Source organism: Physcomitrium patens, chromosome 11 (genome assembly GCF_059467195.1).
Source record: "Physcomitrium patens ecotype Gransden chromosome 11, ASM5946719v1, whole genome shotgun sequence".
Lineage (NCBI taxonomy): Eukaryota > Viridiplantae > Streptophyta > Bryopsida > Funariales > Funariaceae > Physcomitrium > Physcomitrium patens.
In genome coordinates this window covers 2,200,604-2,344,782 of record NC_143420.1, presented here as the reverse complement: position 1 = coordinate 2,344,782, position 144,179 = coordinate 2,200,604, and the positions used below count along the sequence as shown (strand labels likewise).

The 144,179-nt window shown below is 35.7% G+C and overlaps 8 protein-coding genes and 2 non-coding genes across 13 annotated transcripts; 2 read left to right on the top strand and 8 right to left on the bottom strand.

The window, feature by feature from the left end:
- Positions 1-53,297: 53,297 nt before the first annotated feature.
- Positions 53,298-57,067, bottom strand: LOC112288783 (uncharacterized). The gene is made up of 3 exons (XM_024533333.3): positions 56,341-57,067; positions 55,385-55,435; positions 53,298-55,246 (listed from the first exon to the last, which is right to left on the bottom strand). Exons 1-3 carry the CDS (start codon positions 56,980-56,982, stop codon positions 54,641-54,643), a joined length of 1,299 nt encoding a protein of 432 aa, XP_024389101.1. The 5' UTR covers positions 56,983-57,067; the 3' UTR covers positions 53,298-54,640.
- Positions 57,068-60,740: 3,673 nt separating this feature from the next.
- LOC112288565 (acyl-CoA-binding domain-containing protein 2) lies at positions 60,741-65,495 on the top strand. Of its 3 annotated transcripts, none has more exons than XM_024532851.3 (6): positions 60,741-61,129; positions 61,356-61,804; positions 63,550-63,800; positions 64,186-64,291; positions 64,591-64,655; positions 64,996-65,495. In XM_024532851.3, exons 2-6 carry the CDS (start codon positions 61,376-61,378, stop codon positions 64,997-64,999), a joined length of 855 nt encoding a protein of 284 aa, XP_024388619.1. In that variant the 5' UTR covers positions 60,741-61,129; positions 61,356-61,375; the 3' UTR covers positions 65,000-65,495. The 3 variants fall into 3 exon arrangements, 2 of the variants coding, with proteins under 2 accessions (XP_024388619.1, XP_024388618.1); XM_024532850.3 differs by having other exon boundaries at positions 63,541-63,800; XR_002971604.3 differs by lacking the exons at positions 64,591-64,655; positions 64,996-65,495 and having other exon boundaries at positions 63,541-63,912.
- Positions 65,496-65,827: 332 nt separating this feature from the next.
- On the bottom strand, positions 65,828-68,936 carry LOC112288564 (malate dehydrogenase, glyoxysomal). The gene is made up of 9 exons (XM_024532849.3): positions 68,772-68,936; positions 68,043-68,258; positions 67,531-67,845; positions 67,253-67,342; positions 67,028-67,111; positions 66,843-66,878; positions 66,602-66,691; positions 66,307-66,401; positions 65,828-66,073 (listed from the first exon to the last, which is right to left on the bottom strand). Exons 1-9 carry the CDS (start codon positions 68,838-68,840, stop codon positions 65,983-65,985), a joined length of 1,086 nt encoding a protein of 361 aa, XP_024388617.1. The 5' UTR covers positions 68,841-68,936; the 3' UTR covers positions 65,828-65,982.
- LOC112288703 (uncharacterized) lies at positions 68,937-82,108 on the top strand. Its single transcript, XM_090253986.1, has 14 exons — positions 68,937-69,103; positions 75,766-75,889; positions 76,168-76,288; positions 77,063-77,135; positions 77,325-77,460; positions 77,838-77,957; positions 78,073-78,237; positions 78,386-78,619; positions 78,743-78,827; positions 79,178-79,344; positions 79,443-79,527; positions 79,888-79,987; positions 80,273-80,432; positions 80,855-82,108. The coding sequence occupies exons 1-14, from the start codon at positions 68,937-68,939 to the stop codon at positions 81,830-81,832; spliced, it is 2,715 nt and encodes a 904-aa protein (XP_090110112.1). The 3' UTR covers positions 81,833-82,108.
- Positions 82,109-83,026: 918 nt separating this feature from the next.
- Positions 83,027-86,229, bottom strand: LOC112288549 (ribulose-5-phosphate-3-epimerase, chloroplastic). The gene is made up of 9 exons (XM_024532818.3): positions 85,945-86,229; positions 85,516-85,633; positions 84,969-85,109; positions 84,493-84,606; positions 84,282-84,360; positions 83,874-83,983; positions 83,701-83,757; positions 83,481-83,550; positions 83,027-83,342 (listed from the first exon to the last, which is right to left on the bottom strand). Exons 1-9 carry the CDS (start codon positions 86,061-86,063, stop codon positions 83,287-83,289), a joined length of 864 nt encoding a protein of 287 aa, XP_024388586.1. The 5' UTR covers positions 86,064-86,229; the 3' UTR covers positions 83,027-83,286.
- Positions 86,230-86,991: 762 nt separating this feature from the next.
- On the bottom strand, positions 86,992-89,087 carry LOC112288548 (large ribosomal subunit protein uL10). Its single transcript, XM_024532817.3, has 3 exons — positions 88,626-89,087; positions 87,758-87,925; positions 86,992-87,651 (listed from the first exon to the last, which is right to left on the bottom strand). The coding sequence occupies exons 1-3, from the start codon at positions 88,881-88,883 to the stop codon at positions 87,121-87,123; spliced, it is 957 nt and encodes a 318-aa protein (XP_024388585.1). The 5' UTR covers positions 88,884-89,087; the 3' UTR covers positions 86,992-87,120.
- LOC112289144 (small nucleolar RNA Z102/R77) lies at positions 88,104-88,187 on the bottom strand. The gene has a single exon (XR_002971772.1). It is a non-coding gene; the product is annotated as a small nucleolar RNA Z102/R77 (small nucleolar RNA).
- On the bottom strand, positions 88,433-88,516 carry LOC112289147 (small nucleolar RNA Z102/R77). Its single transcript, XR_002971775.1, has one exon. It is a non-coding gene; the product is annotated as a small nucleolar RNA Z102/R77 (small nucleolar RNA).
- Positions 89,088-90,403: 1,316 nt separating the features above from the next.
- On the bottom strand, positions 90,404-92,710 carry LOC112288550 (small ribosomal subunit protein eS4z). The gene is made up of 6 exons (XM_024532819.3): positions 92,631-92,710; positions 92,084-92,161; positions 91,574-91,754; positions 91,266-91,363; positions 90,981-91,063; positions 90,404-90,813 (listed from the first exon to the last, which is right to left on the bottom strand). The coding sequence occupies exons 1-6, from the start codon at positions 92,631-92,633 to the stop codon at positions 90,465-90,467; spliced, it is 792 nt and encodes a 263-aa protein (XP_024388587.1). The 5' UTR covers positions 92,634-92,710; the 3' UTR covers positions 90,404-90,464.
- Positions 92,711-94,481: 1,771 nt separating this feature from the next.
- On the bottom strand, positions 94,482-99,698 carry LOC112288264 (uncharacterized). Of its 2 annotated transcripts, none has more exons than XM_024532282.3 (6): positions 99,413-99,698; positions 96,133-98,325; positions 95,851-95,950; positions 95,360-95,667; positions 95,145-95,243; positions 94,482-94,918 (listed from the first exon to the last, which is right to left on the bottom strand). In XM_024532282.3, the coding sequence occupies exons 2-6, from the start codon at positions 98,263-98,265 to the stop codon at positions 94,808-94,810; spliced, it is 2,751 nt and encodes a 916-aa protein (XP_024388050.1). In that variant the 5' UTR covers positions 98,266-98,325; positions 99,413-99,698; the 3' UTR covers positions 94,482-94,807. The 2 variants fall into 2 exon arrangements, with proteins under 2 accessions (XP_024388050.1, XP_024388051.1); XM_024532283.3 differs by having other exon boundaries at positions 96,133-98,328; positions 99,413-99,618.
- Positions 99,699-144,179: the final 44,481 nt, after the last annotated feature.

The following is a 144,179-nucleotide window of genomic DNA, read 5'->3' as shown; positions in this document are numbered from 1 at the left end:
GGAACGATATTGGTGGAAAAATATGTATCAAGATGTGCTTTCATTTGTAGAGTCATGTGAAATCTGTCAATCGTATTCTAATATCCGACATCGAGATGGTCTTCATCCTACGTATCCTCTGGCTATTCATTTTAAATGGGTTGTTGATTTGGTTATTATGCCAGTTGGGTTATGGCAGATGAGATATTTGGTTTTAGCTCGTGAAGATTTATCAAATCAAGTAGAAGGAAGAGCATTGAGGACAAAATCTACAGAGGGGATTTGTAGGTTTTTGCTTGAAGATGTCATTTGCCACTACGGATGCGTAGGAAAAATCACTGCAGATCGTGGAGAATTAAATGCACAAGAAGCTCGTAAGTTCTTTGAAAGATGTGGAGTTAAACTATCACTGACTACTGCTTATAATCCAGAAGGGAATGCAAAAAGCGAACACGGTCACCCACCGATTAAGAAAGCATTAATTAAAGCTTGTAATGGGAAAGTTAAAGAGTAGCCACGGCTTTTGTCATTTGCATTATGGGCTGATCGAATAACACATAGTTCGGTGACAGGATATATGCCAGTAGAACTTATGACAGGTCGAAAACCAATTATGCCGATTGAAGAAAAGGTACTTACTTGGAGTATGGTACTATGGGAAGATGGATTGACAAGAGAAGAACTTCTGGCTATTAGGATTCGATAATTAAAGCTAAGAACGGAAGATGTGTCGATATCACTGGAAAGGTTAAAAAGAACAAGGTTACAAAACAAGGCGCATTTCGATAAGCAACATCGATTGAGACCAAAAGCAATCGAAGAAGGTGACTGGGTACTTGTTTATGACAATAGTCTGGATAATCAACATAGTACTTTGCGGAAATTTTCAAAACGTTGGTTGTGACCATATGTAGTAACAACAGTTCATGATAATGCGACTTACTCATTACGGGAGTTAGATGGTACAAAATTGAAAATACCAATTGCAAGGAAGCGAGTAAAAATATTTAAACGAAGACACGCAGAGATGAATATGGAAGACCTTAATGAAGGTATAGACATTCTGCAGCAAGAAGATGAAAGTGATTTGGATAATGAAGGTGACGACGACGAACTGGACAAAGACGTAGAGGATATATTCTAAATCAAACAGCAATTGGGTAAATTAGTGCATACTAGAGGATGCACAGGTTCTGAGGGGGTAGATGTCGTGTTGGAACATGAGTTTACCGTGAAAATATAAAGAAAGGGGACTTTTATTAATGTTCAGTTACCTCGAATATTGGGAGCAACGACCAACTCCAGTGCAAATAGTGAGTGGCCAGGTTCAGTCACCCCGTTACAGTCAGCCGAGGCATACTGAAATCCTCCGTTCGGTTCCAATATCGGGAGTCAGCTGGAAGGGAAAGGACCAATTCACGCGACGGATGAGCTTGGTTCAAAGAGCCAATTGGATCCAATTTCGAGAATCCAATCCGGGTCCTCCCCAATATGAGACTTGAATTGGCCGGGCAACCCAATGTAGTCTAATTACGGGGAAATCTGGGTCTTACTACTAGACTCTTATCCAATATGAGACCTGAATTGGTCGGGCGACTCAATGTGGACCCGAGTACAAGGTTTCGATTCTGTTTTAGGCTGTCCTATTCTCTGTGCCGTTTCAGGGAACATTGTTTTCGATAAATGGATCTCTTAAAGGTAAAAACAGAGGAGAAAAGCTCTGACGGTGGGAGCCAATTTCGGATCTAAGCTGTGACGATGGGAGCCAATTTTGGATCCAAGACGGAAGATTGAAGAAATTCAGAGGATAAGGTTAATGGGAGAATAAGTTTTTGGGATTTTTTTTGGGATCGGAATCTAGCTTCAAGCTTTTTTTAAGGTTACTAGTTCGGTTTTATTGGAGGTTTTTGAAGATCAAGGGGATTGGAGAGGAGCTTCATGCTTCGGGTCGGAGAAGAAAAGACGGAGAATTGGATTTTTCTTCTTCATAGAGTTTTGGGAAGACTGAGGCAATCGTTGCTGAAGTCAGTGTTGTAATGGTGAATCGGGATTTTTTTTAATGAAGTGGGTTTGATTACTCTTGACTGTTTTGTGAAATCGAGTTACGTCTATGATTGAAGAATTAAAAGGGTGTCTATAGGATTGAGTATGCGGAGTGAATGAAATTTATTGGGTTAATCTAACAAGACAGTCAGTGGATACAAGATCGTAAGTACAAAGCGGTATCAGAGATTAGCAGATTGGGTTGTTCGGGGTTCTCTGTAACGTCTAGAGACCTACCGGCTGGGGTAGAAAGGACTTCGACAAGCAGTCGAAGGGCATCCGTATAGATTTACGGTGTATTCTTGCAGTCGTTTATATTCCAGCAGTCAAAAACTGATAGACTGCTTGACTATTGGCGAATCTCCATACTACCTTCTACAGCTAGACGCCTGGCACGTTTTCGAGCAGTAAAGCACGTAATACCACAACGGATACTTCAGCGATGCCATTAGTACCAATCTTGGCACATGCACCATTTGAGAAATGGGGAATTGGTTTTGTTGGACCCATTGCACCAGCATCGTGACATGGACAAAAGTGGTATATTTTAGTCGCCATGGACTATGTAACCAAATGGGCGGAGGCTATTGCTGCCCGCAATGATAATGCCAGTATGGTGGCCACTTTTCTATACGAAAATATTATTATTCGATTTGGGTATCCGAAGGAATTAGTTAACGATCGCAGCATCCATTTCATAAATGCTACCATAGCAGCGTTGACAAACACATACAAAATCAAGTACATGAAAACAACACCATATCATCCTCGGGCCAATGGGCAGACGGAAAAGACCAATGGTATTTTATGTAAGATTTTAATCAAAATAATTTTGGGCACGAGAATGGATTGGGATACTAAATTATTTGCGACATTGTGGGCATATCGTACAGCATAAAAAGTGACTACCAATTCCACACCATTCCAATTGGTGTACGGGCAAGAAGCAATATTACCAATTGAATTGGAAGTTTAGAGTTTGTGCATTACATTGGATGAACGTCTTAGAGATAAGAAATCACTCCAATATCAGTTGGGAGAGTTGGACAAATTGGATAAAATATGGGCTATAGCTCTCTTCAACATGGAAGCAACTCAAAAACATCAGAAGAGTTACTATAATAGTAAACTGCGTCCGGAGAGTTTTATGCCCAATGATTTGGTATTGTTGTATGATAGCAAGTGTAATCATTTTTCGAGCAAATTTCAAGTTCGCTGGTATGGGCCATATCGTGTCATTGAAGGATTTTTCAATGGGTCTGTTCAATTGGAGGATTTCATGGATCATCGTTTCAGTACCCGCTTTCGTATTACGTGCTTTCCTGCTCGAGAACGTGCCAGGCGTCTGGCTGTAGAAGGTAGTATGGAGATTCGCCAATATTCAAGCAGTTTATCCGTTTTTGACTGTTGGAATATAAAAAACTGCAAGAATACACCGTAAATCTATACGGATGCCCTTCGACTGCTTGTCAAAGTCCTTTTTGCCCAGCCGGTAGGACTCTAGACGTTACAGAGAACCCCGAACAATCCAAACTACTAATCTTTGATACCGCTTTATACTCACGATCTTGTATCCACTGACTGTCCTGTTAGATTAACCCAATAAATTTTATTCACTCTGCATACTCAATCCTATAGACACCCTTTTAACTCTTCATCACAGACGTAACTCGATTTCACAAAACAGTCAAGAGTAATCAAATCCACTTCATTAAAAATCCCGATTCACCATTACAACACTGACTTCAGCAACGATTGCCTCAGTCTTCTCAAAACCCTCTGAAGAAAAAAAACCCATTTTTCTATCTTTTGTCCCCGCCCAAAGCATGAAGCTAGCTCTCTGATTCTTCAAAAAAACTCCCCACCAAAACTCATTCTCTCCCAAAACCTTATCCTCTGAATTTCTTCAATCTTCCGTCTTGGATCCGCAATTGGCTCCCACCGTCAGAGCTTGGATCCAAAATCAGCTCTTGCCGTCAGAGCTTTCTCTTCCGTTTTTACCTTTAAGAGATCCTTTTACCGAAAACAACATTCCCACAAACGGCACAGAGAACAGGACAGCCTGAAACAGAATCGATACCCCATAAACGGGACCACATTGAGTCGCCCGACCAATTCAATTCTCATATTGGCTAAGAGTCCAGTAGTAAGACCCGGATGTCCCCCGTAATTGGATCAAATTGGTCCTTCGCGTCAGATTGACTGAGGCCGTAGTAAGACCTTGATTCTCCCGTAATTAGACTGCATTGGGTTGCTCGGCCAATTCAGGTCTCATAATGGATAAGAGGACCCAGATTGGATTCTTGAAATTGGATCCAATTGGCTCTTCGAACCAGGCTCACCCGTCGTAAGAATTGGTCCTTTCTCTTACTGCTCACTCCCATTATTGGAATCGAACAGAGCGTTTCAGTATGCCCCGGCTGATTGTAACGGGGTGACTGAACCTGACCACTCAGTATTTGCATTGAAGTTGGTCATTGCTCCTAATATTCGAGGTAACTGAACATTAATAAAAGTCCCCTTTCTTTATATTTTCACGGTATATTCGTATTACAACACGACATCCACCCCCTCTGAACCTGCGCATCCTCCGGTATGCACTAATTTACCCAATTGCTGTTTGATTTAGAAAATATCCTCTACGTCTTTGTTCAGTTGGTCTTCGTCACCTTCATTATCCAAATCACTTTCAATCTCTAGCTGCGGAATGTCTATACCTTCATTAAGGTCTTCCATATTCATCTCCGCGTGTCTTTGTTTAAATATTTTTACTCGCTTCCCTGCAATTGGTATTTTCAATTTTGTACCATCTAACTCCCGTAACGAGTAAGTTGCATTATCATGAACTGTTGTTACTACATATGGTCACAACCAACGTTTTGAAAATTTCCGCAAAGTACTATGTTGATTATCCAGACTATTGTCATAAACAAGTACCCAGTCACCTTCTTCGATTGCTTTTGGTCTCAATCGATGTTGCTTATCGAATCGCGCCTTATTTTGTAACCATGCTCTTTTTAACCTTCCCAATGCTATCTGCACATCTTCCGTTCTTTGCTCCAATTGTCGAATCCTAATAGCCAGAAGTTCTTCTCTTGTCAATCCATCTTCCCATAGTAGCATACTCCAAGTAAGTACCTTTTCTTCAATCGGCATAATTGGTTTTCGACCTGTCATAAGTTCTACTAGCATATATCCTGTCACCGAACTATGTGTTGTTCGATCAGCCCATAATGCAAATGACAAAAGCCGTGGCCACTCTTTAACTTTCCCATTATAAGCTTTAATTAATGCTTTCATAATCAGTGGGTGACCGCGTTCGCTTTTTGCATTCCCTTCTGGATTATAAGCAGTAGCCAGTGATAGTTTAACTCCACATCTTTCAAAGAACTTACGAGCTTCTTGTGCATTTAATTCTCCACGATCTGCAGTGATTTTTCCTACGCATCCGTAGCGGCAAATGACATCTTCAAGCAAAAACCTACAAATCCCCTCTGTAGATTTTGTCCTCAATGCTCTTCCTTCTACTTGATTTGATAAATCTTCACGAGCTAAAACCAAATATCTCATCTGCCATAACCCAACTGGCATAATAACCAAATCAACAACCCATTTAAAATGAATAGCCAGAGGATACGTAGGATGAAGACCATCTCGATGTCGGATATTAGAATACGATTGACAGATTTCACATGACTCTACAAATGAAAGTACATCTTGATACATATTTTTCCACCAATATCGTTCCTTGAGTTTAGCAAAAGTAGCCCAGATTCCTCTATGCCCTGCCCATAAATTATCATGAAACTCCTTCAATAATTTTAGTTTTTCTTCCTTTTTGCCTATCACTCATCATGGCATCACAATTCCTTTCTTCGGTCTCTTCCATAAGAATCCATCTCAAAGTAAAAATCCATATGCTTTTTTTCTTATTTGTTTGAATTTTTCTGTAGACCAATTCCCCTGCTTCGTCAAGGTATTCAAGTAATGACCAATATCCAATAATTCTCCTTCATAAGATTCTTCAAGAAATAGCTTGTCTTCTCTGTTGAGATTTGATATTGAATAGAATTTCAATTCGACGTCATCAATGTCTTCAACCATTTCGTCCTTCCTCTCGTATCTTGCTCGAGATAGCATGTCTGCTACTAAATTGTCTTTCTCAGTAATATGCTTAAATTCTGGATTTAGTGACTTAATATAAGCAATCCATCTCAACATTACAATATCTGGCATTGAACAGTTAATAATCATTCCAAGCAATGGCAAGCAATCTGTTTCAATTACTACTACTGTCCCAATCAAATAGTCCTTTTCAGCTTTCATAGCCGAAACGACTCCCCATAGTTCTCTTTTGACTTGCGAATATGCACGTTGACGAATACTTAAAACTTTAGCCCCAAATCGAATTGCAAATCTATTTCCATTGGAATCATCTTGACCCACAGCCCATCCAATGGCAATTGGACTAGCGTCCATAGTAAGAATCACTGGTCTATTGCACTTATAACCAACCTTCCTCAATATTGGAGGTGACATCAATAATTTCTTCAATCTTTGCATTGCCTGAATATGCCTTTCTTCCCATTTAAATCGGTAACCCTTGCATAACAGTTCATATAATGGATCCGCTATGTGCGCATAATGAGGGATCCAGATTCGATAAAATACGTATGCACCTACAAACCTGCAAACCTCTGTTAAAGAAACACAATCTTCTTTCATCCTTCCAATTGCATCAATTTTAGTCGGATCTGGTTTTCTTCCGTAAGATCCACATAAATGTCCAATAATCATAACCTCTCGTACTCCAAATACGGACTTCATACCCGATAATGTAAGATGAACTTCTCCAAGCCGAGTTAAAATCTTTTCACAATCTTGTATATGATCAACAACATATTTGCGACACCCCCTCGTATCTAAAGTTTTATCCTTGTCTCCTTCTCTGCACCTTTTTATAGGAACATCATCCAAAAAAGGTATAGTCTTTTCCAGAATAAAATCTCTCAATACCTTATTCATCTCATTCATCATATGCGCAACTGAGTTGGTCGCGCCTTGAGGAAGAGTGCACATTCTAACCAATCCAAGTGGTGTCCTCATTGTTATCATATCTCTACTTCCTTCGGCAAGTTGAAATTGATCATAACTTGAATACAAGTCATCCATTGAATAGATCGCCCTTCCAGCAAATGCCTCAATAAATTCATCCACAATAGGTCCAATTCCTGCATTCCTGACAGTTACTGCATTCACCGGTTGCATATCTTGAATAAACCATAGTGATTCATTCTTTTTAGGTACCGTAAACCATCGACTAGAATACGGCGCAAACGAGGGTTCCAATATTTTTATCTTTATCTTTTCTTTTAATAGTTCAACCAATTTAGGTAAATGTGCCCTCGGTACTGGAATCGATCTTAGATTCCAAGGTACATGTGGTACAGTGAAGATAACCATAGGTATTAGAATATTTGGATCCACACATCCAATTTCATGAGATTCGAAGGCAAACGATCGACCTTGTTTAGCCAACATCTTTTTGAAGCAAGTAATTTCCTCCGGTAATAAAGAACCATCAGAACCAATCTTCAATTCTTCAAAAGTCTCTTTAATAAACTGATGTCCAATACTCATTGGATCTCTTAAACTTGCTTCTTTTGATGCTTCTTCCATTTGTTCTTTAGAATCTTCTGGTAATGGTCTGCCAACAGGCTTTACCTTCTTATCTGCTGTTTTATATCTCGTCTCTACAATGACTTCTGGTGCTTGAAAATATTCAAATATGGTATAAACCTCTCTTAAATGAATCTCAATAATCTTATCATTATTCCCTAACCCAATAGATGTAATCAATTCCAATGAATCTTCCAATCTATTTTCTTCATAAACATCTAAAATCCTCTCATCATCTTGCAATGTACCTAACTTGCATAATTCTCCTTCAATATTATGTAATCTTTTTCTTTCTTTTCTTTTAAAATCATCAACTTTCTTATACATAATATTTCCATTCTCCAATATACCAATAAAACTCGCATCAAAGGCACCTTCATCTCGCAAGAGTACCTCCTCTTTTGTACCTCCATAATCTCGCTTTACAGTGGTACCTCTCCAAAATCCTTAAATCTTTCAACAATCTTTGGCAATGGTTTCTCCCTCAACCTATCTCGATTTCGTTCATGGTTAAGAGGTACTATTAGAAATTGTACAGCTTTCCTTCCATCTTCGCTCCGTACCCTTGCATAAGCAGAACCATCGTCAAATACTTTTGTTTCGATTTGTGTTGCCGTAATATAAGGTTGTCCTAAAATCAATGGATAAGATGTTGTATCTTGAACAAAAAAATGTTGCTCCGTCGCAACATCCCCAATCCGAATTTTGACATCTGGACAAGCTCTATATAATTCGCCCCGTGTGATATTAGCTGCTCGTATTGTCCATCCATGTTCCATATCAATTGGCTATTTTTGCTTCTTATAAAGATCTTTAGACATGAGATTTATTTCAGAACCATGGTCGACTAAAGCAACTATTGGTTCATCTATATCTCCTACTTTCACCAATACCCCAGTAGTTGCCCTTGCTCAATGCTTTTGAGTATAATGGCTCAAAGTTTTCATTTCCTTATCACTATAATCTTTGAAACGTACTCGTTGATTATACCCATTCTTTTCATTTGTTGGTTGTTGATAACCAATATCAACGTCTTCTTCATCTCTATATATTCTTGCATCAATAGCATGACTCATTCCAGTTTCACCCATTAATTGCCTCTTTCGCTTAATACTGTCAATGATTACATCATGAAACTCCTTCTTTACAATTCCCAAGACTTTTTTCAATGTGAATTCCACCTTAGCATTTAATATACGTTCTTCCAATACCCCTTTCAAATTTGTTGCCGCTTCAATGTCACAAAGTAGCTTATAAGCAATTGATTTGCCTTTATCTTTTGTCTCCTTTGTTTTTTCTCCCAATTATGCTGAGGTATCTTTTACAGGCAATTCTTGTGAAGCTGCCTCCCGAGCCTTGTCTCCTCGAGTTTACCTCTTAGAAGAATTTCCTTCTCTAGTATCATCAAAATTTTCTCGTCTCTTTTCTTCCATCAAAGCTTCATGTTGGCTCTTAGCAATATATGCATGAACTGAAAGAGACTCAACAGGATCCTCCCAACTTGTTCCACCTCGTATTGTAGCTACAGTTCTCAATAACGCTTCTCGAGGTAATTTCCCTTCTTGCATTGTAGAAACGGCAGAAGCCCAAAACTCACTAGTTTCCGTACTTCCACCAATTTCATCATCTACTCTAGCACCATAACTTGCACTTTCTCGTGCTGCTGTTTCATGCTCTTTTAGGTAATCTTGAACCAATGCTCTCATTCCTCCCTTGCCAAAATTGGTTTGAAGAAGATCATCTCTATTTTTCAAAGCTATCTTTCCATCTTTCCAACAAATAATTCTCTGCCGTATCATATTATTAAATCCATTGCAATCTTTTCTAGTATGTGAAGCATCATCACACCAAATGCATCTTTGTACATATCCTTGTTTTGAAACATTCTTCGAATTATTTGTAGAAGTATTCTCTTTAAGTCTTACCAATTTGATTTGAAGATCTCGCATTCCTCGTATAATTTCTTCCATTCTCATATCTGCTTTCTTTGATAAGGATGTCGAAGGTTGAACTATAGGCATTATTGGTGGTGTTGTACGTATTGGAGCTTTTGGTGCTTGTACTGTTTTCTGAATATTGCTCCTATCTTTCCTCCTTTCTCTTTTTGTAAGCAACCTCATCGCATCTTCAACGTTCTTCCACTTTGTTGTGAATCCTTCATCTTTTTCTTTGTCTTCAAGAAGAAGTTCTAATTTTCCTTGCAATTCTCCATCAGCAGCTTGAAGAAATAGATCAACTTTGTTCGGCTCCAATGTCAATTTTTTTACCTTCGATAATTGAGAGTACTGCCTCTCAAATTCCCTTAGTAGCTCTGTTGCTTGCAAATTCTTATTGGGCCGTTCAATCCATTCCAGAAACAGCTTCTTAGTAACGTGATCAACATCTTCCAAGAAATATTCGTCTTTCAATGCATGTGAAAAAACCTCCCATGAATTCCCATAACGATCCGTAATCGATGTAATATGGTCTCTTATCTCCGGTATCGTGGCAAGTTCAAATAATTTAACCATTTTCTTCTCAGAAATCCGATTTAATTCCATTTCACGAACATAACATCTTAAATACCTTGAAATATTCCTCCCATCAAATTGATCAATTTTATTGACCACTACTTGCAATGCTTTGGTTGCCAAAGCTTCCTTTCGATCATTGCTTTGCTGTTGCTGCATTGATAATGAGAAGGCTTGAAACATACTAGCAATAGACGGATCCATGTGCATACCTTGTCCTTTAGAAGAATCCCCATCAGAAACTCCTCCCAAAACTCCTTCAAAATTTTTATTTTCATTTTCCATAAAATAAAGATAAAATCAACCGAAATCCAATACCTTCTACCTCAAGCTTTCACGTCGGGTTCACCACTTTTGTTGTATTACGTACTTTCTTGCTCGAGAACACGTCTGGCGTCTGGCTGTAGAAGGTAGTATGGAGATTCGCCAATATTCAAGCAGTTTATCGGTTTTTGACTGTTGGAATACAAACAATTGCAAGAATACACTGTAAATCTATACGAATGCCCTTCGACTGCTTGTCGAAGTCCTTTTTGCCCCAGCCGGGAGGTCTCTAGACGTTACAGAGAACCCCAAACAACCCAAACTACTAATCTTCGATACCGCTTTATACTCACGATCTTGTATGCACTGACTGACTTGTTAGATTAACCCAATAAATTTCATTCACTCTGCATACTTAATCCTATAGACATCCTTTTAACTCTTCATCACAAACGTAACTCGATTTCACAAAACAATCAAGAGTTATCAAACCCACTTCATTAAAAATTCTGATTCACTATTACAATACTGACTTCAGCAACGATTGCCTCAGTCTTCCCAAAACCCTATGAAGAGAAAAAATCCAATTCTTTGTCTTTTTTCTCCGCCCAAAGCATGAAGCTAGCTCTGCGATTCTTCAAAAAAACTCCCCCTCGAAACTTATTCTCTCCCCTAACCTTATCCTCTGAGTTTCATCAATCTTCTATCTTGGATTTAGAATTGGCTCCCACCGTTAGAGCTTGGATCCAAAATTGGCTCTCGCCATCAGAGCTTTCTCTCCCATTTTTACCTTTAAGAGATCCTTTTATTGAAAACAACGTTCCCTGAAATGGCACAGAGAATAGGACAGCCTGAAACAGAATCGAAACCTCGTAATCGCGACAACATTAAGTTGCCCGACCAATTCAGGTCTCATATTGGCTAAGAGTCCAATAGTAAGACCCGGATGTCCCAGTAATTAGACTGCATTGGGTTGCCCGACCAATTTAGGTCTCATATTGGGAAAGATGCCTGTACTAACCTGGATTTTCCCGTAACTAGACTGCATTGGATTGCCCGACCAATGCACGTCTCATATTGGGTATGATGCCCATAGTAACCTGGATGTTCCCATAATTAGACTGGATTGGATTGCCTAATCAATGCAGGTCTCATATTGGGTAAGATGCCCGTAGTAACTTGGATGTTCCAGTAACTAGACTGCATTGGATTGCCCGACCAATGCAGGTCTCATTTTGGGTAAGAAGACCTGGATTGGATTCTCAAAATTGGATCCAATTGGCTCTTCAAAACCAGGCTCACCCGTCGCATGAATTGGTCCTTTTCCTTCCTTCTGACTCCCGTTGTTGGAATCGAATGGAGCATTTCAATATGCCTCGGCTGACTGTAACGGGGTGACTGAACCTGACCACTCAGTATTTGCACTGGAGTTGGTCGTTGCTCCGAATATTCGAGGTAACTGAATATTAATAAAAGTCCTCTTTCTTTATATTTTCATGGTATACTCGTGTTACAACACGACAATGGGCCTCTTAGCCAAACCGACGCGAGGACCAATTTGACCCAATTACGCGATCATCCAGGTTACTACGGGCATCTTACCCAATATGAGACCTGAATTGGTCGGGCGACTCAATGTAGACCCGAGTACGGGGTTTCGATTCTGTTTTAGGCTGTCCTATTCTTTGTGCCGTTTCAAGGAAGGTTGTTTTTGGTAAATGGATCTCTTAAAGGTAAAAATGGAGGAGAAAGCTCTGACAGTGGGAGCCAATTTGGGATCTAAGCTCTGATGGTGGGACCCAATTTTGGATCGAAGATGAAAGATTGAAGAAATTCAGAGGCTAGGATTTGAAAGAGGGGAGAATTAGGGTTAAAGGGGAGGAAGGTTAAGAAATGAAGGGGGGGTTTTTTTTTTCAGAGGGTTTTTTTTAAGATCGGGGGTTTTTGGATTGAAGAGCTAGCTTCAAGCTCTTTTCAAGGTTACTAGTTCGGTTTCATTAGAGGTTTTTTTGAACGTCAGGGAGAGAGGAGCTTCATGCTTCGGGTCGGGGAAGAAAAGACGGAGAATTAGATTTTTCTTCTTCATAGAGTTTTGGGAAGACTGAGGCAATCGTTGCTGAAGTCAGTGTTGTAATGGTGAATCGGGATTTTTTTTAATGAAGTGGGTTTGATTACTCTTGACTGTTTTGTGAAATCGAGTTACGTCTGTGATTGAAGAATTAAAAGGATGTCTATAGGATTGAGTATGCGGAGTGAATGAAATTTATTGGGTTAATCTAACAAGACAGTCAGTGGATACAAGATCGTGAGTATAAACGGTATCGAAGATTAGTAGTTTGGGTTGTTTGGGGTTCTCTGTAACGTCTAGAGACCTCCCGGCAGGGGCAAAAAGGACTTCGACAAGCAGTCGAAGGGCATCCGTATAGATTTACAGTGTATTCTTACAGTTGTTTGTATTCCAACAGTCAAAAACTGATAGACTGTTTGACTATTGGCGAATCTTTATACTACCTTCTATAGCCAGACGTCCCACACGCTTTCGAGCAAGAAAGCACATAATACGACAAAAGTGGTGAACCCGACGTGAAAGCTTGAGGTAGAAGGTATTGGATTTCGGTTGGTTTTATCTTTATCTTATGGAAAATGAAAATAAAAATTTTGAAGGATTTTTGGGAGGAGTTTCTGATGGGGATTCTTCTAAAGGACAAGGTATGCACATGGATCCGTCTATTGCTAGTATGTTTCAAGCCTTCTCATTATCAATGCTGCAACAGTAAAGCAATGATTGAAAGGAAGCTTTGGCAACCAAAGCATTGCAAGTAGTGGTCAATAAAATTGATCAATTTGATGGGAGGAATATTTCAAGGTATTTAAGATGTTATGTTCGTGAAATGGAATTAAATCGGATTTCTGAGAAGAAAAAGGTTGCATTATTTGGACTTGCCACGATACCGGAGATAAGAGACCACATTACATCGATTACGGATCGTTATGGGAATTCATGGAAGGTTTCTTCACATGCATTGAAAGACGAATATTTCTTGGAAGATGTTGATCACGTTACTAAGAAGCTGTTTCTGGAATGGATTGAACGGCCCAATAAGAATTTGCAAGCAACAGAGCTACTAAGGGAATTTGAGAGGCAGTACTCTCAATTATCGAAGGTAGAAAAATTGACATTGGAGACGAACAAAGTTGATCTATTTCTTCAAGCTGTTGATGGAGAATTGCAAGGAAAATTAGAACTTCTTCTTGAAGACAAAGAAAAAGATGAAGGATTGACAATAAAGTGGAAGAACGTTGAAGATGCGATGGGGTTGCTTACAAAAAGAGAAAGGAGGAAGGATAGGAGCAATATTCAGAAAACAGTACAAGCACCAAAAGCTCTAATACGTACAACACCACCAATAATGCCTATAGTTCAACCTTCGACATCCTTATCAAAGAAAGCAGATATGGGAATGGAAGAAATAATACGAGGAATGCGAGATCTTCAAATCAAATTGGTAAGACTTAAAGAGAATACTTCTACAAATAATTCGAAGAATGTTTCAAAATAAGGATATGTACAAAGATGCATTTGGTGTGATGATGCTTCACACACTAGAAAAGATTGCAATGAATTTAATAATATGATACGGTAGGGAATTATTTGCTGGAAAGATGGGAAGATAGCATTGAAAAATAGAGAGGATCTTCTTCAAACCAATTTTGGCAAGGGAGGAATGAGAGCATTGGTTCAAGATTACCTAAAAGAGCATGAAACAGTAGCACGACAAAGTGCAAGTTATGGTGCTAGAGTAGATGATGAAATTGGTGGAAGTACGAAAACTAGTGAGTTTTGGGCTTCTGCCATTTCTACAATGCAAGAAGGAAAATTACCTCGAGAAGCGTTATTGAGAACTGCAGCTACAATACGAGGTGGAACAAGTTGGGAGGATCCTGTTGAGTCTCTTTCAGTTCATGCATATATTGCTAAGAGCCAACATGAAGCTTTGATGGAAGAAAAGAGACGAGAAAATTTTGATGATACTAGAGAAGGAAATTCTTCTAAGAGGCAAACTCGAGGAGACAAGGCTCGGGAGGCAGCTTCACAAGAATTGCCTGTAAAAGATACCTCAGCATAATTGGGAGAAAAAACAAAGGAGACAAAAGATAAAGGCAAATCAATTGCTTATAAGCTACTTTGTGACATTGAAGCGGCAACAAATTTGAAAGGGGTATTGGAAGAACGTATATTAAATGCTAAGGTGGAATTCACATTGAAAAAAGTCTTGGGAATTGTAAAGAAGGAGTTTCATGATGTAATCATTGACAGTATTAAGCGAAAGAGGCAATTAATGGGTGAAACTGGAATGAGTCATGCTATTGATGTAAGAATACATAGAGATGAAGAAGACGTTGATATTGGTTACCAGCAACCAACAAATGAAAAGAATGGGTATAATCAACGAGTATGTTTCAAAGATTATAGTGATAAGGAAATGGAAACTTTGAGCCATTATACTCAAAAGCATTAGGCAAGGGCAACTACTGAGGTATTGGTGAAAGTAGGAGATATAGATGAACCAATTGTTGCTTTAGTCGACCATGGTTCTGAAATAAATCTCATGTCTAAGGATCTTTATAAGAAGCAAAAATGGCCAATTGATATGGAACATGGATGGGCAATTCGAGCAACTAATATCACACGGGGCGAATTATATGGAGCTTGTTCAGATGTCAAAATTCGGATTGGGGATGTTGCAACGGAGCAACATTTCTTTGTTCAAGATACAACGTCTTATTCGTTGATTTTAGGACAACCTTATATTACGGCAACGCAGATGGAAACAAAAGCATTTGATGATGGTTCTGCTTATGCAAGGATACGGAGCGAAGATGGAAGGAAAGCTGTACAATTTCTAACAGTACCTCTTAACCATGAACGGAATCGAGATAGGTTGAGGGAGAAACCATTGCCAAAGATTGTTGAAGGATTTAAGGATTTTGAAGAGGTACCACTGTAAAGCGAGATTATGGAGGTACAAAAGAGGAGGTACTCTCGCAAGATGAAGGTACCTTTGATGCGATTTTTATTGGTATATTGGAGTATGGAAATATTATGTAGAAGGAAGTTAATGATTTTAAAAGAAAAGAAAAAAAAAGATTATATGATATTGAAGGAGAATTACGCAAGTTAGGTACATTACAAGATGATGAGAGGATTTTAGGTATTTATGAAGAAAATAGACTAGAAGATTCATTGGAATTGATTACATCTATTGGGTTAGGAAATAATGATAAGATTGTTGAGATTCATTCAAGAGAGGTTTATACCGTACTTGAATCTTTTCAAGCACCTGAAGTCACTGTAGAGACGAGATATAAAACAGCAGATAAGAAGGTAAAGCCTGTTGTCGGACCATTACCAGAAGATTCTAAAGAATAAATGGGAGAAGCATCAAAAGAAGCAAGTTTAAGAGATCCAATGAGTATTGGACATCAGTTTATTAAAGAGACTTTTGAAGAATTGAAGATTGGTTCTGATGGTTCTTTATTATCGGAGGAAATTACTTGCTTCAAAAAGATGTTGGCTAAACAAGGTAGATCGTTTGCCTTCGAATCTCATGAAATTGGGTGTGTCGATCCAAATATTGTAACACCTATGGTTATCTTCACTGTACCACATGTACCTTGGAATCTAAGACCAATTCCAGTAGCGAGGGCACATTTACCTAAATTGGTTGGACTATTAAAAGAAAAGATAAAGATGAAAATATTGGAACCTTCATTTCCACCGTATTCTAGTCAATGGTTTACGGTACCTATAAAGAATAGGTCACTACGGTTTATTCAAGATATGCAACCGGTGAATGTAGTAACTATCAGGAATGCAGGAATTGGACCTATTGTGGATGAATTTACTGAGGCGTTTGCTGGAAGGGCGATCTATTCAATGGGTGACTTGTATTCAGGTTATGATCAATTTCAACTTGCCGAAGGAAGTAGAGATATGACAACAATGACGACACCACTTGGATTGGTTAGAATGTGCACTCTTCTTCAAGGCGCAACCAACTCAGTTGCGCACATGATGAATGAGATGAATAAGGTATTGAGAGATTTTATTCCGAAAAAGACTATGCCTTTTCTGGATGATGTTCCTATAAAAGGGTGCAGAGAAGGAGACAAGGATGAAATTTTAGATACGAGGGGGTGTCGCAAATATGTTGTTGATCATATACAAGATTGTGAAAAGATTTTAACTCGGCTTGGAGAAGTTCATCTTACATTATCGGGTATGAAGTCCATATTTGGAGTACGAGAGGTTGTGATTGTTGGACATTTATGTGGATCTTACGGAAGAAAACCAGATCCGACTAAAGTTGATGCAATTGGAAGGATGAAAAAGGATTGTGATTCTTTAATAGAGGTTCGCAGGTTTTTAGGTGCATGTGTATTTTATCGAATCTGGATCCCTCATTATGCTCACATAGCGGATCCATTATATGAACTGTTACGCAAGGGTTACCGATTTAAATGGGAAGAAAGGCATATTCAGGCAATGCAAAGATTGAAGAAATTATTGATGTCACCTCCAATATTGAGGAAGGTTGATTATAAGTGCAATAGACCAGTGATTCTTACTATGGACGCTAGTCCAATTGCCATTGGATGGGCTGTGGATCAAGATGATTCAAATGGGAATAGATTTGCAATTCGATTTGGGGCTAAAGTTTTAAGTATTCGTCAACGTGCATATTCGCAAGTCAAAAGAGAACTTTGGGGAGTCGTTTCGACTATGAAAGCTGAAAAGGACTATTTGATTAGGACAGTAGTAGTAATTGAAACAGATTGCTTGCCATTGCTTGGAATGATTATTAACTGTTCAACGCCAGATATTGCAATGTTGAGATGGATTGCTTATATTAAGTCACTAAATCTAGAATTTAAGCATATTACTGAGAAAGACAATTTAGTAGCAGACATGCTATCTCGAGCAAGATACGAGAGGGAGGACGAAATGGTTGAAGACATTGATGATGTCGAATTGAAATTCTATTCAATATCAAATCTCAACAGAGAAGACAAGCTATTTCTTGAAGAATCTTATAAAGGAGAATTATTGGATATTAGTCATTACTTGAATACCTTGACTAAGTAGGGAAATCGGTCTACAGAAAAATTCAAACAAATAAGAAAAAAAGCATATGGATTTTTACTTTGAGATGGATTCTTATGGAAGAGACCGAAGAAAGGAATTGTGATGCCACAACGAGTGATAGGCAAAAAGGAAGAAAAACTAAAATTATTAAAGGAATTTCATGATAATTTATGGGCAGGGCATAGAGGAATCTGGGCTACTTTTGCTAAACTCAAGGAACAATATTGGTAAAAAAATATGTATTAAGATGTGCTCTCATTTGTAGAGTCATGTGAAATCTGTCAATCGTATTCTAATATCTGACATCGAGATGGTCTTCATCCTACGTATCCTCTGGCTATTTATTTTAAATGGGTTGTTGATTTGGTTATTATGCCAGTTGGGTTATGGCAGATGAGATATTTGGTTTTAGCTCGTGAAGATTTATCAAATCAAGTAGAAGGAAGAGCATTGAGGACAAAATCTACAGAGGAGATTTGTAGGTTTTTGCTTGAAGATGTCATTTGCCGTTACGGGTGCGTAGGAAAAATCACTGCAGATCGTGGAGAATTAAATGCACAAGAAGCTCGTAAGTTCTTTGAAAGATGTGGAGTTAAACTATCACTGACTACTGCTTATAATCCAGAAGGGAATGCAAAAAGTGAACGCGGTCACCCACTGATTGTGAAAGCATTAATTAAAGCTTGTAATGAGAAAGTTAAAGAGTGGCCACGGCTTTTGTCATTTGCATTATGGGCTGATCGAACAACACATAGTTCGGTGACAGGATATATGCCAGTAGAACTTATGACAGGTCAAAAATCAATTATGTCGATTGAAGAAAGGTACTTACTTGGGGTATGCTACCATGGGAAGATGGATTGATAAGAGAAGAACCTCTGGCTATTAGGATTCGACAATTGGAGCTAAGAACGGAAGATGTGCAGATAGCATTGGGAAGGTTAAAAAGAGTAAGGTTACAAAACAAGGTGCGATTCGATAAGCAACATCGATTGAGACCAAAAGCAATTGAAGAAGGTGACTGGGTACTTATTTATGACAATAGTCTGGATAATCAACATAGTACTTTGCGGAAATTTTCAAAACGTTGGTTTGGACCATATGTGGTAACAACAGTTTATAATAATGCAACTTACTCGTTACGGGAGTTAGATGGTACAAAATTGAAAATACCAATTGCAGGGAAGCGAGTAAAAATATTTAAACGAAGACACGCAGAGATGAATGTGGAAGTCCTTAATGAAGGTATAGACATTCCGCAGCAAGAAGATGAAAGTGATTTGGATAATGAAGGTGACGAAGACGAATTGGACAAAGACGTAGAGGATATATTCTAAATCAAACAGCAATTGGGTAAATTAGTGCATACTAGAGGATGCACAGGTTCAGAGGGGGTGGATGTCGTGTTGTAACACAAATATATCGTAAAAATATAAAGAAAGGGGACTTTTATTAATATTCAGTTACCTCGAATATTGGGAGCAACGACCAACTCCAATGCAAATACTCAGTGGTCAGGTTCAGTCACCTTGTTACAGTCAGCCGGGGCATACTAAAATGCTCCATTCGATTCTAATAATGGGAGTCAACAGGAAGGGAAAGGACCAATTCACATGACGAGTGAGCCTGGTTCGAAGAGCCAATTGGATCCAATTTCGAGAATCCAATCCAGGTCTTCTTACCCAATATGAGACCTGCATTGGTCGGGCAACCCAATGCAGTCTAGTTACGGAAACATCCAGGTTACTACGGGCATCATTATCCAATATGAGACCTGCATTGGTCGAGCTACCCAATGCAGTCTAATTAGGAGAACATCCAGGTTATTTCGGGCATCGTACCCAATATGAGACCTGCATTGCTTGAGCAACCTAATGCAGTCTAATTACGAGAAAATCTGGGTCTTAGTACTGGACTCTTATCCAATATGAGACCTGAATTGGTGGGGCGACTCAATGTGGACCCGAGTACGGGGTTTCGATTCTGTTTTAGGCTGTCCTATTCTCTGTACCATTTCAGGGAACATTGTTTTCGATAAAAAGATCTCTTAAAGGTAAAAATGGAGGAGAAAAGCTCTAACAATGGAAGCCAATTTTGGATCTAAGCTCTGACGATGAGAGCCAATTCCGGATCCAAGACGGAAGATTGAAGAAATTCAGAGAATAAGGTTAGGAGGAGAATAAGTTTTTGGGGTTTTTTTTGGGATCGGGATCTAGTCAAGCTTTTTTCAAGGTTACTAGTTCGGTTTCATTGGAGGTTTTTGAAGATCAAGAAGATTGGAGAGGAGCTTCATGCTTCGGGTCGGAGAAGAAAAGACGGAGAATTGGATTTTTCTTCTTCATAGAGTTTTGGGAAGAATGAGGCAATCGGTACCGCTTAGTACAAAGCGGTATCGAAGATTAGCAGATTGGGTTGTTTGGGATTCTCTGTAATGTCTAGAGACCTATCGGCTAGGGCAAAAAGGACTTCGACAAGCAGTCGAAGGGCATCCGTATAGATTTACGGTGTATTCTTGCAGTCGTTTATATTCCAGCAGTCAAAAACTGATAGACTGCTTGACTATTGGCGAATCTCCATACTACCTTCTACAACTAGACGCCCGACGCATTCTCGAGCAAGAAAGCACGTAATACGACACCGTAGTAAGACCTAGATGTTCCCGTAATTGGATCAAATTCGTCCTTCGCGTTAGACTGGCTGAGGCCCGTAGTAAGACCTTGATTTTTCCGTAACTAGACTGCATTGGGTTGCCCGACCAATACAAGTGTCATATAAGGTAAGAAGACGCGGATTGGATTTTTGAAATTGGATCCAATTGGCTCTTCGAACCAGGCTCATCCGTCATGTGAATTGGTCCTTTCTCTTCCTGCTGACTCCCATTATTGGAATCGAATGGAGCATTTCAATATGCCCCGGCTGACTGTAACGGGGTGACTGAACCTGGCCACTCAGTATTTGCACTGGAGTTGGTCATTGCTCCCAATATTCGAGGTAACTGAACATTAATAAAAGTCCCCTTTCTTTATATTATCACGGTATACTCGTGTTACAACACGACATCCACCCCCTCAGAACCTGTGCATCCTTTGGTATGGACTAATTTATCCAATTACTGTTTGATTTAGGATATATCCTCTACGTCTTTGTCCAATTCGTCGTCATCACCTTCATTATCCAAATCACTTTCATCTTCTTGCTGCAGAATGTCTATACCTTCATTAAGGTCTTCCATATTCATCACCGCGTGTCTTCCTTTAAATATTTTTACTCTCTTCCTTGCAATTGGTATTTTCAATTTTGTACCATCTAACTCCCATAATGAGTAAGTCGTATTATCATGAACAGTTGTTACCACATATGGTCCAAACCAACGTTTTGAAAATTTTCACAAAGTACTATGTTGATTATTCAGACTATTGTCATAAACAAGTACCCAGTCACCTTCTTCGATTACTTTTGGTCTTAATCGATGTTGCTTATCGAAATGCGCCTTATTTAGTAACCTTCCTCTTTTTAACCTTTCCAATGCTATCGACACATCTTCCGTTCTTAGCTCCAATTATCGAATCCTAATAGCCAGAAGTTCTTCTCTTGTCAATCCATCTTCCCATAGTAGCATACTCCAAGTAAGTACCTTTTCTTCAATCAGCATAATTGATTTTCGACCTATCATAAGTTCTACTGGCATATATCCTGTCACCGAACTATGTGTTGTTCGATCAGCCCATAATGCAAATGACAAAAGCCGTGGCCACTCTTTAACTTTTCCATTACAAGCTTTAATTAATGCTTTCATAATCGGTGGGTGACCGCGTTCACTTTTTGCATTCCCTTCTGGATTATAAGCAGTAGCCAGTGATAGTTTAACTCCACATCTTTCAAAGAACTTACGAGCTTCTTGTGCATTTAATTCTCCACGATCTGCAGTGATTTTTCCTACGCATCCGTAGCGGCAAATGACATCTTCAAGCAAAAACCTACAAATCCCCTCTGTAGATTTTGTCCTCAATGCTCTTCCTTCTACTTGATTTGATAAATCTTCACGAGCTAAAATCAAATATCTCATCTGCCATAACCCAACTGGCATAATAACCAAATCAACAACCCATTTAAAATGAATAGCCAGAGGATACGTAGGATGAAGACCATCTCGATGTCGGATATTAGAATACGATTGACAGATTTCACATGACTCTACAAATGAAAGTACATCTTGATACATATTTTTCCACCAATATCGTTCCTTGAGTTTAGCAAAAGTAGCCCAGATTCCTCTATGCCCTGCCCATAAATTATCATGAAACTCCTTCAATAATTTTAGTTTTTCTTCCTTTTTGCCTATCACTCATCATGGCATCACAATTCCTTTCTTCGGTCTCTTCCATAAGAATCCATCTCAAAGTAAAAATCCATATGCTTTTTTTCTTATTTGTTTGAATTTTTCTATAGACCAATTCCCCTGCTTCGTCAAGGTATTCAAGTAATGACCAATATCCAATAATTCTCCTTCATAAGATTCTTCAAGAAATAGCTTCTCTTCTCTGTTGAGATTTGATATTGAATAGAATTTCAATCCGACGTCATCAATGTCTTCAACCATTTCGTCCTCCCTCTCGTATCTTGCTCGAGATAGCATGTCTGCTACTAAATTGTCTTTCTCAGTAATATGCTTAAATTCTAGATTTAGTGACTTAATATAAGCAATCCATCTCAACATTGCAATATCTGGCGTTGAACAGTTAATAATCATTCCAAGCAATGGCAAGCAATCTGTTTCAATTACTACTACTGTCCCAATCAAATAGTCCTTTTCAGCTTTCATAGCCGAAACGACTCCCCAAAGTTCTCTTTTGACTTGCGAATATGCACGCTGAAGAATACTTAAAACTTTAGCCCCAAACCGAACTGCAAATCTATTCTCACTGGAATCATCTTGACCCACAGCCCATCCAATGGCAATTGGACTAGCGTCCATAGTAAGAATCACTGGTCTATTGCACTTATAACCAACCTTCCTCAATATTGGAGGTGACATCAATAATTTCTTCAATCTTTGCACTGCCTGAATATGCCTTTCTTTCCATTTAAATCGGTAACCCTTGCGTAACAGTTCATATAATGGATCCGCTATGTGAGCATAATGAGGGATCCAGATTCGATAAAATACACATACACCTAAAAACCAGCGAACCTCTGTTAAAGAATCACAATCTTCTTTCATCCTTCCAATTGCATCAACTTTAGGCGGATCTGGTTTTCTTCCGTAAGATCCACATAAATGTCCAACAATCACAACCTCTCGTACTCCAAATATGGACTTCATACCCGATAATGTAAGATGAACTTCTCCAAGCCGAGTTAAAATCTTTTCACAATCTTATATATGATCAACAACATATTTGCGACACCCCCTCGTATTTAAAGTTTCATCCTTGTCTCCTTCTCTACACCCTTTTATAGGAACATCATCCGAAAAAGGCATAGTCTTTTCCGAAATAAAATCTTTCAATACCTTATTCATCTCATTCATCATATGCGCAACTGAGTTGGTTGCGCCTTGAGGAAGAGTGCACATTCTAACCAATCCAAGTAGTGTCTTCATTGTTATCATATCTCTACTTCCTTCGACAAGTTGAAATTGATCATAACCTGAATACAAGTCATCCATTGAATAGATCGCCCTTCCAGCAAACGCCTCAGCAAATTCATCCACAATAGGTCCAATTCCTGCATTCTTGACAGTTACTGCATTCACCGGTTGCATATCTTGAATAAACCGTAGTGACCCATTCTTCTTAGGTATCGTAAACCATCGACTAGAATACGGCGCAAATGAGGGTTCCAATATTTTTATCTTTATCTTTTCTTTTAATAGCTCAACCAATTTAGATAAATGTGCCCTCGGTACTGAAATCGGTCTTAAAATCCAAGGTACATGTGGTACAGTGAAGATAACCATAGGTGTTACAATATTTGGATCCACACACCCAATTTCAGGAGATTCGAAGGCAAACGATCTACCTTATTTAGCCAACATCTTTTTGAAGCAAGTAATTTCCTCCGATAATAAATCGGTAAGCTAGTACTAAGCAATGAGGCAATCGGTACCGCTTTAGTACAAAGCGGTATCGAAGATTAGCAGATTGGGTTGTTTGGGGTTCTCTGTAATGTCTAGAGACCTATCGGCTGGGGCAAAAAGGACTTCGACAAGCAGTCGAAGGGCATCCGTATAGATTTACGGTGTATTCTTGCAGTCGTTTATATTCCAGCAGTCAAAAACTGATAGACTGCTTGACTATTGGCGAATCTCCATACTACCTTCTACAACTAGACGCCCGACGCATTCTCGAGCAAGAAAGCACGTAATACGACACCGTAGTAAGACCTAGATGTTCCCGTAATTGGATCAAATTCGTCCTTCGCGTTAGACTGGCTGAGGCCCGTAGTAAGACCTTGATTTTTCCGTAACTAGACTGCATTGGGTTGCCCGACCAATACAAGTGTCATATAAGGTAAGAAGACGCGGATTGGATTTTTGAAATTGGATCCAATTGGCTCTTCGAACCAGGCTCATCCGTCATGTGAATTGGTCCTTTCTCTTCCTGCTGACTCCCATTATTGGAATCGAATGGAGCATTTCAATATGCCCCGGCTGACTGTAACGGGGTGACTGAACCTGGCCACTCAGTATTTGCACTGGAGTTGGTCATTGCTCCCAATATTCGAGGTAACTGAACATTAATAAAAGTCCCCTTTCTTTATATTATCACGGTATACTCGTGTTACAACACGACATCCACCCCCTCAGAACCTGTGCATCCTTTGGTATGCACTAATTTATCCAATTACTGTTTGATTTAGGATATATCCTCTACGTCTTTGTCCAATTCGTCATCATCACCTTCATTATCCAAATCACTTTCATCTTCTTGCTGCAGAATGTCTATACCTTCATTAAGGTCTTCCATATTCATCACCGCGTGTCTTCCTTTAAATATTTTTACTCTCTTCCTTGCAATTGGTATTTTCAATTTTGTACCATCTAACTCCCATAATGAGTAAGTCGTATTATCATGAACAGTTGTTACCACATATGGTCCAAACCAACGTTTTGAAAATTTTCACAAAGTACTATGTTGATTATTCAGACTATTGTCATAAACAAGTACCCAGTCACCTTCTTCGATTACTTTTGGTCTTAATCGATGTTGCTTATCGAAATGCGCCTTATTTAGTAACCTTCCTCTTTTTAACCTTTCCAATGCTATCGACACATCTTCCGTTCTTAGCTCCAATTATCGAATCCTAATAGCCAGAAGTTCTTCTCTTGTCAATCCATCTTCCCATAGTAGCATACTCCAAGTAAGTACCTTTTCTTCAATCAGCATAATTGATTTTCGACCTATCATAAGTTCTACTGGCATATATCCTGTCACCGAACTATGTGTTGTTCGATCAGCCCATAATGCAAATGACAAAAGCCGTGGCCACTCTTTAACTTTTCCATTACAAGCTTTAATTAATGCTTTCATAATCGGTGGGTGACCGCGTTCACTTTTTGCATTCCCTTCTGGATTATAAGCAGTAGCCAGTGATAGTTTAACTCCACATCTTTCAAAGAACTTACGAGCTTCTTGTGCATTTAATTCTCCACGATCTGCAGTGATTTTTCCTACGCATCCGTAGCGGCAAATGACATCTTCAAGCAAAAACCTACAAATCCCCTCTGTAGATTTTGTCCTCAATGCTCTTCCTTCTACTTGATTTGATAAATCTTCACGAGCTAAAATCAAATATCTCATCTGCCATAACCCAACTGGCATAATAACCAAATCAACAACCCATTTAAAATGAATAGCCAGAGGATACGTAGGATGAAGACCATCTCGATGTCGGATATTAGAATACGATTGACAGATTTCACATGACTCTACAAATGAAAGTACATCTTGATACATATTTTTCCACCAATATCGTTCCTTGAGTTTAGCAAAAGTAGCCCAGATTCCTCTATGCCCTGCCCATAAATTATCATGAAACTCCTTCAATAATTTTAGTTTTTCTTCCTTTTTGCCTATCACTCATCATGGCATCACAATTCCTTTCTTCGGTCTCTTCCATAAGAATCCATCTCAAAGTAAAAATCCATATGCTTTTTTTCTTATTTGTTTGAATTTTTCTATAGACCAATTCCCCTGCTTCGTCAAGGTATTCAAGTAATGACCAATATCCAATAATTCTCCTTCATAAGATTCTTCAAGAAATAGCTTCTCTTCTCTGTTGAGATTTGATATTGAATAGAATTTCAATCCGACGTCATCAATGTCTTCAACCATTTCGTCCTCCCTCTCGTATCTTGCTCGAGATAGCATGTCTGCTACTAAATTGTCTTTCTCAGTAATATGCTTAAATTCTAGATTTAGTGACTTAATATAAGCAATCCATCTCAACATTGCAATATCTGGCGTTGAACAGTTAATAATCATTCCAAGCAATGGCAAGCAATCTGTTTCAATTACTACTACTGTCCCAATCAAATAGTCCTTTTCAGCTTTCATAGCCGAAACGACTCCCCAAAGTTCTCTTTTGACTTGCGAATATGCACGCTGAAGAATACTTAAAACTTTAGCCCCAAACCGAACTGCAAATCTATTCTCACTGGAATCATCTTGACCCACAGCCCATCCAATGGCAATTGGACTAGCGTCCATAGTAAGAATCACTGGTCTATTGCACTTATAACCAACCTTCCTCAATATTGGAGGTGACATCAATAATTTCTTCAATCTTTGCACTGCCTGAATATGCCTTTCTTTCCATTTAAATCGGTAACCCTTGCGTAACAGTTCATATAATGGATCCGCTATGTGAGCATAATGAGGGATCCAGATTCGATAAAATACACATACACCTAAAAACCAGCGAACCTCTGTTAAAGAATCACAATCTTCTTTCATCCTTCCAATTGCATCAACTTTAGGCGGATCTGGTTTTCTTCCGTAAGATCCACATAAATGTCCAACAATCACAACCTCTCGTACTCCAAATATGGACTTCATACCCGATAATGTAAGATGAACTTCTCCAAGCCGAGTTAAAATCTTTTCACAATCTTATATATGATCAACAACATATTTGCGACACCCCCTCGTATTTAAAGTTTCATCCTTGTCTCCTTCTCTACACCCTTTTATAGGAACATCATCCGAAAAAGGCATAGTCTTTTCCGAAATAAAATCTTTCAATACCTTATTCATCTCATTCATCATATGCGCAACTGAGTTGGTTGCGCCTTGAGGAAGAGTGCACATTCTAACCAATCCAAGTAGTGTCTTCATTGTTATCATATCTCTACTTCCTTCGACAAGTTGAAATTGATCATAACCTGAATACAAGTCATCCATTGAATAGATCGCCCTTCCAGCAAACGCCTCAGCAAATTCATCCACAATAGGTCCAATTCCTGCATTCTTGACAGTTACTGCATTCACCGGTTGCATATCTTGAATAAACCGTAGTGACCCATTCTTCTTAGGTATCGTAAACCATCGACTAGAATACGGCGCAAATGAGGGTTCCAATATTTTTATCTTTATCTTTTCTTTTAATAGCTCAACCAATTTAGATAAATGTGCCCTCGGTACTGAAATCGGTCTTAAAATCCAAGGTACATGTGGTACAGTGAAGATAACCATAGGTGTTACAATATTTGGATCCACACACCCAATTTCAGGAGATTCGAAGGCAAACGATCTACCTTATTTAGCCAACATCTTTTTGAAGCAAGTAATTTCCTCCGATAATAAATCGGTAAGCTAGTACTAAGCAATGAGGCAATCGGTACCGCTTTAGTACAAAGCGGTATCGAAGATTAGCAGATTGGGTTGTTTGGGGTTCTCTGTAATGTCTAGAGACCTATCGGCTGGGGCAAAAAGGACTTCGACAAGCAGTCGAAGGGCATCCGTATAGATTTACGGTGTATTCTTGCAGTCGTTTATATTCCAGCAGTCAAAAACTGATAGACTGCTTGACTATTGGCGAATCTCCATACTACCTTCTACAACTAGACGCCCGACGCATTCTCGAGCAAGAAAGCACGTAATACGACACCGTAGTAAGACCTAGATGTTCCCGTAATTGGATCAAATTCGTCCTTCGCGTTAGACTGGCTGAGGCCCGTAGTAAGACCTTGATTTTTCCGTAACTAGACTGCATTGGGTTGCCCGACCAATACAAGTGTCATATAAGGTAAGAAGACGCGGATTGGATTTTTGAAATTGGATCCAATTGGCTCTTCGAACCAGGCTCATCCGTCATGTGAATTGGTCCTTTCTCTTCCTGCTGACTCCCATTATTGGAATCGAATGGAGCATTTCAATATGCCCCGGCTGACTGTAACGGGGTGACTGAACCTGGCCACTCAGTATTTGCACTGGAGTTGGTCATTGCTCCCAATATTCGAGGTAACTGAACATTAATAAAAGTCCCCTTTCTTTATATTATCACGGTATACTCGTGTTACAACACGACATCCACCCCCTCAGAACCTGTGCATCCTTTGGTATGTACTAATTTATCCAATTACTGTTTGATTTAGGATATATCCTCTACGTCTTTGTCCAATTCGTCGTCATCACCTTCATTATCCAAATCACTTTCATCTTCTTGCTGCAGAATGTCTATACCTTCATTAAGGTCTTCCATATTCATCACCGCGTGTCTTCCTTTAAATATTTTTACTCTCTTCCTTGCAATTGGTATTTTCAATTTTGTACCATCTAACTCCCATAATGAGTAAGTCGTATTATCATGAACAGTTGTTACCACATATGGTCCAAACCAACGTTTTGAAAATTTTCACAAAGTACTATGTTGATTATTCAGACTATTGTCATAAACAAGTACCCAGTCACCTTCTTCGATTACTTTTGGTCTTAATCGATGTTGCTTATCGAAATGCGCCTTATTTAGTAACCTTCCTCTTTTTAACCTTTCCAATGCTATCGACACATCTTCCGTTCTTAGCTCCAATTATCGAATCCTAATAGCCAGAAGTTCTTCTCTTGTCAATCCATCTTCCCATAGTAGCATACTCCAAGTAAGTACCTTTTCTTCAATCAGCATAATTGATTTTCGACCTATCATAAGTTCTACTGGCATATATCCTGTCACCGAACTATGTGTTGTTCGATCAGCCCATAATGCAAATGACAAAAGCCGTGGCCACTCTTTAACTTTTCCATTACAAGCTTTAATTAATGCTTTCATAATCGGTGGGTGACCGCGTTCACTTTTTGCATTCCCTTCTGGATTATAAGCAGTAGCCAGTGATAGTTTAACTCCACATCTTTCAAAGAACTTACGAGCTTCTTGTGCATTTAATTCTCCACGATCTGCAGTGATTTTTCCTACGCATCCGTAGCGGCAAATGACATCTTCAAGCAAAAACCTACAAATCCCCTCTGTAGATTTTGTCCTCAATGCTCTTCCTTCTACTTGATTTGATAAATCTTCACGAGCTAAAATCAAATATCTCATCTGCCATAACCCAACTGGCATAATAACCAAATCAACAACCCATTTAAAATGAATAGCCAGAGGATACGTAGGATGAAGACCATCTCGATGTCGGATATTAGAATACGATTGACAGATTTCACATGACTCTACAAATGAAAGTACATCTTGATACATATTTTTCCACCAATATCGTTCCTTGAGTTTAGCAAAAGTAGCCCAGATTCCTCTATGCCCTGCCCATAAATTATCATGAAACTCCTTCAATAATTTTAGTTTTTCTTCCTTTTTGCCTATCACTCATCATGGCATCACAATTCCTTTCTTCGGTCTCTTCCATAAGAATCCATCTCAAAGTAAAAATCCATATGCTTTTTTTCTTATTTGTTTGAATTTTTCTATAGACCAATTCCCCTGCTTCGTCAAGGTATTCAAGTAATGATCAATATCCAATAATTCTCCTTCATAAGATTCTTCAAGAAATAGCTTCTCTTCTCTGTTGAGATTTGATATTGAATAGAATTTCAATCCGACGTCATCAATGTCTTCAACCATTTCGTCCTCCCTCTCGTATCTTGCTCGAGATAGCATGTCTGCTACTAAATTGTCTTTCTCAGTAATATGCTTAAATTCTAGATTTAGTGACTTAATATAAGCAATCCATCTCAACATTGCAATATCTGGCGTTGAACAGTTAATAATCATTCCAAGCAATGGCAAGCAATCTGTTTCAATTACTACTACTGTCCCAATCAAATAGTCCTTTTCAGCTTTCATAGCCGAAACGACTCCCCAAAGTTCTCTTTTGACTTGCGAATATGCACGCTGAAGAATACTTAAAACTTTAGCCCCAAACCGAACTGCAAATCTATTCTCACTGGAATCATCTTGACCCACAGCCCATCCAATGGCAATTGGACTAGCGTCCATAGTAAGAATCACTGGTCTATTGCACTTATAACCAACCTTCCTCAATATTGGAGGTGACATCAATAATTTCTTCAATCTTTGCACTGCCTGAATATGCCTTTCTTTCTATTTAAATCGGTAACCCTTGCGTAACAGTTCATATAATGGATCCGCTATGTGAGCATAATGAGGGATCCAGATTCGATAAAATACACATACACCTAAAAACCAGCGAACCTCTGTTAAAGAATCACAATCTTCTTTCATCCTTCCAATTGCATCAACTTTAGGCGGATTTGGTTTTCTTCCGTAAGATCCACATAAATGTCCAACAATCACAACCTCTCGTACTCCAAATATGGACTTCATACCCGATAATGTAAGATGAACTTCTCCAAGCCGAGTTAAAATCTTTTCACAATCTTATATATGATCAACAACATATTTGCGACACCCCCTCGTATTTAAAGTTTCATCCTTGTCTCCTTCTCTACACCCTTTTATAGGAACATCATCCGAAAAAGGCATAGTCTTTTCCGAAATAAAATCTTTCAATACCTTATTCATCTCATTCATCATATGCGCAACTGAGTTGGTTGCGCCTTGAGGAAGAGTGCACATTCTAACCAATCCAAGTAGTGTCTTCATTGTTATCATATCTCTACTTCCTTCGACAAGTTGAAATTGATCATAACCTGAATACAAGTCATCCATTGAATAGATCGCCCTTCCAGCAAACGCCTCAGCAAATTCATCCACAATAGGTCCAATTCCTGCATTCTTGACAGTTACTGCATTCACCGGTTGCATATCTTGAATAAACCGTAGTGACCCATTCTTCTTAGGTATCGTAAACCATCGACTAGAATACGGCGCAAATGAGGGTTCCAATATTTTTATCTTTATCTTTTCTTTTAATAGCTCAACCAATTTAGATAAATGTGCCCTCGGTACTGAAATCGGTCTTAAAATCCAAGGTACATGTGGTACAGTGAAGATAACCATAGGTGTTACAATATTTGGATCCACACACCCAATTTCAGGAGATTCGAAGGCAAACGATCTACCTTATTTAGCCAACATCTTTTTGAAGCAAGTAATTTCCTCCGATAATAAAGAACCATCAGAACCAATCTTCAATTCTTCAAAAGTCTCTTTAATAAACTGATGTCCAATACTCATTGGATCTCTTAAACTTTCTTCTTTTGATGCTTCTTCCATTTGTTCTTTAGAATCTTCTGGTAATGGTCTGCCAACAGGCTTTACCTTCTTATCTGCTGTTTTATATCTCGTCTCTACAATGACTTCTGGTGCTTGAAAATATTCAAATATGGTATAAACCTCTCTTGAATGAATCTCAACAATCTTATCATTATCCCCTAACCCAATAGATGTAATCAATTCCAATGAATCTTCTAGTCCATTTTCTTCATAAACACCATAAATCCTCTCATCATCTTGTAATGTACCTAACTTGTGTAATTCTCCTTCAATATCATATAATCTTTTTCTTTCTTTTCTTTTAAAATCATCAACTTTCTTATACATAATATTTCCATTCTCCAATATACCAATAAAACTTGCATCAAAGGCACCTTCATCTCGCAAGAGTACCTCCTCTTTTGTACCTCCATAATCTCGCTTTACAGTGGTACCTCTCCAAAATCCTTAAATCCTTCAACAATCTTTGGCAATGGTTTCTCCCTCAACCTATCTCGATTCCGTTCATGGTTAGGAGGTACTGTTAGAAATTGTACAGCTTTCTTCCCATCTTCACTCTGTATCCTTGCATAAGCAGAACCATCGTCGAGTACTTTTGTTTCCATCTGTGTTGCCGTAATATAAGGTTGTCCTAAAATCAACGGATAAGATGTTATATCTTGAACAAAAAAATAATGCTCCATCGCAACATCCCCAATCCGAATTTTGACATCTGAACAAGCTCCATATAATTCGCCCCGTGTGTTATTAGTCGCTCGAATTGCCCATCCATGTTCCATATCAATTGGCCATCTTTGCTTCTTATAAAGATCTTTAGACATGAGATTTATTTCAAAACCATGGTCGACTAAAGCAACTATTGGTTCATCTATATCTCCTACTTTCACCAATACCTTAGTAGTTGCCCTTGCCCAATGCTTTTGAGTATAATGGCTCAAAGTTTCCATTTCCTTATCACTAGAATCTTCGAAACGTACTCGTTGATTATACCCATTCTTTTCATTTGTTGATTGCTTGTAACCAATATCAACCTCTTCTTCATCTCTATATATTCTTGCATCAATAGCATGACTCATTCCAGTTTCACCCATTAATTACCTCTTTCGCTAAATGCTGTCAATGATAACATCATGAAACTCCTTCTTTGCAATTCCCAAAACTTCTTTCAATATGAATTCCACCTTAGCATTTAATATACGTTCTTCCAATACCCCTTTCAAATTTGTTGCCGCTTCAAGGTCACAAAGTAGCTTATAAGCAATTGATTTGTCTTTATCTTTTGTCTCCTTTGTTTTTTCTCCCAATTATGCTGAGGTATCTTTTACAGGCAATTCTTGTGAAGCTGCCTCCCGAGCCTTGTCTCCTCGAGTTTGCCTCTTAGAAGAATTTCCTTCTCTAGTATCATCAAAATTTCCTCGTCTCTTTTCTTCCATCAAAGCTTCATGTTGACTCTTAGCAATATATGCATGAACTGAAAGAGACTCAACAGGATCCTCCCAACTTGTTCCACCTCGTATTGTAGCTACAGTTCTCAATAACGCTTCTCGAGGTAATTTCCCTTCTTGCATTGTAGAAATGGCAGAAGCCCAAAACTCACTAGTTTTCGTACTTCCACTAATTTGATCATCTACTCTAGCACCATAACTTGCACTTTCTCGTGCTGCTGTTTCATGCTCTTTTAGGTAATCTTGAACCAATGCTCTCATTCCTCCCTTGCCAAAATTGGTTTGAAGAAGATCATCTCTATTTTTCAATGCTATCTTCTCATCTTTCCAACAAATAATTCCCTGCCATATCATATTATTAAATTCATTGCAATCTTTTCTAGTATGTGAAGCATCATCACACCAAATGCATCTTTGTACATATCCTTGTTTTGAAACATTCTTCGAATTATTTGTAGAAGTATTCTCTTTAAGTCTTACCAAATTGATTTGAAGATCTCGCATTCCTCGTATAATTTCTTCCATTCCCATATCTGCTTTCTTTGATAAGGATGTCGAAGGTTGAACTATAGGCATTATTGGTGGTGTTGTACGTATTGGAGCTTTTGGTGCTTGTACTGTTTTCTGAATATTGCTCCTATCCTTCCTCCTTTCTCTTTTTGTAAGCAACCCCACCGCATCTTCAACGTTCTTCTATTTTGTTGTCAATCCTTCATCTTTTTCATTGTCTTCAAGAAGGAGTTCTAATTTCCCTTGCAATTCTCTATCAGCAGCTTGAAGAAATAGATCAACTTTGTTCTGCTCCAATGTCAATTTTTTTAGCTTCGACAATTAAGAGTACTGCCTCTCAAATTCTCTTAGTAGCTCTGTTGCTTGCAAATTCTTATTGGGCCGTTCAATCCATTCCAGAAATAACTTCTTAGTAACGCGATCAACATCTTCCAAGAAATATTCGTCTTTCAATGCATGTGAAAAAACCTCCCATGAATTTCCATAATGATCCGTAATCGATGTAATGTGGTCTCTTATCTCCAGTATCGTGGTAAGTCCAAATAATTCAACCATTTTCTTCTCAGAAATCCGATTTAATTCCATTTCACGAACATAACATCTTAAATACCTTGAAATATTCCTTCCATCAAATTGATCAATTTTATTGACCACTACTTGCAATGCTTTGGTTACCAAAGCTTTCTTTCGATCATTGCTTTGCTGTTACTGCATTGATAATGAGAAGGCTTGAAACATACTAGCAATAGACGGATCCATGTGCATACCTTGTCCTTTAGAAGAATCCCCATCAGAAACTCCTCCCAAAACTCCTTCAAAATTTTTATTTTCATTTTCCATAAAATAAAGATAAAATCAACCGAAATCCAATACCTTCCACCTCAAGCTTTCACGTCGGGTTCACCACTTTTGTCGTATTACGTACTTTCTTGCTCGAGAACGCGTCAGGAGTCTGGCTGTAGAAGGTAGTATGGAGATTCGCTAATAATCAAGTAGTCTATATGTTTTTGACTGTTAGAATATAAACGACTGCAAGAATACACCGTAAATCTATACGGATGCCCCTTCGACTGCTCGCCGAAGTCCTTTTTGTCCAAGTCGGTAGATCTCTAAATGTTACAGAGAACCCCGAACAACCCAACTGTTAATCTTCGATACCGCTTTGTACTTACAATCTTGTATCCACTGACTGTCTTGTTAGATTAACCCAATAAATTTCATTCACTCCACATACTCAATCCTATAGACACCCTTTTAACTCTTCATCATAGACGTAACTCAATTTCACAAAACAGTCAAGAGTAATCAAACCCACTTCATTAAAAATTCCGATTCACCATTACAACACTAACTTCAGCAACGATTGCCTCAGTCTTTCCAAAACCCTATGAAGAAAAAAATAAAATCCAATTCTCTGTCTTCTTTCCCCGTCCGAAGCATGAAGCTCCTCTCTCCCTGACCTTCAAAAAAACCTGTAATGAAACCGAACTAGTAACCTTAAAAAAAGCTTGAAGCTAGCTCTTCGATCCAAAAACCCCCGATCTTAAAAAAAAACCCTCTGAAAAAAAAAAAACCCCCCTTCATTTCTTAACCTTCCTCCCCTTTAATCCTAATTCTCCCCTCTTTCAAACCCTAGCCTCTGAATTTCTTCAATCTTCCATCTTGGATCTGGAATTGGCTCCCGTCGTCAGAGCTTAGATCCGAAATTGGCTCCCGCCATCAGAGCTTTCTCCTCCATTTTTACCTTTAAGAGATCCATTTACCGAAAACAACGTTCCCTGAAACGGCACAGAGAATAGGTCAGCTTGAAACAGAATCGAAACCCTGTACTCGGGTCCACATTGAGTCGCCTGACCAATTCAGGTCTCATATTGGGTAAGATACCTGTAGTAACCTGGATGATCGTGTAATTGGGTCAAATTGGTCCTTGCGTCAGATTGGCTAAGAGGCCCGTAGTAAGACCTAGATGTTCCCGTAATTGGATCAAATTGGTCCTTCGCGTCAGACTGGCTGAGACCCGTAGTAAGACTTGGATTTTCTCATAATTAGACTGCATTGGGTTGCCCGACCAATGCAGGTCTCATATTAGGTAAGAGGACCCGGATTGGATTCTTGAAATTGGATCCAATTGGCTCTTCGAACCAGGCTCATCCGTTGTGTGAATTGGTCCTTTCTCTTCCTGCTGACTCCCGTTATTGGAATCGAATGGAGCATTTCAGTATGCCCCGGTTGATTGTAATGGGATGACTGAACCTGGCCACTCAGTATTTGTACTGGAGTTGGTCGTTGCTCCCAATATTCGAGGTAACTAAACATTAATAAAAGTCCCCTTTCTTTATATTTTCACGGTATACTCGTGTTACAATACGACAGCATCAGATTGACTGAGGCCCGTGGTAAGACCTGGATTTTCTCATAATTAGACTGCATTGGGTTGCCCGGCCAATTCAGGTCTCATATTGGGCAAGAGGACCTGGATTGGATTCTTGAAATTGGATCTAATTGGCTCTTCGAACCAAGCTCATCCGTCGTGTGAATTGGTCCTTTCCCTTCCTTCTGACTCCCGTTATTGGAATCGAACAGAGCATTTCAGTATGCCCCGGCTGACTGTAACAGGGTGACTGAACCTGGCCACTGAGTATTTGCACTGGAGTTGGTCATTGCTCCCAATATTCGAGGTAACTGAACATTAATAAAAGTCCCCTTTCTTTATATTTTCACGGTATACTCGTGTTACAACACGACACCGCATTAAAGGGAACCAATTACGATTATATCATACATAAAATCCGGGACGGATTTTCAATTTCTGGAAGTGGTCACGTCGAATGTCCTCAGGATAGACCTAATTAAGTGCGTTAGGATGTAGAGGCGGCTGAAAGGATAGTTAGTAATTACTAATGTGTCAGATGGGACGGAGGTGAGAAACGGACAGTAGGAGGTAACATGTTGTCGTTATCACCACTAGGTAAAAGAATAGGAGTGGGGCACCCATTTACGGTCATTCTCAGGTATTGCATTCTGTTATTTTTTCTTTTCGGTGTTACAATTTCGGGTGTTTCGGAGTACTGGAGCGTAGTGTTGACGGTTAGAGCTTGAAAGAGTGTGCGTCATGGCGATTGAGAGTGCAAAGAGAGCTACGGACAGAGAGAAAAGTGGCCAAAATGTGAAAGCTAAATGCAATTTAGGACCACCATCCGTAGTAATCGTTACCAATATAGAGCCTATGAAGCTGGAGATTTGCTAGACGCCAAGGAAAATATGAGATTTTTGAAATGCGCAAATGTTTCAATTTTTGCAAAGATCAGATACTTTGCCTTCAATTAATGTGGCATTAGTGGAAGAATACATCGCGAACTATGACCCGCAGGATCGATCGAGCGTAATACAAGGGCATGTTATCGATATTGATGAGAAGATCTTTGAAAAATTACTGTTTCTTCTAGTTGGAGAGATTGCGGTGGGTGCTGAGGAGTCCAGTGACTTCCGATCGGGAAGTTATTTCAAAGGTGGCATGTCATCGTTTGAGAAGAACCAAGGTTGGCGGACGGCTGAGGCAATTACATTAGAGCTCATAGAATGGTTGCGCTTCTTGCTGAGGCATCTAGGATTGTATCAACACAACACATATATGTCAAAATGGTTAATGTTTGCAGTGGTAGGGACATTTGAAGGGATGGTGTTCAATTGGGTAGCTTATGTAGCAACCCGTATTCATGTAGAAATGGGAGCTAAGCACAAAATAGGGAAGTTTACAATGTTGCTATGTTCAAATTATGTGTATGCTGTGATCGCGTACACATTGCGGCAAACATCGCCAGTAGAGGAAAGTTCTGAACTAGTGCCAGTGCCTTCGCAACAAAAACAGAATTTGTTGGCACCGAATGTCAATACAACGGAGGTAATACATGAAATTGGAGAATCCAGTCGTCCAGTGGCATCGAAAACAGATCTGATTCATTCAGTGGTGGAAGAGGAGAATGAAGTCCCGACGTTGTTAGATATCAATCAGTTAGCGTTTCCACAGGGCTGACTACCGGAAGGCGTACATCTTAAAAATGCTCTATTGAAATATATTTCACAAATACATTGCATGGTACAAGCATTGGATGTAGAGGGCAGTGGTAAACAGGAATTAGAGGCAAGCAAAAAGGTGATATCGAAGCAGACTCGAAGAATTGAAGAGCAAGAATAGATCATCCAGGCAAATGCGGAATCCAAGCTGCTATTGGAGCGAAAAATTGGGGAACAACAGAAAGCTTGGGACAAAGAAAGAGAATGCATGGTGGAGACCTATAGGCAAGAACTATTCCGGTCTCACAGTAATTCAATTTTGGAACTGGAAAAAGCGAAGGGTCAGTTGGTAATGGAACGAGAAAAGGCCGAGTTATTGACGCAAGAGAAATTGGTATTGAATGACCAATACAGATGTGAAACGGAGCAATTAAGGACTAAAATTGAGGCCTTGAACGTCGAGGTGACAAGATTGGTAGAGGATTTAGTCAATATTGGTCAAGCACAAGTATCGACGTTGCTAGTTCCCGAAGTTCCAAAAGAGAGGAGTCACTTTTACCGCCAGTTGGAATTGAGAGATGCCTAGATTCTGAAATTGGAAGCTCAAGTCCATGAACTGGGCGAGTACAATGAAGACCTTTCAGTTCAGTTGAGGCAGGAGCCGATGGAAGGATTGGAGGAGGACGAAGATTTGTAATTCGAATCGGAATCAGTGGAACCAATAACAGATATTGTGGCAATTGATTAATAAAATAGGCTAGTGGAATCCCAATTTTTGTAGAGTTTTGTTAGATAATTTTTAGATAGGTATCAATTGAATGTTTGCGAGGATGCTGCACAGATAGGAGTGGGGCTATGTAGAATAGATATTAATTCATTTTTGAAAGATATTGGTAAAATATATTAATAATCTATATAATAGGAAATTCAAGAGGACGGATAAGTGATTTAGTTATTAAAAGTGATTAATTACAGAATTACGATTAAAATCTGGAGAATTAGGGGAAAGTATATAGGAGTTGTAGAAGTTAATTAAGGTGCCATCGCTGTGATAGTGTGAGCCGGGGTAAGCTTGGTGCTACCTCTTTTCTTTTGTTTGTTATTTTCTTTGAATAAGAGGATTGAGAGTTTTTGAATATTGTGAAGTGAATTATGGAATGGAAATGTAATTGGTACTATTTAAAAAGAAGAAAGATTGAATGCTGAAATTTGATTGTAGTTCAACAGAGAGAATGAGTTTGTGTTTGTGTGAAACATCGTAATATGAATGGCAGTTTTGTGTGAAGAATTCTAGTGATTGGAACAAGGGTAATTGTGTGTTGAAAGCTATGAGGGCACAGTATTACAGTTGGAGATTATGAGGGTAAATATATTGATAAAAATAGCAGTTATTGGTATGACTGAATTGGTGTAAGGAAGAGATCGATAAGGTGAAGGAGGAGATTATAGTTTCCTTATGTGTTCAGATATTTGAAATAGAGACGATACATTCAAGAAGTAATTGATTGTGTGACCCTAACGTGAACGCTTAAGCAACTAGTCATTTTCCATGTTCGAATCTCCCTATACAGATTTATTCTCAGAGGTTTCTTCTAGAATAAATAAAATGAGCAATCACAATAATGTAAAATTAGAATGTATTATTACATTTGCTTTTAGAAGTAATAACAATGTGGAATCAAATTACTCATCTTATGAAAGAGAAGCTTTGGCAGTAAATTGGGCCATTGCTTGTTATTTATCTTACTTATATGATCGATGTTTCATATTGATAACTGACCATCAACCTTTAAAGTGGCTTATGGAGTCAAATAAGCTTATTGATAAGTTTACAAGTTGAGATTTTTTCTTTAAAAATACAACTTTGGAGATGTATATTATGGACATATTACTAATTTGGATACAAATGGACTTTCTTATAATTCATTTTATTTAAAAAAAGACTTAATTAAAATTCAATGGTATAAAAATTGAGATCAAGAAGTAGTGTCTAGATGGCATGTAGCCATATACTTGACTTTAATATCAAGTTCTACAACCATGGTTCTTGACCAAAATTTAGACAAGAAATTGGACAAAAATCAAGTAATTAGTGAGGTGAGGGAAGGTCTTATAGTCATGTATAAGCTACAATAAGAAATATTTCCTTCAGCTATTTTTAATATGGAAAGAAATAGGATTTATCATTAAATAATAAGATTTTATTGGGAGAATAATTTGTTATTTTGTGTGTGGCTTAATAGAACTAGGCATGTAGTTTCAAAGCTAGACCAAAGAGCCAAGTATATAAAGAACTTATATATTTTAGGATGCATAAGACACATTCTATATTGCATAATTAATATTGATGGAATGATATATATCAACAAGTGGCTACATATTTTTCTCAATATGAAGTGTGTGATCTTATTAGATCAAGCTTTAAATCTTATTATTTCAATTGAGGTTATTATTTATTATGGATTTGTATTATTATTGATCTTTGGACTTTGCTCGATCACTTATCGTCACCTCATGTAGAAAAACATATGTGTTGGTGATGATAGAATATTTTAGCAAGTAGATTGAACTTATGGTTTAATCACAAAATTCTTCAAAATTGGCAATTATGGCTTTTCTTGATCAAATCTTAGCATGTTTTGAAATACCTACTGAAATCTTAATGGATCAAAGAAGAAATTTTTTTTAAAGTTTTGAAGCTTTATGTACTAAAGCTTTAATAAAAAATAGTACTATATCTAAAAATCATCCTAAGATAGATGGCTTAACTGAGCGGATTATTCAGATTGTTAAATGTAATTTATAAAAATATGGATTATTTTATAGCAACCACTGTAAGTGGAACTTGATAATGTTATAGATTGTGATAGATTATTGCTTCAATAAACAAGCATCTTTAGCAGCTTATAGTCCTTATCAATTGTTGTATAGATAAAAGCCAATTCTATCTAATTCAATATATGAGAAGTTAGTTCTAATTATAAACTTAAATAATCTTGATATTTGGACTCAATATCTATATGTGTCAAAGATAAGAACTTGATAAAAATAAATAAAAAAATATAAAAAAATCAAAATATAAAAATATGTATATTAAAAAATAAATAAAATGGCTATTGTCAAAAGACAAGGAAATTAGAGATTCTTGAATCTAGACTAGAAGAAAGAAAGGAATTGATAAGAGTGAAGAGGGCTTTATTCTTGCCTCTATATATACTATCTAACTAAGAGCTTTATGTCAATATTCGATACGACTTGTAATAAGTGTTGACTTTATAGGATACATGCTTTAGCTTATAAGGCAAGTTTTCTATATGAGCACCACATAGTTAGATTGTTCTTCAAGCTACCAATATATGTGACACATGGTTAATTTTTTGACCATTTTTATAACCTAAAAATTAAATTATAGATACTTATGAAGTCAAAGCAGCATCTATGAAGTTTCTAAAAAACTTTTTTAGAAGATAATATAAAACTAACCTACTTTTATTTACTTTTACCTACTTCTATCTAATCATATAGATAATTATTGATTTATATGTGTATGTCCATGACATTACCTCCCTTCCAAGAACAAGTTTGATGAGGAGCTGTCATCATATGTTGAAAAAATCCAAGATGTAATGAATTGTATTTGCTACATACTTTAATCTTTGTTCTCTTCAAAGATAGTTGATAGGACCTCTCAACTATTGCTAGTATTTCATACCAAGGCAAGAAGACCATCCAATTATTTGATTGCTATTGAGGCCTTCATAACTTCCTTCAAATAAAATATTTAGAATATCGTGAAGAATTGTTTCTATCTCTAATAAAATCACCAAATATTGGAAGTCCCTTCAAAGGTTGTGATATCAAATGAATTGTTTCTTGCCATCTATTTGAGAAAGAACATGTCATTCTTTAGGATCTTCATTTTGATTATATCATCTTAAAGATTGTAACAATTATAATATTTCATTTAACATGTGAAGAAATAAAGGCTCTTGAGTCAAATCTCCTAGTTGTTGGTTCTCCATCTCATTGGTATCACAAATATAAAGAAGCTACAACAAGGATAGAAATTAGAATATTATCTTACTTAGATCTTATTTTTTTAATAATAAATGTCTTCATCTTGGTTTTGATAGATGTTGTTGATAAAAAGCCTCCATCTTTTTTGCTACATTTGTAAGATTTTTTGCTGGCTCTGATGTGCGTTTACTATTATCATATCCATGCCAATGAATAAGATATTTTAACCTATTTTGGTGCTACTTTGAACCTAAGACTTCTTCCACTTTAAATTCTTCATTATTGTCTATTTCTATAGGAAAAAATAACACTTGTCTTTTTTTTAGTATGTTCACTATCTTGTATGGTTCAAGAAAAAATACGTGAAATACAAGATGGATCTTTATTGATTTTGGTAGGTATAATTGATATGCAATTGAATTGATTTATTCAAAATAAAAAATAGTCAAAGCTTACAATAGTCCAACTTATCAGAAGAATGAGTAGTCTTGATATTGCAACAAAGTAACCATACTTTGTCACCTATGTTGAATTATGGCTGTTCTTTCTAATAGACATCTGCATTGATCTTTTGTTGCTATTGAGCTTTCTTTAATTGTACCTTTATTATTGCATGTAGCTCCAACAAATAATTTGTCAAATCTTTTGCTATAGGATTGTCAACTATTAAAAAGTTAAAAATATCAAATTATGGATGATAACCATAATTGATAAAGAAAGGTGTTTGTTACATAGAAGAAAGTATCATATTATTATAAGCAAACTCTGTCAATGGCAAAAAAGTTTTTCAATCCTCTTATTGATAAATGATTATACATTTTAAATACTATTCCAAAACTTGGTTTGCATACTCTACTTGTCAATCAATTTGAGGATGAAAGGCCAAAGATAGTTTTATATCTATCTTTAGAATCATAAAAAAGATTTTTTAAAATCTTAATATAAATTAAGTCCCCTTATCTAATATAATATCCTTGAGCAATCTATGATATTGATAGAGGTTGTCAAAGAAAACTTTATTTGTTTCTTTACTTATGATAGATTTTATACATGGTACAAAATATGCCATCTTTGTAAAATAATCTATTATCACAAATATAGAATTATACAAACTTGAGACTAAAAGATCAATTGTTGCGATGTAATACAACTAATAGGTGAAAAGAGTGAAGAATCTATTATATTATAAAAGATCTTAATTCAAATATTGTAGCAAATTATCTTAATAAATAGACAATAGTCCAAAAGAAAATCAAACTAAAAGTTTAAATGCTACCTTTTTATAAAGTAGGCTTCTATTTACTTTGTAAGGCCACAAATAAGATAAAATAAGATAGATTAAAAAAATAATCAATATGAATATATGAAGGGAGAAGTTAGGAGTTGATTAAAATAAAAATTAACTCAAAAAGGCAAAATTTGATACCCAAAGAGGACCATTTATCAACTTGGGTCAAAACCAAATCTCAAGGCACAAAACCAAGTATCTATGGCAATTTAGAAGTTCTTTAGCAAATCAAAGAATTGGATTTGAGAATAAACTTGATAGAATTTTTTTGAGCATTGAATTTGAAGGAATTCAGTGTATAATGACTTTGCAAGAATATTACAAAGTCAGAGTTGTTTTGGATGACTCTAGAATTAGTAAAATAAAAAAGATGTTATATTTTGAAGAATTTTGTTAGTTTAATAGTAGATCTACAGTTCAAAAATTGACGACTTATGCAAATAGTTGTTTAAAGTATATGGTGTAAGTTTGAGCTTGATTGAACAGTTGAATTGAAGGCTATTGAAATTCAAGTAGGTAAAAATCTCAAAAATTGAACTTTGAGAGGCTATTAGGGTTTCTAAGATCTTTAGTAATCTACTAGTTAGATTGAGATAAAATTTAAGTTTGAAGATAATTGACTTGATTTTTTACATACATGTAAAATTTGAGAACAATTGAACAATTTGATAAGGAGATATTAGTACTAGAGATTTAACATTCAAATTTGAGTAGGAGGCTGGTCAATACTTGAGAAAAATTTAGGATTTTTCTTCCATTTGGTAAGTAGGATTATTTTCATAATTTGTATGTTTGTTGCCAATTTTGTTTTTAAAAGGTATGTAAATTTTTAAAGAAGTTCAATGGTTCAATAGATAGATATTGAGGTTCTAAACTGTAGTAGGATTAGATTGAATAGGATTAAGATTTGGTTTAGAATCTAAGATTTGATCTAGGATTTGGTTTAGGATTTAGGATTTATCTAGGGTTTGATTTAGGATTTGATCTAGGATTTGATTTAGGATTTAGGATTTATTAAAGATTTGATTTATGATTTGAATTAGGATTTAGAATTTGGATTAAAAGTTTAAGATTTGATCTAGGATTTTGTTTAGGATTTAGGATTTGTTTAGGATTTGATTTAAGGTTTGACTTAGGATTTAAGATTTGTTTAGGATTTTATTTAAGATTTGATTTAGAATCTAGAATTTGATCTAAGGTTTGATATAGGATTTTGGATTTATTTAGGATTCGATTTAGGATTTGATTTAGAATTTAGAGTTTGTCTAAGGTTTGATTTAGGATTTGATTTGGAACCTATGATTTGATCTAAGGTTTAATTTAGGATTTAGGATTTGTTTAATATTTGATTTAAAGTATAATTTAGGATCTAAAATTTGATTTAAATTTTGGTCTAGGACTTAGGATTTGTCTAGGACTTGATTGAAGTCCATTAGGATTTCAACTAAGATTTAATTAGAACTTAGTTGAGATTTATTTAAGATATATTTGTAATTATTCTAATATTTTTTAGAGCTTCTTAAAGATTCTATTAAGGTTTATTGTCATTTACTTTCAATTCTTTTAAGATTTTTTATTATTTCTTTTATAATTCTTTTAAGATTTTTTTTAAATTTGATAAAAGCTTGTTTAGTATTTTTAAGATTTAATTAGAATTTATTTATTATTCTATTAGAATTAGGATTTTATTGTTGCAATTTCTATTCTACCTTCTACAGCCAAGTGCTTGGTATATTCTCGAGCTAAACTTCATGTAATACAACACCTTGATAAAATCCATAGAAATAGAGCTGCTAGATAATTGTCGCATGCTCGAAGAACACATTGTTGTATTGTAATTTGGCTACTATGTAAAAATAATGTATTTATATATTTAATATATAATTTACTTAGTAATATGGTGAGAGCCATGTTACTAGATTTTAGTTTGTTGTAGAGTGTGGTTAAATTACTACTTTAAAAAGAGGTTGTTTAAAAAGATTACTATTAGAATTTGTATAACTTCATTTTTTTTTGATAATGAATTTTGAAGTTGGTTTTATTGGTAGTAACTTTATACATTTAGAATTACCTTTATTAGTTATTGGTGATCATTAAAGTTTTATTTTGGTTCTTTAATTTGGTGTTTAAAGCATATAATATGTAAGTCTTTTATGAAAAGGGATTGAAGAGGGATTTTGGTAGCAAAAAAGATAATTAGGGCACTCATATGAATGAATGGAGATGGATGACATAAATCTCCATTCCTATTAGTAAAAAATCATAACCAATGGACTTCAAGGAGGTTATCAAAGGCTATATTAGGAATTAAGATTAATCTTTTGGAGGGATTCATATATCAAAGGCTAAAATCAGCAAATTCAAGTTTTTAGCTATGGTTTTGGTACAAATTTTGAGTCATTTGTATCTACTATCACTCTTTTAGATATAATGCATGCATACAAAAAGCAATTAAAGATTGGTAACTAGAATTAGAGAGAATACTTTTTGGCTATATTTTATGCATACTACTTGATGAATTCTAAGCTAGGATAGATGAGATATTCGAAGTTGAAGTCAGTACTTAGAATCTAAAGAGTAGTAAGTGACCCAAATTAATAGTAGTTGTGTTTTGAGCTATATCTTGTACAATTTGATAAGATTTTGGCTAAACATTTCCAAAAATGTGTATTTTCATGTTACTAAACTTTATACATAAGTTTTGTGGTATTTAGATTTTGGATTTTTGAGATATAAAGAAAATAGTTTTTGGATGCTTATAGATTAGAATTTAGAGCACCTACTAGGATTTTTAAGATGTCAAAAGATTGATAATAGATTTACAATTCATTTTTTTTGTAGTAAAGCTTAAGAATAGAATCTATGTTATATAGAAATTTGAAAAAAAAATTGAATGGTTGAATCAAGAGATATAAATTCCTAAAGTTTAGGGTAAAAATATCTTTTGTGGAAAGAATATGTTTTGAAGGATTTTGTTATAATTTGAGCTTTTGTACAAAATAAAGAAATTTTGGGAGATGAGATATCATATATAAGTCAAAGCTAAACTCTCTACAATTAAGTACCTAGTGTATTCTCAGATTGTAAATCATGCCATACAACAACGTCAATAAACTTCTCCTTTTGGAACATACAGGTGTCCTTCAAAATAAAGTAGGTTGTTATTAAATTTGAATTTAGAAGCATCATGAGACTTGGAAGAATGATTCTTAATATCATGAATAAAAAGATCAAAAGACATACTTGATTGAATTTATTTGATAAAAGTTGAATCAACAGTTAATATTGATTTTATTAGTTAAAGATGAAAATACTTGAGCTTCAAGAAAATCATCCTTTGTTAATCAAAACATGCATTTCTTTCTTTTGGTATAAGATAAGAATATCTAAAAAAGACGTTTAACAAACCATGTTGTTTTCCAGATCGATACATGATCTTCAAATCATATCTTCATAAAGACATACTCCAATAGGCTTGGCGATAATTCAAAACATATACTAACATAAAATATTCAAGATTCTTGAGATCTATATATACAATGACTAAATTTGAAGTACCTTGTAAATAATGATATTATTCTTGAAAAGAATTAGCAATTGTAAGAAGCTCTTTGTTGTTGATCTTATAATTAATCTTAGCTACTAAAAATTTCCTAAAATAAAAAGCTATTGGATGAGATTTATCATTTGTTCTTATTTGTGATGATATGTTATTTGAAGAAAAATTTGATATATTTGTTTCCATAAAGAATGCCTTAGAGAAGTTAACACAATATAATATTGGTATAAAAACAAAGACTATCTTTAAAGCTTTAAATGCTACTTTTGCTTCTTGATTCCATTGAAGTTTGTCTTTACAAATCAAACGTATAAGTGGAGCTATAACTTAAAAGAAGTCCTTCATGAAGATCTAATAATAGTTGGAAAATCCCAAAAAGCATTAGATATTTATTACTATTTTTGAAAGCTTCTAATTTATGATAGTTTGAACTTTCTTAGGATCCATCATAAGTCCATCATTTGAAATGATGTAACCTAAGAAGTCAACTTGAATAGTGTAGAATACACACTTTTCTAACTTGATATAGAATATCACATCTCTTAATTTTTGTAATACATAATGAACATGAAGTTTATATTCTTTTATATTCTTAGAATAGATCAAGATATTGTTTAGATAACAAACAATAAAATCGTCCAAATACTCTTCAAAAATATCATTCATAAGATGTTGAAAAGCTGCTGGTGTATTTATGAGACCAAAAAGCATGACATTATATTCAAAATTTTCATGTCTGGTTTAAAATGTAGTCTTCCATTTATCTCCTTCTTTCATACATATTAGATTGTATGCTCTTCATAGATCTATTTTTGTATAAATTTTAGCTTGATTCAACTAATAAAGAAGTCTATATATTAAAAGTAGTAGGTAACTATTCTCGATGGTGATTTTGATGAGCCTCAATAATCAATACTCATCTGTAATGATCTTTTTCTTTTCTTCACAAATAGAATTGGGGTTCATGTTGGAGATTTAGAATAGCATTGTCATGTTGTAACACGATTATATGGTAAAAGATGATAATATGGATCTTATTATAGAAGAGCCAAGTTAAAAGAAAAGGTAGAAAAATATGGATAAAAGATAGGAAGGTAGTAAAACTTTTAATAGTAATGCTGCCCTTTTAAAAAAAATAGCTTCTACTTACTTTGTAGGGCCAAAAATAAGGCAAAATAAGGTAGATTGGAAAAATAAATGATATAGACATCTTTAAGAGATAGTTAAGAGTAAATTCTAATAAAAATTACTTTAAAAAACTAGATGTTGATACTGGGAAAAGGCCAAATAAGAACTAGGGTCGAAATCAGACCCTTAGGCACAAAACTGAGTCTTGACGACGACTTCGGGACTCTTTGGCAGATTGGAGAGTGGGGTTTGATAGAAGATTGGATAAGGTTTCTATAGGCATTGATTTTGGGTGATTCGGAGTTGTTATGACTTTGTAAGAGCTTTGCAAAGTCAAGGTTTGTTTTGGATGACTTGGGTTTTATGAAATAAAACATGGTTTATATTTTGGATGATTTCAAGAGTTTTGTAATAGATCTATAGGTGAAATTTTGTTGATTTATGGTTATAGTTGTGTTTAATATGTGTTGTAAATTTGAACTCGATCTAACGGTTGAATTGAAGAATATTGAGGTTTAAGTGGGTCAAGGACTTAGAAAGTAGAATTTTAGGTCTAGTGTGGATTTTTAAGATTTTTTTGCAATTTAATAGTTGGATTAGAGTGAAACTTACATGAGAGGATATTAGACTTGATTTTCTATATGTATGAGAATTTTGAGATCAATCGAACGGTGCAAAGGAGAGATATTGGCTTTGGAAGATTGGCATCACGATTGGAGAAGGAGGCTGGTCAATATCCGAGCACATTTTTGAGGTTATCATCAATTTGGTAATTCCGATCCTTTTCAATTTTTTTGTGCTTGTTTTTAACTTGTTTTTTTAGAAGTATGCAAAATTTGAGTTAAAATCAACGGTTTATTCATTAGTTATTGAGGTTTAAATCTATTGTAGGAATTACTAGGATTTGGTTTAGGATTTGATTAGGGTTTGATTTAGAGTTTAGGGTTTGGTTAGGGTTTGCTTAGGGTTTATTTAGGATTTGATTTAGGGTTTAGAATTTGGTTAGGTTTTGATTAGGGTTTTCTTAGAGTTTGGTTAGGATTTGATTTAGGGTTTAGAATTTGGTTAAGGTTTGGTTTAGAATTTAGGATTTGGATTAGGATTTTGTTAGGATTTATTTAGGATTTATTTAGGATTTAGGGTTTGGTTATGATTTACTTAGGTTTTATTTAGGGTTTAGAATATGGTTAGGATTTATTTAGGTTTTATTTAGGGTTTAGGATTTGGTTAGGATTTATTTAGGATTTAGGGTTTGGTTAAGGTTTGATTTAGGGTTTAAGATTTAGATTAGGATTTGATTTAGGATTTAAGATTTGGATTAGAATTTGATTAGGGTTTGATAAAGGATTTAGAGTTTGGATTAGGATTTGGTTTAGGATTTAGGATTTGGATTAGTGTTTGATTAGGGTTTGATTTAGGGTTTAAGATTTGTTTTAGGATTTGATTAGTATTTGGTTTAGGATTTGGTTAGAGTTTGATTTAAGGTTTGTTTAGGGTTTGATTTAGGGTTTAGGATTTTATTAAGATTTAATATTCAAGTAGTTTTGGCTTAAAGTTTGAATGAAGTTCTATAGAATTTTAACTAGAATTAAATTAAGATTGAATTGAGATGTATTTGAGTGATATTTGTGATCCTTCTAATATTTCTTTAAAAATTCTTATTATTTGTTTGAAATTTCTTTGAGGTTTTTTTGAATTTTATTAAGCTTGCTTAGCATTATTATGGTCTAATTAGAGCATTATTAGTATTATTTTAAAATTAGGATTTTTTCATTGCAATTTCCATTCTTCTTTCTACAACTAGATGCCCGGAGCATTCTTAAACAAGACTTCATGTATTACGACAGCGTATCAAGTTCTTGGTTAGATTTTTTTTAATATATTCCTATAATTCAACCAAGTTATTGTGTGATAAATTATAAAATTGGTCCAAATAGCAATTGTGTTCTTTCTTGAAGAACAATTGAGCAATCATAGGGATGATGTTTTGAAAGAATATTTATATTCTTTTTTTCAAATAAATCTTAAAATTCTTGATATTATTTTAGAATGCCACTTAAAGTCTTTGCATCATTAGAAACAGATGTGGCATAAATGACACAAGGTGATCCTTCTTTTGTGGCATGTAAGAAAGCTCTTACATCTACAAACATAGATTTAATTATACTAGACTTGTCATTTTCTACTTCATTAACTACACTCTTAGTTATACTTTTAAAAAAGTCGAGAGTACAAGAAATCTATTCTACTTGAGTGTTGTATTTTTTCAACCATGATAAGCCTAAAATGATTAGATTAGAAAGAAATCTAATAATTTTAAATACCACAAAGCTATTATAACCATTAGTTATTACTTCTAGAGGAAGAATTTTGTAAGTAACATCTTTAGAAGACAAAAGAAAACCTTCTATAACTTCTATATGGATAGGTTTAGTTTTCTTTACTAAAGATATATTAAGTCTTTTAGCAAATTCTTCATCTAAGAAACATGCTGAGCCTTTGAATCTAAAAAAAGTAAAGGCTTTTTAATGTTTAGGTCCTAAAATAATATTTAATATAAAACAAGGAAAAGATTTTGAAGAGAAAACAGGACCTTCATTAGATATTGTACAAGATTCTAGCTGCACGATCCTTATTATAGCTCGACAAACTTGTTTCCAAATATATTATCTTCTTTGATATTTGTACTCTTTATTTTATAATTATATCGCTTCTTTGGACAATGTTGAGTAGTGTGATTAGGTTCTCTCCAATATAAGCACAATCCTTCCTGATGGTAATGAATTTTTTCTTCCTCAGTAAAAGATTTGAAATGTACTACATCAATTTATATATCCTCTACTTTCGAATGTATGTGTTGAAGAAGTGTCAGTGTTGCCATCGAATTATAATAACATTGAGGCCTACTTGTCCGACTCTCAAATCAAAATTCAAAAAGTTGATTATCACACTTCACAGCAAAGTCAATCACTTAATTCAATGTTTGAAGATCAAATAAGTTGAGCATCAATTTCTTTACCTCTTATTGTAATCCATAGAAAAATTAGCTAATAAATGTAGCATCATCTCACTTGATATCAGTTGCAAGTTGCTAAAATTATGAAGCATATAATGTTATGAATTAATTGCCTTATCACAAAATATGGATCTTATTGGTTGCAAAAGTTGCATTATGTTCTCCATACATAGTTAGAAACTCCGCCAAAAAAGCCTCCAAATTATCCAATATTGGATCTCATTATTTAAAAAAAGATAAAAACCACAATAATGCTAAATCTGAAAGAAATGTATCAATGAATCTAACTTATGATCTTGGAGTTGGATAGTTTTGGAATTGAAGTTCAATCACAAGTTGTACTTGATTGATAAATCTTCAAACTTGGATCTTGTGCCATCAAACTTCTCAAGCAGAGCAACTCTTGGTTCTTTAATACTAAAAAGATGTTCTGCCATAGGAAAAAGAATATAATTTGGTACAGATGTTGAAGCAGCTCCAATTATATTTATATCTTCATTTTCTGCCATTCTTGTTGCTCCTTGTGGTAGTAAACTCAGTTGATGTATCGCAAACATTAACTTCCTCAATTGCTCTTCTATTTGTGCCATTACATTTTTCATTTCAATAAGTTTTGCTATAATAATACCTAGAAAAAATATATATATCTAAGTTTGCTCAAGTCTTCTAGAAAAGAAGACTAATCATTAAAAAAGACACTAAAAATAATATCAGTTTTTTTACCTACTTCTATCTAAGCATATAAGTAATTATTGGTTTATATATGTATGTCCGTGACAATATGACCAACTAGAGTTTTTTAAATAAGCCATGCCTATAGCTATGGAGAACTTATCTATTGCTCAACATTACAACACTTTGCGATATACTTACATTCATAGTGGAGCTTATTGACCTTAATTGCAAAGATTTTCTAAACAAGATTATGTATATTTGCAATGTGACATATCTATAACAATTGATGTTAAGGTAGGGTGCACAATTCTATGTGTAAAGAATGTGTTGCATAGTGGTATTCTGTTGTTAGAAGGCAAGGATGGACAAGAATGTCAAGAGCATTCAAAGAATTGCGCTCTTTATTAACTTCTTATTGATGACTCTATACATCTTAAATTGGTAGTTGTGCCAATTGGTCTTTTTTATTTTATATGTAATCAGAAGAAAAACTTTGCTACTACGTTTTTGTATGATCAATGCCAACATTGGTGGCATATAGCATGTTTAATATTACCTCTTTTGACTCTTCCATGAAGAGATTGGATTTGTCGTAAGAAGTCTCTTAGCCATGCCTCATCACATGATAAGAATTGAAGATTTCTTCTATTGTGTATGTCTCATATTTTGATGGTCCAACTACTACAATACTAATTTGAAAGAATACAGTTTGGCAATAATATCATTGTGGCATTCATCTTCAACAATGTGTTTGTGGTTCTAGTTGACTAGAGCGGCACCTAATCAACTAAGGGGGGTACTTGAGAGTGTATTGGGTGTGCATTTGTATTCGGTTTAAATTACATACTTTATGATTGGTTTATAGGATTCAATGTATTGTATGTAATGATCTTTGTTCACACAACATGTAGTTTAATAGTTGCAATAAAATATTTTAAAATGCAAAAATAAATATAAAAATATTAACATAAAAATTAGAAGAAATTAGATTTTAAAATAAAAATTGAAATGGTAATAAAAAGTAATTGAAAATAAAAACGTGTATATAATAATAATAAATAAATAAATAAACATAAATTTTGAACAACATATATACATATAAAATTGCTTATGTATAGATTAATTTGTAAAATAATATTGTTATACTTGTCTATTTGTTTCTAAAATATAAAATCTTAGTCAATTATTATTCTATGAAACCAATTAATAAATAACATGTTAAAACGTATTTATCTATTTAAATACAAAAATTTAAAGAATCAAAATCTTATCATTATAATAACAAACACAATAACTGATTTTTCTTTAATGTAATTCTTAGCTTTTTTTATAATAAAATTAGTATGGTAGCAAAAGTCAAAGTAGGTCTAAATAATTAAATTATGTTTATACATGCAAAAAGTTATATTTATGGTTCTACTTAATTATTTTCTACCCATATTGCTATAAAAAGAACTATAGTAGCATTTTACAAGATTCTTAAAATTTAAATAATCTTAAATAATTCTTTAAATAAAATTATGACCCACCTAGGTTTTTTAATAATACATGGTTATTCACCTATATTCTTGTGTAATTCGTTCTCAATGCATTTTATTTTAGCATTAGAAATCTTATTCATCACTTCTTGTATCTTTTAAAAATAAACCTGTAACAATATACTTTCATGAATAACTAATACTCTGTAGTCCAATGACAATTCAGAGGTTATCATATTGACCAATAATCAATGTGTAACTATGCATATTAAAACAAAAATGAAGCAACAATGTCGGCAAATTCAAAATCAAGACATGTGCATTGTCGCATTACTGTATGGTGGGTGCTCATTGGAGATATGCTAGATGTTCTAAATCAACTCTCGTAACATGGTTTTGGCAGGTGACTGAAGTGAGTTGGAGAGCAAGGATAAAAGAACTACTTCCCAATTCTCAACCACAATTATCATCACTCTAAACACCCAGCACGCAGCAAGCATATGACAACAAGGTTGATCCATCTGAGTTCACTTCAACCAATCCATAAATGAACCTCATGAGTTACGCTAGTCACTGGGAGCTGGAAACGTTTGCCCTATGTTTCTTTTGAACACGAAAAGCAGTGCATCTAGATATCTACCTACAAGTCAACGACGTATCAGTCTTAATGTACTTGAAGATCAACCCTAAAAGTGCCAAAGGCATAATAGAATGAGCACTCAGCCAACTGATTTGCAGCGTGGTTATGTCTAATGAAAACACAATCCGCCCAAACCACGTACATAAAACTCTTCAGAAGCCTGATTACAAAACATAGCAGAGCAGGAGAATAAAGTGCGCCCAACCAAACTCTTACTAGTGGCAAAATCAACAACAGCTTTTTCTGCAATGCAACATATTTAGACTATCAATCACTGAAACCTTCCACTTTGCATGAATAAGTACATTTAGCTCGACGTCACAACCCACTTCACTCCATTCGTCAAAATCGCAGACTCTAAGAAAGATCGAGAACCAAACATTACTGCTCAATCTAAACAGACCGTCAGTAATATCTGAGCCCTTCGTCCCAAGACTAATACTGCCCAACCTAAGACCCCTATAACCTGGAACGCTACTCGCACCAACTCTGTATAACATCGACACACTACTCTACAACCCATCATTGCCCATCAGCCTTTCTTCAATGTATTCACACAGGAGCCACGCCAGCTTCAAGCGTTTCACATTTATTTGACTACCCACACGAAGGTGATGCAATATACCTTGGAAATCGTCGATGATGGAATATTCGCTACGATCGCTTTATCCGTGACATGTGGAGTTAAAATGGAAATAACTTAGCTCCAATGCGAAAACTCCCATCCCAAGCCACCGATGGCTGTTCTAAACACCGCCAACCAGCTCCCACATGGAAAGTGGAACATCCACTTTAGACAGGACCGAGACATGAAATCTGTCGATACGATACAACTGAGCGCCATCAAGTACTTTCATGATCCTATTATATTCTTTCCTAATATCCCATCTTCATCGCTTCCATCTATACATGAGAAACGCGCCTCCAGATTTCCCTTCCATCACACAACACAGAAAGAGTCCAGTGGCACAACCACGAATGGTACATAACGCTGATCCCGCCCTAAACAAGTCAGCTTCCTTTACAGTCTAAAAGGAACTTGGAAAGAGAGAGAGAGAGAGAGAGAGAGAGAGAGAGAGAGAGAACTAAACTAAAATTAAAACCAAAACAAACCTCTAGGCCATCAATCTATGTTCAAAACTGAAGCTTATGGGCACGAATCAACTTCCACCCATTCGCCCACCCACATCGACCGTGCATTGCTACAACACCCAAAAACATCGTCTCAATATGGACTTGCAGACCTGTTGTTCCCTATTCTACCAATCCGCCGCTGATTTCTGTCCAGCCTTCAATGTTCCTGGACATCTGCTTTGTGTCAAACATCCTAACTTTCTTCATCCATACTCTCATTTTATCCATAGCACCACTGTCGTTTATCTGCATTAGGCTAAATTGCCTCCAAACCCTTCTAGGCAGCTTCATCCCGTCACAAAAGCCCCCAAGAAGAACTCCGATATCAAGACGGACAGCCCCGCCGCTTCCCACGAGCCAACGCCCAGCAACACAATCCGCACTCTTCCGTCACCTTCTCTCGCAAACATCCTAAGCATCTCCAACCCCTCTCATCTTCGAAGCGTCCACTTGTTCCCAATTCATTGCTACTGCTGCTGCTGTTGGATGACTAGGGCCAGACTATTCTTCTTCTCTTTTGCAGCCTCGATGGCTTGTTTGATTCTTTCCGCGGGCCCCAGCTTGATGTGCAGCCGGTGCTTGCTTCGCAACTGATCCAGTAACACCGTGATGTCTCTAGAATTGATCAGAGTGTATTCGTCCATATCTTCCTGCAGCATCGCATCGATGATGCTTGGAGGAACATTATAACCCTCAAAAAGGGCCATCAAAGCTGGGGCATTGACGTGGTCTCGTTCCAAGTCTTCCAACGCTCTTTTCCTTTTCCTTCGTCCCTGAACCGGCGATATTTTGGGGATCGTTTCTGATGTTTGATCACCTTCACCACCTGCACTCTCTAGGTAGTACATCCTGTCCCCGTCCTCTCCAGGTGTTCGAATGCCCAGAGGTGTGCCACCATTCTCCAAGCCCAAGGGTGAATCTGCTCCTCCAAGCCCACCCCCGCTACGCACGTGCCTCGGATTTGCTCCAATCAACTCATCCATCATGTCATAAAATATCCACTTTGATGTCACGGATCCCGACACACGTTTCTTCTCTCTCTCCACTTTGTATCGTTTCTTAAGATTATCCACCTGAGTTTTACACGATTCATCAGACATCAAACTAGATCATTGGCCATTACAAATTCAAAAGTCTGTCCATGCAGAAACTGGTATAATGTAATAAGAGCAATAACAATGACCATATGAGAGTTAAATGGGTTAACACACCTTAATGCGGCACTGCTCCTGCGTCTTTGGTATACCATCCACTAAATTGCCCTGCAGCATGAATAGAGAGATAGTACAAGTCAGTGCAAGCGTAATTTTCCAGGCCGTTTCTGAACTTTCAGTGTACAACATTTCAGCATAACACATGATATGCACCAACCTCCAGATAAAGAGAAAGTGCAAGGTCAGGATACGTAATCAGCATCAGAATTCCGAGAAACGCAACAAAACAAAACTAAAAAAAAACAAACACCAGTGAATACATCAGGTTGCAAGGCATCAGCCACATTTAAAAGCAGAAGCATAAGAGACGATGATCGTGACACAGCTACAGTTTAGACGCAAACCCAGAAACAAAGAGTATTCCAATTCAAGATCAAAAACCTGGAAGATTTTCGAACTCCGAACAATCCCAAGATAGCATGCGTAGCACTTCCCATCACCAAACAGTACACAAGAGCCTCACGACAAAATCGAGCTTGTTAAACACTACGCATGACGAGCTATCGTCTTTGGTTACCACTATCTTGAAATTAAGTAGAATCTGAACAATTTTCCCAAAGCCTTCTAGCTCCAAGAGCCTTATAACTCCAAGACTTCCGTTATAACGGTGCTAAAGCCGTTGTACACATTCGATCAGTTGGTCGGAAATATCACACCAATCCAATTCCATGTGAAACCTAAAATAAAGTCAGACTTTCTTTTTTCTATCTCTCAATCGTAATTTCATTCCAGAAGTCCTATTTGAAGCTCTTCCATCACTCAGCTCCCCTCTATGCATTGCCCGCTGCAATTGGCCTCAAGTGTCGTCAACATCCTCTTCCCAACCCCAACTCTCCGCAACCGATACAAACCAACACCAATAAAATAAATTAAAAAATTAAAACAAAACAAAGAAAACACGGCTTCGTAATGACACCCGAGCAGAACATTCGAAAACCGAAACCATCCAATACCGTCAGTGAGCCGCGGCTGTTCACCCTCGCCGCAATGTCGGCCCAAATCTTGCTCGTAAAATTCCCGCGATCAAGAGCGCGGTACTTCTCCCCAAACGCCTGCAACAACACCGTCGTGGCGGTCTCGCTCCACTCGATAACCGGGTCCCGCGAAGACCGTCCGCGTAGCTTTCCAACCTGCGGGCTATTCGCCGTTCCAGCATCGCCCTCACTCATCTGCCGCTCCCGGCCCTCCATCTTTGCATCCACTCGGAGCATGGCGGCGCCCAAGCCCCCGAGCTTCGCATCCATATCTTCCACCACGCCGTGCTTCCCGTTCCCTAACTCCACCCCATACGCATGCGCGTGTTCGTGTCCATTCTCATGCCCCCGGTCGCCAAACACCACGACGTGCCCCGGGTGCTGGACTTTCCCCATCGCGTCATGGTCGTGGACCCCGAGCCCCTTCTCACCATACAAAATCCGCTGTTGCTCGTGCTCCTGCTGTTCGCTCAGCATCCTCAACCCCTGCACCTGCGGTGCCAGGTCCATCCTGCCCACCACCACATGGTGGTCTTCGCAGGCCATGGCATCCATACCGCCCGCTCCTTCGCCATCTCCCGGATGCTGTTGCTGCTGATGCTGCTCGTGATGCAGCATCATCTCGCGGAACGATGATGGCACCACCGCCACCACCTCCGTCGTCCTCGTCGTCGTCGTTGTCGTCGTCGTTGCTGCGTTGCCCTCCCTCCCACCCACCACCACCACCACCACCACCACCCTCAACGACGTTCCCCTTTTTTCCGTGTTCCAACAGTTGCCGCTCGTGGATGCGATGAACTAACTCTCTCAACCCCCCCCCCCTCCTTCCCTCCCTTCCCTTCCCTTCCCCTGGCCCCGCCCAACTCCGTCCGTAGCTCTCTCCTCCACGGCGCAACGATAATGATATGATGATATGCTTGGATGGATGCAACTCTGCTCCTCCCTCGCTCCACCCCTTCAACACTCTCTCCCTCTCTCCCTCGCTCTCTCCACCATCCGGCGACGCACGCAAGAGTCTCACGGAGGCACGGAAAGAGAGTGTAACTGTTTCTCATCTCATTCTCGTGCTTCCCCTGCCCTGCCCTGCCCTGCCCTGCCTTGCCTTGTCTACCGATCCAGGCCTTCTCCGACCTACCTCCAATGACTTTTACTTTATATTTTACTTTTTGTCTTTTGCCTTTTGCTTTTTGTGTTGCGCATCGCAACCTTTCCCCGTTGCGTGCTACCGCGCAATGCGGAGCGAAACTGGGAAAGATGCAAAAGGTGAGTGTCCGTCCTTGTCCCTTTCCTCCTCGTTCTCCGCCTGGATTCGCCGCCTGCTTTGCCCCCCCATCTGGCCCCGTTTTTGCCCTTTTCACACTGGCTTCGTCCAAGGGCTTTGTGCTGGGTGGCCCTGCATTCTTTTTCTTCACTTCTGGTTTTTGTCAATCCTTTTCACTCTAAATCTGCTTTTGCCTTTTTGTATTGATATCGTGCAACTGAACATACATCCACTTTCGTCATTTTTTTCAATTGGGTCTTGGTTTTATAAAGGTTTAAGAGTAAGAATGTATAATATGCAAAGATCCCACGTATGTAAAAGCTGATCACTAATTGTGAAGTTGATGGGGGCTTGGAACATTAAGTAAATGTAGAGGGAAGCATCAGTTTTCAACGGCTTTGCAAGAAAAATCCTCTTACTTATCATAACCTTGATTATTAAATAGATTGGAAATGATTGTCTGTTTGAGTTTCATGATCAATTAATAACTGAAAGATGTGGAATATTCGTACGCATGTAGTTTATTTTGTCTGTATTCTTGTTCCAAATTATTATATTTATCAGTTGAATCATTGGTTTATATTTGATTCCCTTAGGAAAACTCAATGTGAGGCTAAATGAATATATATATATATATATATATAATGCGATTTTGTCACTGTGGAGTCCAATACACTTGTTCCACTGAAAGTACTGATATGATTTTTGATAATTATATTTTGAAATTATGATATATGTGTGTGTGTGTATTTGTTAGGATCAAAGTACTTCAAATTTAATACATAAAAATATTATTACCTGATATCTATCAAACTACGAGTTTAATAATAGTAATGATAATAATAACAATAATTACTTCAGAGAAAATACATATTTTTAACATTGTAAGTCAATTTTATTAGAATTATATTCTTTTAAGCTTGACTTATATTTCAATTCACACACACACACACACACACACACACATATATATATATATATATATATAACCAAATTTGAGATTGAAAGTATCTTTTATCATTACAATTGCAACCAACCCTGTTAATCAGAATTTTTTTCTTTCTTAATATATATAAATACATATATACATGCGTACATGATAAAATATTGAATTTAAGGATATCAATATTTTGGATAAAAATTAGATAATATGTAAAATAATATTATACATCTTATCCAGTTACTTTTCAAAACACAACTCAACATGAAAATTTCTCAAGTACAAACATTTTCATTACATATGTTATATTATAAAGTAAACATAAAAGTATAGTTTTTTTTTTAAAAAAAAATTACATAAATATGAGTTTCAATATAAATATGCTGGTGATTAAAACCACTATTATTTAGAACAATACATTCATGTATATAAATATATATAGTAATTTCATTATAATGAATTATAATATTAAAGTTTTCCAAATAAAAAAGTTAAGATCTCAAATCATATAAGTACTAAAAAAAAATTGTGCCAAACATTATAAAAGATTTTAAAAAAACAATGGGAATTTGTATGAACTTCAATTGTAAAATTACTATCATGACATTTAGATTTATATTCTTTTATGCATTTTTTTCGGATAAAAAGTGGTTATACAACATCTGATTTTGCAATAAAAACAAAATCACAACAAATCATGATTTTCATATTTTGCTTTGTAGACTGTCATAGTTAAGATTTAATAGAAATAAATGTTGAAAGCATTCCTATCAATAAACTGACATTTTTTTATCATCTAATTTAAATGGTAATTCAACTAATAATAACAATAATTTTATTTCAACAATAGTTTGGAATACATAATTTGTAAAAGATGATATGCTATCTATAAAATATTGAAAAATCAAGTAAGTAGCATTAAAAACAACATTATAATATTCTTGTTATGATAAACTGTTTTCAAATTTCAAAAATAGAGTATATTTATTTATATGCACATATTTCAATTTATGCAACAAAAAAAGCATATGTCTGTGCAAGATATTTATCTTGTAGCAATGTCTTGGCATCAAGGAGAGAAGAAAGACAAAAATGATGTAAGGTGATTCTTCCAGCTTTTGAATCTTTTTGGTTTGGATCACAAGAACATATAGTTTATACTTTTTCTTTTCTTTTGTTCTAAAATAAATTTAAACTATGAATGACATTTTTGTTGCAAAAATATTGTCTAAAATAATTATCCAATAAGAAATAGTGAGTTTCAATATCTTTGAAAAGTTACAATTTACTTACAATTTATTAAAAGTGATACAAAAAATAATTGGTAAGCATTTTTATAAAAATATTATTTAAAAAATATCATATTTTTAGAGTATAAGATAATACATTTAATAAAATTTTGGTGCAAGTTTTTTTTTTTTTTTCTCTCCAAATAATAATAAAATAGAAGTATATATATATATATATATATATATACACACACATGGGAATTTAAAATAGATCCATGCTTTTACTCAATAGACCCACCCTTGATGAAGAACACGGTAATCATGATATAATGTGGCTAGTTTTTATTGGTTGTAGATCTGGTAGTGGAAAAATAAATATAGATTTTTTTTTATTTTTTATTTTTATTTTTTTCCATTTCATTTCATTTCATGATGGTTAAAAAGGATGGATAAATTTAGTTAAAATTTGGGTCCATTTAACATTCCCCTACCTACCAACCCATCTATCGATATATATATATATATATATATGAAAATAAAAAGGTGTATAGTAGATTCTTCTTGAATTCAAACTTGGAAGTATCATTAGACTTTGAAGGATTTCTCTTCATATCACGAATAAGAGGATCAGAAGACATACTTGACTGAACTTGATTAATGAAAGTTGAAACAACAGTTAATGTATGAGATTTTCGAATTTGAATCCATAAGTGATAAATAAAAACAATAAATTTGAAATATTGGCAAAGAGCATCTGTTGTAGAAAAGGAGTCAATAAATCTTTTGAGAGAAAGATAAGGAGAAACATTATTCAACTTGTCAGGAATACTGGGCCCGTTAACCAAACGAGCCAGAATCGGCCACGTGGCAGTAGAGGCATAGGTTCGGTATCCGAGCCTGGCAGGCATTCATATCTGTGGAGTTAGTCAGACCGAGCAGCTTAGGATGCATTATCGTCGCCGGGGTCACCATCTCTGGATTTTGATGCCTCCATCTTCATCGCTAACTAAATTTGGCCATGGCCGCTCTTCGGCTCCATTAGGTTCTCGCTTTGACGCACAGACCACACACGGCACTCCGTTTCTCGGCGCAGACCCTGGGAAGTCTGTGTTTTGTGTGTCTCGAGAATTAACTTTACTCTTTCTTTCTAGGCAAATTACGGCGACGAGTTTTGATTCGGCTCCGGAAGCTGCTCACAGGTCGTGGGTGATACGGATCTGATTGTGCCGACGGAAGCGACGATTGGCTAATCAGGAGCTGCTTACTTAAACAACCGGGTTTCGGGGTGTAGTTGTGAGTAGACTTGGCAAGTTGGGAGGGGGAGGACAAGAGTTCGAGGTAATCGATTTGGATTTTTTTCTTAAAGTGCTTGCTCAAAGGATCGGGTCATCTCTTCGATCGCGTTAGATCCTTTAGTGGGGTTTAGTGTGGAGAGGATTCTGATCTGTTGCGTGTAGGTCAATCGCTTTTGGCAGTGGGAGCGGAAGTAGAAGAGGTTGTGTGGTAGTGAATAGTCGCTTGTTGTTTTTTTGAGTGTTAATTTTAATTTTAATATCTTTTTCAGGTGATACGATCTTTGCAGCGATGGCGGAATGGCAGGAGAAAGTGCAGTCTATGATCTTAGGTTTTGTATTTGCATTCATGGTGATGAAGCTTATCTCGGTTATATCTTCATTCCGAAGTGCAAATTTGCGAGTGACACGTGCGGCGGACGAGGAGGGTCTGGTTGCAGGACTCGGTTCGGTCGATGAGCAAAACGCTCCTCTTGTTGGGACCGATGAGGAGGTTGAAGCCGACGGTGGTGATGAAAAGGAGGATCATGTTGATGATTCATCTTCTTCTGAATCCGGAACTGAGGACGATGCTGCTCCAACCTCTCGGCCTCGCGAGGTTTGCACTACTGACACGGCGGCTGTTTCTGAAGCTGAATCTAAGGACGAGGAAGTAAAACCTAAGGACGATGAGGAAGTTGAAGAGATCATTACACCCGGTGCTCAATCCTTGAAAGCCTTGGTATGTTTTCTAGCATGTTCAATCATCGCCGCCATTGTACCTCACCTCTATTCTTTCAGTTGGTTTGGTGTTTCTTTCGAAGGTCTACGTCTGAGATGATCTGTAAAACGTCGTGATTATAGTTCGTCAACCTTGTCGAGTACTATAGTATGTTTGCAAGATGATAGGGTTATAGTTCCGCTTGGGCACTTGATTGCCCGAAAGGCTCTCTGGTGGGATTTTGATTTCGTGAATGATTTTGTTGGATTGGTCACAGACATCCGATAACTCGTGAACAGCGTGCGGGGAGCACATCATCAAATAGTGCTCTCGCAAGTACAGGGTCCTTTAGATTTAGGAAACAGATAGACCTCGGAGCAGCAGTATGTTGTGTTATCGTGTAACACCTTCTAAGTCTTAAGGAGGGTAATCCAAAGATCTGCAGATGTACGAGTAGATTTGCGCTCGATGGAATCGACAGCTACTGCTGCTTTAGGAGCACTCCAATGTCAATAACGTGAAGCAGCTTCAACCATGAAAATTCTGTTCTGTTTGCAGTAAAGAATTGTGTTGTTGTTTTCTCAAGTCGTTCATGTTGTTGCATGGTGAAGGGTTATTCCTTGATTCGATGAGCTTGTAAGAATTGCTAGATCATTCAGCATCTTGACTGTGCTTCATCTAAGTTGATATCGTAGTGCTGGCCAGCTCAATGGTAGTTTTTCCATTTTCTGGGCGGGTGCCTGTTATGCGGCAGTGTTCAACTGTGCGCGTAGCTTTGTGTCTTTATTTACTGAAATCTTAGTGCCTGAAACTAATGAATTGGAGAATGGTAACAGCTGACTACTGTTTTTCTATAATCTTGTACGTTTAGACTCAAGTCTCGTAAGGCCTAGGGACTAATCTTGTGTTATTCATGTTTATTTTCATTAGGTATGCTTTGCCTGTATACAAATTATGGAGGTCAAATATATGTCTGCATCAACAATCAATATATATATATATATATATATATACACACAATTATTTGTTTTGTTGTCTGTTGTTTTAATTTCCTTTTCAAATTTAATTACTTATTTTTGGTGTGATTTAAAAACCTTCGAACCAAAGTTTCGATCTCACACTTCTTGTTAGATTCAATAGCAGTCTCCCGTTTTGCTAGTATTAGATGTATTAATTCTATGCTTGACTTTGGACTAGTAAAAGATTACGTGCTGCACCTCAACTTAACAAGCTCTAGGGGAACAAACCGTTTGTACCATTGTCGTGCTATTTTTATGCTAGTGGAGATCAGTAGTTGGTTCACTCGATGCAGATTGTAGTATGGTACGATGCTTATCTGTCGAAATGTAGGTAGTCTTGTTATGTTGGCTCATGATTAATATTTGAAACTCCGCATCACTTGTCGACCAGTGGCTAAAATGTCAAGTTAAGCTGTGTACCTCTAGGACACATGTAGCTGCCATCAGTAGCGAATTGGTGTTACATTGGTGTACAAATTTAGCCCCACGAAGTCGTGGCGAGACCTATCCCATCATTATTAAGTGTTGGAAACTGTTGATAACAATCAAGTTATAAGCTTATCCAGTTCAGAGTGCAATATTTAGAATTAGGAAAGTACATGTACATGAGTTGCTATTAATATAATTTACTGACAGTTTCAGTAACTTGCTGTCAACTTCATGGGTTTTCTGAAACAATCTTTATGGTTGTTCAGGTTGTACTCGTAGGATTCTGAATAGTGTGATCATTTTTTCCAGAGTGAACAGGTTGCTGATGATGTTGGGGCAGAGCTGGAGGAGGAGAACGAAACGGATGACTGGGAAGGTGTAGAAAGCACCGATTTAGAGAGACTCTTCGGGGCTGCTTCTACCTATGCGGATAACATGGTTGCTATGTTTGGTGTGAAGCCTTCAACGGATGCCATGCTGCAGCTACAGGCTTTGTACAAGATAGCCACTGAAGGCCCTTGCTCTACTTCTCAGCCATCAGCTTTTCAGCCGTCTGCTCGTGCCAAATGGTAACACTTCCACTCAGTGGCAAGAATATCTGAGCGTACCAATGTGCTGTTTGATGAAGCCAATTACTTCCTGACAAGCATGGTGGCTTTCAGACATGGAATGTAAAAACAGGTTAAGAAGACTGCAGTTATTTTGATTTTGCTTCTTGTATTGTCAAATTCACTCAAAGACTTGAATTTCCTGGTATTGTATTAGGATTTACTTATGGATAACGTTTTAATACCGAGTTTCTTGCTACCATAATCTGCAAGCCCTGATGAACAATAGCGAGTTGTTCAAACGTGATAGCTGATGAGCCAAAGTGCAACGTAATAATCTAAGCAGAGTAATAGACTGGAATAGTTTTTGAGAATGAATTTTGAAATGGAGTCTCTTTTTTAACAGGAATGCGTGGCAGCAGCTTGGAAGTATGTCTCAAGAAGAGGCTATGGAAAAGTACATCTCTGTTCTGACAGAGATTAATCCTGCTTGGTATGAGAGTTATCAGAAGGTAAAGTCTTAGAGGTTATACGACATATAAGCCACCTATTTGGATGTCTCTTCGTAAAGTAGATGCTCTATGCTTTTTGTATTATGTGTTATATACCATGCGTGGTGGATTTTTGTGAATTATGAGATTTGGAAGGCTTATCCATGAATATTATGGCTGGGAGGATTTATCTTAGAACTTAATCTGCTTTCATTCAGTAACTGTGTTTTCCAAGCAATTTCTGTGAGCTAATGCAAATGTAACAAACCAAAGAGACTGTATAAGCGTTAGTGGAACTAAAAGAAGGAAGTTTCTCGCAGACAAGAGAAACAGTGAAGGGATCTGGCGAACAGACGACGACGACTCCGAAAGGGGAACACGCAGAGTACGTTCCCCGCAGATCTGTCTCCTACAAAGAATTTAGATGCAACTAATTTTTACATTTATGATCAGTATTAACCTGAGAAATGTCTTTCTTGTTGTTCTTATGGGTTGTACATTTTACGTTCTCATTTTGAATTTCAAATTGGGGATCACTTGCAATTCAATGCCAAAAACTTCTCTGGGTGGCTTATTTTCTAGGTTTTTTTAATCAAGTATAGCATACATTTTTGAATCACTAGTTGCGAGTTGGAGTTCTATTGTAACACTCGTATACTTCAGGATGACATCTAATGTGGCTTGGTCTGTTTGTATGAACAAAAAAATTGTTTGTGATTTTGCAGTTAAGCAGAACCATTCCACGCATCCAATTAGTGAGCAAGAGGCGGCTGTCGAACATCTCGTTGAGCATGGAGCTGCTGTAAATGCTACTGACAGTAATAGAATTTATGTCCTGATACAAATTCTACGACACGCGTTATGGTTTCAAGGCTCTTCGACTTGACATGGCAGTCTCCATTCCATATTCAAGACATGCAATTAACGACTCCTTAAAAAGTGGCATCAGATCTAGCAGATGTCAAGGAGCCCTTCTGCACGAACTGCAATCTGTATTGCTATGTACCTTCGTATTTGTGAATTTTCCTAGATGTTGTAAATGTTTGTCTAGTTATCTCTATTAGTTCCAGAACTGTCTAAAATAGAACTTGATGTATAGGTTGTAGTATTTTGTCTATATGCGAATTATGTCCATTGTGAAAATGCAAAGAATTGACATTGATGTTCAAAATTTGTTATGAAATGTTTCTCTTTATCATGAAATAAAGAAATAACACAATAAAAATCGGATGAAAGTGCCATGATGTTGCCTTTTTCCTGTAACCATTGCAGTTTCCACGGTTGTAGCCCAGCCACGGATCAAGATATCTTAGAAAGTTACAACCTGGTTAGAACAGAGACCGGTTGAAATAAAAGTAGATATTGGTTATAGTCATTACGAATTTATCTCGGTAATACGGCATTTACTGCTCAAAACGGCATGCATTCCTTAGTTGCGGCGTAGGCGGTCCAACACTTGCCATGCAGTTGTTCGTTTTTACCGAACAAGACAAAGATGGTGTGAAGAAAGGAAAACCAAACAGAAAAGACTTAAAAACCAGGCCCCGGAAACAAAGGTATTGTACTGCAGATCTCGCATTAAATTTCCTTATCCCAACACCAATGATAGCTACTGTATCATATTGTATGAAATTCGAAAGCCATCTACACCGTGGTCGAATATCACCCATTACTAGAACTACCCGTAAAACTGTAAATATAAATCTACAAATCTATGACTTGGGAGCTGGTGGGTTTTGTACAAATTTAACGCCCTTCTGGATGCTTTCATGTAGCTCTGGTTTTAGCTTCTCCAAACCCTCCCTGCAAAAAACAAACTCAGCTTGTCCAAGTCAGTATCTAAAGCCTTGAACACAATGCCATGACTTAGCCCAAGGGTTGACAAGATAAAACAATCCTACCAATCTTGCCAGGTGAGTAACCTCTGCTTCGGTTCGAAGTATGAGACAAAGGTTTCGTAGTAAGACCACGTTTGAATCGCAGGAGATTCAACAAAAGAGAAACTGGAAAGAGGATAGTAAAGCAGAAGTGTTCACCTCTCATGTGCGTTCAATGGTCCAAGTGGATAGATCTCCTCAATTCCTGAACGCCCAATCCTCACTTTTGTTGCGAAGAAAGGTAGCTCAGTCACCTGCATTGATGCCATTATCACATTGAAAAAGTGCTTCGTGAGCCATTCGCACATGATTAGAGTTTCACCATAGAGAAAAAATAAAAAAATAAAACAAAAATTGAAGCCTCATGGACCAGTGCTTTCAATTGCGCGTAACGTGCTTGAAAGGCTAAGGTAAATTCAAGTCAATGGAAGAGGTTTTGCGTATATGCCCTCACCTCACAGTCAACATAAGCGCACTCAACAATGCCAGACTCTCCTTGTAGGGCACGTAAGCAGGATTCTGCAAACTTAGCAGCCGCATAAGCCTGTCGACACAACACGCATGCATCATTAAACCACGATTTTCGGAGCTAAGTACTCGCAAGAAGATATCTTTGCACTTGATCTCAATGATCAAAAGCGTCATTGGAAGCCACTAAAATGTGCTTATTGATGAAACTGCATTGAGAGGCTTACCATAGACAAGGTTGCAGAGCCCGCTCCTTTCTTAGCCTGGTCAGATAACCACAAACGACCCAACATCAGATTGCAGATAAAACTCTACGCTTAAAACTGGTTTCGACCAAAAGAATAGATAAACTTGTTGCCACAAGAAATCAGTCCTATGAACGAAGTTGATGGCTCATCATTGGCAGCTTTACCTCCACCACCTCGGTTCCTCCATTCTGAATACGGTTGGTCAAATAAGCCACTTCCTTATCTGTGAAGGTGAACTTGGGTGTCGCCTAAATGCCAACAAATGAATTGTGCGTGAGCCATTTAATGTCAGATAGGTTTTGAATTGGAAACATCTCCTGATCCACGCAAGATATAGGGCTTGTATACATCTATGAATAGGATGTAAACGAAAGAGCTGCTCAACATACCTGAGATAGGATGGGGAGAATGGTGATACCAGCGTGCCCCCCAAGGACTGGCACATCCACCATTTTAGGATCCACACCGATCACATCAGCCTGCAAAAGTTCGAAGCGTTGAACTTAGCTTGAAATCGATTCTCCAAACTCTGGATTAACAACACTAGCATCCGCTGAACCGTAGCATACGGTAAAGTGCTATCTAGATCAAGTTTTGTATCTAGGATTCTCCATGTTGTCGTAAAACTTTAGGGACTAAGTGCTCGTTTCATGCAATCAAGCCTTACCACGAAGGTGTTCGCTCGAACAACATCCAAAGTGGTGACGCCAAAGAGACGTTTAGGGTCATATACGCCAGCCTTCTTGAGCACCTCGGCAGCGATAGGCACGGTGGAGTTCACAGGGTTGCTGATAATGTTGATTATTGCTCGGGGACAGTGCTTTGCTACACCCTCGATCAAAGTGCGCACAATGCCAGCATTGATGTTGAACAAATCATCTCTTGTCATGCCTGGCTTTCGTGGAACTCCAGCGGGTATAATAACCAAGTCCATCCCGTCCAAAGCAGGTCCCAATTGGTCGTTGCCAAGGAATCCTCGCACCTTAAAAGACAAAGCAGTGTGCTCACATTAGTTGGGGAATCAATAAGCGACCAATATTTACTTATCCTACCGAAGTGCTATCACGGGAAATAAGTACATGACAGAGGTAGAAAACATAGTTGAAATTTTGCGAAAATAACAGATACAGCTGAACGAATTCGAACATGTGAAATCAAATGACGTGATAGGGAGGGTACCACAGCAGAGGTGTTTGTGTGGCTCAAATCAGCAACAACTCCGGGTGTGTTGAAAACATCGTACAGGTGAAGAGTGGACACCAAGGGACTCATTTTCATGAGCAACGACAAAGGTTGCCCAATTCCACCAGCTGCTCCCAATATCGCTACTTTGAATCCTGGAGCTGCACCTCGTGCACGGGTTGCCTCCCTCTCTACCCCCGTCATAATGTTCCTCTGCATATTATCCTCGAAACATCAACATACACCCTCCATGACTTGGCATGAAACCAACAACAATCTACGTAGCCATACAAACCTCAAGTATGACATGAGAAAATTGAAGGATCCCATCCTAGTTATTTCCCATTAGGGTACGGATAGTAATCCTGGGCATTAATCACAACTTCCCATAGAACTCTAAGTCATTTTCTGTTCCGAACCCAAATATTTATCTCTGCCCTTAAGGAATTCGCTCTTCCCAGCTCCCTTGTGAATCTCCAAAAAGTTGAGATAATCGTCTCCCCCTCCCCCCAATCACAATCGACTTCACTACTTTCAAAACACAGAATTCAAAATTCCTACGCACCAAGTTTATAATAAAAGGGCAACGTTCCAGCGACACCCAAATAATGTTAACAATCAAATAGCTCCCAGATCACGAGCACGTCGATAGAAACCTCCAATTCCACCAAAATTCGGCCGGAAAACAAACCAGCGACACATTTCCAGAAAAAAAGTGGCACTTACCTCCGGCGCCTCCATGTGCGAGGCGATCCGAGCGAGGCGCACTTGGGCACGCACGTTAGCCATCTCCATGGTTGCGACTCCTGGTGAGCTCACAAAACTGTACGAAATTTCGCCACCCGCCACACGAATTCTGTGTGCAAAAATTTGCTTTGTGGCTTGTGCGTGATGGGCTTTCTGTGGCAACTGGAGTTCGTTTCTTTGCTTAGAAAGGAGGCCGCGGGGACGAGTTCCAGACCCCTTGGCCGCTCCCCGCCCCCTGTATCCGTGGATAAGTCTAGCGGCACCGATCAGCATTTAGCGGCCCCAAGTTTGGAGGGCCCCCGCTATATCTGGTTAGTGGGCCCCAAACCCGTGTTACCCCCTGCGGCGCCACGCTGGACCTTGTCTTTGAACGCTTACGTGGCATCTTCCTTGCTTTTTGTGTTGCTTAATGCTTTTGGATGTGTGGTCCATGTGACATCATGGGCCGTTTTCATGACCATATTCATGGCTTTCATTCTAACCAAAATCATATAAATTGTTTACTCACACATACTAATAAAAATTCAAAAGTTATACAAACATATAAACAAATAAACAATTCAAGTTAATAGTTTGGTTTATGACAATTTTGAAGAGTGTGGTCATCATGAAATGTGCAATATTTGTGTTATACCATATTAGATTATTATTATTATTGGTTTTTTTTGTTTATTTGTTTATTTTTATTATTTATTATTTTCTGTTTATTTATTTTGTTTATTATTGGTTATTTTTATTTATTTATTTATTTATTCTCATCTTTGGTGTAGTATAGGTTTTTTAAAACTAGTTGTATAAATAGAATGGTTTTTACACATTATACTGAAATTGGTGTAAAGGTGAATTCGGCTAATTGTACCCTTGCAAATTTTTGGATTATAGTCTGGTTGATGTGTGATTTAAGGGTTTACAAAGAATCATGGAATTGTGAAAATTATCACTTGAATATTTCATCTTAACAAATAAAATTAGAAAGTATTTGTTTAAATTCTATTTCAAGTCTCTGCATCGAAATTCTATAATAAAACATCTTAACTCAGTAATTAATTAGATAACTGTGGTTCGATTCAATCAATTTTTTACTCAATTTAATATTATTTTAATATTATTTACAAGTATTTATAAATTGAAGAATTTAGACATTTTTTTGAAATTCAATTATAAATTTTTTCAAATTCAGTTTTTTGTTGGATTTTGTGCTTACATTGAAATCCCATATTGTCATTTTATTTATTTATTTATTTTGTTTTATTATATTTTTTGTTTCAATCCATACTTTATGTTGCACATTTTAGATTAAATAATTCTCTATAATCAATATAAATTACTTTATTCAAACCATAATACACAAACATCCCTGCTTCAAACACAATTATCTTTTTTCCACCTTTACTGCTGTAAACAAAGTTGCAATCCTTGCCAGTCTTTTACTTTTTGACTATTACAAAATCATAGCACTGTAATTATTGAATCGATATCTTAATAACTGTTACATTCATATTAAAAATGAGACTCAAAAACTCCTTCTAAAACAAAGCATATTATTAGTATTGTATATTGAGTTCATTTAAAATTTTCAAAAAGGTTTTTCAATTTCAAATTGTATAGCTGTGATGGATCTATTGAGAATAAATTTTATGGGTTTAGATTTGTTGTCTAAAAAACTGTATGTATGCTGCTAAATTTATTAATTATTAACATTTTAAAGCTTTGAACTAATGTGAAGATATGTGACTCTAATAAGTTAAAAAATCTTGAATTCCATAGAAAGCAAGTGTGTAAATTATAAAATATTGTAAGTTATATAAAACCATTTAACATTGTTTGTAAAATACACTTAGAAATAAAATTATCATAAGTTTTTGTAAAGCCAAGACATACTTACAAGGTGTTTGTTAACACCACCATAATTTTTTCTATTGCTACTTTAATTCATTCTTATTAGTTTTGAATTATTTATTATTAGAATTAAATCAAATTTCTATGTAATTTTTTAAAAATATTTTAGATTTTTTTTATTGAAATAAAATGAAATAAATAAATATATTGAGTGGATGATAAGTTGTTGTGGAAATAGCAAATACTATGGTCACATGTGATAAATGGTAGATGATAATGGCAAAAGCAAAAACTATAGTGGTATTAGGAATATCCTATTTGTACCATATAAAATATATAGACCTTCATTAAATATTTCTTTGAAAAACTAATCAATTTCCAATTTATTCAAAAAAGAATTTGTCAAAGTAGACTTAAGCTCAAATAAATTGCTATTAATTGTGCAATCTTTTGTTTGAATTAAATTTGTTTATTTTGACCTCATGTTCATGCAATTAAAATTCTCATTATTCTCTTATATTTAAAATAAATATTTTTTTCTTTAATTTTTTATTTTAAATTTAACACTAATTTAAAAACATATATGATTTCTCCAAAACTAAGTATACTAATTGTTATGGACTCGATTAATACAATCAATTACTTAAATAAGAAGAATTAAGTAAAAGTAAATAAAAGTAAGTAAATTTAATACTATCTTATAGAGAAGCTTCTTAAAAGCTTTCTAGATACAAATTTGACTTTATACATATCTATAGGTGATTGATATGTAATCTAATTTAAAAATTTGGCTAATAAGTTGGCCTTATATTACATATCTTGGCCGCTTATGGTACAAGTTGGATATGTAGCATACATATAAGAGACTTGCCTTGTAAGCTAAACACATGTCTTGCAAGTTGTACACATGTTGAAGGTCCTATAGAAGGTTGCTACATAACTTCTAATTAGATAATATAAATAGAAGCAAAAGTGAGGCCTTTTTTACTCTTGTTAGTATTTATTATTTATTATTTATTATTTTTTAGTCTTTGATCTTTTTGTCTTTAACAAAATTTATTTTAATTTTAATATTATATTATCTTTAAGTGAATATATATATTTTTTAATGATCTAAAATGTATTGGCTTTATTGTTATTTTTATTCCATATTCTTAACAATTTGACAATAGTCCTAATTTGATAATCTTCATTTATTTTAGAAGGAAATGGATTATGTGACTTCTTTTATTGTACTTTAAAGGTTGCACACTACCTACCTTTAAATTATCATTTCTATTTTCTAACATTGATTTTTTCTTTAAAGAAAGTACATTACCTCTCTTTGTGAAAATTTTCATTTAATATTAGAGATTATAAATTATCATTTTCTAATTTTACTTGTAGATTTGTTAAAGTTATTTATTATAGAGATAGAAGAAATAATTATGGATGCTATACTTAATGTAAGTATAAATAGATTTACAATCATTACAAGTCTTTATAATCTTGTTAACACTCTTAAGGCAGAAATTTTATATATTACTAATATCAATCATAGATGTACTATTCCTATACATATGGAAGAAGTCAATAATGAAGTCTAATATCTATGCAAAGAAATTATGTTGTTGAGAGAAGGAAGTAGATTAAACTTATAATTACATCCAAAAAATCTTGCTATATCAAGTATGAATGAAGAAAAGATTAATATTTTAGAGAAGTTTAATATAAAAAATTTAAAATTTGAAATATTTCTATCATAAGTAAAATTCTATCTAAAATTCTATTCTTCCAAATATCATCATGAATTAATTAAAATTGGATTCATAAGTGCACTTTTATCTAAAAGTATTCTTTTTTTATTTGAATCTTTGATAAAAAAGAATTTATTATTCTTATATAATCTAAATTTATTCTTAAAAATATTTATTCTCACATTTGGAGAGAGTGATTGAGAAAGAGTAATAGAGACAAAATTCTTATTTTTACAACAAGGATCTCAATTAACTACCATATATGTTGTTGAATTCCAAAACCTTGCTTGTGACGTGAATTAGGATCACAAAGTCTTTATCAATCAATTCCAATATGAATTAAAAGATAAAATCTAAGATTTATTGTTAACAATGCCAAAAGTAGATTCATCAATACAATTTATTGCTTAAGCCATTGCATGCAACAATTAACTTTTTAAAGATAACAAGAATAAAGATTGGATTGAAAAAGAAGAAATCAAGTCATGACAACAATTCTTAAGTTTTCATAAACTTATTTATCACAGTCAAATCTTATGAAAATTAATACAATAGGTTTCAAATCTCTTATTAAACAAAAAAATATTCAATGCTGTTAAAAAAGATTGTCCTAATATTATGTAGAACATAAGTACATTATTCAATATTGTTTAAAGAAGTAAAAAATAACTATAAAATTAGAATAATAGTTGCTAAAGTGGACAATGTGTCTAAAAATGAATTTATCAAGTTATAATAGGAATTATGCAACTAGGATTTTATACAATACTTAATAAAAATCTTATTCTTTTATTAGATCCTTCACCTTACTTTACAATAGATATTTGTTTAGGATCAATAAATTTCAAAATATTTGCCTTGTTAGATGTAAGAGCCTCAACTTGTTTAAAATGAAAAGACTTTATTAACAAATAAGAAATATTCTTATGAAAAAAACTAAATCTATACATGCAGAATGAAAAAAAAAAAAACAAAAAATCTTTTTTTGTCTTTTAGAGATGTTATACATGAAACTATACTTATAAATGGAGCAACAAATAGTAATAATAGCTCATTTATTTTTTATACTATTAGATCTCTCTTTAATCAAATTATTTTAGGTTTATTGAGGCTAAAGAAATTTAATCCTTGAATAGACAAGATTTCTTTTAATCTAAAATTTTTCTATAATATAATCCAAACTTTAATTATTTAAGTATAAAGTCATAAGTCTTATATAATTAAATTTTTATTTATGGATGCAAAAGCTTTCATGCATGCTACAAAAGAAAAATATTTTTTTATTATTTATATCATATTTATTTCAATTGATAGAAAGACTTCAAAGAACATTTCAATTTAGTATAAAAATTATCAAGATATTATTGAAATAAAGAATACAAATATTTTTTCAAATCATCATTGTTATAATTGCTCAATTAATCTTCAAGAAAGAACTCAATCACCATTTGGATCAATCCATAGCTTATCATAGAATAAGTTGGTTACACTCAAGGAGTATATTAATGAGAACTTGGCTAAAAATTTCATATGTCATTTAAAATCTCCAATAAGAATTTCAAACTTGTTTGTAAAGAAAAAAGATTGATCACTACATATATGTGTAGATTATTGAGATTTTAATACAATTACCATTAAGAATATGTATTTCTATTTTTAATATTAAGACTTTTTGATTAATTAAATCAAGCAAAGATTTATAAAAAAATAGATCTAAGAACTTAGTATGGAAATTTTGAATATAATATCATGCCTTTTGGATTTATAAATACACTAGCTACTTTTCAATATCTAATAAATGATACTTTTAAAGATTTTTTGGATGGTTTTATTCTTTGTTATGTTAATTTATTTTAAAAATATAAAAGAATATTAAGTTTATATTTATCTTATATTAAAAAAATTTAGAGATACAAGACTATATACTAAGATAAAAATATGTATATTCTACACAATTAAGCTAATTTTTAAAGATATATCATTTTATATGATGGTCTTATGAAAGATCTTATATATATATATATATATATATATATATATATATATATATATATATAATTTATTATGGATTAGAAGATTGAAAGAATAAAAGAGACGTCTAATTTTTTTGTGGCATTTATCAAATACAATTAGATTTTTATCAAGATTTTTTAAGTTACGTCTTGTAATTTTTTAAGTTACTTACCTATTGTACTTTAAAAAAAACTTAAGTAAAATAAAGAAGTTGAAGCAAAATTTTAAGCTTTCAAAACAACTTTTATAATACTTTCAATCTTGTATTACATTGATTTTTTTAAAGTATTTTTTTATAATAATGAATGTATTTGACTTTGCATTGGATGCAGTATTATCACAAATAAGAGTATATGATAAAATTCACATAATAGTTTTTATTAACAATTTTTTTCAATAGATAAGATCAATCATAAGATCTATAACAAATAACTTCTTGTAATTATTGATTCATTTTAAAAATAGCATTATTATCTAGAAGGTGCTCCTATTTCAATGATTTTTCATATAAATCACAAGAATCTTAAGTATTAGTGTGTGTTTTAAATTAAAGCCAAGCTTATTGGAACATGTATTTTTTTAACGTTTTAATTTAATATCACAAAACAACTAGAAAAAAAATAAGTTTTATTTGATATTCTTTTTGAATATTTTTATCTTACACCTATAAAAAGGAGATGCAACTTTTAATCAACAACAAATAATTCTTTTGAAACTAAAGTAAATTCATGTTTTAACAATGATAGGTATTGATAGGTTGAAAATTTGGCCAAAAAATTAGCCACATATTGTGTATGTTGGCCTTTTGTAGTATTAATTGACCATGTATCGCATATGTATGAAACTTACCTTATAAGTTAGACATATGTTGAAGGTTGCCACACAGTTTCTAATTAGATAGTATATATAGAGGCAAAAAAATAATAAAGTAATAATATGATTTTTTAAAATTATAATTATTAATTACTATCCTAAACCTAATTCTATAAACCCAATAATCACCATTGTATACAAAATTCCTAAATACAATTCTACACTAATAACTTTATTTGACAAACATGAAATATTGAGCTGCAACACATTAAACTTAGATTAATAATTACATTCATCTATTTATTTATTTAGATAAAATAAAAATAGAATTATTGATGGCAATGCAAAACAAAAAATAAATGAATAAAATAATAGTGATTGAAATTCTTTAGTGATTCAGGTTGTCGCAGTGTGAAAAGAGCACTGGTCCATCGAACGTCTGGTAAATGGCAACTCTAATTCAACACGTTTCAAACGGCAGAACACGCGGGAAAAAGATCTTCCGCCAAAAAGTAAAACAAGATAAAAGTAAAAGCACGTGACTACTCATACACACTAATTTGTGGGAACAGTATGGGTGTAGCTTCCAACACCCCAACGAAGATTTGTTGCATCGTCTTCGATCTCGGCCGCCATAGCCACGCTCACCAGGCTCCTCCTGCATTGGATCGCCGAAGCCGTGATGCGCCCCCGTTGGTGAGATGTACCCCCTCGCACTACTTCTCATTCTACAATTTTTGTATTTCATTTCCGCTCTGCAGTTTGTTTAATGTAATTTAATTTAATTTGATTTTTTCTTCTTCTTCCCCCTTTTCTATTGTCTCGAATCTGCGCTTCACAACGGATTCTGTTGGTTCTGTTTCGGATTTGGATTCGGACTAGGAGTGCGTTGAGCGTTAGCATTTCGAGTTTCTGGCGATGGATATATATTTTTTATCTTTTATTTTTTCTCCTTGAGCAATTCGACAACGTAGGTTGAAATTGGTTTTGGTATTGAGGATCGCGATTTCTGTCAAAGTATTGTGAAGCGCCGGGTTTTTGCGAGGATTTTTTCGGTTTCGTTTCGGTTTGGAGGGACTGGGAATGATTGTGGAGGTTTTTTCCAATTTTTATGAGCCTTATCTTGTTGTCACTTGAGGTGAAGATGGTCGTGAGGTTTTGTGCGTTGGTGTGGCTGCTCGTAGTTAGTCAAAGCAATGAGATTGCGACTATGTTTGATCGTCTGTTGCCGCTGGTGCTGTATAGAAATCTTGTCTGTTCAATTTCTCTTTATCAGGATTTGGTGTTCACGGAGGTGCTTTGCTTTTGAATTGAAGTGAGACTTCTCGAGTGAAGATGTTTTTTCTGTAGAATTGAGAAGTGCAGTTCCATGGTGTTATGTACTAGTTCAGATAAATGAATTCTGACATTGCGTCGATTCTCACGCGGGAGTTCTTACGCGTTTAGGACCCTCGGAGTTTTTTTTCTTACACATGCGAGAATTAAGTTGTCTGTTCTTTATGGGATTAGCGCGCTTGGAATGACCGATGTGTTTCCACTGTCTTTAATTTCAAATGAAATTAGTCTGCTGATTTCTTGGTATTTGCGCTTTGTTTCTATTGGCATCCTTTGTATCATGTTCTTGTACTGAGAAAAGTTCAGGGAGCTGTGAAATAATGTTCTTACAAATCTGTGCGTTCAAAGTATCTCGCCTTGTCGGGTTTTGTGTCTAGGTAGTTTTAGTCACGATGGTACTTGTTGGTGATCAGCTGCAAGATGAGAATTTGTTCAGACTAGAACTTCAATTTTGCCCTCTGTCTTGCAGTATCGTTCTGGTAGCAGAATGCTCTTGTAATCCACTGACTGTGTCTTTTGTCAATGAAATCCAAGGTTATATACGAAACAGGCGGAACGATAAATGGTGCAGAAGGAGAACGAGCGAAAGATGCTCTTCTAGAGAAAAGTAAGGATTGACGCACTTTGATACGTCTGTGTGACGTAGTATACAGTATTTAACAACAAATTGTGTGAGGACATTACTAGTGGAGTGATTTATCTTATCTCATCGAACATCTGGCATTGCTCTATAATTATTTTTAGTCGGTAGTCTTCGGAGTGTTGGAGGGCAAGTTACTGATGGGATCTCTCGAAGTTTATGTCAGGATCGTGGTATTCGAGTGCCACTCGCTGCGCTCGTTCTCTTCTTAAACTTTGAGCACTTCAACTGTGGCCTTCAGACATTGGTGGATGTTGAGCCCTCCTTTCGAGTAACTGAGTACTTGTGTGCTGTAAATTTCTTCATAACTCAGCGATCCTCCAAGTATTATTGTACCCTGCAACCTGTATGATTGCACCTTTTTCATAAAGGAGGAAGTATTATTCGCTTGCCTAGTATGGGGCCTAGTTCATCAACAATATCTGTTGGAAGTGCATTAGACAGAGCGTATGAGAACCACGAGGAATTCTGTATTCAGCGTATAAGCTCGAGCTGAGCACTGAGTCGAGTGAATACCATAATTGTGGTTGTTGTTGCGATTGAGCTGATAATTGATCTAGGTTTTTAGCTAAGCTGGAATGATTGAGGTGGATGAAGAACTAGGAGTGTCATTGAATTGTTGGAAATGAAGGAGGCCCCGAGTCATAGATCATTTCTGTTGTTTTGCAGGAGTCAAGAGAGTATCAGGTGCCTGTGGTTTTTGTGATGTCCAAGATGGACAAAGATGCTCTTCGCGTTGTTTTCTCAGACGCCTCCCGTGTTGGATGGTCGCTTCGATCAGACATGAAGGTCTGGGACTCCTACTTTTCGGGATTAATCTTTGATGGGGTGATTTATCTCGGGTATATCGAGTTCTGTGGTTTGGAATTGGCTGGATTGACATTTTGATGGATTTTTTTAATAGCTGCATGAGTGGCTGGAGGGTTTTGCCGAGCGCTTGAAGGAGCGTACGAAGGAGGTCGCGGCAGAGGTCCATCGACTGGGGACAGAAACTGGTAAAGTAGAGCTGCATCTGCAAAACAATCTCAACAAATTGCGAGCTCTGTCAGCCACTCAATTCATCGAAAATGTGAGTCTTTGAAGCGATCGCATCCTTTGAATTGGTTTTGGGTCTATGCGTGCTTCATGCAGTCAACTCTGCCTACTCAGCTAACCAATGATACAGAATCGACTGCACCTACATTTATTGATTTGTGACCAAAACGATGTTCTTGCAGCGCGTTGACGAAGTCGATGAGGTTTTCGTTAAGGAGGTGGAGCAACTACCGAAGCAATCATACGTTGCGGGCTACGACTCTCAGATAATACCACGTTACAAGGAGGCAGTTTTGACAGCTTGGGAGGCGTTCGAAGGGTTTAAAACCAACAAGTCCGGTCTACAAACCTCGGATGTGAAATCGAGAGGAAGAAGTCAGGTGCTTGGAATCTTTCTCGCCACCACCTTTTCGGAGGTAGAGAAATCAAGTGTTTACGAGATTATGGGAGGTGAATGTTTTGTTGCTGTCTTTCTTCAATAAAAGATATAATGGGATATTGGAAGTCGAACTGATTTGAGCTGTAATATTTGGTTCTAGATTGTTCAAATTGGTGCATCAATGAAGCTACCCCATATCATTGGAACAGATGAATTCATGAGGGACAGCCACTGTGGTCTGGCAGGTAAATATCACTCCTCCATTTCAGCCTTTTCTCCGTTTTAATCGGGTCGGCTGCTTAATATTCATGCCCAGCTCATTGTGCTGTTTTAAAGAACTGCATGCTTTGTTGGCTCTGCCAACTATTTGAGCTAAAGATACCGTCCTTGATCTGCATTGTTTATCTGTAACCATCGGTTTTACTCGAGATCATTTGCAACAATTTTTGTTGCAAAGAGTGTACGATCTATTCAACGATAATGCTTCATTATGTTGTCATCGTCGAAGTGGTGTATTGATTCTCAACCGGTGCCTGTTGTTTTTATCGATGCATGTCGCTTGAAACCCTGAACTTTTTCATTAATCACTTTTCAGCAAACTTCAAAACTCCGGAGGTGTATACAAGAGCCGCAAGGTCGGATGCTGAAAGTGGTAGTGACACCGATAGGGATGAAGCTAATTTGGCTGAAGAAATGGTGGGTGGACGCCCCTGGTTGGAAGGAGAGTGGTCTATGTCTGAAAGCGAAACATCAGGCCATCAGGTTCGTGTTCAACCAATTGCTCTTGAAGTCATCTAAAATTAAATTTGTAGCGAGTTCATACTACTAAACGCTGACACCAGGCATGCTTCAATCAACAGGGAGGTGTTCTAGAGCCCGCAGTCTCAGCTGCTCTGGATTTTAAAGCCATGTTGGAGGCTGCTCTGCGTGGACCATCTTTCCCATGTAAGTGAACTTTTCTCAAGATATTTCATTTACTGGCTACAATGGGATACCTTTCTAATTTGAAAATGGTTCAATGTGAACATGGTTCTTACAGCAGATGTCCATCACCGTCTTGATACTCCCGTCACTTTTTCATGTAGTCGGTGGCGTTGTTTAATTTACCTAGTAAGATTTGCTCAATGATGATTTGAAAAAAAAGATTGATATCTGTTACTTAATTCACCATGATGCGTAGCTTTAACATGATCATTGTGTTGTTAATGTGATGTCTTACTCTGTTAACATGCCTTTGGAGCTTCAAAATTGAAGCTGTACGTGGATGTCTGGGAATTTTTATCTGACACGTGTTTAATCTGTCAGATGATGGAGGGGTCATACCAAATCTGGGGAATGCACATGAGCAGCACAACCACATGGACATTACATTAGTTCCACAAGAAATAGACGACGATTCTCCGAGGTACAAATGACTCTCATTGGTTTTCTTGTGATATTCGAGTTACATGTCACAATTGCTTCGCTAGTGTGGTTGGCTTTTCATTTTCAAGGAGTTGTTCATTGCAAGAGGTTCCTCAGCTCTCAGTCATGCATCGGGTACGCTATTGGGCTTGATTGTTGGGTAGTGCACTCAACCAACTTCATCTTCATAGTGTTTTCTTTTGATGTTATTTTCAATCAAAGAAAAGTAATCTGTTTAGGCAAATGAGGCTCTGATTAACCTGGACATTGTGAAGTTCGTTGGCAGAACAAGATCTGAAACTGGAGAGGTTAAGTTGGATGTGGGCTTATCAACGAAGAATGAACAGATATCCGTCGAGGACAACATGCAACCTCTGGGTCAACTGCTAACTTCACCGGCTCCAGTGGTAGTGAATAAAACAGTGTTGCTACGACCTCCACTTCAAGTATGATCTCTCCACATGGTCTACTGTTCTAACATGGACATGTATTACATTGCTAGTTCGTATGTCACTGACTAGTGATGTCATTTTTGTGGGAAATTACGACACCCTTTCTTGCCTTGATGTGGTTTTATCTTCCATCGGTGTTGCAAGGTCGCTTCTAGAGCCTCCGTCTTTGTTACTGAGACGTGAAATATGATGCTGCAAGTCTCGGTGACCATCATAGCTTCTTTGATCTGGACCATGTTTCTACCTCATATACAGCGGCTAGAATTTGCATGTTTTGGTTCCTTGTCTTTGTAGCAGCGACATCTAGTCTAATCAATTGGAATCTGGCTAGATCCGTGTCTTATCTTATTCTTATTTGGTTCACTCTTTGGATTATCAGAGTAGAGAAGGGCTAAACAGGATGTATATGTTCTCAGGTGCCACCTGCATTCAATAGGAATGACAATGCGCAGGTCATCGGTTCTATGGGTCCACGAAGCTCTTCGTCTTCAACACCGGATTCTCATGTTCCCCAAGACGGATACTCTGGTAAGCTTGTCCCCTCTAACGGGGCAATTTCTAGGACTGACGCAACGAGTATTCCTAAAGGCTCATCGAGCACTCCAAAGATCCAGGATTCCACAGGTTCTAGCGTACCAATTACCTTGCGTACTGAAGAGAATAAGCCTCAAGCTGCTCCACCGGCTTCGCGGGTTTGGTCACAAACATCAACTGACGACCTTCCAACCCCAACCCTTCCAGATGGTTTGTTCCAAGGGTTACAAGTAGCGATTCAAGCTCGGCAATTGAGATCACAAGCAGCGCAAAGGGATGAGGCTTTGACGTTGAAAGAGGTCACGCAGAGGCCAGAAGTTTCAGGTGAGGATAAAGTATCAAATTCCTCCAAATCTTCTAGTGGAGACAGGTTATCACCATTGAAGCTTAAACCTACGAACAACAAAGGTTTTGTCAACAAGAGCAAGGGGGAGACGAATTCAAAATTACAGGAGTCGAAGGGGCAGAGATTACAAGGTCCTATTTCATTCCAAGGTGGCCTGTTTGATGACGATGACGACGACGATGATGGCGTGGGTAAAAGCACTAACGACATGCCTAAGGGAGTCACAGAAATATCTAAAAACGAGGCTGCAAAATCTGCTGAAAACCCAAACTCTCCATTTAGGGGATCCAAGTTGAGCCCTAGTAGAAGTATGGTTAGACAGGATCTTTTTGATGACTTCAATGATATATCCATAGGATCTCCAAGTGACTCAGAATCAGCCGGAAACTCGGCACTCGTAGGAAATACTACCGAACAACCACTCTCATCGCTTCCAGCTTGGAGAAATACAAAGAGATCGAGTGCACTACAGAAGTCGCTATTTGGTGATAGTGACGACGAAAACAGCGAATAATTATACCTTGTTTTGTACAAGCGCTACATTTTTGGTGCCGAAATGGTGGTGTGCATACATTCAACGCATTGCATCCCTAATGGATTCTCAATACACAAGAATGGCAGCACTGGTAATTTATCCACCGTGCGATTCTCTTTGATGAGCTTCTGATTCATTTCTAGAGCCCAAGGAGGATTCGTTTCCACTGAGTTGTCAGTAGTGTGCAACTCTAAGCTTCCATTGTATCTTTCAAATGAGCCTAGTTTCCAGGTGCTTGGCAGCCCTGTCCCGGAATTTCTCTTCAGCAGTCCTTTTATTTGAATAAGTGCTTGTTCTGATAATCAGAGCCTCTTGGAAATAGAGAATGCGAATGGGTTAGCCTGGGCAAACCAGCTGGACTACATAGTCATTGAGGGTCACCGAATCAAAACCATTTTGATGAAAAGTCGTAAGAATCTGACTGTCTGGAGGTTTACAGTTGTTTCCCAACAAGTTAAAAGCTATGGGCCAGAAAAAAATAATGGCCACAACAAAATGCCTTTGATTGAGACAATAATTTGTCATCTCTGTACTCTTTCAGTTCATTCATTGTCCATTTCTTAATCGAAATATTTGTCTTAAATTTTGTAAATTCATCAAAGGTAGTCTAAATGATCTCCAAGCAAAGTGATGTACTGCAATGACTGTCTTTTATACATTAATATTACCATAATCATGACACGATTTAAACCATCATATCCTTAAAATTTTCATATAAGTTCTGGATAAAGTATTCAAGTTGTGCTTGAAGTATATTCTTTTGGTCTTTCGAAGCATTGTTACAATGGTAGCAAACAGTTTCTAATGTAAACAAACTTTTGTTTGTTATGGGATTCTAAACTAAATAGTAAGAAGTAAAGTTGACACACTATCTCATCTTCAAAATATTACAGCTATCACATTTAGAGAATAGAAATCCTCTTTAAGAAAATGGTAGTTTATTTGGTTTTTTCGTATTGAACTTAGCAGCACATGAGTTTGGTTATAATTTTAAGAATGAAAGCACTGATATGAATGTAATATTTGTTCAATATTCTGAAGGGGTATATATATTATTTAGATGGGTCCAAAGTATATTATTTTGGACCCATCTAAATGCACCTAGAGGATGATATGATACTAGCTTGATGTATCATATTTATCACATTCATCGTACACAATCTAAGGGAACAATTGCAGAAGTTCAGAAAAATCTCATATTATAAGACGAGAAAATTTGGAATAAAAATACAGAGTTTGCCAAGAATAATTGCAATCTATTCTGGAAGTTGCAGTACTCATGCACCGAATTCTCTCAACAAGCCAACGATGTCTGTTCCTTCCTGGATGCAGAAATCTAAATAGTACAAAACTCCAGGTTGGCTAAGCCATCATAACACGGGCATCTCCCAACGCAAACGTTGATCTCATGTTGAAGAACTTATTGACTGGATTTAAGCCGCCACGGTGGCTTCCTGGGGTCTCTTGCTAGTCTTGATACCTTTGATAGCTGAAAAAACATACACAACAATACCAGGGATGCAATTTCAGTCGAGTTACTTCATCCATGTATTGTCAAACGGAAGTACGGAATGAAGTGCACACGAACAGAATCATAATTCAGGCTGAACTTGCAATTGTATCTTACCTTCAGCGTAGTCCTTGGCTCCAAAGACCGCAGATCCTGCCACCAAGGCGTTGGCTCCAGCCTCAATAACCTGAAATGGAAAACCATGACGTTAGCAGAAAGGGAAGATATCGCCCTTTTCTGTAGAACTGCTGAAATTGAACCCACTGTATTAACAAATACACTAGAAAATGGGCTTAGAAGTTGAACCAGCACTAAATACAGACTAGAGAATGTATACCTTGTAAGCATTCTTGGGGGTGACGCCACCGTCTACTTCAATCCATGGGTTCACACCCTGGGTCACAGGGACAGACAAAAACCATCTGAGCGTATGGAATAACAATTGGGCACATAACCATTTAAGAAGTAAAAGCTCCTGTGAAATATCGTCAACCAATCCAACCTACTTACCTTCTCTGCACACATTTTCCGGAGGTCAGCGATCTTCTTGACCTGAGATTCGATAAAGCTCTGCCCACCGAATCCAGGGTTGACAGACATAATCAAAATCAGATCCACACCTGCGCATTTGAGTTCGATTTTATCAGAACTAGAGTAGTATTTCTTAAATGAGTTCCGACGAGTGAGGCCAAAACCCCGCAATCGAATGCATCCGTTTGAAGGAACTACTAGGCTTCCAAACTGTATCCAGGTAGGTTCAGTGGATTAAAAGTAACAGAGATTCTACCGATTAAGCTATGGAAATTTCAATCATCAGACACTGGACGAAAAAAGCGCAGTCTACGTTTGAAACTGGTCGTTCATTGAGACACGATAATGCCTTATACTTGATACAAGGGAATTATTGAAGTTGCTTACAGTCGAGAACGTATTCAATTTGAGACAGAGGTGTTCCAGGGTTGAGCACCACTCCAGCCTTAGCTCCCAAACTTTTAATCTGCACGTACAAATTTTCATTCATGGGGAGCAGTACAACACAACCACAAGATAAACAATAGAATGTTAGTGATTTGCACCGTCTTCACTTCAATGAATGGGTGGGGAGTATCGCAACAAAAGGCCTTCCTACCTGGTTGATGGTACGGTGTAAGTGAATTGTTGAAGCATTTTCACAATGAACGGAAACAATATCAGCACCAGCCTTGATGAAGTCTGGGACACGCTGTTCTGGTTCAACAATCATCTAAAAAAAAAACAAGAAGCGTCAATGAAACTCTCGTCTGGTACTCCAAAGCGATCGTTATCATGTAAGTTAATTAAGAGATGAAATAAAGAGAGAAAGAAAGAAAGAAAAGAAAAGAAAAGATATAGACTACACCGGCCAAACACTTAAATACAAGAAAGGGCGATATTCTTTTCCAATTAATACCCTAATTCTGCTATTCCCATTACATTGGTTCATTCCATAATTTATTTTGCTATCCAAGACTGAGACCAATCCTCCGTGTTAATGGTTAGAAATTTAATCCGTAAACTAGATTTCTGTAGACAAAAATGACACTTGCTTCATGGTGAGGTGTCTGAACAAAAACCGAGATTACTAACCAGGTGGACGTCAAGAGGTAAATCAGTTACTGGACGAATGGCATCCACAACAAGAGGACCGATTGTGATGTTGGGCACAAAGCGGCCGTCCATCACGTCGACGTGAATCCAATCACATCCGGCGTTTTCAACAGCTTTGATCTATCAAAACACAAGGACACATTAATCAATGATAACAACGGTCCGGGCAGAATTGAAAACAAAGAAATGTAACTCAATCTAAGGCCTGGGCAGATAGAGCTAGGGTTTGTATTATCTTCCTGAAGTAGGATCTCGTGATCGAGAAGCAAAGAAAATCTAGAGGAAGAGATTGGGAATCCTTGAATACAAAGGGATTGTAGTTTTCGTCCCAAGTTCCAGCTTCTAACTTAATTTATGTTTCCATCATAACAACACTGTAGAGGAGTAAATTCTTAATGGCAATTTATCAAGGTAAACATCTCCTAGACATCAACAGATCTTTATTCCCAGGATGCAAACATCTGCTGTTGGTTGGAGAAATATGAAGGACATGAGCTCAAACTATTCGCGGAGTCTACCAAAGTACCTGGTCTCCCAGGATGGCGAAGTTGGCTGATAGAATCGAGGGCGAGACGATGATGTCACTCTTGGAGAATTTATCGACGCGGTGAGTTGCCTCAACTACTGGCATCGCCACCTTTCCACTTCATGCATCGAAAATAAAAAGTTAATCGGCATTTTGGTCTGGGCCCCGTTTGCCAACTGAACCGGAATGGACCTCGTAAAACTTAGGAACTCTTTCAATGATCAATACAAAATACCAACTGCAGCAAGAATCAGAGCTTCGTTTTCAGGGGAGCATTAGGGTCAAGCCGGAGCGAATTCTGAAAACATCTCCTGGGACAACTCAGCTTGAAATCAGGCTCACAAAATATCCACACGATACACACGAAGTTTTCTCAAAGTCCACGAAGCCATGACAACGGTGCACACTGATTACAATAAAAACACGCACCTTGAGGTGCCGGAGACTTTGACAGAGCGCGTCTTCTCGCTCCAGAAGCTGCTCTGCACGTCAGCGGACTTTACCACACGCCCTCCTAGAGCGGCCGCAGACATCGCCATTGTCGCCATCTCTCCTTGCTTCCTCAACAGCCTACCCAACTTCGCAATTCAATTCCTTGCACACACTGGGCACACTCACCAAGGTCGAGACGGAGGTTGCTAAGGGAGAATAGAGCTGAGCCAGGTAATTGAAAAATTGAGGAAGACTCGCAAATCTGTGTGTGGTTCGCTGGACTTGGAATGACATGGGAAGAGTGGATGAGCGTGGCTGGACAAGATAAGGGAGGGACGAGCGCATTGCTGGGAACGCATCCAAAGGGCCGCCAGAAGCCAAATTCGAAACAGGTGGCTCAGGATTTGCCAACCTTGGACGAGCAACGTCCGTCCAGATGGTCGACGATTTCGGCCCAATTTTGTCTGAATTGGGTTCTTGGCAGTTATCTGAATCCACATCGTGCGCCGGATCTAATGGTTCTGGATTCTCGTTCATCTTTCTGGAACGAATTTGCTGAATGTGCTTGGAATTTCCCCTCGTACTGGTGGTTTCTTAGCTATTTTCGATGCAAGCCCATCATTCGATGATATCATATCTTCAGTGATGTGTAGGCACATCAGGTTTTACTAGCCCAAACTGAACACCGTTTAAGCATGCTTGCCTCCACCCATACTTTTACCGGCTTGATATTGAATGGTACAATGGTATGAAAAGGAGCGTTCTGAATGCATGCAGCAGCTATGGTGCGATGTAGTTGTGGTATAATGGATTAGTGCGTCTGCCACAGCACTCATAGACAAGAAATTTTCGCAAACATGATTAGAATGCTGCATTATTGCACTGGAGAATATTGACGTGGAGTTGGTCGTCTACATTGGATCTTATTGGTAATACTAGTAAGACAGAGTCGTAGTTTATTTTGTATGGACAATCAATGCAGATGACAAGAACAAGTTCACTTGGCTGCAAAGTGGCCAAAGCAGCGTACCGGGACAGACTCCATTTTAAGGGGGAAAAGACGTTTCGCCAAGAGAATGACCTTTACTAGCAGTAGGATAAAACGATACATTTTCGAGGGCATCAGTCCGACTGCCAAGTAAAGCAGGGAAAAACCTCAAGCTCCAAGGAATTCTAATCAAACAGACTGAAACCCATGTCATCATCAGACTCTTCCTTCTCTTCGGGCTTCTCTTCCTCTTTCGCAGCAGCTGCTGGTGCTGCAGATTCAGCAGCGACAGGAGCAGTGGCAGCTGCGAACTTCGAGGGGTCCTTGAGGTACTCCTTGGTCTTCTCGGCGAGGGGGAAAGAATACTCGGTCTCCACGGCAATAGCCAACAAGTTCTTGTACGCGTTGACAAAGGAGTGAGGAACAGCAGCCAGGGTTGGGTAGTTAAGGGCCAGAGACACCGCGGCCACGGTGGACACACCTGCAGCGAACTTGTCCAAAAGATCATCCTCGGTCAGGTCCAGCACCTCCGGCGCGAACAAGGATCCATTGTCGTAGATGTTGACAACAACGAGACCGTAGGAGAATGGCCGGATGCCAAGCTTTGCAAGAAGAGCAGCCTCGGATGATCCGACCTTGTCACCCTTGTGGACGAGCTCTACAGGAGCAATAATTTCGACAGTACCCTTGTTAATCTTCGTGGGGATGTTGAGGACCTGATAATCAACACGCATCAGGTGTCAGAAACGGAAAGTGGACAAAATATCAGATGTCACTGTGAAAACATGATATCTGCCATCAAGTGCGTAATTTAAATCTCACCTGGAAGAAAGAAGTCTGAGAGGGATCCAGACCAGTGTTGCCAGGAGGTACAATCACATCAATGGGGGCAACAAGACCCACACGCGCAGGAGCTCCGACCTTGTACTTTCCAATCTCTTCACGGACTTCCTTTAAGTCGCCCTTGGTAAAGATAAGGCCAACATTGCCCTGTTGAAAATGAGGGCAAACATTGGTAAGAACAACTTGTTCCAATTCAAGCCTCTAATGGCTTGAAAAGAGGCTTTCAACAAATTCCACTTCAACATGTTAACTATTCCAGAATGTGTTTTTTAGCTTCGAAACACCTTCGTCATTGACATCTCGTTTTACGATCGCAAGTAGATGAAAGTGATCAGCAAGTTTGAAGCAATAATGTGCCATCATTGTGACCGTCAAACCAATAGAGAAACAGTAGTTCATCACCTCACTGCATCAGTGGGTGCTATACATTACAGTCACAGCCAACTGGACGACATCCAAAGGGATGTTTCAGCAAGAAGAAGAGAATACATCGAATACTGCACCCATCAGAACTGAGGAAGCAGAATAACCTAGAAAAAAATTGAGATGATGCTTTCTGACAAAATTAAAAACAAACAAACAATCAAAACAAAACAAAACAAATGGACAAGAATGCCGAAAGAGCGTGTCTAAAGGACACTGAGGCGAGTTCATGAGTGATCGGCAAGTTTGAAGCAATAAGGTACCATCATTGCGGTTGTCAAACGAATAGGGAAATAATTGATCATCATTTCACTCTACGACCTATGCCATGAGTAATTAAAACCAGTAGGACCCAAAAAACACTAAGCAGACCGAACTATCACTAAGAACGCTGTGCCACCAAGAGTGGTCATAAAAGACTCACCACAAGGGCAGGGAGAAGCTCCTCATAATCCTTGTTTCCAGTTTTCTCGGCATGGATACGAATGGAGCGCTTCATCATGGTGTTCTTCCCCATGAGCACAATAGAATCTGGCCTCAAACCCTTGCGAATGCTCTGCAGCTGCTTGGACCCAACATTGTCAGCAGCACAGATCAACACCTGCGTGTATTCCTCCAGAAGCTGGATGAGCTTCTTGTCATACAAAACCTTCTTCTCAGCCTTAGTGCCCTTGAAACCCATGTCGACCAACTTGAAGATAGCAAAAAGCTATTATCCCTCTAGAGTTTGCACAAATCAACCCACGTCTGCAAAAAAAAAAAAAGCAAGAATACTGGGCACAGGGGGGCCAAGCCGTGATTAACCACGGACAAGGTGGGCAGAAGGGTGCCCTTTAACCCTAGAATTTGTGCGTCGAAGCAAGAGAAGGAACAGCAACAAGCTGTGGCAAAGTAGAGATGAAGGACTTTGTCCGTCTTCACAACGCTTTATGAGCTTAGACGTTTGGGGTTTGTGCGCGGCAATGGGCTTCCCTCAAGTTCAATGCGGAACCGTCCTACGTAAATCATCCAGTTAAACATTCATCCAAATCTGAGACCCGGGCACCGGTCTCCGGTGGGTGGAGGGGATTAACTGGGTCACTCTGGCATAGCCTAGTCGACCAAGTTAATGAAAGAGAACCCGACCTCTTATCAGTTTTAATTAGGGTTAATAATTTCACCTGCCAACTAATCTCTTCGAATATATGTGAAGTTTTGTTCTTCATTGGATACTTCATGTGTACATTGTTCGCTTTTTCAGCTGTAGTTTATTCATTTCTTGTCATGTCTCACCGATGATAGCATGCAAAACATCTGAGGGCTGTGTTTCTGTTCAATTAAACAAAAATCATTTGTTACAATTTTTTAACATTTGTATTGTATGCAGTTTCAATAGTTTGAATTGATTAATTAACTCTTTCAACATCACACATCTCTGATATCTTGAAATTAAATCCTTTTGCAGTGTAATCTTTTTTTTTTCTAACAAGTTTTTTTTCAGAAATTTTAGCTTACTTTTGGATTAAAATGTTGTAATTGTTTACTTTTCGTAGTTGTGTTTCATGAAAGGAAATGGTGAATGATTTTATTTGACAGTACTTATCACAACTTTTCTTGACAGAAGCCTCACTAGTTCAGAATGACAACCCCGAATGGTATGGAAGTGTGTAGCAATTATGAAATGGTTACAAGTAGTGTATATTATTAGGGTATTGCTAACGTTATCACGGTTTTTGCTATCGCCACCACAATCCACCATCCATTCAACTTATTTTATTGTAGTTTTTTTTCTTCTGCTCAAAGATTTGTTAATGCTTCTATTTTTAAGTATTTCTTAAAATTATACAGAAACTAAGTTAACCTAGTTTTATAGTGTAGTAATTTTTTCTTACTGCTGAAAATTTCAGTCTAAAACACTTATTATAGTTTTTAATGTACTAACAATATTACACATACATACATACAACTAAAAATTACTTTTTTATTTCACATTGAGAAAAGGTGACATGTGATGGATGGGGGATTGTGGTGATAATGGCAAAACGATTTAGTCATACCAAATTAATAACTCAAGAAGAAAAAGAGGCCGTAACCTGATGCTGGTAGAACTCTCAAAAAGTGGATTCGAATGCAAATCGTTCTTTCATCAATCAACATAAGAACGAAATTTCCACCATAAAAAAAACTCAAGCACAGGTTTGCAGCCGAAAAACAACTGGAGAGTAAGAGAAGTGATTTCCTTCCAAATAAGAACACTCGAGTCACGGCGAAACTCGAACTACATTTAAGCAGAAGCCTTGAGAGCTTGGGTTCGCTTCTTAGCCTCCTCCACGATTGAAAGCTTGATACCCTTGCCACGGGGTAGAGTGATCCAGGGCTTGGTGCCCTGCCCAACAGTGAACACATTTCCCATTCGGGTGGCAAACTGCTGCCCAGTAGAATCTGTGACGTGAATAATGTCAAAACTTCCTTTGTGCTTCTCACGGTGTTGAATCACACCAATACGCCCTCTGTTACGCCCTCCAGTTACCATGACGATGTTACCAATATCGAATTTGATGAACTCGACAACCTTTCCAGTCTCGAGGTTGATCTTGACGGTGTCATTGGCCTTAATGAGAGGGTCGGGATACCTGGCACACAAAACGTCATGTCAACAAGGGAAGATAGAAAACCAACCCAAACGAGTCGGACGCATAATCTATATATGCCAGGCAGGCATAGAGACGACCTGCAAATGACGAAGTGGAGAAGTACACACACAAACGGAAACGAAAAAAAAAACACAACAATTCAGTACCTGATTGTCCGGCCGTCGAAAGTGGTAATGTAGGGAACGCCCTTATCCCCAAACTGAGCAGACCTCACCTTGCACAACTTGTACTGAAAAGAAATCCAATTATAAATAAATTTAGAAACAGATAAATACAAACGCTTGTGGGTTGATAACCAAACAAAACAACTAATACTCTTGCCAGAATAACTCGACATGGTCCCAAACCTAAGAGTTCAGATAATCCATGACTCACTAATATAGCTACACGCCCCTTAACTCGCCACAGATGACCATTCAAAAGGCGCTTACCTTCGCCTCCTCCGCACTGATGTTGTGCAGGGTGAAACGACCTTTGTTGTCATACAACAAACGGAAGTTCTCGTTTGTCTTGGCAATGGATATCACATCTGACAAAAGGGTAAAACAAAAGAAAATCACTCACAAGAAAGTAGAACGAGCGTTGATAGGTCACTACAACAATAAGCCTCTTGTTAAATACACTTGACAGAAAAGACTGAAAAATAAATTATAGTTTGATTGTGCCATTGACAAAAACCTCAATTCTAAACTAAAAACTCGAGCAAGTACATGCATCAAAAACACAACAAGTTACTCACCCATAAACCCTGCTGGATAACACTTATCAGTGCGGACCTTGCCGTCGATGGAAATAAGGCGTTGCATGACAATAGCAACCACTTCACGGTAGGTCAATGCATACTTGAGCCTGTTCCTTAGCATCACTACAAGAGGTAAACATTCCCTCTCCTTGTGTGGTCCTGGAGATGGCTTGGGGGCCTGATATAAACAACAGGCAATTCAAAATATAGGTGTTGCTACGAAAACTAGATCCAGCAGTCGAGTACTTGATATGGTTGCCTGCATCTTACATCTGGCTCGTAAACCAAACTCCAAGGTAATCTACACCTAGAATCATGATATAATTCCTGGATCAATGTGGTGACGGTATTCTCCCTTTGAAGGGTGTCACATTCAAACCAATACATCATCTAATTCCCATGCCAATGAAAACCATAATTCTGGTGAGGTTTCTGATGCACCCATTTTAACAGTCAGAAAAGTGGGAAACAACAAGACGAAGAGATTGGTCATAATGCAAAACTTACGAATGCACCACCCAACTTGTCGAGCATCCAATGCCTAGGGGCATTCAGTCGCTTCAAATGCTTCTTTAGACCCCGAGCCTGCCAAAGAAGTGTGACATCATAGTTAAGTGCCGAAGGTCGGAAGCAAAGAAAATCCAATTGACAAACCGACACACCTCCAGAGGGTCTGTCTTCGCCTCGAAACCTAGAGAAGGTGCAAAAATGAACCCACGGCTCTTACGACAACTGCGCATGCGTCATTTCATCCGCTTGATCCAAACTGATCGTGACATCACACCTACGAATCCATCTTCCTCGGTGCGTCGACGCACCGAAATCGACACAAAAAAACCATCAGCGGATAACCCTTCCCGTCGAAACCTCTAACAGCACCGCCTCCGTCCCATAATCAACACAAATCCGCACCAATTCTACAGCCTCGTGAGCACGGAATCAGGACCAACGACAAAGCCCTAAAATACAAAAATTCTTGTTTCTTCAAATTTCGACGCCGTAATCGGTAAAGAAAGAAGCTGGAAATGACAGAGAGTGAAAAGATGGCTTGTACCATGGTGGCGAAGCGGAGCTGGAACTCGCACGAAGGCGAGAGATGGCGGTCCTACTATGGGGACGGAGCGCAGACAGCGGTGCAGCCAAAAGACTGGGCTCAGCGCTCGGCTAGGGTTTTGTGAACAACGATTCAAGGTCCACGGTATTCGGTTGCCGTGAACTGGGACGTGTTAAACCGCGAAGACCTAATTTGCTGCTGGACCCATTCACACCAGGTTCTCGGAATACGATCGTTTGAAGGCATAAAATATGTGTACGTGTATAAATATGCTGGATCTGTGTATATGGGGTAAATTCACTCACCATTCTATGAATCATTTTAACTACTACTCTAAAAGACTTCATCTTTTTCAACATTTTTCATTTCGCATCTCATAAATCTGAAATTTTATGCAGTTAAATCGTTGACGTAAATTTATTGTGGATATTTAAAAAAAAAAAAAAAAAAAAAAAAAAACATATATTTTTGGGTTTTGATTACTATGGCTTGGACACTCCTCTTGGTCAATGTAAATCTATTATTTTTTAAAATGAAATAAAATAAATCATGCTTATTGAAAAACTGACAAAAATGGCCCAAAGTTCTTGTTGGGTATTAAAAAATATTAAAAATATCAAATTTATTGAGTATACAGTTTTAATTTGTGAATAAGTTGTAGAATTCTAGAGCATCCATCAAAGGTGACTTTATACACATGCTACATACATGTCCCTTAAAACAATAAATAATGAATAATAAAAAATAATAATGAATGTTATTTTATGTTTATTGTTAAAATTTGAATACATACGTATAGAAATACAATGTTCATGTAAATTTCAAGTGTTATTACTGTTGTTAATCTTTTTATCATTTATATGTATACAAATTACTTTATTTGATAAAAACATTAAATATCGTCTACATTTGCAAAAAATACAAATACAAATACAATATTTTACTTTTTGAAAACTCATCCAGATTTTGTACTCTCTCTAAGTAGAGTTATTTCTAATACTGTCTTTTATATATTTTTTGAAACCTCAGCAAAACAGCTTATTCATAAATTAAAACTGTATTCATAAATTAATATGAAATGTTGAAAATTTAAATATGCCTCTGGTTTTTGTTGACTTAGCAGTGCACATTTTGATTAATCTAATACCATTTCATTATTAATTGTACACCCAACCGGCAATTGAGAAAAGAAGTAATCTGAAATTATTATTTGAGTGTGTTATATACACAGACATGTGTACATTTTATTTATTTAATTAAATTAAATTTCATTTCATTGTTGGGTGCATCTTCATCAAATAATGGTAAAGACCCTTTAAAAGTCGTATTTCACTAATATTGCATTCAATAAAAAACTTTTAGGATGGGTTATTAAACTTAGTTTTTTACAACATCAACCCAAAAATAATGATATCTAGATTCATTTCTCTACTATTGGATCTGCTAGAAATAGAAACCAACCACATTCATCATGATTACCATCAGTGAATCTGTTTGATGAATGCATGGGTCTATTTACCTAAAAAAATTCTATAAATTTTGAATTTAAACAACCATTTGATTTATAAAATATAGGTTCAAGTTTTTAGTACCATATGGTACATTTAAAAATATTCAAGACAAGAAACATCAGAACTTATCAGACTTCAGAAAAAGAAATTCATTACATATACACATGCCATTTCATGTTTTCTACAATTTACTCTACACTTATTAATTTAATAACCAGGCAAAAAATCTAAATTATTTATATGCATAAACAAACACTTACTCGAAAACAATACAAGCTTAATTCATGTTCAACACTGTTTACAACCAGAGAACAATCCCAATTATCATCTTCCGGTGGCATATTTAAATTTTCAACAGTTCATATTAAGACCAACATGTGATCAAATTTTTTGAGTTGTTTGTATCGTACAACAAAAGCACCATCAACTGAGATTTCAATCCTCTATCAGTCATCTGGAAATCTGAGGCGGCCTCCACATTCAAAAAAAAATTCAGTTGCTGGAATAGAAAAATACCGCCCACTAATCCATGAAAAAAGACCTCATAAACTGGTGTAGGTCCACGACCAATAAATGAGAAGCTTAATCAGGGCTTAATATACATGTACCGAGAGGCAGCTGTCCGATGAATTTGTAGCTCAAAGAAATCCTAAACCTGACACATCATCATTGTATACACAATGGGAGCGTAAGAGTTTTCTTCATTGGAAGAAGTCTAACATATTCTAGGTCGCTTCCTGCCTCATCAGCAAAGATTGTCCTGCGCGGCCCAGTTTCCTGTAAGCATAAGACAAGAAACAAACTCCTGGTCAGGACTGGATTATATCAACCAAACACTAAAGACTTTAATGACGCCAACGTTCTATGGGTTAGGTTTCAGTGCGACAATCACCCTTGAGTCAGCTAAAACAGTTTCAATTACATTTTCATGCTCTCTGATCTTGTGTAGATGAAACCATTTACACAGACTAATTCAGTACGATGAGAGTGGATTTGGACTTACAATGAGACGACAAACTCGCTTGCTATCGCGACCCAGTTTCAGAATCTGAGCGATGGCCCAATCCTCTAGTTTGGCCGCACATTCCAGTACTCCTTTAATCTGTAGCAACGCACAGAACAGTTTTAGTTAACACGAACATTGGGTCATTAGAGGAGATTAGTACAAGGAACGGTTCACAGCGAATTATGCATGGACATGGAGATGTGAACACACACCTTCTCAGAAGCAGGCTCACATGAGTCGGAGATTCCTCTCATTCCTAAAGTCTGCTGACTGTCTTCTACCAGAGTGCGCATGCCTCGCATCTCCTGAATCAATCTGGTGATAATGTTCTCCGCCAGTTTCATTTGGGAACTTATAAATTCCCTCGCAACTATCGACCGATCACGTGTAGAGATGCACTTCGGGCATTTACACATCCCCCGGCAATTCAATGGCTCTCCACCAGTCTTAAGTATACTTTTCAGTCGTTCGGAAGGTTTGGTAGTCTCAGTTGAAGCGTTGGGACCGGCGGTTTGAGCATCTACCTCGATAGGTTATGAACTTTCAGTAAAGAGCAAGTCATTGACATAATCTTTAGGAATACAACAAACTTCGGAGACTTGGCTAGTTACATAGGGCTCCTTGTGTTCAGTGAGTACGAGAGTCGAGGGGGAGTTCAGAAGGAAACGGGCATATAAAGAAACTAGTTTAAGAAGTAACTTACTTGATTTCATTTGTTTGATCTTAAATTTGAAGGAAGGTTTCCTAGCTGATTCAGGCCGACTAGCTTTGAGAAGTTTGAACTGGGACTTGGGAGAAAAGGTCTGTGACGGCAAAAAAAAATCCAGGCGCTTTAGGTAGGAAGAACAGCGTGGTGGATTGGGACTCCAAACCACACACTGCAGGCAAAGTCTCTGCAGATTGCACTTGCACCTGCTAATTCCCGAAATAGCTTTCTCTGATTGATAACCCCAACATCCCTGAAAGATAGAACAAGAATACTCACCTTGCGGTTTCGTTTAGTGAATCCATCCGTTAAGTTGCTATACAGATCTGCCTCAAATGTCGATACATCAGCAAGCTCATGTTTTGCATCCCCTTCGACGCTTTCCCTAGAATCTTCATTGTAGCAAAGAGAGTTTGGTGATGATCCTGAAATTTCTGCATCACCTGTTGGAATGAGGTTGAGGTTCTCACTACACGTCTGTTCCTCATTATTAAGACGGAGATCTCCCATGACACGTGGGGTATCTATTTCCCCAGGATTACCAACTAATGTTAACCCATGCGAAAGACGACGCGCTTCGGAGATGTTAAGGTCTTCGATTGACATGCCACTACTTAGTGTTGTACGGGACAAAGTGGCTTCCTCCGCAAGGTTAACAGAGCTTGAAACATTGTCCGTTGAACACCACAAAGCATCCGTAGATGATGGTGAATCTTTATCTCCCCTGAGCGAAAGGGAAGGTCTGAGGCTAGGGATAGCCATCGTCCCCAAATGGCTACCACCCATGCTGTTTGGACTTGAGAGGATCACCGGCTCTGCAAGACTAGTTCTCTTTCTCTTCGAGCTATTTAAGCCACAATTCACGGAGGCCGACAAATGATTTGGCAACAAATCGTCTGATACCACCAGAGTGTCTAGAAGGGCATCGATTCTCTCTTCTGCAAGTTCTAATTCCGTTGGAGAAACTAATGATACTATGCTTTCTTCAGCAATTCCACGGTTCTCATCTACAGGTCCCTGACGTAGTGACATAGTCCCAAGGCTGTCAAGGGTCTCCCTACAGGAGCTAATTGACCCTAGACAAGCGCTGGATTCTTCATCACAGGTCCCTGAAGGAGTAAGTTGTGTTGTTTCAGAATTGAGCATCTGAACGATCGGTACACACAACTTAGCAGGGTCTAAATTTTTAAGATCCCTTCCAGCAAGTGAATTACCAGGATTCCTTGATTGAAGAGTTGCTTCATCGTCAGAGAGAAAATGATTGACATCCTCGTGGTGAAACTGTTCCATGCGTACCTGGGTATCGTCACTCCCATTGTCAGCAGCGACTTGCGAGGACTGATCGTCAAGCAGGATGATCAGATTCGAGGAATGATAACCTGCTGCAGGAGTGACGATCTCCTCAATACAAGGATCTGGATGCAAATATTTTTCCGTCCCTTCAACTGATGACTTCTCCAGCGTCAAATCAAGCGAGTGGACGAAATCGCTGCTCTCGGACTGATGATCGAGGACAGAACTTGGTGAGAGCAATGCCCCACTTTCAGATCGCAGCGCCGACTTGTCATCCATCCCGTCCACGCTCACACTCAACCGTGCCATACGATTCCCCACAGCTGAGTGGGAGGAAACTATTTCTGGTACCTCACTATCAATAAGTTGACACTCCCGACGCTCGCACATATCTTTGCAAACACGGACGGTAGTTGATGATTGATTGTCCCTACTCCCGGAACCATTTTGTGACGCTCCAGTCCCCGCCTCTGCGATTCGCCTCCTGACAGCTTTCAGATTCTTCTTGCGGCGCTGAAAGACTTCCATGTCCGTGTTGCCACTTGACGCCCTACCCTTAGTGCTGACACATCTTTTCAGATAATTCGAAAGAGTTTCGTCATCTAGTTGACTATCCAGAGGCTCGCTCGGCGCATCCTGCACCCGAGTACATGAGTGCCATTCGGATGTAATTCTTCTCCTCTTTGGGTTCCTAGATAAAGACTCAACTTTCACATGATCCACACTGATGACATCCACTGGAGGACACACTTCCGCTTTGGGAGGAGGGCCGCATTGTACGGTTTCTAAGCCTTCCACGCTTTTCCTTCGCTTCAAATCCAACACAAATTCTGCTAATGTCCTCTCACGCTTGGATACCCGTGCCTCAGATACTATCATAGATCTTAACTGGTTGCGGGTGAGCGCAAGCGCCGTTTCATTTTTAAAATCCACTTCACGAGCAAAATCTTGCACTTTTCTGACTTTGACAAGAGAACCACACCTAGCATTGATGACTTTTTGCACTTCCCCTCCAATCACGGTCGTCACATAGAAGAAATCACAATTGGAGGGATCCAATGTTGATGCTGAATCAAAAGCTTCAATCTTGACGGGAGATGCCATTTTAGAGTGACTCATAGGAATGACGGCGGTTCACAAGATACACCCCCGTGCCTAAGGAAAAGACCACCTCGAAACCTGCTGATAGAAGCTGAGACGTCAGGACGGGACAGTTAAGGAAAATGCAATGAACACAACGAAGTCTTTAGAATTCCGAAAGTCACATAATCATTCCGCGCATGCATGATCCGCCTGAACTCAACCCCCCCATGCCTGAATTGCATGCTGGAGTCGCATTATTGTAGCATGGTGCGAACTGGTCAGGGGAGGAAACAGAAGTTTTGGAAAACAATAAATAGGTAATTTGATAAATAAAACACAAATACACTCACAGATTCTGCTCACAATTGGCACACCAGTCTTCTCGTCCTTTCCACGGTTGTACACATTTCAGCACATACCAATTTAATCTACATAGACTTCATCCTCATGACATATTTCACCAAAAGATTAAAGAACGACGACTGAAAAAATTCCTCTGACGTAGGAGAGTAGATATCGAACTTGGTCATCTCGAGAAGTAATCAATTGTAAAACTACAACTGAGAAAAAGCATTTCTTCTTCATTACTCTTCGCAAAGCTCGTTCACAGTCAAAGGCAGGAGCTTCTGCACAACTGATTCTAGACCAGCGACGGATAATGTCACAGACGTTTACACCCAGACCCAAACAGGATAGGGCCTGCAACATGATCCTTCGCTGCATCCAAAATGATTTCCCTCGATTTTGAACGCTGTATACAGATAACAAGGAACATTCCTCCAGAAAAATCGGCGTCAGGGAGCACACAAAACCGACCAGCTTCAATGAACGAAGAGCATCTGGAAGTCGATGGGGGCAAAAGGTAACTGATTTCATGTAAGTGCTAGTAATGCCAACCACTAACACTTCACAATCGAAGTAAGCGAATACACGTCGGTACTTGTCAAGAAGCCAGTTTTCAGAATCAGAGTCGCACTTCCATGCACTCTACTCTGAGTAAAGATCAACAGACACAACGGAAAACATCCTCGCCCACACTAGCAAGCTGTGCTCGAAAACTCAGAGCGATTCACACAGAACTCAACTCGCATCCGCAACCATGTACCAAAGCACGACGCCGACCAGATCATCACTAGGTTCACTTTTCTAGGAAACCCACACAAACACGAAACGGTGGATTTACCTGGATCATTTGGCACAGTACACAGATCAATCCAAAGGGGAGCAACACAATGTACTGCAAAAACGCCTTCGCCCACGACAATTGCCCGCATCAGCGCCCCTCTTCGGCACTTCGCCTCTGCAATAAGAAAAAAAACCCCGTAAGCTATCACAGTTCTGTACTCGCACTGGGCAATGTTCCCTCCGTGCGACAATGGCTGCACCCAAACACTACAAATCGATTCGGGCAACGGCGGAGGTCTCCATGCACATACGAGGACAAAGCTACCGAGCTACGAGACGAGGGAAGCGCGGGAAGAGAGTCGACAATTGGCGCCAAATGCGAACTGAGGATTCGCGGGAGCAGATGCTGATATCTGGGTTATAGAGACGTTGAAATCCGGGTATCCACTGATAGTCATCCTAACGGCACGCATACCCGTTCGGAGTCGAACGAAACCAGCTGATTTCTTTTTCTTTCTTTCGACTTTTCCACTTTTCTTTTTCTCACAGCTATGTCAGCCTTTTAAGCGACATCTTGCAGGTACTATTTACTTTTTTCTTTTTCTTTCGACAGCCTTTTTCTTTGCTTTTCTTTCTTTTCCTGGCCAAAATGACCAAACTGGATGTCTTCTTCTGTTCGTCCGACAAAAAAGACACAAATAAACTTTGTTTTTTATACATCAATGGAAGTAAAGTGACGTTATTGTTGTTCTTATCAATGTTTAAATCTCAAATTAAAATTTATGGATGTCAAAATAGTGCTGTGTATTTATCTAAATAACCAAGTAAAACTATGATTGATATTATTTTTTGGGGTCACAAAAATTCAGATATTATCATTAAAAAATATTGTAATATTCAGCAAAATTTAGAAATAGAATGTTTTATCACTAAAAACTTGTTAATGGTTTAGAAAAATGCTAAATAGACACCTCTCTTTTAGTGTGTGAACACCTCCACTTGTACCAAACATCTATGCATACACATAATAAAACTCTTATTGAAACTAAAAAGTTTTATGGTAAATTAATAGTGAATAATTTATTAAATAAAACCAATAAGTTTTTTAAAGTGAATAATTTATTAAACAAAACTAATAAGTTTTTTAAAGTGAATGAAAGAACTATATGAAATATATTATGAAAATTTTTTATAGTTAATAAATTAACTAATAAACAAAAAAATGCCATTAGCCATTGCATACAAATTTCTTTGTATAAATTTAGCCTAATTTTTAATTTATTATAAATAAGAGTTTTATAATGTATATGCAAGAATATGTGGCCTTGAGATATCTATAAAATAAGTCAAAGTAAGGTATCTACCTAATAACATATATTTTTTATAATTTACTTTATTTTATATATTTTTGCATTGAATTAGTAATAATAATATTTTTTGTTACACATATGACTTTATTTTTTAATCTGTACATACATACATATATTTTATTAAGTTTATAAATTATGATCAAATATAAATATTAAATATATACTTTTAAGCATTATTAAAAGATTGTTTAAATACATATGTAATTTCTATTAGATATTATGTGATACCTATATAGATGGTTGAAATCGCATTATTAATTGACAAATTTTAGTCATTATATTAGTTGGTAGTCAATATATAGTTATTGCCACCTACTAAGCCATCATGCATCTTAACAAGATGAATGTTCACATATCAATTGGACCTCAACACCTAAGCCAATTGTTAGTGTGTTTGTACTAGAAAATCCATGTCAATAGACAACAGATATACTATAAGAATTAAAATTGGAAACTCAAAACAATTAATTCTCATTAAATCTTATTCCTTGGATCTTCAGAACTCAAAACTTGGAATTCACAACATGTTTGATATTCAATAATGAACAAATCAAGTAAACAACTAAAGAATCTTCTATAAAGAATGCGGTCATAGTATTGATAGGACTAGACAGTGGGAAGACAAAGTGACAAAAATAATGAATGTACTTCAGAAATATAAAAAGTCTTTGAGAACTTTATATAAAAACTTTGATTTGAATCTACTAAAGGTCCAACAATTCTAAAGATTGAATTTGGAATTTTTAAAAATTTCTATACAAAAGCTATAAGTAGGTGTTAAACCTCATTTAGATTCCATTTCTATCCATCTTCTATTATCTTCTATAATCTTTTCTATTTATTTTTTATTTATTTTTGAGTACCTTTATTACAATGTGGCAAATAAATATTACATGACAAAAAAATTTGATGGATACAATTATCATCTTTGAAAGGAAAAAATCAAGTTCATTCTTATTGACAAGAATTTATGGAGGGTTGTTTATAGAAAGTAAAAGAAACTTTCTAAGTCAGTTTTAGATTTAATAGAGTTAAAAAAAATAGAAGGATATAGACCAAGGGATATTATCTATAATATGCCTACATCTTAAAAACATAAAGTTTTTGACCAAAATTTATTAAGGACAAGAATTTGATGAAGAAAAATAAAAAAATAAAATCTTTCTCAAAAAAAGATGAAAAAAATAGAAATAAGAAAATATATATATTTAAAAATAAACTAGAATGATTATTGCCAAAAGACAAGATAATTAGAGACCTTTGAAAGTATACTAGAAGGAAGAAAAGAATTAATAAGAATTAAGAAGGCTTTACTTTTGCCTCTATATATACCATCTATATAGGAGTAATGTATCAATGTTCTATAGGGCCTCCGACACATGCTTAATGTGTAAGATAGATGTCTTAATTTACAAGGCAAATTTCCTATATGTTGGCAACATGATTAGCTTATACCACAAGCTATCAACATATGCAATACATGGCTAATTTGTTGGCCTAGTTTCTAACTTATCAATTATCTATATACACATATAATAGTGAAATCACATCTATGAAGCTTCTCTATAAGATATTATTAAATTAATTTATTATTACCTACTTCTATTGTGAGTATCAAATTAACTCATTAGTTTTTTTAAGACAAAAGAATATATATGAAGTACCAAAATTACAATTTTTAGGTGAAGATGTACTTAGAGTATATTAGATGAAAGAAAAAAGTATTATTAGAAAAGAAATGGAGTCTTAGTAAGTCTTGGAGGTAATTATTTTAATTGATTTAGGATTTTTACTTATTATTGAGTAGTGAGTATTAATTATTAAGATCAATATCTATATTGATGTTTTATCTATATGTATTACTTATAAAAAACTATAAATATTAGTTAGTAGTTACAAGAAGTACAAGAAAGAATCTCATATCTTTATAATTATTTATAGAAAAGTAGGATTTATAGTAGTTTTAAATTAATTTGATTACTATAAAAAATCATCAAGGTAAGAAATTAAAGCTTTAAATTGATTTTAATATTATAGAAATATTATAGGAATTTTTAGAATATATTTAGAATATATTTAGAATTTATTTAGAATTTATTTAGAATTTTTAGAGTAATTTTAAGACTTTAGTAAAAAAATCCAAAAAAAAGATGATCAAAGAGAGTCTTATGACTTATGGAAAGACTTGATTCCTACTAATTCTGATGAGGATAAAACTCATACTCATTAATCTAAAGGAGAATTGAAGAAAAAAATAAGATTTGCTTATTTTGGTAAAAATGAGTAGATTCAATACAAGATAGTCAAACCTACTCCACTCAGTTGCATAGGCCTTAGATTATACAATTGAAAAGATGATGGAGAATTTATCCAATGATTAGCAAAACACCTTACTTCAAGTGTAGATGAAGTAATGAATGTCAACTTCATAGATGATTTTGCTACTTGGCAAAAATATGAAGGAGAAGTTGATTTATTAATCTTAGTGGATGTCATAAAAATTAAAGACGTCTTTGGGATGAACTTTGATGGCATTCAAAGCTAAGATTTAGAAGACATAATTGAAGATTTTGACCTTAATCTCCCTCTACAATTTAAACAAATTTTCAGTGGTCTTATGGCTAAAAATGATGTGGCCATCTATCCACTAATACCAAATATTTGGTAAAGAGGTCTTAGAGAAAAATCTCTTGTACACAATCTTGACTATAAATTAATGGATGTATTTTTGGAGAATGAGGATTCAAAACTCATCAAAGTAGAAATTCAATTGAAAGAGAATGAGTTGACAAGTTATAAATCATTAATCATAGAGTATAGAGATGTATTTACTTGGTCCTACAAAGATCTTAAGGACATACCTCTTGAGATAGTCCAACATCATATTTCACTTCTTCCTAATGTAATTCCCATAAAATATAAAGAAAGAAGAATGAATCTCAATTTACAACTAATTGTCAAAGCCAAATTAAAAAAACTCCTCCAAGTCTGATTTATTCAACCCATAGAAATCAAAGATTGGATTTCATTAATGGTATTAGTGAAAAAAAGAATGGAAAACTACGAGTATGTATAGATTATATGAAGCTGAACAAGTGTGTAGAATAGGTAAATAAACTTTGTGGTAAGTTATTGGTTGGTTATTGACAACCTTGAGAATTAGGCTGATGGTTAGGTAGTTTAGTTGATAACAGTAGGTTGTTAGTAGAATAAATAGTTAAGAATTCAAAGATTCATAACCTTTGGAATCCGCTGGCCAACGAATCATCTTTTTGGTAGGATAAATAGGTTGAGGAAAGAGCGATCGGGGCCAGACTGTGAGAATCGTAAGTCAAGGGCTATACTGAGAGTCGTAAGACAAGGACCAGACTGAGAGTCGTAAGTCGAGAGCCAGATTGTAAGAGTCGTAAGGCGAGAGTCAAACTGTGAGAGTTGTAAGCTGAGGGCCAGATTGTGAGAGTCGTAAGCCGGGGTAAGCTTGATGCTACCTCTTTGTTTTTTTTATTATTTGCTTATGAAGAATTGTGATTGAGAGAAATATTGTTGAATTGATAATCATAGAATGGATTATGGATTGAATTAAGATGAAAATAGTAAGCCTTGGTATTTTGTAGTTTGATAATTGATTTCAGATAGCCAGAGTACAGTCAATTGTGACACTAATAGACCCAATTCATATAACCAGTCTTTCTCCGTGTTCAAACCGACCTCTATTAGTTCAATTGCTTTGGTCTACTGAAGCTTGAACGCAACGAGAATAACATTTTGGCACTGCTGCCAGGGAAATGATAACAATATGAAATATTAGAAATTGATTATATGGGAGATGAAATTATATGTTAAATGAGAACGTGAGAAGAACCAGTTTTAGGATTATAAATATGTGAGTTATAATTCAAGGCAGTATTGATTTTGTAAAGAAGAATGAAAGATTATGAGTGATAATCATGGAGGAGGGATTATCAAAGAATTAATTGACAAAAAAAAGAAAGAGAGGAGCGATTACGCATAAGAAATATCCTACGGGAACGACAAAAAAGAATTACAGGTCCAAAAAAAATCAAAGGAAGAAAAATTCAGATTCAAATAGTAAGGAGACGAGTGATAATACCAATGGCCGTGGGAGTGCCAGAAGTACCAATTGCAGTACAAATGGGAGCTGTAAGAGACCGAACTACAAGTGTGGCACCATTACCTACTTTTAGTGGTTGGTCGGGCTCTGATCCCGATCACCATATATCTCAATTTTTGACAGCTTGCATAGCTAATAATGGTAAAATTGAAGACATTTGTTTGAGATGGTTGCTAGCAACTTTAAAAGATACAACTTTTGAATGATATATTCGGCAACCAGTGCGTAGATTTCCCAATTAGGAGGCCTTAAGGAACGCCTTTCTAATCCATTTCAGACCAATTGGATTTGAAGATCGGCTTTGAGAAAGTTTTATGAATAGGAGGATGTTTGCGGGAGAATCCGTAGAGTCCTATTATGGCTAGATTGTAGATATATTTTGTAAATGGTTAAATAATCAAATGCCAGATGCGTTTATATTGTCGATATTAATTAACGGTTTGCATCTACTAGAATTGAAAATGTTTGTAAAAGAGGCTCGACCAGCTACAATAGAGGCATTGTTGGCATGAGCAAAGGTGTGGAAAGAATGTCATTATGACCAATTGTTAACAATGGGGGCCATGATGATTCCAAGTTCAAGAAGCTAACAAATACAAATGGGAAATGTGTTGATGGGTAATTATCCACAAATGGCTCCCTCCAATATGAAGAATGTTATGTTGCAACAACCAATTAATGCTACACCACTTCAAGCAATAGTGCCAATAATAATGACACCTTATTTTACATCGCCAACCTATCAATAACTGGAGTTGTTCAGAAATGCGACTGATAAAGATCCAAATAAAGCATTGTTATTAAATCTAACAAAGAAGATGGAAGAATTGGCTGTGAATTTGACTAAAGACAAGGAGAAACGACATAAGCCTTTTAATACAAGACCTAATGTATGGTGTAATAATTGTAAGGAGCAAGGTCATTTTGATACGAAATGTCCATCACCTAGACAAACGTGTGTTCAATGTACATTTTGTGGAGAAAAGTACCCTATTTAAAATTGCTGGTATTTATAAAAGCAACAACAATTCAGTAATCAGACCATGATCCCACCGACTCAATGGGAAGTCAATCAAGTTCAAATGGAAAATATGTATGGATGGAATGGAAATCGATCTAATCGACAAATTCGAACATTTAATAATTTTTAAAGTTCTAATTTTAATCAGGGGTCTGCATCAAACCCTCAGAACTATGAGAAAGAGTAGCAGAGGTATTAGCAATATGCTCCACTGGCGTCATCAAACCAAGTACCTTCCATACAAATGGGACAACCAGGATCATTTTCTAACCTTATATCGAACAAGCCTAGTAGGTATATACCAGTGGAGACATCTAATATGTCGGATGGGAGTACAAGAAGACCACTTCATTGTTTCCGTTGCAGACAAATTGATCATTATGCTAGTAAATGTCTCAATCTCAGAGCCAGTGATGATTATGCACTAGTGTGTGCAAATTGTAAGCAGTCAAGATATACTTATCAGCAATATAATGCTCCGTTCAATTTCAATAATCGAGATCAGCAGATCCAAAGCCAAGGAAAAATGGAGGAGATAAATCAAGGTCCTCAAGATTCATCAATTCATTGGGTAGAAGTAGTCCAAGCTATCCTTACAAAAAGTCACCAAAAGGAGAAAGGACCAATTCAACATTTGGGTGATCTTGAAGCAAAGGACCAATTGGACCCAATTATGGGGACATCCAATCCAGGTCCTGATATGGGTCCCTTACTCAATATAAGACCTGAATCAGTTGTGCATCCTAATGAGGTACCAATTACGGAGGCTTTGATTCCATGCCAAGATATTCGATTCTCTACACAGTTTCAGGAAACGTCCTTTTCATTGAAAGATTTTCTCAGAGGCATAAATTCCAAGGAATCAATATCAGCCCAATTGGGAGAACAATCTTACTTGTTGAAAGAAATAATTTTACAAGCTCTGTCAAATTCAATTTCAGTAGCTTTACCAATTTTCAATATAGAGAAAACCAATTTATTTGTATCGATGTCTAGGACTGGAAAGAAAAAACAGACATTAGAAATTACCACTAGAAATTATCACCAATACAGAACCATATGATATTCTAAAAGATTTGGGCACCATACAGCCTATGATCTCTATGAAACAACTATTGGCGGTAATACCTGAGTACCGAACTATCTTGAATTCCTCATTAATTCATGATAGATCTCAAAATAAAGAAATCCGAGAAGTAAGTTTGAATCTCGATTTGGATGCACCTATGATTGATGTCTCAATTGATGGAGTATTATTATCGGGAGTGTAAGTAGACAGAGGATCTAGTGTAAATCTTATGAATGCTACTACAATGGAGGAGCTGGGTTTGAATCACTTATTGCCTACTACACTGGTTTTGAGGATGGCTAATTCCAATTGAGTTAGACCTATGGATATTTTACAAAGTATTGATACAATAATTACGAGAATTACCTACAAAATTGATTATACTATTTTTTGATTACGAAGCTCTATATTGACATATCTAATTTTATTGAGACAACCATGTTATATCAAGCTAAAGCTCGAAATGACTGGAGCCGTGGTACATTGACAATTGGAAAAGGTAATGATAAAATTGTGCTTCAAATATACCCTATCTAATATCATAGAGAAACTCAAGTTACAAGTTTAGAATTCACGTTGGATTGTGAAAATGAGTCTACAAAAGAAGAAATTGGTACACTTGACCCAATTTATGCTGATACAAGGCAAGTTGTCGAGTACACTAGGATGAAATATTAATACAGGGGACCGAGAGAGTACTTAGTTCTTTCAGATGTTATTGACGATTCTGATCATATGATTGCATATTGGATGAATAGATGAGATGTTAATCATGTTAGTACTATGGAATTATAGTTGGAAAGTTCTAATTTATTGGATTTTGTAAAAGATTTTGGAATTGAGCAGAACATTTATCCAGAGACTCCTAAAATTCTACGATGTCAATCCATTAATTTAGGTATAGGAGAGGCTCCCCAAATCATTCAAATTTATAACGGTATAAAAGGCAAGGAGAAAGAAATTTGGGTGGATTACTTTTTAATGCATAAAACTGCTTTCGCATGATCGTATGTGGATTTGAAAGGAATTCCAGGTGAAGTTTGTTAGCATCAAATTATATTGGAAGAGAACACTACACTAGTACGCCAAAGATAACATCGACTTAATCCAAAATACTTACTTATGGTAAAAGAAGAACTGGATAAACTCTTCGAGGTTGGATTTATCTATCTGGTTCTTTTTAGTGAATGGATTTCATTGATTGTTATGGTACCAAAAAAGAATAGAAAAGTTTGCATCTGTCAAGATTTTCAAAAATTAAATGTGGCTACCAAGAAAGATTACTTCCTATTATCTTCCACGGACAGTATGAATAGCATGTTGTCATTATCACCAAGTAGTAAAAGAATAGAAGTGGGGCACTAGTTAAAGTCATTTTGTGGTGGTGTTTTGGGTTGGCTAGAGTACCATTTTCTTATATTTCTTATGTTTTCAAGAGTAGTAGTTCCAGTTAAGAGTTAATAGTGAGGAGCCGATCACAAGTGTCAATTGAAGATGTTCCAGAATGGATGAGTCAGCAGCGGCAAGAATTGGAACTTCGAGATGTTTAGATCTTGAAACTAGAAGCTCAAGTCCGTGAATTGGGAGAGTATAATGAAGATCTTTCAAACTAGTTGAGGAAGGAGCCAATAGATAGATTGGAGGAGGAGGAAGAAGATTTATAATTGGAACCAAATTCAGTGGAACGCACATTCGATAATACAGCAAATGATCAATTGGATGGATTAGAGGAAATAGTACCTTTGTAAAGTTTTGTTAAGTAGTTTTTAGATAGGTAATAATTGTGTGTTTGTAAGGGTACTACACAATTAGGAGTGAGGCTATGTAGAATAGATAAATAAACTTTGTGGTAAGTTACTGGTTGGTTATTGATAACCTTGAGAATTAGACTGATGATTAGACAGTTTAGTTGATAAGAGTAGGTTGTTAGTAGAATAAATGGTTAAAAATTCAAAGGGTCATAAGCTTTGGAATTCGCTAGCCAATGGATCATCTTTTTGGTAGGATAAATAGATTGAAGAAAGAGCGATTGAGGCTAGACTGTGAGAGTCGTAAGTCAAGGATCAGACTCAGAGTCGTAAGCCGAGAGCTAAACTGTGAGAGTCATAAGCCGAGAGCCAAATTATGAGAGTCGTAAGCCGAGAGCCAGACTGTGAGAGTCGTAAGCCGGGATAAGCTTAGTGCTACCTCTTTATTTTGTTTATTATTTGCTTATAAAGAATTGTGATTGAGAGAAGTGTTATTGAATTGATAATCGTAGAATGGATTATGGGTTGAATTAAGATGGAAGTAGTAAGCCTTGGTATTTTGTAGTTTGATAATTGATTTCAGATAGCCAGAGTACAATCAATTGTGATACTAAGAGACCCAATTCATATAACCAGTCTTTCTCCGTGTTCGAACCCACCTCTATTAGTTCAATTTCTTTGGTCTACTAAAGCTTGAACGTAACAAGAACAACAAAGTACATCCAAAAAGATCACTTCTTCCTTCCATTTATAAATACTATCTTAGAAGAGGTAGCTAAACATGAATTATATACATTTATGGATAGATATTTGGGGTACAATCAAATTTCTATAGTCCTAGAGGATCACCATAAAACAACCTTTACTACATTTCAATACAACTTTATTTTTGTAATCATGCCTTTTGGACTTTGCAATGCTCTTGTGGCATTTCAAAGAATAATGTCATATGCCTTTTTAGATTTATTACATAAATCAATAACAATATTTATAGATGATTTTAACACCTTATCTTTTAAGAAAACGCATTAGGATTGTGTAAGGGCTAGTCTTCAAAGGTGTAGAAGAGCTAAGATTATACTAAATCCTAACAAAATATTCCTAGTAGTTCAAAAAGGAGTTCTACTAGGATATATGGTGTTGGAAAATGGTAGAAAACCAGATCTAAAAAATGTCAAAGTTATTGTAGGATTAAAACCTCTTTCTATGGTGAAAGACATACAAAAGACTCTGAGTCACATAGAGTGGTATTAAGAAGTCATACAAGACTATGCTATACTTTCTATATCCATAACTATACTAATATAAAAAGAAATGAAGTTTGAATGAGATAAAAAATGCCAAGAAGCATTTGATATCTTTAAAGAGAAACTTAGTACCATCTCTATTTTGAGACCACTAACTTGATCATTGTCCTTGCATGTACTTTGTGATGCTTCATTCGTGGTAGTAGAAAGTACCTTGTATGAAGCAAGTAGGAATTAAGGCAAAGACTATCCCATAGCTTTTGCAAGTAGGCAATTGAAACCTATGGAAAGGAATTATACTACCACAGAATAGGAATACTTAGCCATGGTTTTTTCTGTCAAGAAGTTTAGACATTACCTTCTCCTAAATCTAATAGTATTTTTTGTAGATTACATGGCAATCAAATACCTAGTTAACAAAGTGGATTTCAGTGATAGATTTGTAAGATGGATACTTCTACTAGAAGAATTTGATTATATATTAGAATAGTAGCTTGAAAAGATGGACAAGCAAGGAGACCATTTATCTAGGTTGTCAAAATAAATTGGTGAAGCTCCAATTGACAACAGCTTAATAGATGAAACCTTATTTATCATTTCAACCACTCCCACTTAGTATGAATTAATTTCTAAGTTTTTAACAATCCAAGTCTTACCTTCTCATCTTTCTAAAATAAAATGTAGGAAGGTGAGAATAAATAGTAGATACTTTGCTATAATTGAGAGAAAATTATATAGATGTAGAGTCAACAAGATATTAAAGAGGTGTGTGATGGACAAAGAAATTCCTACTATTCTATTGATATGTCATGATAGTGTATGCAAGGGGCATTTTTCAAGAACCTTAATTGGCCAAAAAATTCTTAAAGCTGGCTATTATTTGTTAATATTATTCTAAAATATCCATAGATATATCAAGATCTATGACGTATGTCAATGATATGCTAGGAATGACTTAAGGATGAGTCTCCTTTTCCATATATTCATACCTTTAGTTTTCTTTAATAAATAGAAATTTAATTATATTATAGAAGTTCATCCCAATTCTACTAGTGGTATGAAACACATGGTGGTAGCAACCAAATACTTGACCAAGTGGGCTAAAGCAAAGGCAGTTAAAGCTAATAATGCCAAGTAAGCTGAAAAATTCTTCTATGAGTAAATCATGACTAGATTTGGATGTCCAAAAATTTTAATTAATAATAAGAGCAAGAATTTTTTAAACAAAGTGATAGAAGACTTGACCAATTGATTTAAAATTGACCATAGAAAAACTACTCCTTATCACCTTCAAATCAATAGACATACAAAAAGCATCAACCAAACCTTGGTTAATATTCTCAAAAAAACAGTGATAATGTCCAAACAAGATCGGAATACAAAGCTTCTTATACCCTTATAGGCTTATAGAATGACATTCAAAGCGACAATTCAAGCAATTCTATTTTCTTTAGTTTATGTCATAGAATTTAGAAAGCTAAAACATTGGAGTTAAAGACAAGATATAGCTATATTCATTTGTCTTGTCTTTTTTTTTAATTTAATTTTTTTATTAAAAATAAAAAATCACAAATATTCTAAGTGAGAGAAAAGAATATTTAATTAGATTTTCATAGTTTTTGAATTTCAAAAAAAAAAAAAAAAGAATTTATAAGTATGTATCTTAATAAATGTCTAAAGAGCATAGAAGTATTAGTTATATCAGAGGTTGTGAAGTGAGTGTCTCAAATTTGAATTTGATTGGAAAAAATAGACTATCCTAATGAACTAATATCAGTGCAAGAAGACCAACATTGCACATCTAATGGATATGTAAACCTTAAAGGCATAATACTAAAATCCTTTCATGTTGAAGAGGAATCCCATAATACTACCTTTTTAATCCCTAACCTTAGTTCTTTTTTTTCTTAAACCTTAAGTTTTTTAAAGATTAGATTTGAGTTTTTGTCAAGGACATACATTAGGAAGTTCTAGAAGATTCTAGAAGGTTATAGAGAAGCTTTGTAGTTTTTAGAAGCTATTTGAGAAGTTTCTAAGCTCATGGAAGCTGCTTGAGAAGTTTCTAAGCTCATGGAAGCTATTATAATATTGGAGTCTTTTATGGAGAGAGTGGATTACCCTTCTTCTTGAAGGTTTTAAGGTATTTAAGAGGTTGCAAAGTACCCTCCTCTAAACCAATACTGCCTTCTTATAGAGTTATTTCTTTCGTTCACTTAAAATGGCCAGAGGTCAAGATATTAGTATGATTGAAAGATCAGAGTCCAAGTTGGATGCCATTATGAATGCTCTTGCTATATTGTCATGTTATAACATGACTATATGGTGAAAATATAAATAAAAAAGATTTTATTAATATTTAGTCATGTTGGATGTAAGAAACAATGGCCAATTCCAATACCAATATTCAGGGGCCAATTAATGTCACCTCATTGCAAGCTATATGATTGTACGTACATCAATAATATGCTCCACTGGCGTTAGCAAACCAAGTACCCTCCGTACCAACGAGACAACTAGGATCATTTTCTAACCCTACATAGAATAAGTCTAATAGATATATATCGGTGGAGACACCCAATATACTTGATGGAGGTGCAAGAAAACTACTTCGTTGTTTTTATTGCAGACATATTGATCATTATGGTAGTGAATGTCCCAATCCCAAAGCCAATGATGATTACGCACCAGTGTGTGGAAATTGCAAGTAGTCAGGGCATACTTATTAGCAATGTAATATTCCATTCAATTTCAATAATGAAAATCAGTAGATCCAAAGCTAAGAAAAAAATTGAGGAGATAAATCGAGGTCCTCAAGATTCTCTGGTAAATGAGATAGAATGTATCTAAGTTGCTCTTACCAGAAGTCGAGAAAAAAGAAAAGGACCAATACAACATTTGGGTGAGCGTGATGCAAAGGACCAATTTGATCCAATTACGGGGACATCCAATCCAAGTCCTATTATGGGCCTCTTATCCAGTATGAGACCTGACTCGGTTGGACAACTCAATTACGGAGGCTTTGATTCCATTTCAAGCTGTTCTGTTCTCTATGCCATTTTAGGAAAATATCCTTTCCGTGGAAAGATCTTCTTAGATAGGAGAATTCTATGGAAGTGCGGTCTATTGTTCCAATTCTAAGTCCAGAGCGAAAGAATAAGAAATTTTTTAAGGTTGGAAAGTTAGCTTCAAGCTCCTTCGAAAGGTGTAAGACTTGATTTCATAAGATTTGGCAGGACTATGCAATCATTGTTCAAAGTCAGTGTTTGTATTGGTAATTTGGATTTTTTTTCAATAAAGTTAAGACTAGTATTCTTGACTGTTTTGTGAAATTAGAGAAACATCTACGATTGAAATTTTAGAGGTGTCTTGATGATTGAGTATGCCAAGCACATACAAAAAATTGTATTAATAAAGGATATCTAACGGTACAAATAAAGGATATTTGATCGTTAGTATAAAGTGGTATCAGAAGTTGGCAGATTGGGATTGTTTAGGATTTCTATGATATTTGGAGATCTACCAAGTGGAATAAGGTGAATTTTAGTGAGGTAAGTCAAAGACTTAAAGGTGGAGTTGCATACAAAGTTGAATAAGAATTAACGGTTAAAGAAGGAAAAATTTTAATTCAAAGTTTGTCATCAACTTTCTAGGTGGTGGTCAAGGAATATCAATGTGGATTTACGATGTTTTCTTACAATCTATAAGTTGGATTGGATTGAAACTTCTTAAGCATTTAGAAGACTTAGAAAGACACTAGTGGTAGAAGTTTTATAATAATCGAACGGTCAGATTGAGAATTATATCTTGTCAAAGCTTACTGCTTAGGATCAAGGTTTAAAAATTAAAAAATTAAAAATTAAATATTTTAAAAAATTAATACTAATAAAAAATAAAAAATAAAAATAAAAAATAACAAAAAAATTTGTACTTATAATATCTTGAAGTTATAAAAAATAGTATTTCTAAGCACTTTATATTGAGATTAAGCTTTTATATTGAAATCCAAAATAGTTTATATTTAGATGGTTGAAACCCAATAGACTACTTGGATACTTACAAAACATTGTTTTATCTTCCATAGCTAGATGCCTGGTGCATTTTCAAGTAAGATAGCATGTAATATGATAATGTTATCATAGAAAATTGGAGAGATTGAAGGAATCATTACAAGACTTCATGATGATGGAGCATCCGAAATGGTACAATCAAGGATTCATTAGCCTCAAGCTTTAATACCAAGAGAAGTAGCTTTGCCTCTAAGTCAACAAGGACCGTTGATCTTACAATGAAAGGAGCTCCGAATTAGCCTTCCAGATAAGTTCGATGTTATATGTTCTATGTTTCGAGGTTTTGTGAATCAAATTAGATTGATAACAGCTTTACAGCCCAAACATTATCCAATGGAGGAGTCACGTGTTTGATTGGTTGAAACTTTGCTCACGGAGCAAGCTCTATCATGCTTTGCTCCTTTGTTTGAGAAAGAATCGTCAATTTTGAACAACTTTGAAACTTTTTTGGAGGCATTTGCGGAAGCATTTTGTGAACATGACAGGGCGCAATGGACTACAATAAACATCCGGTCACTACGACAAGGGGCACGCTCCATTGTCGTATCGTAAATGCTTACGGTATATAAAAATTAATTAAAATATATTATATATTAATAAATCTAGATGTGTATTAGAGTGGCTAGTAGATTAAATTAAAAGGAGTTGTGTCAGTTCTCAATTATACTCCAAAATTTAAATTTTTGTTATTTTCCTATTTTATGATAATTAAACATGTTAGATTAGGATTTATATAAGTAGAATTCAGTTTTATAGAATTTTTAGGATTACAACCTCTCATGGTATAAATCATAGCTTAATTGCTTGAATTAAGTTAATTAGGACTAAAGTAATAAGAGTTAGAAAATTAGAATAGCAACTTAGTTAGTTTAATAATTTAGAGGTTGTTAGTCATTACTATAAGGGTTGACTAAAAGCTAATGAGTATGTCTATAATCATTCACATGATTTAGGGGTTGGAATTATAATTCTCTAAAAGATTTAGGGAAGTTAGCAATGGTAATTTTGGATTTTTCCTCCAAATTCGGCAAATTTAAGCAGCAAGGGGGTTCTTCTACTTAATGGGAGTCTCTTTAATGCAATGGTGGCACCGGATTTACTTCATGGAGTGAAGAAAACAAGATCAGCAATCTCTCCTTCAAAATACAAGAGAAGCAATGAAATTCTCATTTTGAAGAATTTCACAAAAAAAAATTGCCAATATCCTTGTAAATAAAAACTTCCATAGAAATTATAATTGAGCATGGATTGGGGCATGTGAGTAGTCGATCTTAGCTTAAAAAGGTGTTTTGAACACAATAGTGAAGTTAGATTTACAAAAAAATGCCTTCTTGACCACTTACAAGAGGCCATCAGCCTTGATAACGATATTGGCTCTTGGATGAATGAAGGTTGTAGATCTAGATTAGGGATATGAAAAATCAAGGGTGGAGATGTAGCCACCCTTCTACGAGCCTCCACTCAATTGTATAAGAGAGGCTTGGTTTTCCAAGCCCTCTCTCTCTCCTCTTTTGGCGAAGGACAAAGCCATGCTAAAATTTGGCCAAAAATCCTAATTTTAATTTCATTTAGATTTTAAATCTCATTGTGAATTTTGTAGGTGGATGTGCATGGATTTCAAGTTGTGAATGATAGTCATTGGGTCTTAAAACACGTTTCATTGTGGTGAATAGCTCCCTTGGCCTCCCAATTACTCCAAGGGTTTCAAGAGCCTTAGATTTCCCTCCATCAGTCATTCAATTGTTTTAGTTCCAATGTGATTTTTTTGTGGTTGTAGCTTTTGTTGTTAGCTTTCCAATAAGGTAAGGCTCACTCCATTTGGAGTTGAACTGAATTTTTGGTGAAATTTTGAGTGTGAGGGGGTCGACTGCCTTCGCAGTTTGGATTAATCGAGTTTGGGAAGGCATTTCGCAGTGCCTGATAACTGGATTCGTTTGAAATTATGGGAGCATCAAGATTTGTAAGCTAAGCTTTGAAGGGCATAAGTTTCGCTGGATTTAAAGACAATTTGAATTTTTAACGAATTTCTAAGTGAAGGGGGTTGGTCGCCGAGGCAGTTTGGATCACTCAAATTCAAAGGAGCAATTCTCACGACTGAATCACTAGATTGCAATGAGATTTGTTGGGGCGGGAGCGTCTTTAAGTTAACCTTACAAAAACTTGCAAATCATTCAATTTGGAACTAATCAAAATTTTTGGCGAATTTTGGAGTAGAAGGGGGTCGCTGCCTTCAATCCTTGGCGTTGTCAAGGTACCTTCACTTTTACCCCTCTTATTTTATTTTTACTTTTATCTTCATAGTAACTCATAACCTCCACATTAAACCTTTTGACTAATAAATTTTAACTTTTAACTTTTAACCTTTAATATTCTCACTTAAATTTTTAAACTTTGAACTTTAACTTTTGAATTTAATATTTAACTTTAACTTTAACTTTTAGCTTTAACTTTTAACTTTAATTATTAACTTTAACTTTTAATTTTAACTTTTAAATTTTAATTTAAAATTAAGTTTTTATTCTTATTGTGAATTAATAAGAAAAACTTAATTAATTACTTTTATTATTATTATTATTATTATTATTATTATTTTTTGTGGTGAATTTCATCTGATATTTTAATTTAATGTCGATAACCATTGCTTGGAAGATGTTTATTTTAATTGAATTATAAACACCCACATTTTAATTAACTTAACAGTTTCACAATTGAGAGTTCTTCCATTCTACCTCTTGAGCTCGTTGTGTAGTACTAAACCATAGAGTGGTGGATTTTAGGCTAACATTTTGGTGGGTTTGTCCGGAGGTGGCAATTGTGTTATTGTTATTTTTTTCTTTTTTTCTTTTACTTAGTTGATCTTGATTGATTTTTATGTACAAAGTTTCTTAAGTCAATGGTCGTTGGTTTTGACTTATTGTGAGTGATATACATTAGTCTATGCGGTTGTTTTAGTTGTCCTTGTTCTAGTTGTTCTTATTCTAGTTCCATTGGATGTCTTGTGTTGCATTTTTATTGTTGTCAAGGTGCATTGAAGTGGAGAAATGGTGGTCTTTGATCTTTGTCAAGGTACGTTTCAATTAATCCTTTTTATTTAATTCACTTATAGATGTTTGATTTTATATTTCATTAAAAAAAAAAAAAAACCTTATTTATTTAATTTTTCATTTTATCACGCCTATGAGAGTGGAAAAATCAAGAAAGTGCAAGTTATTCTATCATCAAGTGAACTAGTATAAAGTCCTTGGTGAACTTCTTTTATTCTTTGGGCATTATCAAGTAAGCAATGGAGAAGGCTTAATTGATTATGTATGGGACAAATTGAACCTTCTTTTTCTTCTAAAGTGGTTTGTTACTAAAGATCAAGCAAGGCCTTATCCTTTACCATCTTCTATTTTACCTCAATTTCATCAAAGTGTAATCTTGATGAACCGATAGGCCTCAGATGCCAAAGACAAATCTAACTATTTTGGCAATTGAGTCAATAGGAAGGCTCACTAGATCAAGGGCAAGTTTACAATAAGAAAATCAAAACTTAATGGAATTAGAGAAGGACTTGGAATAAATTCATCAAGAATGACAAGTGAAGAAATGCAGCCTCATATATCTACTCAACTACCTATTCCAACTTTTATACAAAAAGTTGGACGATCACATATATCTACAATTCCACCTATGAATGTGGTAATTAACTTGGGACAAGCTTGAGCTTCTCTACGAATGGTGTCGACTATTATACCATCTCGACCCTCTCAACTAAAGATGCTACCACGAGGACTACCTATAGTAGTGCCTCGAGGACTTCCTGAGAGGACAATGCCTCCTAATTTACCACAATTCACGGGCTCTAGAGATGAAGATCCTACAACCCATGTAGAAAGATTTTTGGAATTAATGACTTCTTATATGGTGTCTAACGATGGTTATTATTTGATTTGATTCCCTACCACATTAATAGAAGGTGCATATGCATGATATAGGTCCCACAATGTACAAACATTCAAGATATGGGATGAATTGTTAATGGCAATTTTAGGTCAATTCCAACCTCGAACGGGACAACAATAAGCAGTTGCTGCTTTAACAAGTACTTGCCAGCATCCCACAGAGAAAATTTTGGCATATGTAAGGCATTTTAAAGAAGTTTGTAGTAGATTTGTGGGTGATTTGCTCCATAATACTACTATTAGAGATTACTTTCTTAAAAGACTAGATCGGTCCTCAATATCTCGAGAAATTTGGACGCATAAGCCACAAACATTGGATCATGCAATTCGAGTTGCTCTATTCATTGAAGAGACTGAACAAGAAAATGAAAGGGCTAGGAGTCAAAAAGAAGATCCAATCCCTAGCTACCTTTTAGTAAGATATGATCCTCATCCAATCTATGCACAAAATCCTATGAAAGATTTAAGATATGGTTAATATGCATATCCACAGATACCACAGCTTAATTTTGTGCAATCTTTGGCTTTAAGAGAACCTCCTCTTTTAACACCTACTGCTTATAACCTTGTAGTAACTTTAGAGAGATCAGATATTGACAAGGCTAGAGAAGCACAAGAAGATAGAATGCTTAAGGCCATAGAAACTTTGGAAGAACAGATTTCATGCTTGATGAAGGATGGAGGAAGGCCTCTATCATTTCAATATGAATTGAGAGCTCATACAATAGGATTATGGTATCCAAGTTGTAGACTACAAGGTCATTCAATGCAAAATTGTCTCTATGCTCGACAATCTCAAGATGTAAGGCAAGCTAGTCAATTACTACCACCTTATAGGCCTCTACATCTTCACTAAGGCAAAGAGGCTTCTCAACTATAAAAACAAAGATATCCACCATATAGAACATGTAGAAAAGTCCATATGCTTGATACATGTTGGGTAGAAAATGGAGTTAAGTGTTCTAATTATGGAAGAATTTATCCATCAGACCGATGCACAAGACTTGATAAGGTCATTCCATTGCAACCACTGATGGGAGATTATGTAAGGCAAGCGACAGAAAATTTGCATAGTATAAGGCAATTAGGGCCTGAATTACAACCAAAAGGACCACCTAATCTATATTATGATAGAGAGAGTGATAAAAAAATACATCATCCACTAATAGTTGTGCAAACTTTATAAGGTGTGGTCCCTTTATCACATGGACAACACTCTCAAGATAATTGTTATATGGAGCCTCAAAAATTGCTAGTTCAAGGTGCCAATTTGATATCTGCAGTATCAATTGAGAACTTATTATCCAAGTTGTACTTACCAATTTTGGTGGTTACATGAAGAGGTGTTAAAACTACTCCCTTAGAACCAAGAGAAGAAGAAGTGGAAGAGATGGAATCTTCATCTTCATCAAAAGAATCACTTTAGTTCCAAGAATTCAATAAGATCACTAAAGAAACATCAAAAGATATGCAATTTGAAGATGCATATGAGAGGGAGCTATCTGATGATGATGAATTTTAATTTGTAAATAATAGTGATTTCCAAGCATCCCTCCAATCAAAGACTAAGGCCAAGAAATCCAAGGTGAACAATCCAAAAGATCCTTATGATTTATTGAAAGACCTAGTCTATGTAAAGGTAAATATATCTTTTGAGCAATTCATCCAAATAACGCCTTTATTGCAAAAATAATTGAAGGAAGGTGCCACAATGCCAAAGCAATCTAAGAAGTTTGGAGAATCTCGAAGGATTGAAGAAGGAGAGTTGAATTGGCTTAATTCAAAAGAGAAATATGATGCAGTTGAAATAGAAGTGGAGATTGTAGATAAATTCATATCAAGTACTATTATAGATGATGGTAGTAACGTCAATATCATGCCCCTATCCACAATGCAGAAGTTGGAACTTCAAGTCACACACCCTTTTATTTTCAATCTGAAGACCGCAGACCAAGGAAGTTGTAAGCTACTGGGTATGATTAAGAACTTAAGGGTTAGGACCGGTGGAGTTGATTATATCTTCAATTTTAAAGTAGTGAGGATGAAAGAAGAAGAAGGTAATTATCTACTATTATTAGGCCAAAGATTTTTGAAAAAATATGGAGGCATTATAAACAAGTTATCAAAAAGACCATACTTTATTTACGGACCTCAAGAGAATAGAACAACCATATTAATTAAGTCTGTATTCTTCATAAAGAGAGGTGAAGAAAAGATAGTAAGACAAAAAGGCTCTAGAATTTTGTTGGTGGGATCTTCTTTAGACCTAGGATCTATTAAGTGCATTGGACCGGGTTTATATGATTATAAAGATGATGGAACTTTTGCACAATGGTTGGCAGAGAATCCCTATTTGGAAGAGGAACAATCAGTATACTTTTTAGAAGTAATATCAATCATAGAAGAGCCCTCAGATTCTTTTTGTTGGAATATGGCCACGTTGGTTGAGGAGGTGGAAGAAAAAGAAGCCTTCCGATTTGAAATAGATGGTACACAATTAGAAGAGTTTAAAGCTTTAATGTAAGAAGAAGACATTCAACCCCCTTTGCACTTCAAAAAGACTTCAAGTGGCGTCCAAGTAGGCCATAATCTCTCAATCTATCCTCCGGTATCTAAGGATTGGTACCATAGACCTACAAACCATGTGCATGTATATCCTTCTGATTGGCAAGAGATAGATGTGGCACTAAAGGAAGAAGAGCCCAAATTAATTAAGATTGGCTCTCATTTAACACATGAAGAGGTGTCTCAGTACAAAGATTTAATTATGGAATTTAGGAATGTCTTTGCATGGTCTTATTTAGATCTAAGAAGGATTCCAATACACATTATACAACATCACATTCCTTTACTTCTTGGTACTATTTTCATCAGAAAAAAAGAATGGAGGATGAATCCAAAGTTGCAATTTATAGTAAGAGTGGAATTAGAGCGACTTTTATAAGTTGGATTCATTAAACCAATGAAAATTATGGATTAGGTGTCTCTAATGGTATTGATAAAGAAGAAAAATAGAAAACTTTGTATATGCATTGATTATAGAGCCTTGAACAAGTATACTTATAAAGATCACTTTCCTCTCCCATTCGTTAATACCATTCTAGATGAATTGGCTGGAAACGAACTCTATACTTTTATGGATGGCTACTCAGGCTATAATCAAATTTCAATAGCACCAGAAGTCTATCATAAAATAGCCTTTACCATGCCATGGGGAACATTCATTTATGTAGTCATGCCTTTTGATCTTTGCAATGCACCATCTGCATTTCAATGAGCAATGACATATGCATTCTTGGACCTCTTACACAAGTCAATGATGATATTTATTGATGACTTTAGTGTTCAATCTAAGGCTATAGACCACTTAAGTTGGATAAAAGAGGTATTAACTCGATGTTATCAAATTGGTATAGCCATTAATCCTGAAAAATTTTATTTGGCAGTACGATGGGGTGCATTGCTTGGTCATATTATACCTCAAGCAAAGAAAGAATCCGACCTTGAGAAGGTTGAGGTGATAGTAGAATTACATCCACCAAAAGATTTGAGTGGAGTACGGAAGGTTTTAAGACATATGGATTGATATAGAGATACCATGAAGGACTCTGCAACTTCAGCAGCCTCCATCACTAACCTAATGAAGAAGGGGACTAAATTCCAATAGATAGAGGAGTGTCAAAGAGGATTTGATGAGTTGAAGGATAAACTCACTAGTTTTCAAGTTCTGAGACCTCCAGATTGGTCCAAACTATTTCATATATACTGTGATGCATCAGGAGTAGCATTAAGAAGTGTATTATGTCAACCAACTAATGGAAGCAAGGTAGACTATCCCATAGCATTTGCTAGTAGGTAATTATCAGCAGCAGAGAGAAATTACACTACTACAGAATGAGAATGTTTGACAATGGTATTCTCGACAAAGAAATTTTGACATTACTTATTAATGAATCGTGTAGTCTTTTTTGTAGACCACATGGCTATCAAATATTTAGTGAATAAGCCAGACTTAAATGGAAGACTTGCATGATGAGTACTACTGCTAGCAAAGTTGGATTATACAGTTCATTATAAGTTAGGAAAGATGCATCTCCAAGCAGATCATTTGTCAAGAATTTCTAACAAATTGGGAATTAAGGATGTAGATGATGAGTTTTTAGATAGTAAATTATTCATGATAAAGGCCATTCCTACATGGTACAACTACTTGGTAAAATTTTTATCATCTCAAATTTATCTTGAAGGATTAGACAAAGAAGAGAGGTAAAAGATTAGGATGAACAATACAAATTTCATCTTATTAGGTGAAAAGCTCTACAAGAGGGACATTGATGGAATTCTAAGAAGATGCATGACATATGAAGAAGTCCATGCTATCCTAGAAGCTTGCCATAATAGTGCTTGTAGTGGTCATTTTTCAGAAAGATTCATCTCACAAAAAATCTTAAGAGCAGGGTATTTCTAATCCACTCTCTTTACAGATGCAGAGGCCTATGCTTGACATTGTGATGCATGCCAAATATATGCACGTAATAATCTACATATGCAATTACCTTTGCATCCACTATTGCCATTAGCACCTTTAGAATAATAGGGAATTGACTATGTTGGACCTATAGTGCCCACTTCTTTAAAGAGAAACCAATTTATTATAGTGGCCACAGAATACTTGACCAAATGGACTGAAGCCAAGGCAGTGAAGTATGCAGATAACAAACAAACTGTAATTTTTTTATATGAAAATATCATTGCAAGATTTGGAATCCCAAAAATCTTAAAAAGTGATAGAAGAACTCATTTTTTCAATGAAATTGTCAAAGAAATCACATCTATCTTTACCATCCAACATCGGAAAACTATACCTTATCACCTTCATACCAATGGAGCAGCAGAACGAGTGAATCAAATGTTAGTAAGGATTTTATGTAAAATTGTAATAGACAATAAGAAGGATTGGGATGTGAAGCTCACAGCAGCTCTTTGGACATATAGAATCACATATAAGATAACTATAAGGACTATACCATTTGCATTGATGTATGGAATAGAAGCCATTTTATCCATTGAGCTTGAAATATCTTCACTATGGATTGCAATCCAAGAAAGGTTGGACAAGTCGAGATCAGTGAAAGATAGGATGGAGCAATTAAAAGCTTTGTATGAGTTTAAAAAAATGGCAATCCAAAATATTGAGGCCATTCAATGCCAAAGAAAGGTAACTTTTGATAAAAAGATTAAAAAGAGGGCATTGGAGCCTCGTATGAAGGTCATGCTTCAAGATACACAAAAAATGGAATTCTCAGGAAAATTTGATGCTGTATGGATTGGCCTTTATATTGTGGTGGATGTCTCTACTAACAACTCTATACAATTGAAGACCTTAGATGGCTCATTATTTCCTAAACGAACAATAGGAGAATGTTGTAAGAAATACAAAGTGTGACGATAGGAACAAAATTCTTTTGTGGATTATATTTTTTTACCATTGTCATACTGTAAATGCTTACAGTACGTAAAAATTAGCTAAAACATATTATATGTTGATAAATCTAGATGTGTGATAGAGTGGCTAGTAGATTAAATTAAAAAGAGTTGGTATAAGAAACTTTACTTTGTTTCTTTACTTCTTTTGATTTTGACATTAATATATATATATATATATATATATATAGGACCTAAATATTTAGTATGAAGCCTTGGGAGAAGGTAGAAGCCTAAGGATGAAAATCTAAACTAATAGGAGGCTAATTGAGAGGGATGAAAGCAAGGCATGGTCGGATGAAGGCAAAGAATGAGAAACTTCATCCCTATTGGTCGAAGGCCATGTCCAATGTGCTTCAAGGAGGCTGCATGAGGCCTTATTAGGGATTAGGGTTCCTCTTTTGAGAGCATTCGGAGATTACAAGCTAGGATTGTAAAGTTTAGGATTTGGGATACAATTTGTGTACAAAAATTAGAAGATTTGGAGTTAGGGTGAAAAAGTTATAGCCGTTTGAAGTTAAGGTATTTATTTAAGACATACTGTTACTCTTTTGAAAGTACGAGGAGTTTTACAGCAACTTTTGAAGATCGGAAGGTGCGACTGGATTGGCGATTTCGGGACCTACATCTTTCATGAAAGAATTATTGCTTTTGAAGTTTATATAAAGGAGTTGTAAGGAGTTGAAGGCGGCGCTTCCAAATCAAAGGCAGTAAGTAAGCGGTTTTGTTTGTAGTAATCGTTGGAGCCATAACTTGAGTATTCGGATGAATTTTTAGCTCAAAACTTTTGGAGAATGTAAATTTTTTTGTTAAAAAGCTATATATACAAATTTCGTGGCATTTGAGCTTATATTTTGTGAGATATGAAGAAAATTGCATGTGGATGTATAAAGACAAGGGTTTGAAGTGACTATTAGGGTTTTTAAGATATCTCAAGATTTGCAACGAATTTGTAGTTGAAATTTGTTGTAGAAGTTAATAAGAATACATCAGTACCTCATGTAAAATTTTAGTTTGTTTGGACGGTCAGATTAGGAGATATGAGGTGTTGAAGTTCGGAAAAATCTCCACATAAGAATAAACAAGGTTTTAGAAGATTTTATCATATTTTGGAAGTTGTGGGTTACTTGAGGGTTGTGTATTTGGTGTAATTACTCAAAAGGGAAAAATTATATATAAACTTAGGGCTTTCCTTATTTTCAAGCTTGAATGAATAATTAATGACAGCCAGAAGCCCATCGTTTTCTTGAGGCAAATTCTCTCTACCCCGACAACATCAAATAGTATGTTGAAGAGCAAAATGGAAGCTATAAAAGATCAATATTAATCAACCCTCAAAGACAGTTGATTGGGGATTTATTAGCAATGAAAAAGCTGAAATACCAGCTAAGTGCCTCTTTTTATAATATTCTTATTATATCTCAAATTTTTCTTTTTTCTTATTCTTTTCTTTTTCTTTATAGTTCCAAGAGAGGATGTTAATATTATGAAGTTAAGCAAGATAGTATGATTTATAGGGCATTCACATATTTATTAGAAATACATAAAAATAAAATATAATATGAATATTCTTCCATGTGTTAGGTCCAAGACATAGTGTAGAGGACATTGAGTGAGTAATTTTCATCTTTTGCTCTTACTATTCAATCTTATCTCACTTCTTGAACTTGTATTAGATGATTTAGATAGGTTAGGTCTAAATTACTAAGAAAAAGACATTGCTTCTCATGTAGTAATTAACATCTTTCTATTTTATTATTCTTCTTCTATTTTTACTTCTTTACTTTTAATCCAAATCCACTTTGATGGAGGAGGAAGGCCAGTTGAATTAATTTATTATTTATAGGTTAGAATTTGCTATAAGAAGAAAAGACATGGTTATTTTTATTTTCAACTTTTTAACTTCTATTTATTTTTTTATAGTGCTCCAAATTGACATTACTTGAGGAGGAAGGATGAGTTCCAATATTTTAATTTATAATATTAATAAATGGATATTAGAATAGAGAGGATTTGATATCTGATTCTATATTATGATTTTATTATTTTTAAGAACTTTATTCTTCGAATTTCGATCTAGGTTGATAACTAGCCCTCCTTAGGTATCAATATCTAGTTATTCTAGATAATTTTTGCTAGAATTTACTCTTAACTTCCTTCTAAAGATATTTATATCATTTATTTTTCTAATATACCTTATTTTGCCTTATTTATGGCCCTATAAAGTAAATAGAAGTCACTTTTGTAAAAAAGCAGTACCACTACTAAAAGTTTTACTACCTTCCTATCTTTTATGTATATTTTTCTATTTTATCTTTTAACTTGGCTCTTCTATAATAAGATCCATATTATCAACCTTTATCATATAGTCGTATTATAATACGATAGCATCTAGAATATAACATTTTCAGATACATAAATCTACTTCTTAAAATAGAATAAGCTATTATTAGGACTATAATCTTGATACTACATATTTTCTACCTTCAACTAATTGCTAATCATCTTAAAATAAGTATTTCAATGCATAACTTCCTTTCATTTTGCCTCTTTAGTTAGATTAAAATGATACTACCAATAGTAGTGATTTTTACCTTATCTCTCAATTTATCCTTCAAATCTAATTTCTATAATAAGCTGTCTAATACACCATGTTGTTTCTCTTGCTTGTACTCAAATTGGATATCAAAAAGCTATAATTATTCTTCTCAATAATAATATTATGATTTCATATTTTTCAAATGCAAATCATATAACAAGGGTCAACAGTCAGTTTGAACAACTATTAGCTTTCTCAATAGATAGTATTTCTATACCTTTGTGATATGTATAATTATTAATTACTCTTGGTTATGTATGGAATAATTGCACTCTGTCCTTTTAAGCTTGCATGATTCATATGCCATAAGTTGAAGGCTCCTATCAAAGTCTTGTTGAAGGACCGCTCCAATAGCAAAGTTAGAAGCATCAATGTCAAGCATATAACAAAGATTAAAATCATATGGTTGCAATATTAGAGTAGTTATTAGTGCTTCCCTCAATTTATCAAAGGTGCTTTGTTGCTCTAGTTTCCATTTAAATAGATCATCCTTCTCTAATAGGTTTATCAATGAGGCAGCAATGTGAATAAATCGTCAAATAAAATTACCTTAATATCTAGCAAGGCCTAGAAATGAATAGACTTCATAAGTATCATTGGAGGTTGGCCAATCTTCCATTACTTTTATATTATTTTGTTCCATATTCAAGCCTTTGGAGGACACTACATGCTCCATAAAGATGACTTTCGACTTCCAAAGTTCACATTTTGATTGCTTGCTGTCAAGGACAAGAACTCAATAAAAAGGTAATTCAATTAAGTGAGCCTTTACTGAAAGAAAGGTAACAAAATATAAATAAACAAGTATGTATATTGAAAGAGAAACTGGAATGGCTATTACCAAAAGACAAGAAAACTAGAGACCCTTGAAATTAGACTGAAAGCAAGAAAAGAATTAACAAGAGTGAAGAAGGCTTCACTCTTGTCTCTATATATACTATCTAACTAGGGGCTACGTGGCGACATTCTATAGGACCTCCAATATGTGTTGACTTTGTAGGACACATGCCTTGACTTATAAGGCAAATTTTTCTACGTGTGGGCCACATAGTTAGCTTGGTCTTCAAGCTAACAACATGTGTGGCACATAGCCAACTTTTTGACCACGTTTCTAATCTAAAAAGTCAATTAAAGATACCTATGAAGTCAAAGCAATATCTATGAAGCTTCTAGGAAGCTACTATATGAAATACTATAGAATTAACTTACTTTTATCTACTTTTACTTACTTCTATCTATTTATATATGTAATTATTGACTTACATGAGTATGTTTGTGACATTATCCCCCCCTCTTCTAGGGACGAATTCCACAAGGAGCGGTCATCATATGTTGAGGAAATCTATGATACAACGAATTATATTTGCCACATACTCTGATCTTTGTTCTCTTTGAAGATGATTGATAGGGCCTCTCAACCATCGGTAGTGTCCCATACCAGGGCGGGAAGACCACCCAATTATTTGATCATTGTTGAGGCCTTCATAACTTCCTTCGAATAGAATATTTGGAACACCATCAGGAGTTGTTCCTACCTCTAGCAAAATCACCAAACATCGGGAGTTTCTTTCCAAGTCATGATACCAAACGCGTTGTATCTCGCCATCTATTTGAGGAAGAACATGTCATTCTTGAAGATCTTCATCTCAATTGCGTCATCTTGAAGGTTGTGACAATCGTAATATCTTGTTTGACACGTCAGTAAATGAAGGCTCTTGAGTCGAATCTGTTGGTTGTTGATTCTCCATCTCCTAGGCGTCACAACTACAAAGAAGCTACAAACAAGGATTGAAAGTAGAATGTTATCTTCCCTCGATGTTGTTTCTTTTATAAAGAAGGTTTTTATCTTGATTTTGATGGATGTCGTCAATGAAAAGCCTCCACCGGCTTTGCTGCATTTACAAGATTCTTTACTCGCTCCCATGTGCATTTACTAATATCATATCTGTACCAATGGACAAGATATTCTAATTTATTTCAACACCGCTTTGAATCTAAGACTTCTTCTACTTCAAACTCTTCATTATTGTCCACTTCTATAGGAGGAGGTGGAGCTTGTCGTCTTCTTGATATGTCCATTGTCTTGTATGGTTCAAGAAGAGACACGTGGAATATTGGATGAATTTTTATTGACTCCGATAGATATAAATGATATGCAACTGGATTGATTTGTGTAGAAATAGAAAATGGTCCAAGCCTTTGATAGTCCAACTTATTACAAAGATGAGTGGTCTTGATATTATGACAAAGTAGCCATACCTTATCATCTAAGTAGAATGGTAGTTATTTCTTTCGATAGACATTGGCATTGACTTTTTGTTGTTCTTGAGCCTCTTTTAATTGTGCCTTCATCGTTGCATGTAGCTCTGATAAATGAATTGCCAAATCTTTCACAACAAGATTATCAACTTTTGAAAAGTCAAAAGTATCAAGTTGTTGATGATAACCATAATTAGCAAAAAAAAGTATTTGTTTTATAGAAGAATATACCATATTATTATAAGCAAACTCTGCCAATGGCAAAAGAATTGTCCAATCATCTTGTTGGTAGTTAATGGTACATCTTAAATATTGCTCCAAAACTTAATTAATACGCTCTATTTGTCCATCAGTTTGAGGATGGAATGCTGAAGATAGTTTTATATCTATTTTTAGAATCTTGATACAAATTGAGTTCTCCTATCTGATATAATATCCTTGGGTAATCTATGATAGCGATAGATATTGTCAAGAAAGAGCTTAGCTATTTCTTCACCTATGATAGATTTTGTACATGGTATAAAATATGCCATCTTGGTAAAATGATCTACTATCACGAATATAAAGTCATAAGAATCTGAGATTGGAAGATCCGTGATGAAGTCCATAGAAACAGGAGACCATGGTTGTTCTGGAATGGATAATGGCTGAAGAAGTCTAAAAGATCGAGGACAAGGAATTTTTGATCTTGAGCAAACATCACATGATTGTACAAAATCTTTGACTGCCTTCCACATTTGAGGCCATCAAAAATCCCTAGATATCAGCTCCAAAGTCTTATTGTATCCAAAATGTCCTGCTACTGGGAAGTGATGATGAGCATGAAGAATACATAAACATGCTACTCCTTCTATAACAGATAGGCGTCCTTCAAAATAGAGTAAGTTGTTCTTGAACTCGAATTTAGAGGGATCATAAGATTTAGAAGAATTATTCTTGATATCATGAACAAGAGGGTCTGAAGACATACTTAATTAGACTTGCTTGATAAAAGTTAAATCAACAGTCAATGTTGATTTTATTGCTCGAAGATGAAATTACTCTGACTTTAAGAAAACCATTCTTTGTTGCTCAAAAGCTACATCTCCTTCTTTTGGTACAAGATAAGAACATCTAAATAAGGCATCGAATAAACTTTGTTGTTTTCCTAGTCAATAAATGATGATGAACTTGAATCTTGATAAAGACATGCTCCAATGAGCTTGACGACGATTTAATATGCGTGTTGATATAAAATACTTGAGGTTCTTGTAATCCATATATACTGTGATAGGATTAGAAGCGCTTTCTAGATAATGATGCCATTCTTGAAAAAAATCTATAATTGCAAGAAGTTCTTTGTCATGGATCACATAATTGATTTCTACTGCTGAGAATTTTCTTCAATGAAAGGCTACTGCATGAAGTTTGTCATCTGTTCCCATTAATGACAAAACTGCACCCAGAGCAAAGTCTGATGCATCTGTTTCCATAAAGAATGCTTTGAAAAAATCAACACGATACAAGATTGGTGTAGAAACAAATGTTGTCTTCAAAGATTCAAAAGTAACTTCTGCTTCTTGATTCCATTGGAATTTGTCTTTAAAAGTCAAACGTGTAAGTGGAGCTACAATTCGAGAGAAGTCTTTGATGAAAATCTGATAGTAGTTGGCAAATGCCAAAAAGCATTGGACATCTCTTACCATTTTTGGGATCTTCTAATCTATAATAGTTTGAATTTTCTTAGGATCCATCATAAGTCCATCATTTGAAATGATGTAACCTAAGAAATTGACTTGAGTAGTATGGAATATATACTTTTCTAACTTGGCATAGAGTCTTACATCTCTTAATTTTTGTAACATATGACGAACATGAAGTTCATGTTCTTCTGGATTCTTAGAATAGATCAAGATGTCGTCTAGATAACAGACCACAAAATCATCCAAAAACTCTCAAAAAATATCATTCATTAAATGTTGAAAAGCTGTTAGTGCATTTGTAAGTCCAAAAGGCATGACGTTGTATTCAAAATATCCATATCTAGTTCGAAAAACAGTATTCCATTCATCTCTTTCTTTGATGCGTACTAGATTGTATGCTCTCCGGAGATCTATTTTAGTATAGATCTTAGCTTGATTCAGCTGATCAAGAAGTCCATATATTAAAGGTAGTAGATACTTGTTCTTGATTGTAATCTTGTTGAGTCCTTGATAATCAACACACATCCGCAATGATCCATCTTTTTTCTTCACAAATAGAATTGGAGCTCCTACCAGAGATTTAAAATGGCGTATGAAATTCTTGGCTAGATTTTCTTCAATATACTCCTTGAATTCAGTCAACTCGTTTTGTGATAAACTATAGGTTGGTCCAAATGGCGATTGTGCTCCTTCTTGAAGGTCAATTCAGCAATCATAGAGACGATGTTTCAGGAGTGTATGCACATTCTTTTTTTCAAATACATCTTGAAATTCTTGATATTGGCTTGGAATGCCACTTGAAGTCTTTCCACTAGTAAAAACAGGTGTGGCATAAATAATATATGGTGACTCTTTCATAGCAATATGCAAGAAAGCTTTTGCACCTATAAACATGGATTTAATTGAACTTCACTTATGACTCTCTACTTGATTAACTACACTGTTAGTTATACATTTAGAGAAAGTAAGAGTTCAAAAAATCCAATCTATTTGAGGGTTGTATTTTTCTAACCATGATAAACCTAAAATGACTGGATTAGAGAGAGATCTAATGATATTAAATACTACAAAGCTATTATGACCATTGATTATTACTGCTATAGGAAGGATTTTGTGAATAATATCTCCAGAAGACAATGGACGACCATCTATGACTTCTACATAAACAGCTTTAGTTTTCTTTATTAAAGATATGCTATGTCTTTTAGTAAATTCTTCATCTAAGAAATACGCTAAGGCTCCTAAATCTAATAAGGCAGAGGCTTTGTAATATTTAGGTCCTAAAATAACATTTAATATAAAACAAGGAGAGGATTATGAGGAGAGAATAGGACCTTTACTAGATATTGTGCAAGGTTCTAGTTGCACGGTTCCTATTGTAGCTAGACAAACTCGTTTTTTGACATATTGTCTTCTTTGACAGCCATACTCCTCATTTTGTGGTTGTGTCATTTCTTTGGACAATGTTGAGCAGTATGTTTTGGTTCTCCACAATATAAACATAATCCTTCTTGACAACGGCGAGTCTTTTCTTGCTCAGTAAGAGGTTTGAAATGTACTGCATTAATTTGTGTATCCTTTACTTCCAAATGTATGTGTTGAAGAGATATTGGTATTGCCATTGAATTATAGTAACATTGAGGTCCACTTATACAGTTCTTAGATCAAAATTCAAAAAGGCGAATGTCGCACTTCATAGCAAAGTCAATTGCTTGACTCAATGTTTGAAGATCAGGTAAGTTGAGCATTAATTTTTTTACCTCATATTGTAATCCATAGAGAAATTGGCTAATAAGTGCAGCATCATCTCACTTGATATCAATTGCAAGTTATCAAAATTGTGAAGCATACAACGTTACTGAACGATTGTCTTGTCGTAAAATACGGATCTTATTGGTTGCAACATGAATTGCATCATGTTCTCCATACATGGATCAAAATTTTGCTAGAAAAGTCTCTAGATTATCCAATATTGGATCTCGTCGTTGAAGAAAAGATGAAAACCACGATAGTGCTAAACCTAAAAGAAGCGTATCAATGCATCTAACTTGCGACCCTAAAATTGGATAGCTTTGGGATTAAAGTTCAATCACAACTTACACTTAATTGATAAATCCTTGAAACTTAGATCTGGTGCCATCAAACTTCTTGGATAGGGTAATTCTTTGGTTTTCTAACACTGAAAGGGCATTCTACCATAGGAGAAAGGACATGATTTGGTGCAGATGTTGAAGCAGATCCAACTATTTTTATATCTTCACTTCTTGCTAATCTTGTTGGTCCTTGTAGTGGTAAATTGAGTTAATGCATCGCAAGCATTATCTCCTTCAATTGCTCTTACATTTGTACCATTGCACTCTTCATTTCAACAAGTTCTGCCATGATAACACTTAAAAAAGAGAAGATGTCTAATACCGCTCAAGACAAATAGAAGAGAGGACTTGAGAACAAAGAAAATACTAAGGACATTACCAGTTTAAGAGAGGGTAATCCACAACTTTTAATATACTTATATCTTATCAAGAAAAAAAGATAATCCACTGTTAATCAAGATAAGACAAAGCTTTGATATTATAGGTGTACTCTTGTCAATTTGTCAAGGACAAGAATTTGATAAAAAAGTAATTCAGAGAAGTGAGCCTTTATTCAAAGAAAGGTAACAAAATATAAATAAACAAGTATGTATATTGAAAGAGAAATTGGAATGACTATTGCCAAAAGACAAGAAAACTAGAAATCCTTGAAACTAGACCGAAAGCAAGAAAGGAGTTGACAAGAGTGAAGAAGGCTTCACTCTTGTCTCTATATATACTATCTAACTAGGGGCTACATGGCAACATTCTATAGGACCTCCAATATATGTTGACTTTGTAGGACACGTGCCTTGACTTACAAGGCAAGTTTTTCTACGTGTGAGCCATATAATTAGCTTGGTCTTGAAGCTAACAACATGTGTGGCACATGGCCAACTTGTTGACCACGTTTCTAATCCAAAAAGTCAATTAAAGACACCTATGAAATCAAAGCACCATCTATGAAGCTTCTAGGAGGCTTTCATATAAAATATTATATAATTAACTTACTTTTACCTACTTTTACTTACTTCTACTTATTTGTATATGTAATTACTAGCTTACATAAGTATGTCCATGACACTTGCAATAAAAGCAACTATCTTGTAGTTGGTGCAACTCTTTTCATAGGTGTTGGTCATGTTCTTTAGAGATTTTAGTGTATATAAGGATATCATCAGTAAAGACATCTACGTGCTTGTCCAAAAAATCCTAAAACAATTTGTTCATGTGATCCATGAAAGAGGCTGGAGCATTGGTGAGGCCAAAAGATAAAATTAGTTATTCAAAATTTCTATAGCGCATACAAAATGTCATCTTTTTTACATCATTTCTTGCAATAGGTATTTACCAATAGCGACTCCAAAGCTCTAATTTACTAAAGATGGTTGCACTTTGAAGTTGGTCAAGAAGATCATCTATGCATAAAAGTAGATATGTATTTTTAATAGTCTGCTTATTGAGGCCTCAATATTTGATGCAAAGATAAAGTCCACCATCCTTTTTGAGTGCAAAGAATACAAGTACTTTCCATGGTGATATGCTTTTTCAAATGAGGCATTTCTCCAAGAATTTGTTCAATGTCTTTTATAACTCTTCAAGTACTTTTAGTATTAGGTGATAAATTGGTCAACTTGTTGATTTGGCTTCAAGTAATAGTTTTATTTGAAAGGAGGCACCTCGATCAAGAGGCATGCCACTAAGTAGGTTGGTTGGAAAGACATCTCAATATTCTCATATGAGTTGCTCTACCATTGTGCTCCTTAACTATCTTGTCCACCATTGAAGCAAGATTTAGAACCACCATATATACTAATTGCTAATATTATATTTACTTTTTCATGAAGGTCATCCTTATGAGTAAGTCTTTGGTTGTAGATTGTCTTTTTTCTTTTCTTGATATAGAGGTGCAAAAAGTCACTTTGTATCTACCATCTTTAAAATAGAATGTTCTTGCTACTCAATCAACTTACTTATTTTCTATCTCTAGTTATGGCATACCAAGGATAATATCATATTTTACCTTTGTCACCTTAAACTTCTCTCTTAAGACATAAGTGTCAATCAATCTTAAAGTTTCTTCTTCACATGTTTCATTCAATATATTTTTTGATCAATTGCAAGGTATATACTTCTTTTTTTGATAGCCTTAATTTTAATTCCAAGCAGTTTAGTAATTTCAATTGAGATGCAATTTTCTATAGAGCTATAATCTACAAGCATTCAATATATTTATCCTCTTAGTAGTCTCCTTAGATGCACTAATTAATTCTTTTTATAGTTATCTGAGGCCATGCCATTTGTCTTTAAGAGACAATAGCTATTCTCAATATTGGTCTTTAATGCCTTTATGAAGAAGCTCCATTTTCCTACTTTGTCTCATTATTGACTTGATGAATTTCAAGACTATGAACTCACCTTCTCTTGCTGGTCCTTGAATTTTGACGTTTTGGACAACTTCCAATTTGATGGCGTACTCTTGATAATAAAAAGATAATTCCTTTTGTACCAATATTTGTCATTTTTGTAGTATCAATGATTCTTGTAGGGCATTAATCTCTATTGGCATTGATTGTTATACCATAGTATTAGATAGCACCATAGGACTTCATGCTATAGGTCTTGCTCTATGATTTTTGAAATCTATAGCATTGACCCTCTTTACAATCCAAATTGTATCTTTGAATATTTGTGGATTCCTTAGCTCTACTTCTTGCCAAATCCTAGGTTTTAAATCTCTCAAGAATTGATCCATCATCTTCACCTCTGAAACATTACCAATTTGGAGATATAGAGATTTAAATCGAGAGACATAATCTTACATCAATCTAGATTATATAAGATTTTTCAACTAATTTCATGCTATCTTCTTTGCATTGATGGATCAAAATTTATTTCTAAACTCGGTCTCAAATTCTTCTCAATTACAAAATCCACCTTCAGCTCTATAGCTTTGAACTTGATATCACCACCAAATGGCTATTACATCTCTTAAATAGCTGACTGCATATATAATTTGTTTAGTGATATTTGCTTCATATAGTTGGAGGTATTGTCACACATTAAAGAGCCATCTTCTTGTCTTAAAAGTCCTAAAATATATATTAGGTCCACTCAATTTTAGCCTAGCAGATGTTAACTTACTTATCCTTGAGACTTCTATTTACCATTGCAAAGTAGATATTTGGCCTATGAAGTGTTGTATTTAAGCTTTCATTTCGAATTACTCCACCATATCTCCCATGCTATAATTTCTTTGTTGGATTCTACTATTATAATATCTTCTCACCTCTCGGTTGACTTTTTAAGAATAGCTTGTGGTAACCTCAATATAGTACCCAATGTGACCATAACAACTGACATTAGACTAGATGATGACTATTGATATACTACCAAAAGTAAACAGTCTAACACTTGCTCTGGTATCAATGAAACATGACCGGTCTATCTCATATGTCAAAGACCCTTTTAATCTATGGCAACATAAAACTTCATCACAAGGTAGGACAAACTAGGTCAGAACAAAACTAAACAGAACTAAACATAATGGAACATGGAAGATAAAACTAAGCAATCAAAATTAAAGATAGAACAAAACAAAGCAAAAAGATACAAAATCCAATTATATTAAGAGAAAGGATTTAAAGCCATACTTGACCAGATACCCCAAAAAGCCTTAGTTAGTCTTATTTATACTTTATTCTACCACCCTAGACTTTCTAGAATGTTCTTAAGTAGTCAATCCTACTTACATAACTGCCTTAAACTCCTTCTAGAAGGTTTTATGGTAGGCTCCACCTAGATAACCGTCCTAAGCTTTTTCTAGAAGGTTTTATGATAGATCTTACCTAAATAACCATCCTAAATTCTTTCTAGAATGTTATGCACTGGATCCTATTTGGTCTACTAAACTAATCCCAATTCTAGAAACTTCTATGGTTCTAATTATCAATCCCTATACAAATATCTTATCTATACCATATTATAAGTAGTATGAGATACATACTTTTTTTTTTATTTTGGCATAAAATCTTACATCTCTTAGTTTTTATAATACATAACAAATATAAAGTTCTTATTCTTTTATATTTTTAGAATAGATTAAGATATCTTTTAGATAACAAATAATAAGATCATTTAAAAACTTTCAAATGATATCATTTAATAATTGTTGAAAAGCTATTGATACATTTGTAAATAAAAAAGGCATGACATTATATTTAAAATGCCTATACTTAGTTTGAAATGCAAACTTCCATTCATATCTCTCTTTATTGCATACTAGATTCTATATTGACTATAGATTTATTTTAGTATAGATCTTAGCTTAATTTATTGGTCAAAAAGTTTGGATATTAAGGGTTAAAGATATTTATTTTTGATAATAATTTTATTAAATTTTTAATAATCCATACACATCCAATGATCTTTTTTTCTTAACAAATAAAATTAGAACTCATGTTGGAGATTTTGAATGGCATATGAAATTCTTGGCCAAATTCTCATCTATATATTCCTTGAGTTCAACTAAGTCATTTTATAATAAATTGTAGATTAGTTCAAATGGTGATTGAGCTCTCTCTTGAAGATCGATTGATTAATCATAAAGATAATGCTTTGGAAAAGTATTTACATTTTTCTTCTCAAAAATAACTTTAAAATCTTGATATTAGTTTGGAATACCAATTAAAGTCTTTCTACTTGTGAAATAAAAAAAAATCCCAACTAGTTGAAAGTCTATTCTAATTCACAATAATTTAGTTATCCAAATTTTCTAACAACTGTTGATTAGCATTTGATTTATGTCTAAAACTCCAATAACACCTCAATTGTGGATTAGGTAACACCCTCTAATATTTGATTTTATCTAGTTTATAATTTATAATTACTTATAAATTAATTAACTAAATGCCTCCTTACTTCTTACTTAAAAATCTTTAAGTTTAATAACTAATGAAAATCTACACTCATACACCTACAACAACAAGACAACCAACATAAGACAAATTCACATTGAAAGGAAATTTATATATGTTTTAATCTTAGTTTAATAGAAGTTTTTATTTTTATTTTTTTAATATTAATTATCATCTAAAGATAGATTTTTCATCCAAGACAAATTTTCATTCATAAAATCTATCCACTTATAATCAATATTAATCTGTAAAATTTCATCCATCCAAATCCTAATTCATCCATATAAGACCTAATTGAATCCAAGTGATTTTAAAATCATACACATAATTTATTTACTAAAACTACAACAATATATCTTTGATAAGATTGCCTACTTCCCGATATTGTATTTGATGCATAGATCTCAGTTTTTTGAAGAAATGGATTTGGACAGAGCTTGAAAACGGCCACCCTTCTCCATGCCCGATCTGATTGTAATGGCCTTCACAAAATGTCCTGACAACATTTGACCTTCCGATGATGTCTACTGCCACCTCTTCCTTCACGGCTGCCTTACCCTCAATGCAGATCTCGCCTTTCTCTGAACCGCTACTAATTCAAGTAACATGTGCTAAGACTATGTCTAACTGTAGATTGCTAGTACAAAAACAGGAACTATCCAACAAGGCCGAGATCAGTGAATTCACGTGCATAGATCTATGCACGTGAATGGAATGAGTGAACCTACTTGTCTTGCTGTTAATTCTTCAATCCACGATGTACATGAACACCGACACAACTAAGCTAGAATAGGTACTGCAATGCCCAACCTAATTGTGGGTTTTGAAGCGGGCTGGACCATAAGAGACCAAAAAGCTCGGCTCCACTCTCCTTCCGGATATGATAGCAATGAAATCTTTGAAGCTCGATGTAACTACTGGAATTATCTAACCGCAATGTCACAGAATAATTTCCAATGGAATTTGATTGACTCTGAGCACCACTGGGAAGAACCATTCGTATTGCCTATTGCTGTCTGTGTCCCTTCATTTAGTCAGGAACCATGAACTGCAACCTCTGGCGTAAGACCAAATGTGGAATGGAACAATGCTCACTGTTCACGTTTTTTTAGAAACCGCGACCACTTTTCGTGAGGACTCTAGCGCCTCTGTACTTGCTCTCCTAGCATGCAACTGCTTTTGTCACACCCTCCTTGAGAATCCACCCCCTCGTTGCACTGACCACACCTGATCATATCCAACCAATACTCTTGCTACACCGCGCAACTGCAACCATAGGTCGGCATTGAAACGGAATGTTGATGGCAGCTAACAATAGAATTCCGTACGAGGGAAGCGCCGCACCAAGGTAGACTTCACCGTGCACATCCAATGAAGAAGAATCTTGGATAAAGGCCAAGATCAAGAACCATCAAATCCAAGAACTCCAACCGCCAACAGAACTCGGACCCATTGACAATACTACAAGACGGACTACGGCCACTCCAATACACTAGCACAAATGAGGAAGTGCAGTCAATGTATCCTCAAAATGACGTTGTTACAACACTGCCAATTTGTAAATCCTCCACAGCAGCCGACCTGAACCAACCAACAATGTAAAAACCCAGGCCGTCGAACCTCTACCGCAGAACAACAACAAGGTAGTTAACTCAATTTCACAACTTCCACAAGGGCCGCAACAAGTTGGAGAAGAGTTTGCAATGCTAGGAAGAACCAACGACGATCTTGCTGAACCACAGCTTTGACCTTAAATACCAGGAAAAAATGACACAAGGGCTGGAACACTCTGGAGTCCAGAAGCGCTTCCAGGTACGTACTCGGCTTTTGTACCCGTCGACGCCTGCTACCCAGGTACACATATTCAGTAGCCGTATATGGTACCGTTTTTACTATACTCAGCCCATATTTCATACATATATTGTATCAGGACCATGTTTTGCAATCTACAATCTACTATAGAGTCTATATTATAGTCTACTATATTATGTATGCTACTATCTAATACACTATATACTCTATTATATATGTTGCTACATATTGGATACATATAACTATTGTATTTTGACTCATATTTGTAGCATAATTTGACTATCTTAGTATTGAACATGTACTATATTTATATAATAATTTTCTATATTTGTGTATATATCCTATATGGCATCTAAAAAACATTATATTTATTATGTATCTAAGCTATATTTATATTATATATAACTATCTAATATTAGAATCTTAAATATTTTAGATTTCTTCTAGATGCTTTTAAGATACTAAAAAGATAACAATTGGTGCTCTCCAAGATACTTTTTACTTGGAAATTTGTACTATATTTTCTATATTAGCCATATTTTCTCTATTAACACTATTTTATTTCTATTTAGATCTTTTTCATCTAATCCTTCACCTAATAATTACTCTTGAGATTCTAATTGCATTGTTTTTGTTCTAACACAATATATGAGTCAATATAGTGACTCACACTACCATTAGAAATAAGTGTGGCATAAATAACATAAGTTGATGTTTCTTTTACATCATGCAAAAAAGCTCTTATATCTATAAATACAGATTTGGTTGCATTAGACTTATGACTTTTTACTTGATTAACAATACTCTTAATTATATTTTCAAAAAAATCAAGACTATAATTAATCTAATCTATTTGAAGATTATACTTTTTTAGCCATGATAAATCTAAAATGATTAGATTAGAAGGAGATTTAATATTATTAAATATTGTAAAACTACTATGACCTTTAATTACTACTTCTATAAAAAGGATTTTATGAATAACATCTCTAAAAGAAAATCAATGACCATCTATGATTTCTATATGAATAGATTTAATTTTCTTCATTAAAATTATGCTATGTCTTTTAATAAATTTTTTATTTTAGAAATAAATTGAAGCTTCTAAATTTAGTATAATAAAGGCCTTGTGATATTTAAATCCTAAATTAATATCCATTGTAAAACAAAAAAAGGTTCTAAAGAAAGAATATGATCTTTATTAGGTGTTGTATAAGGCTCTAGCCACATGGTCCCTATTGTAGCTAGACAAATTTGTTTTCCAACATATTATCTTCTTTAACATCCATACTTCTCATTTTGTGATTGCATTGCTTCTTTAAATAATGTTTAGTAATGTGCTTAAGTTCTCTACAATACAAAGATAATCCTTTTAAATAATGACAAGTTTTTTTTTTTTTTTTTTTTTTTTTTTTTTTTTTTTACTTAAAATAGATGTTTAAAGTATATCACATCAATTTTTATATCTTTTACTTCTAAATATATATTTCGAAAAGACATTGGTATTTCCATTAAATTATAATAATATTAAGGCCCACTTATGTAATTCTTAGATCAAAATTCAAAAAGCCAATTGTCACACTTTACAATAAATTCAATTTTTTAACTCAATGTTTGAGAATCAGATAAATTAAGCATCAATTTCTTTACATCATATTATAATCTATAGAAAAATTACCTAATCAATGTAATATTATCTCATAAGTTGTCAAAATTGTGAAGCATATAATATTATAAATTAATTACTTTATTACAAAATATTGATCTTATTATTTGGAATACAAATTATATCATGTTTTTCATACATAGATTGAAACTCTACCAAAAAAGCCTCCAAATTATCCAATATTCAATCACATTGTTCAAAAAAAGATATAAATCATGATAATTCAAAACTTGAAAGTAATATTTTAATAAACTTGACTTATGATCTTGGAATTGAATAGCTTTAGAATTGAAGTTCAATCACCAATTATACTTGATTGATGAATCCTCAAAACTTTCATCTTTTACTATCAAAGTTCTCAATCAATAAAATTCTTGGCTCTCTATCACATAAATGGTGTTTTACCATAAGAAAGGTAACATGATTTGATACAAATATTAGAGCAGCTCCAATCATCTCTATATTTTCACTTCCTATCAATTTTATTATTCTTTGTGGTAGTAAATTAAGTAGATGAATTGCAAGCATTAATTCCTTCAATTTTTCTTATATTTGTGCCATTGCTTTCTTCATTTCAACAAGCTTTGTCATGAAAATATTAAAAAAAAAAGATATTTAATATTACTTAAGACAAGTAAAAAAAAATTGAGAACTAAAAAAATATTAAAAATAATATTAATTTATAAGAAATTAATCTATAACTTCTAATACACACATGTCTTATTAGAAAAAATAAGTTATTGAATCTTAACATAAAAAAAATAAAGCTCTAATATTATAAATATACTCTTATCAATCTATCAAAGATAAAAATTTGATAAAGGCAAATAAACAAGTGAGACCTTTTTCAAAGAAAGATGACAAAATAGAAATAAAAAAGTATGAATATTTAAGAAGAAATTAGAATGGCTATTGCTAAAAGACAAGAAAAATAAAAATCCTTGAAATTAAATTAGAAGCAAGAAAGGAATTGACAAAAGTGAAAAAGACTTTATTCTTGCCTTTATATATACTATCTACCTAAAAGCTATGTAGCAACATTCTTTATGACTCTTGACACATGTTCAATTTGTGAGATACATTTCTTAGCTTGTAAAGAAAATTTCCTATGTGAGCGCCAATTAGTTAATTTATACTATAAATTATTAATATATGTAATATGTGGCTAATTTTTTGGCCTAGTTTTTGATAAGGATATAAATCTTGAAGAAATAAATCTTCAACATAGTCTATTGTCACTCAAAAGGATTAAAAAATCACTCAAAGATATTATAGTATTAAACTAGAATGGATATTGGCAAATATAATAAGACTAGAAAGTCTTGAAATAAGTCTAAGTACTAAAAAGGTATTGGCAAGAGTAAAAAAAGCTTCACTCTTGCCTTCATATATATTCTCAAACTAAAAGTTATGTGGCAATATTCTATTGGACCTCTAACATGTGTTGACTTTATTAGATACATGACTTAACTTGCAAAGTAAGTTATCTATATGTGTATCATATAAATAGCTTGTTCCACAAGCTATTAATATATATATCACGTGGCTAATTTATTGACCAAGTTTGTAGCCTACCAATTAATTATAAACATATATAAAATAAAATAGCAGCTATAAAGGTTCTAGGTAGCTTTTCTAAAAGATATTATAAAAATAATTTATTTTTATTTATTTCTATTTAATCATATAGATAGTTATTAAAATAAATATATATATCCATGATATTATTTTTTCTTCTAAAAATGAGTTCCAGAAGAAGCAATTATCATATATTGAAAAAATCTAAGATGCGGTGAATTGTATTTGCTACATACTTTAATCTTTGTTCTCTTTAAAGATAGATGATAGGTCCTCTTAGCCATAAATAATATCCTATATTAGGGCAAGAAGACCACCTTAATATTTGATCATTGTTAAAGCCTTTATAAATTCTTTCAAATAAAATATTTAAAAGACTATCAAGAGTCGATCCTACTTCTAATAAAATCATCAAACATCAAAAATCTCTTTCAAGATCATGATATCAAATAAGTTGTATCTTACCATTTATTTGAGGAAGGACATATTATTCTTGAGGAACTTCATTTTGATTATGTTATCTTGAAGGTTGTAACAATTTCAAAGTCTTATCTAAAAATTCAACAAATGATAGCTTTTGAATTGAATTTACTGGATTGCTGGTTTTTCATGTCTTTAGTGCTACAAATACATACAAGCTACAAGTAAGGGTAGAAGGTAGAATACTATCTTCTTTGTATCTTCTTTCTTTTATAGTAAAGATTTGCTATTCTTTATTTTGATTTTGTTACATGTTGTCAACAAAAAGCTTCAATTGTCTTTATTGTATTTGCAAGATTATTTTTTGGCTCCTATGTGCGTTCACTAATATCATATCTATACCAATGAAGAAGATATTCTAATCTATTTCAGCACTCTCTTGAATTTAAGACTTCTTCTACCTTAAATTCTTTATTATTATCCACTTCTATAAGAAGAAGTGACATTTGTCTTCTTCTTGACATATTTACTATCTTATATGGCTCAAGAAGAGATATATAAAATATAAGATGGATCTTCATAGACTGCATAGATATAATCAATAATCAATATGATTGATTTATTTACAAATAGAAAAAAAATCCAAGCTCACAAAAGTCTAACTTGTCATGAAAACAAATAGTCTTGATATTCTGACAAAATAATCATACCTTGTCATCCACATTGAATTATGGTTGTTCCTTACAATAAACATATTATATTTACCTTTTGTAATTCTTGAGCTTCCTTTAATTATGCCTTCATTGTTGTATATAGCTCTGACAAATAATTTTTCAAATTGTTTGCCACAAGATTCTTAACTTTTAAAAAATCAAAAATATCAAGTCATGGATGATAATCATAATTAATATAAAAAGATATTTTTTAAATAGAAAAATTTACCAAATTATTATATGTAAACTTCACCAATGGCAAAAAAATTATCCAATCATCTTCATGATAATTGATAATACACCTCAAAAACTACTGTAGAACTTAATTCATCCATTCTATTTGCCTATTAGTATGATGATGAAAAGAAAAGGAATTCTTTATATCTATATTTAGAATCTTAAAAAAGATTTTTTAAAATCTTGATACAAATTGAATCCTCATATCTCATATAATATCTTTGAGCAATCCATGATAGTAATAGATATTGTCAAGGAAAAGCTTAGCCATTTTTTTACCTATGATAGATTTAATATATAATATAAAATAAGTCATTTTAATATAATAATCTACTATCACAAATATAAAATCATACAAACTTGAGATTGAAAGCTTTGTGATAAAATCCAAAGAACAAAACACTATGATTGTTCTGGAATAGGTAATAGCTAAAGAAGTCCATAAGGTCAAAGTCAAATATCACATGATTATATAAAATCTTTAACTACCTTTTATATATGAGGCTACCAAAAATCTCTAGATATTAGCTCCAAGGTCTTGTTGTATGCATAATGTTTGACTATTGAAAAGTCATGATAAGCTTGAAAAATATATAATTATATTTTATCTTATGAAAGATATAATTTTTTAAAAATAAAGTAGATTATTTTTGAATTCAAACTTAAAAATATCATGAGATTTAAAATAATTATTCTTGATATCATCAATAAGAAAATTAAAAGATATATTTGATTGAGTTTACTTGATAAAAGTTGAATCAATAGTAAATGTTGATTTTATTACTTAAA

Excerpts from the sequence above, each read along its gene's own strand:
- LOC112288783 (XM_024533333.3), bottom strand. The coding sequence starts at position 56,982 with ATGATGCTGCATCACGAGCAGCATCAGCAGCAACAGCATCCGGGAGAT. Across the intron at positions 55,436-56,340 it reads ACAGCCGCGGCTCACTGACG|GGCAATTTAGTGGATGGTAT; the intron begins GTATTGGATGGT and ends TTCATGCTGCAG. Across the intron at positions 55,247-55,384 it reads AGGAGCAGTGCCGCATTAAG|GTGGATAATCTTAAGAAACG; the intron begins GTGTGTTAACCC and ends TGTAAAACTCAG.
- LOC112288565 (XM_024532850.3), top strand. The coding sequence starts at position 61,376 with ATGGCGGAATGGCAGGAGAAAGTGCAGTCTATGATCTTAGGTTTTGTA. Across the intron at positions 61,805-63,540 it reads CTCAATCCTTGAAAGCCTTG|AGTGAACAGGTTGCTGATGA; the intron begins GTATGTTTTCTA and ends CATTTTTTCCAG. Across the intron at positions 63,801-64,185 it reads CCGTCTGCTCGTGCCAAATG|GAATGCGTGGCAGCAGCTTG; the intron begins GTAACACTTCCA and ends CTTTTTTAACAG.
- LOC112288564 (XM_024532849.3), bottom strand. The coding sequence starts at position 68,840 with ATGGAGATGGCTAACGTGCGTGCCCAAGTGCGCCTCGCTCGGATCGCC. Across the intron at positions 66,879-67,027 it reads GAGGAACCGAGGTGGTGGAG|GCTAAGAAAGGAGCGGGCTC; the intron begins GTAAAGCTGCCA and ends TTATCTGACCAG. Across the intron at positions 66,074-66,306 it reads CCATTGAACGCACATGAGAG|GGAGGGTTTGGAGAAGCTAA; the intron begins GTGAACACTTCT and ends TGTTTTTTGCAG.
- LOC112288703 (XM_090253986.1), top strand. The coding sequence starts at position 68,937 with ATGGGCTTTCTGTGGCAACTGGAGTTCGTTTCTTTGCTTAGAAAGGAG. Across the intron at positions 78,238-78,385 it reads CCACTCAATTCATCGAAAAT|CGCGTTGACGAAGTCGATGA; the intron begins GTGAGTCTTTGA and ends ATGTTCTTGCAG. Across the intron at positions 79,988-80,272 it reads ATAGACGACGATTCTCCGAG|AACAAGATCTGAAACTGGAG; the intron begins GTACAAATGACT and ends GTTCGTTGGCAG.
- LOC112288549 (XM_024532818.3), bottom strand. The coding sequence starts at position 86,063 with ATGGCGACAATGGCGATGTCTGCGGCCGCTCTAGGAGGGCGTGTGGTA. Across the intron at positions 84,607-84,968 it reads TACCTCTTGACGTCCACCTG|ATGATTGTTGAACCAGAACA; the intron begins GTTAGTAATCTC and ends TTTTTTTTTTAG. Across the intron at positions 83,551-83,700 it reads CCCCCAAGAATGCTTACAAG|GTTATTGAGGCTGGAGCCAA; the intron begins GTATACATTCTC and ends TTTCCATTTCAG.
- LOC112288548 (XM_024532817.3), bottom strand. The coding sequence starts at position 88,883 with ATGGGTTTCAAGGGCACTAAGGCTGAGAAGAAGGTTTTGTATGACAAG. Across the intron at positions 87,926-88,625 it reads AGCTTCTCCCTGCCCTTGTG|GGCAATGTTGGCCTTATCTT; the intron begins GTGAGTCTTTTA and ends CATTTTCAACAG. Across the intron at positions 87,652-87,757 it reads CTCAGACTTCTTTCTTCCAG|GTCCTCAACATCCCCACGAA; the intron begins GTGAGATTTAAA and ends GTTGATTATCAG.
- LOC112288550 (XM_024532819.3), bottom strand. Across the intron at positions 91,755-92,083 it reads ACAAGTTGGGTGGTGCATTC|GCCCCCAAGCCATCTCCAGG; the intron begins GTAAGTTTTGCA and ends TGTTTATATCAG. Across the intron at positions 91,064-91,265 it reads TCAGTGCGGAGGAGGCGAAG|TACAAGTTGTGCAAGGTGAG; the intron begins GTAAGCGCCTTT and ends ATTTCTTTTCAG.
- LOC112288264 (XM_024532282.3), bottom strand. The coding sequence starts at position 98,265 with ATGAGTCACTCTAAAATGGCATCTCCCGTCAAGATTGAAGCTTTTGAT. Across the intron at positions 95,668-95,850 it reads GATCAAACAAATGAAATCAA|ATGCTCAAACCGCCGGTCCC; the intron begins GTAAGTTACTTC and ends CTATCGAGGTAG. Across the intron at positions 94,919-95,144 it reads AGCGAGTTTGTCGTCTCATT|GAAACTGGGCCGCGCAGGAC; the intron begins GTAAGTCCAAAT and ends TTATGCTTACAG.